The following is a 116,176-nucleotide window of genomic DNA, read 5'->3' as shown; positions in this document are numbered from 1 at the left end:
TTCTCTTTTTTGTCAAAACAAAATCTTACTCTGTGAAATTGGGCGTAGTATCTATTTCTTAACTTCTTTTTATAGGCTATTTTCTTTAGCCTAAAGTCATTTCCAACGTTGTCTACACAATTGCCATAAATTGAGTATCTTTGAAACATAACTCTCCCATGACTTGTTAAGTTCTTTAAATTTATTCACTACTTTCTTTCCTCTTTTTTCTTTTTACTTCTCCACTCTTTTTTTTCTTTGTTAGTTTTCTTCTTCAAAGGTTATTTTGTTACCCTACAAAAGATGTATTGTTTAATAATTTTGCACAAAGAGGGAACACACAAAAGGACAATAGGGTCCTAATTCCTATGGCTCATAAAGCTCTCTTTCACTTTGTTTGCTCCTCTAAAAAATACATTGAAAATGATCTCAACATCTTTGCTTTTCAACTTTTTTTTTCTTCCTTTTTCCTTTTCTTTTGGTCTCCAACTCCAATTAGCATTCATGATTCATTTTCAACTCTTTCACATATATATATATATATCACTTTTTTCTTCTTGGATTTATGTGGGTAGTGATGGATTGCTTTTATCATATTTAAAGCCATTCCAAATTAACTAATTCGTCAACCCCTCTTAATTTATCTAGTACTTATCATTTTTATAGGTATTTACGTACCACTCTCATATGATTTGAAATTAGTTTTGAAAAAGTGAAAACGTATTTTGAAATATTTTGAAAATGATAAAAGTGATCTTTCATAAACACACACTTGGTGATATAGAAACTTTAGTATGATTGCAATGAGAAACACTTATTAACAATTAATCAAGTATATAACAACATTTTAAACGATTTATAAATATAAAAAACCTTATCATTAATTCTATTCATGATAGACTCTATCACTGACAACAGTTCCGAAAGCTAGATCTATATTGTGCTCTCAAGGGACAAAAGATAAAAGGAATTTTGAAAAAGAAATTGTTGCACAACATGAACATAGGTCATAATTTGTTGTGATGTTTTCTAGAAAGAAAAAAAAAACCTTATAGTATAATTGTAATAGTAATTCACTATTTAACATAGGTCATCATCTAATGATTTATTAATTCATTAACTCATTCCGTAGAACTAATTCTTAAATACTACTTTTAATGATAACAATTGATTAACTCAAATATATACTAAAGAAAAAAAAAACCATTTATATTTTATAAAACTTTTCTCATGATTTCTTTATATACGTTTTACAATTATACTTTAATCGCTCATATAATTAACTAAGAGGACGTTTGGATTGTCTATGAAAAAAAAATATTTCTTTCTCGTAAACACTTTTTTTTAAAATGAGTTTAAAATTTAGACACTTGCGTATTTATATGTTTGCCTTAGCACTTTTTATATATGTTTTTATATGTATAATTTTATTTTAAAAACTATTTTTAAAAAATTTAGTATTGAGTGCTCTTCAAAATAGATTGTTTTCAATATCAGTTTTTTGAAAAATTAATTACCAAATACCTCAAACTTTTTAAAAGAATTTTTTTCCAAATTTAAAAGTTGTTTGTGTCATATTCTAGTTTAAGTTGTGTTGATTGTATTATATAAATGGACTTTTGCAAAAATAACAACAACAAAAAAGCAAAAGTAGTAAATTTAAATGTGATGTCATAATCTAAATGTATTTTTTTGTCATTTGATACAATTTTTATTATACAAACGTGAAGATTATCTGCTAATTGTTTCAATAATCTTAAAAAGTAGTTGGAACGAAAACATATACTGTTTCAAGCAATGGTTAGATGCAAAAATTGAAAACAAAACAAAATCAGAAGGTGAATTTTGTTGAATTTAAAGGTAAATTGAGATGCATAAAAGATAGCCCAATCCAAGTGCAACCACTTTTTCCTTACTGTTTCCTAATAAGTGAGGCTTTGAGGAATCCATAGACAGAATTGGCAAAGTTAAAACTTGGTACCACCCTCGTGCTGCTACTTAATGTGAAAAACAACAAATGATTGATAATGGAAGATGAGAGGTACTGCTCCAAAACCTTCAATTTCCTTTTCTTTCTTTTACCTCAAACATTGGAGTGGACAATATTTCATGGGACATATATTTTGCCAAAAGAAAAAAGCTGCAAATATAATATGTGTATTGTACAAAAAGGGCACAATCCTCCAAAAGGGTATGGTTGAAAGGGTTTTTAATATGTGATGTGACAATTAAATTACAAGTTTGGACACACCATCAATAGGGTAAAAAAAATCTCTACATATCATTACTGGTTTCATTCATGTTGTATTAATAAGCTCAGTGGACAGTGGATATAGTGCCTTTTAACTGTACTTATATCATTGTAATCAATATAATTTGTAATAAACATTTTCCATTAATTACTGTTCTTCTAACAGTAATAAAAGTTATGCTTTTTTTATCCTGTGGTATAAGATTGTTAGGCTGTGATTGGTCTGTGTTTTATGGATGTGCTATTTAAATCCAAGTAGTATTCGTCTTAGAGCTGCACATGTATTATTGTGTGAGATGGTTTATTCAGTACTAAATCAACATCCTTCTGTATTGTTAATTCATGTACCAAGAGGAAATAATTAATTAATCTTAGTAAGTGACAATTTATTCTTGAGATATGTTGTTGCTGTTAAAGTTTCAATCTTGCATAAACTTTCCCTGTACATGTTTCTTTTAGTATTAGTATAGTAATGCTATTATTTTTTAAAATTTGAATGAAAAGAAAAATCAGTTGCTCCCCAGACAGCACATATCTTTGTGCAGCACAAAGAGTTTTCCGATGTAAAAAAATCGTCTTATGGCAGAGTCTTTGTTTTTTTCAAAAAAAATGAAGAGTAGTGTGCACCTCATCATTGTCTATTGTGTAACAAAATTTATCTATTAAAGTTATATGGGTAGGAAGTCATGTTTTCAACTATTATGACAAAAGTTCTTGACTCAACCACCTTCAAGTTACTCACCAAAACACTTTCTCAAACTAAAAGAATCTAAGTCTGTATTATATATATATATATATATATATATATATATATCTTCACTTCCTGGTTTTTCTTTTTTTAATTTGTATAGTTTTGTTTCGTCACACACTTTCACTTTTCATACACTTTTGGGCATCAATTCATAGGGTATAGTATGAAGAATTAGCACAATATTGTTGGACAGAATATGCTTCCATTTATTGGACCATGAACATATCATATGACCACACACACACACACTCATCCCTCCACTCTCATTCTACTAATTTCTTTTCAATTAAAATCATAAGGACTAGTTTACCCTCTTACATTCAAACCCTGAAACGACGCCGGTTTAGCCCTCCCACCATACTGTCTTAAATTCGGTGGGACTCTCAAGTCTCTCAGTTAGATGAAGGAATTAAAAGCTAACAAATGGACGTGTACGATGGCTAGACATGTTACGTATGTACTGCCACAACAATATAGAAAACACCAAATTTTGTATTAATAATTCCATTTTTATTTTTCTACAAACCTCTCTTACTGATGGTTGTCAATAATTCCATTTTTATATGATCGTAAAAATTAAACCACTTTCCTCACATTCAAAATCATTCTAGGATATACTTTTATGTACCTTGTAAAAATCAATTTGATATTTCCATTTCTATACGTTCAAATGCACTTTTCATTTTATCCAAATTGGCTTTGAACTAATAAAATCATGTTATGTAATCAACCTAATATTAAGGAGAAAATGTTGTAATTTAATAGATAGAAGGTAATGTTTTCATTAGGACTAATTAAATTAACATGATATAATAGAATATATCACCGTTTATTCCATTCCTTTTGGAGAATTGTGAAAAATGATGGAGTAGATGAAATATTTATATATCTCTAAAGAAATGTTTTCTTATTGTTCTTAAAAAACAAAACTTTTTTCTTCCCTCTCAACTAAAATATATGGCTTCCTACCTACTTAATTCCCAATATTTCCTCTCTTTAATTTCTTCAATGTGTTCTCTTACCGGCCTAATTTCACTTGCCAATCTCTAAAGTTATATTTCATTTAATCAAAGTAGATAGAATATAGCAATTAAAAATGAGAGTAACATAATCACAAATTAAAAAGATGGTGCTCTAGTAATCAAGTTGAGTCAATACATTCAAATTCAATAATGAAAGAAAAAAGTGACACATTAAGAATTTGTATCATAATTTCGAGTAGAAAAAATTAGAGCGAGAACGATGTGCATGTACAATTTTTTTCTTTTATATACTGTGATTCATTGTTATGTGTGAGTTTTGGGATATTTTATTACTTTGGAACTTTGTAAAATCTTAAGTCATGTCTAATAGATGAGATGATATTTAAATTGGATAAATAATAGAGGAAACAACCGACAGCATCCTTACATGAAAAAAGAAAATAATTTATGTACAAAGTAATTATTTAACTGTAAAAATAATTATTTGATTGTGTTTATATCTTCATGCATGTATGCTTATAAATGAGAAAGCTTCCCCCACTTATTTAAAGTTGCATAACATTTAAGAAGAAAGGAAAAAAGGAGAAATCGTTTTAGAGATTATATTGAGAGGTGAAGGAAAAGAGGAGAATGAGAAATTGAAAAGTATGGCCACATAGATTGAGGTGGGGAAGGAGAATTAATGTAATAGGGTATACTATATACGTCCACATGCCATTAAGCACAGTTTTAACATTTTCTATGGTCATTCAATGAGGTACTCACGATTTCATCCATGCATTTTTAGTAAAGTTTTTCTTACACGTAGTATAAGGTAAATTAGTCAAAAATTAGTAGACATCATATAGTTATTCGTCTTTTTATTAATAGTTTTTATCCAATAACTATCAATTTTAAATATAAATATACTAATCAAAGTTAGATGAACATAAATGGATGTTAATTTAAGAAGTAAATAAATAAGTGCCAACGTGGAAAACGTAAAGACCCATCACTGATCTCTCGACCGTCGATTAGCCACGAGTTCGTGGTTAGCTCGAAGTGTCGTGGCCACATCTTCATCCACGCATCTATAAATGAGATTGAAAATGCCACCTCCTCCTCCCACGTCACCTCTCTCTTTATAGTGTGTGTGTGTGTGTGTATATAAAGAAAAAACACGGAGTTTGAGAGAGAGAGAGTGGGTTGTTGATGTTATAAAGTGACCCAACTTGTTCTTGAAAGCTTTAGTAGTTAAGAGTGACAAACAGAGAACGAGGGAAGGAAAAAACTGGAAGGGGTTTAATAAAAGTGAAAGAAACGATGGCGTTTTGAATCTGAGAAATACAAAGGGAGAAGGCGGCGCCGGTGACGGCGAGAAATGGGGAGAAGGCCGTGCTGTGATAAAGTTGGTCTGAAAAAGGGGCGGTGGACGGAGGAGGAAGATGACCGGTTGAAAAAATATATACTTGCCAATGGTGAAGGCTCCTGGAGATCTCTCCCCAAAAATGCAGGTTCGTTACATACCTCTCCCATTAAAAAAAATAAAAAATACTTTACTAAAGATATGTTACCTAATGTTAAAAACTACAACCTTCATATGATTCTTAACTATTTTTTATTATTGTTAATGTGTGTTTAGGTCTTCTCCGATGTGGTAAAAGTTGTAGACTGAGATGGATTAACTATTTGAGAGCTGATTTGAAACGAGGGAACATCACATCTGAAGAAGAAGATGTCATCATTAAGCTTCATGCTTCCCTTGGAAACAGGTAATTTATTGGACAAACGTTTTAAATTTAAATTATAGAACGATCGTGATAAATATTTTTTGGTTTTTTGTTTTTTTTTTTACATTTTACTATATTTTTCGATATTTGAATAGATAAATATTTTATTTCTTTCAGAAATAATGGTAGTTATTTGAAAAACTTGAAAATATTTGAGAGTATTTTAAATTACACATGTTAAAATAAATAAAATATGAGGGTTATTTTCATTGAACATAGTATTGATGTACATTTTTTAAAATATATTTTATGAATATTATACCTTAAAAATATATATGTATAAAGGTTGAATGGGAAAAGTATACGATGTTGAAGTTCAAATTTGTAGTTAATATTTTCTTTTGTGCTGTTCACGAGGAGAAATAATAAAAGGAAGATAGTAATAATAAATAGGTAAATAAATAAACCAATAACTTTTTCTTGACCTTTTCTGTGGACCAAAGAGGAGGGTGACAGAGAAAGGCCATAATGACGACATGAGTATACATAAACTAGAGAGACATAATTAATTTATTAAATCAGTATTTAACTTTTCTTCCATTGGGAGTTAGGGAAAAAAACAATTCATCGATTGGTGTTTTCTTTTTTCTATGTTAAGTTAACCCATTTGGTGATTTCATTTTCAGTCTGTAAATTTTGAAGAAGTTAAAAGAGAAAACAACTTCATTGAATTGATGTCTTGTAAGTGTAATAGGGTTTTACAGAAATTTAAGAACAATAAATGATAGAATAAAGTACGCGGAGATCTTTAGTTCTTAAAAAATTGATGCAAGTAGGAAGAACGCTATTGAAGTTTCTTGGGGAATTGACAAAAATAGGCCAAAAATGGGGTAGAAATAGAGTTTTAGGATTGATTGTAGAAAAGTTGAGATTTAGGATAAATTGGAGGTGAAATGACGAAAATACCCTCTTTTATTTTCCTTCCTCTTTTCTTCTTTTTCCTTTTCTTCAACCCGAAGACAGAAGGCCGTTCAAAAGAAAAACGTAAACTCGCATTTGAACTCTCCCGCGTCTGCAGTTACCCTCTTCAACTCTCTCCCGCCTCCGGTGAACGTTTTTCTCTTCCGTCCATTTCTTCTCCACTTCCATCCATTTCTTCTTCACGACTCTCCGCTATATTTTCCGATTTCAACTTGTTCACCGAACGTCTCCATTTCTTCTGCACGGGTCTCCATTTCGACTTCATCTCCGGCGGACGCTTCTCCACTTCCATCCATTTCGATTTCAGGTTTGTTTTCACCGGACCTCTCCATTTCTTATCCACTCCTCTACATTGGCAGTGCCGTATCCATCATCTTTGAAGTCAAGTGAGTAATAAAATCTCAGTTTTTTTTTTAGAGTTAGTCTGTTGTAGCTTATTTATTATTACAGTATTCCATCTTGTTTGTTTAAGTTGTCTGTTAAGATGTGAGTTTTTTGTTTTTGGCACATTTTGGAGAAGAAATGCATGTCATATGCACACAGACATAGAGAACCGTGGGAGCCATTCTGTTTTTAGGAAGAAAAACCATTTCCTTTGCAATGTACTGTAATAATAGAAAAACCATACCTTGGAGTTTAGAACTTGAATTCGAACATATATTTGGTATCCCATATAAACTCTGCAAAGTTACCAGTACAATAGATATGTGCTAAACATGCATTCTAAATATTGTATTCTAAAGACATTATCATAAGCTGCATTGTTGAAAGACCATTTCCTTTGCCTTGAAGTTTTCCATCATCTCTCACCTATCAGCACCTATCTCTCACCTTCCAAAATTTTGAGTAGAAGTCCCAATATAAGAGTGTTAACTTCCTAAACCGTTTAGAATGCATGTTTAGCTAGTCTACTAGGTGTTAAGGCTATAGGGTTAGCAATTGTATTAGACTTAGCAACTTTGCCTTGAAGTTTTCCATCATCTCTCACCTATCAGCACCTATCTCTCACCTTCCAAAATTTTGAGTAGAAGTCCCAATATAAGAGTGTAAACTTCCTAAACGGTTTAGAATGCATGTTTAGCTAGTCTACTAGGTGTTAAGGCTATAGGGTTAGCAATTCTATTAGACTTAGCAACTTTGCCTTGAAGTTTTTCATCATCTCTCACCTATCAGCACCTATCTCTCACCTTCCAAAATTTTGAGTAGAAGTCCCAAGATGCTAGTGCATCCATGTTAAGTAAGTCTCTTATGCAATTATATTTAATTAGTTTTTTTTTTTTTATGCAGGTCTCAGTATGGCTTCGACATCAACTAACGGTCCCATGTACAAGATTGACCCTGCTCATCATTTTCAGTCTATAGTAAGTAGTTTAGCACATTTAGAAAACAGTACACGTACAATAAAGGCTAAATTGAAACCGGATCAATTAACCTTATTTAGAAATACAAAGTTCGGCCACTTTTTGGATCTGAATATAATCTTTAATGGGCCGCTCATTGTATACATGCATGTGTGTTTTTTTTCCTTCCAGCGACTATTAGTTGCGAAGTGGCCTGAATACCAAGAATGTATTAAAGAGAATCGACCATTTCACTGGAAGGAGGAGTATCGGTTGGTTGACTATGTTGTCGGATCAAAACAAGACTGTCAAGATCCTTGGGTGAATGTTGATTACATTTACTCTCCATTCAATATCCATGGCAATCATTGGATTCTATTATGCTTGGACTTGGTACGTTGTCAAGTTAAGGTATGGGATTCGCTTCCGTCGCTGACGAGTGCCGAAGATATGAGAAGCATATTAGAGCCAATTCAAGAGATGGTGCCAAATTTGCTCGATGCTACTGGATTCTTTGTTAGGAGAGGCGGATCATCAACACACAAGGAACCTTGGCCACTTGTCATTGTCGACTCCATTCCACTTCAACGCAACAATAGTGATTGTGGTGTATTTACAATTAAGTATTTCGAATATGAAGCTTCTGGTTTAGATGTAGCTACATTATGTCAAGAAAACATGTCATATTTTAGAAAACAATTGGCATTTCAATTATGGACCAACAATCCCATGTATTGACTTTCAGTTTCAACTTTTGAAGGAATTGTATATGTTCCAAACTATGTACATAAATAGTTTTATATAATGGAATGAAGACCATTTTTGTTTTTTGGTATGCAATTTTTATTTCATTATCTTGGAAAATTGTAAAGTGTGCAGAACTTTTATATAATGTACAACAATGCAGGTGAAAAATTGTAAAGTGTGCAGAACTTTTATATAGACATTCTTGATGTGTTACCGGTGGTGGAGCAGAGGTTTATGGTGGCTGCGGAACTGATTTATATATAGCCTCACGTAGCAGGTTTTCATTATAAAAACATCTTATGTACGAACAATTGATCCTCATTACCAATAGCAGCATTTTGATCTGTGTCTTGTTCTGTACCTTTGCTGTTAACCAGCCGGCTTTATACATTACTTATAAAATTAGCTCAGTCTTGCTACTACCTGAACTTTCAGAGTCAACTCATTACTACTGCATTGAGATTACTATGCTTGAGATTACTATGCTTGAAGAGGTGGTTCATATGCTTGAAGATTTGAATCATTACTACTGCAGTAGCAAAAGGAGAGCAGTTATTGAGTTCTAAAGCACACAATATTATTTACTTCTCATGGATTGTTCAAACATTATTCTTTGCAGCTTTGGAGTTGTTCTAATGGAAGTACCAACATAAAAGAAGCCCATTTTCTAAGACAACTGCCAGGAAAACAACAGGAAAGCAGAATGAGATATCTAAAAGGTAATCTGAAAGAGATGGTAGATCCCAGCATATCAAAGTGGAGAACGCAGTCAAAGTGGTAAGGATCGTCGCACTTCGCTGCACGACTAAGATTCCATCTACAAGGCCCTTCATGCAAATGGTGGTTCATATGCTTGAAGAGGCTGAACCTTGTAAAAACTAAAAGTAGCAAAAGCTTTGCATTTATTACTACTGCACACACTTTAAGTAATCAGCAAGAGGCTTCAAATGCAGCAAGGGCTGAACCTTTAAGTAATCAGCAAGGGCTGAACCTTGTAAAAACTAACAGAGGCTGAACCTTGAAGATGAATGTAAAAACTAAAAGTAATCAGCAAGATTTGCATCATTAATACTGCAGTAGCAAAAGGAGAGCATTTATTGAGTTCTAAAGCACACAATATTGTCATAATAGGATTTCAAGTCTTTCTCAAAAAGCTTGAAATGCCAAAGGAGTAAATATTCTATAAACAGTTCACTGTAGGATAAAAAAAAAAGAGAAGGAAAGTCTTGAAGTTGCAGAAGAAAAGTCTTCAACTTAGAATTGTCAGTGAGATGACTTTAGTGATCTTGCAAACAACACAGGACACAATTTTATAAGCATCTTCCACCTGCATTAAAAAAATGAACCTTTTTTACATCGTGATCATGCAAACAACGCAAGCACAAACCAAGCAAGTATAAAACTATTACTACGTACCAAGACGGGTACTAATCTTGTATGCTCGACTTCTGGATGTATGAAATTGGATTGGTACACGTTAATCTATTGTGGCCTGTTTCTTTACATCGACCACATTTATGCAATTTTGGTGCTTCACCGACACTTGGAATCCTCTTTTTCTTCGGTCGACCAACTCTTTTGACTACTTTCGGAGGTAAGACAGTCATATGTACATATTCTTCGGTTGTCTTCCATTCCGACTGATTCCCAACTGGGTAGACGGCCTCCGAATATGCTGCCAACAAACATTCATTAGTGTAATAGTTAGCACATAAGCTATAAACATTTATATTGCGATCCCGTGCAACAGCAATGGCATGTGCGCATGGTAGTTGCTCAGCTTGAAACTCCTTACAAGTGCACTCTTGAGTATGAAGATTTATGACCTCCTCTTTATCTAAATCTTTAACATGGAATTGGTAACAATCAATTGGGTTGACTTTCATTGTCAAAGCTCGTTCTTGTTTCTTTTGTAGAACTAACTCTGCCCATTTAGTCAATGTAGACGTCACTTTAATGCCTTCTTCTCGACGCTCCCAAAACCAACGTTGTAGCAAAGCTCGAACATGTTCAAGGAATGAAGCAATAGGCAAATCTCTAGGTTCTTTCAGTATAGAATTCATGGACTCTGCTATATTTGTTGTCATCATATTATATCGTCTTCCTGGACAGTGAAAACGAGACCAACGTGTTATTCCAACATCGTTTAAATATTTTCCTGAATCATTAGGAAATGCAAGAATACTTCTCCACGCTTCTGAGAACGTTGATTCACGGTATGTTCTAGATGCATTGTAAAACAAAGTAGCTATAGTGTCATTCTTGTATTTATCATTCAAATTTTGAGTCAAGTGTTGGACACAAAGTCCATGGAATGCGGAGGGAAAAACCGATGCAATACACTTAGAAAAACATGTTTTTCGATCTGTCACGAAGCCTAGATTAGGCACCTCTCCTATTGCACCTTTCAATTTCTCTAAGAACCACTGTATTGAAGCATCTGTTTCTCTGTCCACCACTCCAAAGGCAAGAGGATAAATTTGATTGTTACCATCCAAGCAAACAGCAACTATCAACTGACCCCGATATTTGTTCTTAAGGAATGTTCCATCCATGACTATAACCGGTCTAATGCAGTTTAAGAATCCTCGAACACATGGACCAACAGCCATAAAAAGATATTTGAAGAAACGATTATCTTCAAGTTCCATGTGAAATATTGTACCTACATTTGCAAGTTTGAGAGCTTCACCATATCTAAGCAATAGATTATATGACTCTTCAGGACACCCGCGCACTCGTTCATACGCATTTTCTCTAGCGCGCCATGCTTTTTCATAACTCATATTTATGCCATAGTCTTGCCTCATGTCTTCTATGATATCACGCGGTTTGTATAGACGACCGACTCCCTTGAACTTTGACTTTATTAATTCTCCAACAACCCAAGATTTTGCTTGCCTATGGTCACGATTCAAAACGTCAAGAGAACACGAATGAACTTTGACATACTTTTTAATCTTAAATATATTTGAATCCTTCAATCTCATCGCTCGCAGTCTCCAACCACACTTGTTGTCAATGCATCTAACAAAGAGAACCTCTTTTGTAGACTTTTTTACTACAAACTGAAAATTTTTTTTCATTGCCAAGACACTTAATCTCATTGACAAATCTTTTTTGGAAAAAAATATTTGTCCTACATCAAACTCCTCACTTGTAGAGCTTTCTTCGGACCAATCATTCATGTCTGTCTTCAACTTTTGGCTAGAAGAGCTGTAACGAACTTTAGATTTTCCTTTGCAATCTTTTGTAGGACCATCTCTATGTTGTGGGATGTCAAATGATTCACTATTCATCTCTACTGGCTCCCATGTAAAAGTCTCATCTTTCGAATCATATGACTCATATGATTCCCATATAGCCGAAGTGGTCCCTATCACGTTATCACACAAGCCAACTTCAACTTCACGAACATGGACTTCATTCTCATTTAATGTATCCATTACAATTGGAGGATGAGGGTTTAAGTTATGAGCTTGGTTGCTGCCAGATACTGAATTGTAATCTTTGCTTAACACTTTTTTGCTTTGATTACTTTTAGGCTCAAATGAGACGTATAAAGGGACCTTTAATGGATTTTCACTAAGAAGATAAAACTTCAAATCACGGTCATTGCTTAACTCAAATGTAGGAGCTTCGTGTTCCACTTTTATCTCATATATGCATCTTATCATTACGTCGAACTTTGAAGGGTCAACTTCTGCAAGGTCATATAATTCTGCCTGTAAATCTTTATGTGTTATTTCTTTACTGACAACGATGCCTTTTAACATGCCTCCTTCGTATTTTCTTCGCCTCTCATCCCACATACCACCGTAACGCACTAACATGGGAATATGTGACATCCTTAAACCACCTTATACTTTTCAATTGCTGCAAAAAATGATTTGAAGTTAGCATTTGACATATCACATAAACAAAGTTTATTAAAAAACAGTAGGTAAATACTAAATAAAACGTGCATAGTCACACCCTACATGTTTACGATCTTGACAGCTACAAAATGTTTAGGATATTGCGAGATACAAAAAACAATAGCTAAAAGTCACCCTAAATCAATTCATTTCAGATTAAACATTTCAATTTAAGAACCTGCAAGATGTCTGCGAGATGTTTGCGAGATGTCTACCAGATGTTTGCGAGATAAAATAATAATAATGATAAATTGCTAACATCATTTGAAACATCTATAAAGCAACCTTAAATCAACCCTAAATCAACTTGAAACAATAAAAAATAATATTTGATTTATACATTTAAGATGCAAAAATATATATACATATAACACAACACAATTCAGATTCGGATTTAAAAATTAAAACAAACCACAATGCGTGAGATGTTCGCCGGAGTAGATGATGAACGACACCGGAGTAAAGCGGAAAGTTGACAAACTTTTGAGAGAGGAGAAGAATCGCAAATGAGTTTTTCTTTTTTCTTTTTCCTTTACATAATCTATGAGAAGGAGGAGAAATGCTTCTTTTTTCTTTACGTAATCTATGAGACTGCAAGAGAAGGATTCTTCTTTTTTTTTCCCTTTACGTAATCTATGAGGAGAGGAGAAGAAGGCTGCGTTCGCAATTCTGTTTTTTTTCTTCACGTGAATGACATTGAAGAGAGAGAGAGAGGGGTTGGAAAAGAAGAGAAGAGCAAATGTGAATTAAAATTAAAAGAGGGTATTTTCGTCATTTCACCTCCAATTTATCCTAAATCTCAACTTTTCTACAATCAATCCTAAAACTCTATTTATACCCCATTTTTGGCCTATTTTTGTCAATTTCCCAAGTTTCTTGTTTCTTTTCATAAAATGGAAAATGGAATCATTTTTTGGAGCATTGCTTACCATTTTCTTCTCTCCACTTTCGGAATACATATGTCACGTGATTATTATTATTTTTTTAAAATTTTGTTCTTACCAAATCGAGAACAGCGTAAAGCACAGGAGGAAAAAACCAAGATGATCATTTTAAATAATCCATTAGCTTGTAGTTTGTTTTAATCAATTAATTGATTTGTTTTTTCTTTTTGGAAATTTTATAGGTGGTCTTTGATCGCAAGCCACTTGCCAGGCAGAACAGACAACGAGATTAAAAATTATTGGAATTCGCATTTAAGTCGACAAATCCAAACGTTCCGGCGTCGGAACGATGATGGGGACTCGGTAATTGTGGACGTGGCCAGGATCAACCTCCCGCCGCGGCGGAAGGGGGGACGTGGGCGGAGGAGGAAGGAAGAGTCGGAGATTCCGTCGCCGCTGACGTCGGAGATGGAGAGAGAGAGTGGTGGGTGTGGGGGATGTGTGGATGAGGTAAGGGAAGAGGAAATTATTAAGAAGACGCCAGAAGGACGACATGACGTTGGTGGGTCTGTTACAGTGAATTTGAATAATGATGTTTGGGAAGAAGACGAGATGTCGTTGGACTTGGATGAGTTGTTGACAAGCGTGGAAGACTACGAGGATGAAATTCATAAGTTCATCACAACTGGCACGTGCAAAAGCAACACCGATCATGTCTCCATTGCTCCGGCAGAGATGGAGGTGGGCGGTGAGTGTAGTTCCATAAGCAGCTCATCCTTGATGAGTCTTGACAGTCCATGGAACTGGGAAAGCTTCGCGGGGGACATAGAATGGGATGCCGGAGAAGATTTCGGAGGTGGGGTTGGGATTGCGGTTGCGGAATCGGAATCGGAGGCGGTGATTTCTTGGCTTTTGTCATGATGATAGAAAAGGAAAAGGAAAAAGAAAAAGAAAAAGAAAGGAAAGAAGGGAAGAAGTTTGTGGGAGTTTGTAATTAAGAGTGTTTTTGGGAAAGTTTGTGAGATATTGGGGAGTTTTAGTTGTGTTTCCCGTTTTACCCTTCACTATCCTTTGTTAAAATTGTACTCTTTAAAGGCTTGAATTGGAATAAACGTGGGTTTCTATTTCCATGCTCTTCCGGATAAATTTAAGGAAAATAAGTTCCAGGTTTTTTTATTTATTTATTATTATTATTATAATGAATATTTATGTTTCATCCTTAATTTTAAAAACAACCTTTTAATAAAATATATGACAATTTAAAAAATAGAAAAAACTCACGTGTCCAAAATAGAAATAGCAAAACACTAAGTCATTAGTTAGCACCAAACCCATAATATATTTGGAAAACGAGAGTTGGTTTATTTTTTCTTACAACCATTTTTTTTAAGATTGTTGATACACAACCGTTTAGATTTGAGATACTTAGTAGTATACAATCGGCACACGACATTTAGATTTGAGGGTTTAAATTTGGTAGTCAAATTTAAACTATTTATTTATATTTGAAACACGATCATTTAGATTTTACTAGTTATTCGTTTGACCATCCAATATTCGAATGATTTTTTTCCACCCTTTGTTATATTTAACATACGATTTTAAACAATCAAATAATAGTTTGAAAAAAATAGATCTTGAACCAAATAATGTTTGAATTTTTTTTTAAAAAAAATTGTAGAATAACTTAAAAAGATACGAGAGAAAGAGAAAAAGTTGCATAAGAGTAAGAAAAGAAAGGCGATGATAAAGAAATCTGAAATATTTTAAAAAATGGTTAATTTCATGAACTTTTTCATTTTGTTACCTGGGACAAAAATATTTTGACATTCGGTTATATTCATGAAAAATCAATATTTTAAAAATATACATTTTTATACTTTTTTTTCAGTTTTAAAAAAGATATTATCAATCTTAAAAAAATGAATACTCTCATTGGAGGTCATTAAATTTTTATTTAAAAAATATCTCTAAATTATTGAATTTATTCGAAACTACCCTTAGAATTTAAAAAAAAATATTCAAAAAAACAACTCTCCCAATTAGTATATGAACAGAAACCATCGATGTCTAATTGTAAAAATAACTTTAAATTAAAAATGTTTCTATTGAAAACTTTTGAAGTTTTCTCGAGTTTGAAAATAATTTATCTAAAAACAAATTTACCTGTAAGAAATGGTTTGATTTGGTTTTTGAGTTTTTTTCTTATATATATATATATATAAATTAGTCCTATAGTTATTATGTCCATCCTCAAATTTCTTTGTTTGTTATCTGCTTTTTAGTGAACATGTCTTAAACTTTCGAGCTTAGAGAGTTCCTACCCAATGCATAATAGTAAGAAGAATGGAGTATGTTTAGCATTTTCTTCTTCTAAAACAGTCAAAACAACAACAAAATAATACTACCATTAAGCTTGCGTGAACACTCTAACGAAGTCATGAGGTCCCTTCTATATCTAGGTATACAGTATACTACGCTGCCAAATAAGACAATCACTCTTAATAATCTATTGTTTTAATTTCTAATTATTTGATGTTTTATTAAAAAAAAAGCTCAAAAAGTCACTCTCAACCTCAAGATTTTGATCGTCGTCATTTGGAATATTGTCATTCTTACTTAAAGTTCTTAACTCATATGTTAGATGTCATTTATCAACATACAAATTTTTTAGTAATTCCTCAAATTTGAGATATTTTGTGATTCATTGTGAGAATATTTATCTATGATTTCGTAAAGTTTATTTTACACATGTGTGCTAATTACTTTAGCATCATCATGTCAGCTCTATTTTATTTCTTCAATCTATTCAATGTCGTTACTTTGATTTGCTTCGAGATTCTAATTTGAAAGAAAAAATAAATACATGGTTTATTTGTTTTTTAAAAATTTATGTTGCTATCAACGTTTGTTGCACTAAACAAATGAAATTAATGCAAACTTTTTGTCAATATATAAAGTTATATATAGATACTATACATACACACACTTGGTGTCATTGTAATACATTGAGAATCCAACAAAAGAACTGTCACATGGGGTATCTTGGTTTGTAATTTATTATTGTGGTGATTATTATTTTAAGGTATGTACTGTCAAATGGCTTCTCTCAAACATAAATTAATATATCAAATCATCAAAATTGTCTTATTTTATAAAACAAGAACATGAATGTTACTTGTACTATACAATAAAATCAAATATTACAGATCACAGTAATCTTCTGTGTTTTAAAATGTATGCAATTGGGAATATAGATCTTAAAAAAATATCAAAATATGGTAAACGATCCATTCTCGAACAACACAAATAAAACAAAACAAAAAAAACTTTAGCAAACTATTCAAATTATTTACAATATAGAGTAAAACCATCTCGTTTTTTAAAACAAATCTAAATGTAAGTTTTCTTGGTAGCTTTTAAATTTTAACTCTAAAATATTTTGTCTCCTTAAATTTATAATGTTTTTGATAGTCTTTTTAAAGTTTACAAATTTTTTTATATAAATCAATCCTGAATCATTCAATTAGATTAAAATATGTTTTAAGATTCTTTGTGGTCTTCGATAAATGAAAACTAATAATATGTAATAATAATAACAACAACAACAAGCAATAATGCATGAAACTTGTGTTATAGTTTAAACTATATATTAAATATCCTCTTTTTCACGTGTTACGTGTTCTCTATGATTAACACGTGTTCTCTATGATTAATTAATTTAGTTTCACATGAAACATAAAAACTTGTTGTTCATTAAAATATTTAGTATATGAGAAGTGATATATATATTCAACTTCTAAGTTCGAAAAATTAAAGAAAGTGTTAGCATACAAAATATATCACATATCATATTTGCTTTCGTAAAAAATATTATATAAGAGTGGATTCTAATTAATCATCAATTATTACAATTTTTTTTTGTTCATCTTTCTATTACTCTTTTTGTTTGAATCTTATATGAATTCTAAGTAACTTAAGATAATCAAATTAGATAGACTTTCATACAATCAAATAAGCAAAGTTAAAAAAGTAATTTGAATAGTGAAAAATGGTAGAGGAGGGGAGCATTAGATCAAGAAAAGTTAAAGTAATTACAATAATTTATAAAATAGAATATTTGGATCTTATACTACATTGAGAGAGAGGACAAAATTAATGAAAGAAAAATTAGATCAAATGACAAAAGCGTTTAAAAAAAAAACGGTACATGGTACCAATTTTTTGCATATTTGACTCGACTATTAGACTGTAATCACTTTTAAATTTGTTAGAAATGATAACAAATATTTAATTTTGTTTGTAATTGTTGTAATTAAGGAGACGTGTTGATATAATTTAAAGGCATCCTATGGACGTATAGGTCCTCCAATCATACATTAAATAACTCATGCTCTACAAACATTAGGCCAATCATATACTCCAACCTCATGTGTTCTTGTCTTTTAAAGTGGTTTAATTTTGGTCTGGGCCTTTCCATATAATATTTCTCTCCCACATCTATCCTTTGTTTTCATTTATTTTTATGCAAACAATCTTTTCACTAACTTTAATTACAACTAATGACTAAACATCACCCCTCAACTACCTTGAGATGAGATCATAAGCGTTTTATTTGAGAAACACTTGGATTTGACTCATGTTTCCACTACTAAGTTAAGGAGAGCAATGATTTGATAAATTATTTCATCAAATTGATTTAAGTGCACATAAGTGCTCCATCATGAATATATAATAAAAAAAAAAAGAGTTAAAGCATAGATGGACCCATAAATAATTTGAAAATTAATATATAAGATGAAACTATTGGTGAAGACGATCTTATTGTTGTCATTTGGATTCCTTTGAAAAATAATTGAGGGTGAGAAATTTTAAGTTTACAGGGTGATCTTAATACATCACATCAAACATTAGACAACAATTTCATTTATGATGAACAGTTTAATAGTAAATTTCATTTAATGTGGTTTTTCTTTTTATTTGGTTGGTGAAAAGTCAAGAAAAGAATCATAAACATAAATGACAAAAAGTGATTGACATCAAACATAGGTATGATGCAAATTAAATTTAATTAACACATACTCGTCAAAACCCATTCATATTCAATTGTAACCAACAGTAGGCTTAGTCATAAGTTGCTTTTTCTTTTTCTTCTTCTTAAATCTATACCATATTAAAAGGTTTGGAAATTTCTCTCTTTCTCCCTACATTTTCTTTATTTTTCTTTTAATCTTTTATTTGGTATAAGTCATATAGTTCAACCATTCACAACCAATAAACAAAATAAAACTATAATTGAATGGTTCTATTTTGGATACTCAAAAATAAGACACTCGTGGTTTCACGAGGGATATCTCATGAACTCATTTTTTTAGAAGAAAAATATTTGGATGCCTTTTGGAAACCATTATTTCATTCTCCTTTTGCATTCTACCAAATTGTCGTTTGTCATTTACTAACTTTGTTTTATCTTTTATTTTTAAAATATTTTAATTATTTTTTATGTGAATAACGAGACAAAATGTATAAATATGAGTGCATCTAGGTGAAATTCAAAAAATAAAATTGTGTATTTCATATTTTAAGATTAAAATTAACGACAATATCGAGATTAGAGAAAAAAATTTAATAAACTTTTAAACATATAACATAGTAATGAATCAAAATGAATTGTACAAACGTTAGATTACGACATAGACAAACTTTTATTAGTATCTATAAGTTATTTGCTATATTTTCTAAATAGTTTCTTTTTTTCTATACCTAACAATTCTTCCATTTTTCTTTTAACAAAACCTATATAATATTTTAAATTATATAAACTCATTTTATTTTTGTTAAATTAAAACGAGTATAATGTAATAACACAATCTGTATAGTTTTGTAAAATAATTAATGCCTAATAATTTTTTTCTTTTTTGGAGAAAGTTAGTAAGGATTAGATGGTCAATAGGTGCACTAAAAGCAACATTGATATTAATGGCATAAAAGATTATATATTTATTTACTATAGAGTAGACTAGTTTATGACTACAATTTATACACTATAAGTATTACATATCTTCACAAACATTTTAAATAAGTATTTTCATTGAAATTTAATTTCCAACTCTGTTTGTTAATATGTATACAAATTTAATGTTAATAAAAAAAAATTGTACTTGCACATGAAGGTTTTGATAGGAATTTGCTAATGATCATCGAAAATGGCGGTCAGAGGTGGCTAAAGACGGTCATTGTAAGACGATAGGTATAGCTTGGCAACATCTATACTCAAAAGTCAGTCGATGGCGATCACATAAAAAAATTGTCAGAGGTTGATCGATTGCGGTTGCGGGGAAAACGACACACGAAAGTATTTTGTATAAATTTGGACAATTAACCATTAAATACTCAAATTTTATTTTTCTAAAGTTAGGTTTCAAATGTTTATTCTAAATCACATTTTATAAACTCATTTTAGGTGGTTGTTAGTTAATTTGATCACTTGAAAATGAAATTCAAGAGGGATTCACCGAAGAAGATACTTGATCTCCTTCCATTTTTTCGGAAGAAAAGGAAGATCCGAACAAAATCGATGAAATGAAAGAGATCTTAATAGAAAAAAATGAAAAATCTCTCTTCGTGTTTGGAAAACCTCTTGGGACTATCCTTTTCGACTATAAAGGATGAAATCGTCCATTTCGATATATAAAAAATGATAAATTTGACAATACTGTTAGAAAAGAAATGTCACAATATTTTTTTTTATACATTTCAAAATGACAGAATAGTTTTTACATATCCACCGACTGTAGCAACTTTTTTCAAATCGATACAAAATAAGATATCTTTGTTTTCAAGAGAAAACCTTTTTAGGATGAATTCGATAATCATTGAAATTCTTCTAAAAGGTTGAAACTCAAAGATGAAAACAGAACAAAAAACGAATTTAAAAAATAAAACTGTAACGTTTTAAACTAAAAATTAAATTGAAAAATTAATGCTTTTGGACCCATAAACTATAGACCTAAAACTTAGGGTTCAAGTTGTTTATAAATAAAAAGAATTATTCTCCCTTTTAAATTTAATAAAAATAGGGTTGAAGATTGTGTTACTCAAACCATTACAATAATGGTAAATTTAACAAAGTTCATAGTTTTAGGTAAATTCAATTCATTTACATTTGCGATCGTAGTCCATTACAAAATTGTTCTATCAATGAATTTTCATTACGAATGCGTATACATGGCCTACCGTCACATTTACCCCAATGTAAAAAATGGACCCCAATTAATTACTTTTGTTGTTGTTTACATACCAGCTGTAGAGTCCACCTTGAAATTTGTAATTAAATTGTGCAATCTAATTAAGAAATTGAGGGTGTTCAATATGATTCTGTTTGAAAATTTTGTGGGATCTACTACATTTACCATTACTATAGCACCGTTATTACATATATTAGCATCACAACATTATGAAAATTAAGAATAGTAGTAGATTACGACATTCATAATTCTAAATAAACACAATAAAAGTAAAAATAAACAATCCAAATATGTTTGCTATGTAAGCTCATCACGATTCATTCACTAACGAAATCTCTTTTTGATTGCACTAACTGACATTACAATTTGATAAACACGACCTAACCGAAAGGCACATACATTTTTTTTATAAAAAAATGGAATTACTAAAATAGTAGATACTGAAAATGTAATAGAGAAAAGAATCAAAATAAGAAGATTGTTGGTGTGGATGTGTAAAGTTAAAAAGTGCAAGTTTTTGTTTGGGGTTTTTTCGAAATTGAGTAGAAGAAGAAACAAATAATTGATTGGAGTTTGAATGATTGTACGAACATCTCTTTCTCAAACTACTTTTCATTTTGACTTTTTTTTTCATTCATTTCTTTGTACTTTTTTTAATAATATCACCTTCTTTTTTAACGGTCAAGAACTCACCTACGTCTTCCAAAATTTTATATTTCTATTTTTATTTTTATAAATAATTAGTTCCATTTAAATCATGAATATCTTGTTAATAACACATTTGTATGAAAGTTATTTCGGTGAGAGCTATACTCACTTGACAAAAAATTCAAAATATTGTTTCTTTGCAACCCAAAAACAAAAGTTAATATAAATAAAACAACAAGATTTAAAACTGTTGAAAACCTAAGAGAGAAAACACCCCCCAACATAGATACATGCAATTTTTTTATGGACGATCAGTAGCTCTTCAGAATGGTAACTTGCAGTCTCCAACTATACAAATCCAAATGGAAAAAAAATATACATACCAATGATAGATACATCAGCTATCTAATCGGTAATTTTACTATACTCTACAATATAATGTATGTTATTTTAGCTATTTGCTTCAAATTCCCTTTGCTCCCTTCCTCACCTCTTTAAATCTTTTAGTTTTCTCATCAATTATGCCTGCATGCTCATAACACAATTAGAACAAAATAATTCAATAATAACAGTGTTCTCACAGATATGAAACGAATGGAACACTTGCAACTTCAACCTTGTGACGCATAAAGCCGCATCATTTATCAATAAACTTAACTCTGAGAAACTTCTTCTCTTGACTCCGGTAGCTCCAATAGACTCAAATAGATAGACAGAGCTTTCATACATGATTAACCCAGATCAACCATGAACATCTTCCCAACCCAGGCTTCACAGGCGTTGAATGGTTAAACGCAACTTCCACACACACTTGACAATGAAAATAGCACAAGGCACCACGCACTTGGAAATGGAGCTAGCAGAAGACTAAACCATCCTCAATCAAGAGAAAGCAAGTAAATTAGGCAAACATTTTCCAGTCTCACAGCAGCAATGTGTCACATGTGTTGTTATGTTAGAAGAGATTTTCCTCTGTACATTTTTAGCATTTACTACCCTCCAGACCGGCTGTCTTTCATATCCCTGTTCAAGTCCTTGCATGATTTCTGTTCATTATATTCGGACTCAGACACTCCCAACCCCATTGATGAGCATTCCTCAAGTTGATAAACTCTTTCATCAACCAACGATTTTATACAAGAGCATGGCCGGTCTTCAGCTTCTATATTTGGTCCAGGCTCAGGCATAGAGCAATATGGCAACTCCATAGATGATGGACCAGGAGGTTGTGCTCTCATCTGTACCGAACGCAGGAGCGCAGCCCTTCTCAGATCTGCTGAGTGACATATATCACTTGGAGATGATGGGAAACGACCCTCAGAATCTGATCCACGTTGATGGGGCTGCAAGCTAGTGACGGGACTGGTAGTAGAACATCCAAGCGAAGTATTGGTACCTGTTGAAGGAGCCACCCCACTGAATGGCCTCTGATATCGGTATGGAGAGACCGGGCTGGTAGGTACACTGCTATCAGACTGCGAGGGAAACAAATTGGTGGATGTCTCACAAAACCGGCAGTCATCTGAGTCTTCTGACATAGGGGAATATTGCCAGGACATTTCATCCCTGAGATGTAGGGTTTAAGAAAAAAGAAACAAGATTAAAATAGGGAAACCCCAAATCATCTTTCAAGAATGATTACAACATTAAAGGACAACCAAAAATATAATTCACGACTCTTGGTGGCAGTGGGGAATTGATTTTCTACATAATTAGAATTTGTAGAGATGCATGTAATCTGGCCAGTTAATGGAGAAAACAACTTAAACCAAAGAATAAAGGTTGCAGTAAAAGGCTTTGGAGCTGCAGGATAGGTGGAATAGGTGTATACTGCATCTCTTTGTTCTATCTACAATGACCCTGCTACTAGTTTAGGCAGTGGAACACAGATGAGAACAAGATATGCAATTCTTTTAACAAGAAGAAATGAAACTGATCATGAAAATAATGGAAGGTTTGATGAATTTGGATATAGGATCAGGTTCTTCAAAGAAAACGATAACGGATAGATGGAAAAGAACGAAGGTAGAGAATTCAATTAAACTAGTGAATGGGCCGCAAGAGAAGATGTTCTTCAAGTAAGGGAGTAATAAGCACATTTTGTAACCTGGGGGTTCCTTTCTCTGATATGCACCAAAGGAAATTAAAGGTCCCTATTTTTAATGAAATCAAAAGGTTGGTGTTTTTGCGTGATTACAAAACCTTAAATCAAGTTATAGTCCCAGAGAAGTATTCTATCCTAGTGTTGATGAGTAACTAGAATGTTGAATTATGGAAGGGTGGAAAAGGTACAGTTAACTCTGTGGAGCAGAAAGATTGCAATATCCTCGTTAAATTTGAATCTTACAAGCTGTTAGATGATATATAATTAAATCTTTGATATCATCCTAAATCAACAATTGACCCAAAAGTTTAAGCTGAAAGGTGAAGGTAGATTTAATTATATATCATCTAACACAAGCACATAAAAAGAGAAATTGGGAAGTCACATGAACGCACAAACATCAATGTAGCAACTATGCACTTCTTCAATTCGCAAATAAAGTAGATAGGATACCCTTTAGGTAAAGGAAGGAATGCAGAAAGACTACTTCAAAGTTTGGTACAGTGGGTTTTGTTGAGCAAATTACACTAAACTTTCTAACAAGGCTCGGGAAACCTTTTATTAACAGCGTCAAGGAAAGCCATAGTTTCAGAGGAAAACTCCATCTTGAAAACACTAAACTTTGTTTCAGAATTCCCACCCACAAAAGCACCACAGACGCATTTCAAGAGAACACGATTTGTTAAATTGGAAATTTTCAGTTTCCTCCACTAAAATCCTGTTATTTCCATAATATTATACAGAAAGGCCACAAAGTGATTGTAAACTTCCATGTACTCAAACTATCATTCGTATACAAAAAAGTGGGTTAAACTTTATAAGAACAAATTCTAGTACCTTTGATAAAGCATAGACTCTGACCTCGCAGGGGAATCCATAAGATTCTCTGAAAGGGGGTCCCCCACCGTCAATCCGTTCAAACTAGAAGCCATTATCTGTGCAGGATCATCATCAAAGAAGGGATGTAGGTTAGACACATAAATGACGCAAACTTAAAGGGCAGAATTGGACCCAAATGAAAAACGCCATAAAAATTCTCATATATTGTATGCGGAAATTGCAAGTGCAACTTAGGTTAAAACAAAATGTCTAACATTAAATTGAGGGCACAAAATGGGGCACCTCACTGAGGTAGCGTTTGTGAGAGTGGAAATTGTCGAGGTAAACTTCATCGTCGGGATCTCTGGCCCTCTTCCCGCTCGGAGATGGCGTAGAAGAGGAGGACGTTGGCGGGGGCGGCGCGGAGTTTGATTCGACGCCCATTAGGGCAACTTGAACAGTTTCCGGAGCAAGAAATGGAAGCAAAAAATAGAAATTCGATGATCCTTCGGGTGGAGAAGAGGAGAATGTTGGCGATTTTTGAAACTGGAAATGGAATCACCGGAAGGAATTGTAGAAGATGAACAACAACAAAGCTTTTTCTATGGTTTTCCCCTTTCTGGGACTCTCCTTCGAATTTTCCCAAAAACAGCTTTAATTTTATTATTTCAAACTTTTGTTTGGGATTTTTATAAAAGTTTGAATTTTGAAGCTCTAAACATTTCTACAAATTTCTTTAAAACTTTAATATTTACATCAAACATTAATTATGATGGGGTTATATAGATTAAGTTTGGGAGTTTTTCCCATTCACAGCTACTAATAAATAAATATTCGTTTAAAAAGTAGCAAAATCTTTAACTATTTGGCAAAATTTAAGAAATTTTGTAGATTGCATTTGATATTTGGAACTTTTTTTTAAAGATAATGGAAATTGGTCAAAAATAGAGGAATGGTCCAATTTATATATATTATTTTATTTTTACTTTTTTTCATTATTTATATATATTATTATTATTCTTTTTTTATATATATTTAGATATCTCAATCTTCAATTTTCAATTTTTCTTATTAAATTCATTTTTTAAAATTTAATTTAATTATTTCTTAATCAAAATTATACATATTTTTCTTTTTTAATTTTTAATTCTTTAAAAAATCTCATATATTAACAAAATATGGTATTAAAAATATATTAAACAAATAAAAATAATCATAATCATAACAAATTATAACGTAATTATTTTTTAAAAAAGTTATGATATATTATCTTTTAATTTTTATTTGTGAAAGTTTAGTTTATTTTGCCACTGTTTTTTTTATTCATGATTTTATTTAATTAAGTTTAAAGTTTGATTATAGTTGATTTTAGTATATGTTTAAGGTATAAGAGTGTAGTTTTAGAGTAGTCCTTGTGTTGGAGAGTTGGTATGTAATATGAAGCTGACTTTGGATTGATGGTTTTAGGCCCAATTTTAATCTAATCCTATTCTATTCCCACCATTTTCAACCAATTCTATTTCACCCAATTTCCACTCGTCATAAATTACACCTCTTTCTCTTACCATTTGGTTCTCTCCACACACTACCTCTTCTTTTCTCTCGTATCTTCTTCTTACCTCTTCTGTCTTTGAAACCCAAATCAATGCTTCTTCTCACCATCAATGGTTTGTCCGAGTCTCTTCAATTTTCTTTTTCTTTCTCAATCAATCAAATCTCGAGCAACACATGTGATCTTCTTTGCCATTATCCCAAGAACGAGAAAACTTGTGGGAACTTATTGGTTGTTGCTGAAGGGAAAGACAAAAACAAAGAACCCTTTCTTTATTATTTTTCGTAAGGAGAAAGATATTTTTTGTTCATTAACCACTCCCACCAATGCAGGAGAGTTTAACCAATTGTTTGTAAAAGAATTATTCAACAAATGCTCTTCATTAATCCATAAATTCAAACGATTTTTACAACCCAATCTCCTCAAATAACTTCTCATTCTAAACTCAATTATTAAGTCCTAAAAGAAACTAATATTTGGATTTGTACAGCTAACTCCCCAATGGTTCCATTACTCTTCACCATCAGAAAACTCATCGAACCGCAAATACGATACCTGACTCTGCATTTTCATTTCCTCATAAAACATTTTTATAAACTTCTCCGCCTTCAAATCGATCCCATCTTCTTCTTCTTCTTCTTCTTCTTCCTCCTCCTCCTCTTCATAATTCCGCCTCTCCCATTCACAATCCTCGTATCTCTCAAACTCAACCTTGGGGTTTATGCAGGAGAATCGGGGGATGAGGAACAGAGCCGCCGACGCAGACGGGGCACGACGGCTGTGGAATTTCAGATGGAAAATGGGGGTGTCGTTGAAAGAGAATTGACGCTCTGCATAATGTGGGGGAAGAGGGGTTGGAGTTGGGTGAAGGATTCGCTTGATGAACCGGCGCAGGGGGCGGAAATCCACCGGAAAAGCGCGGCGGTGGGAGTGCAGTTTCCATTGGCGTAGGATGATTTTCCAAGCTTTGCGGACATGAAAGAATCTAGTGTTATTGGACATTGTTGAAGAAGGAATGTGATGTTGTGAAGAGATTAAAATTGAAGAAAGGGATTAAATAGTGAATTGAAAACTGAAATGAGTGAGAAATTGTTGCAATGATGGAATTGGTAATTTCAGAGAGAAGTTGAAATTGTGGGCGTCAGAAGGGAATGGAACTGGAAGTGGTTTAGTGGAAGGTGAGTGTGAATCAAGCTGGATTTTATATATTTAGTTTTACTATATAGTAAATTATACAAACTATTTCCTAAACTTTAGATTAGGTTTTCTCAATCATCTCTTATACTTTGGAAACTTTTAATTTCTACTTCCAAATTTAAAAATAAAATATGAAAATTGATGTGACAAGTGATATTATTTACACCTATTCTCAAGATTACCACTTATTTTATAGCATATTGTCATATGCATTTGCATTTGCATAATCCATCATCATTTTAATTTATGTGAATGATGTTAACAAATAATAATATGATTAGCTAGGTTATTATTGTATCTTGTAAATAGTTTATTTTATTTTATATCAAATGTGGTGTAAAGGTTATGAAATTTGTAGGAAAGTTCTATGTGGTGTATCTTGAAGGATGTGCCAAGTTCTCAAAAATTTCCCAAGTACCTTCTTGAGAAACTTCTTGCACATTTTCTTATCATACTTCTTTTTCTTCTTTTTAATCAACTGCATTTATTATATATATATAGCTAAATTTGAAATACATTTAAATACTTTAATACTCATGCATTTACTCAAGAGATAACGTAATGTCAAGTGTGAATAGTAGTAATAAAATTCAACTTAGTTAAAGAAACATTAAGAATAATCTTCTCTCTAACGAGTAAATTGTTAAGAAATTTTTATTTCGTATTTGCTCACATTAAATTTTGGTTAAGGAAAAATACACTTAATCTCTACATGATAATGGTGAATTTGTAATTTGAAAAAGAGATGATTTACGAGTGGAAGATTTGACTTTTTAATCGAGAAGAAAACTAAATAGTTCATGATAGGTTGATTCCATTTGATTGGCAATAATAGAAAGAAAACTTCAACATAATTTGGAAGCCCTTTTTGATGCCAAGCGGGTGTTAAAAGGACAGACAGGAAAAAAGGGTGGAGGATTTGTTTTCTTTTCAACTTTCAAAACCATTTTTTCTTTTTCACACACACCATTCTTTTGGATGTATACCAACTTGTTTGCTGCTTTCTTGGATGCCAACATGTAGACCTTTTAAGATTAGATTGACATATATATATAAGAGAAATTCTGAAAGTGAATGTATGACCAATTACGTTGAACTATAAAATTGATGGTAGTTTGTTAATGTATTTCATTGTATAAGACTAATTGTTGTTATTGTTTTTGAATGAAGAGAAGAGAAATAAATGATGACGATGATTTGTTTTAGTTCATGATCTTTTTATTCATATTTATTACTTTTTTAAACTTTTTTAATCATATTAAACAAAAATTAAATATTTGACAATAGATTGACTAAAATTAAATAAGCATCAAAGTCGTACATGGATGAAAAAGATATTTTAATCTAAAAATGATTAAAAAATATTATTATATTATGTTTCTTGAGTTGATTTAATTATTTTGAATTAGGTTCTTTAAAAATCCATTATAAACATTTCCTTTACAAGTAAAATATTTCTTGAGTTGGGAGGTTACACAAGAGTTATGTTGTATTAAACGAGAAATTAATGTTGATGAGACGTGTCTCATCGTTAAATAAAAAAAATAGAAATTGGTTGCTATCTTTCTAGAGAAAACCTCAAGCTCCAAACAAAAATGGGTTTTTGTAGAATATGACCTTAATTTTACAAAGAAGATTAAGAGGGAAGTTATATAGCTAACCGTTTTACGGTAAAAGTAGGGAGGGGGAGGAAGAGGAAGAGGAAGAGGAAGAGCATTTTGACCGAATGAATGGCAACCAAACTGTAAAGAGTGGGATCCTAAAGTTGCTCACCAAATGAAGTAGAACCACATTTCTTTTTATAGCAAATTCTATAACTAAATTAAACACCAATCATAACTATAAAAACCTCTCCCTCCCAACCTTCTTTTTGACCCATTTTTCTCTCCTGTCTCACCCTGCATTTTGCAGGGTAGAGACAACCAAAATATCAAATTCAAAACCCAAAAAAAAAAAACATAAAACTTTTGAAAAAAATAAGCTTCTTCCATCCGTGTGGTCCGATTAATGACAGAGCAAGCTGTTGGTGTAATGACTGTGAATTCTTCTTCTTATGAAACAGTGTTGCAGATTACGAATGACGACACAAATTACGATCACAATGTCAAAGTGGAGCATGAGTGTGAGCCCAAGAAGAAGAAGAAGAAGAGCACTAACATTCTGAAGGTGGCTTTGATGCTTCTCCGGCAACGCTCTCGGAAGCCGAATGTTGTTGTTAACAACAGTGCAATCGTTGATCATGTGGGTTCTAAAGGAATGTGGAATAGGCTTGTTGGTGCAATGCGGCCTTTGCATTTGCAGAGCGATGAGTCAACCACTGTTCCTTCCTTGCCCGCGGCCAGTACCGAGCCTCCACTGCCCCGCTTGCCTTCCTCCCCTTCCCTTGATAACTTTGAGGATGTCAATTCCTCCTCCTCTTCTGTTGATGGCATGAGCAGGTTCCTTATTTCTTTTTCCTTTTGTACTACAACTGCAGCTTTCATGATTTGAATTCTTTAAGTTTTTTAAACAAAAACAATAGTTTTTTTAATCTTTTTTTTTGAAATTTTGGCTTATAATTCAATGAATTTGGTGATACTTAATTTGCATTACTTTCCTATTTAAACCATTTTGTTTTACAACACAAACATAGAATTAGGATGGATAGAAAAAAAGTTATTATAGTTTGTGTTTTTCATAGATGAATTATTTTAAAGAATATTGATAGGTTTGAAAATGATGACAATAGCCTATAAAGTCAAACAAGTTATCTATTTCAGTGAATCAAGATTTAACCAAAACGTTCAAAGTTAAAAATTATAATAAATTTAATCATTGATTTGTATTTCTTGATTAAGGTATGCTTCTGCTGCCAACCTTCAAGATTTGGACCAAAACGACGGAGAGGACGAAGAAATAAACAATGATAAAGTCAGTTCAAATGTGGATGGCGAGGACGAGGACGAGATGATCGATGCCAAAGCAGAGATGTTCATAGCTCAATTCTACGAACAAATGAAGCTTCAACGCTCTGAATCTGATATTCGCTACAACGAGATGATTAAGAGATCAATTGGCTAAAATATCCAACTATCCATATAAAACATAATCTTACTTACTCGAGAATAAAATCTATAACAAGGATTTGATTTTAGAATAATGAAAATCCGAATAAAAAAAAAAAGAAGAGAAAATTAGTGGTGAAGTAATAAGGTTAATGATGTTTGACATTTCTATATTAATTGAGCATTTTTAGTTCACTAATCTATATGTTTAAGCATATACAACGAGAGCATATATAATCTATATATTTGCCTTTTTATTTGTATTCTCAATTTATTTATACGGAACCATTTTTAAATAAAATTAAAATTATATATCTTTTTAGTTCTTTTTTTTATTAGATTGGATTAAAATGTGTTTTCCATCTAAGTTATAATTGTACACAAAAGTAAAATACCTAAATTACTTTTAAAAAAACAATGTTAAGTATTTTTATGTCAAAATTCCTAAGAATTATATATAATAAATAAATTAATTACATTACAACATACACATAATGTTTAAAAAAAATTCCATTACTTTCATTTATTATTGCGCTATACTTGTAAATTAAAACTTAATAAATTTGTGTATAGACTAACCAAAATTAAATTAAATTAAATGATGAGAATAAAGAAAAAGTGATGAAGATAAACAAGAAGTCAAAAAATAAGTGGACGAAGAAAAGAGAAAAGGAGAAAAAAGGAGAACCGTTGGATTGTTTGTAGTAATCAAAATCCATGGACAATACGAGAGCACTTATTCTTGATCCACCGTAGTCCCTTCCGAAGCGAATCCTTCACTCTCCCTTCAACGGTATAGACTTTATACTTAGCGATCCTCTTCCTCCGCTTGGCCTCCGGGTCAGCGAACCCCCACGGCTTCCCTGTAGCGGCCGACCCCACGCGGTTACCGTTCGTATCCAGATTGGGCGACCTGTAGATCTGAGGGGCGGCGCGTGCACCGTTGTGTTTGCCGCTGACGATCTCGATCCTCCGGGCGGACATTTGAAATGGAAGTGGAAAAAGGGAAGAGAGAGAGAGAGAGGGGAGGATTTTAATTAGTTTTTTGGAGTGTAGAAATGGGGGAGAGGGGTAAGTTTGGGAAAGGGGTAATCTGAAAAAGTTTCTGAAATCGAGAATGAGCTGGAAGGTTTACAACGTTTGGTTTTCCCGATCTATTTGTCGTACGGATACTGAACTCTCTGTCTCCTTTTGTGTATTATTATTATTATTTTCAAAAGGAAAAAAAAGGAATTGAAGATTATTTTATCTGTTCGTCATTTTTGGTTGTGTGTTTACATCTATTTAAGAATGGAGAATTGGTTAACAGTGGGGAAGAAAAGGCGTATGATGTTTCTGAGGTTAAATATTATAGAAAGTGGTGTGAGCTTTGGATGTAAAAGAAATTAAGAGAAGCGAGAAGTTAGACGACATTGAAGGTGGATTTCCAGATATGTTGAGAAGATGTAATTAGAGTGTAAAGAGATGGGAGGGAGAATCCATGAAAAGGTGTAGAGTTATGGTCAAATATATTATAGAATTTAAAAAGACTTTAGAATATTCAGTCCTCATTGTTTAAAGTTTCCAATGTTCGACAACTAATTATTACCACTCTACTTGTAAATTTTCAGTAGACCACATTTACACCATTTTGCATAAACAAAACGATTACCTATTCATGGTAAACTTAACTAATAACATCTTCCAATTTGAATGAAGTAGGGAAGAACTAAACTTTTATAAACTATGTGTGAACTTCAACAACACATATCAATCATTTTAATCTCTCTTTTAATTCCATAACAATATCATATGTCAAGTGCCTTTTACGGCATATGCATGACCTTCCCATTTACGTTCATTGTTTCAACAAATTTGAAGACTTTTCAAACTATATCTATAAAATCTAACGCAACAGACCACTCAAATAACAGACCATGGATCACTTCAAAGGTTTTAGTCACATCCTTGTTGAAGATTTTAGAATTTTTCTCTTTGTTAAGTCTTTAATTAAGTGAGAGGTCTATTAATTAAGTTTCTCTCAAATTTTACATATTTCAAGGAGGGTGGAGGAGTTTGACCTTTAACTTTAAGGTTAATAATACCAACACTCTCCTAATTTAACTATACTCATTTTAACATTAACTTTATTTAAGTTAAATCGGTGATTTAAAAAATATATGGTATCACCTTACCATATTAGGTGAACAAAGTCATTTTCCAATCACACACATTTGTCAATCAAAGTTCTAAGAAAAAAAATTTAATGAAGTGGTGATATCACTCGTCCTAATTTTGTTTCAATAACATACATAAACAAACATATAACATTTACAAAATCTTTACAAAATGAAAAACTATTCTAATTGCATTTAACCTGACGTAGACTAAAACAAAATGTAACCCTTTTTAGTGTTAACTTAAAACTCAAACCAATAAAGACGTCAATCGTACCAAATAAGATTTAGATATATATATAGACATAATCAACGAAATGGATGAACATACACTAAATAATGATCGGTACTTGGTTTATAAACTCAAAGAAAAAAGATAGCATCTTGAGCAAAATGTAAAATAAAGGAAAGTACAACACAACTTAAATTCATTTTTAATAGAAAGTAGCAATTATTTCAAGTATCAAAACAAAAGAAAGATCACAACAAAATTTTCTAAATGCATATGCACATTATGACAAAGCAAATTATGTTTGTTTGTTAAAATTAACATCTATCTATATATACATAATAAAAGGTCAATGATCAAAAGGAAACCAAGAACTCTACAACGTAATCAATTACCTATCCAATCAAAATGATTCATTTTTTAAAAAAGTTGTTTATTAAATCAAAATAATCAAACATACTATTGAAAAAAAATCAATGAATATAAAGTATGTTTATTTAATTTAAATTTTGGATGTGTATTGTATTATACAGGGATGTTCACAGTTCAGTTCGATTCAATTTCAAGTTGAAATTGCACTCAATTGCAAAATACAAAACAAAATTCATAAAAAAATTGAACCAAACTGCATGTCTGGGTCAAACTGAATCGCATAAATTGAGTTTAAATCTTGAAAAATCTAAGGCCACCAAATCATCAAGTTTGATAAATTTTCCTTTTCTAAATATCGGACAATCTCGAACCACCAAAACACCTAAGTCTATAAAAAAATTTCCTTTTTATTTTAGATTTAAGTGGATCTCGAGTCAACATATTTAACTTAGTTTTAAAAATAAAATATTTATAAACATTTATTTAAATATTTTAAAATGAAGCGGTTCGGTTTGATTTTAAAATTGATTTAAAACATTAAATCAAATTGAACCGCATAAGAAGCATGCAACAAGTTATGGTTTGGTTTGGTTCGATTTGTTAAATGTGCTTGGCTTTTAAATAAATGTTTTATGTGAAACATTAATGTGAATTGATGATGTAGTAAAGTTAAGAGAGCAATCCATGGACGGCACGTGTCATGTCGAACCACATTAAATATGGACAGCAACTTCCTTGATGATATAGGTTGGAAAATTGTTTCTACCATTTAATAACGTCTTTATCTCCCACACTATACCTAACTTATTTTTCTCATCTAATATTCAACTATTTTATATTTATTATAATATTATAATACTATCAAGATGAGCATAGCATAGCTTAGTATATGTTAGTCACAACACATGTATGGTACAAATTCTCCTACTCGTACGTTTCAAAAGTGACGTTAATCACAGCAATATTTAGTTTTACAAAGTCATATAGATGTTGAATTATTATCAAAAGAAGAAGATAAGATTAAAGTTTAGAATTTGAGGATGAATATATAATTACATTTGAGGTTTTGTTTTTTGTGTAAATTTATAATTTTTGAAGATAAACTGAATGAACACTCTACACAGTAAAAAAGAATCTCTTATTGATGTGGTGTTGAAAATTTGGTATATAAGATTGGAAAAGTTAATAGAGGAAAACATTAGTTTAAATCAAAATTGAAATTTTGGCATAATTTTGATAATTAGTTAAGATTCGATTCTTTTTTATTAATGGTAAATAGTTTTTTTTTTTTTTTTGACTATTTCTGTATGAAATAAATTACGAAGTTTGGTTCTTTGGAATTTCTCTTATTGGGAGTGTTTTGGATTGGTCAACTTTTGTAAAATTTATTGGTTAAGTTTTTATTAAAAAGTGAAAAGATAAGATTAAATTTCAACACTTACTTAAATTGAAAGTAAATCCTAATAAATATATTGTGTGATTTAAAATTTGTGTACCCAAAGGAAATTTACAAATATCATAATCAGCAACCTATGTTTCAAGATTCTCAATTTATAATTGAATTATATTTTTTAGTTCCAAAACCAATTAATGAAATTTAATGCTTATATTATTATTAACACAACACAACATTACTCAATAAATATTCATCTTTCTGAACCACACCCACTGCTTCATCTTCCCCAATTTCACAATTTTAGAAAGAGAGAGAGAGAAGAAGAAGAAGAAATGGATGAAGACGGAGTTTCAGAAAAATGGTACCAAGGGCTAAGACGCTACTGGAAAAGAAAAAACTACAAGAAGCTTAATGGGTCGTCGCGACGCCGGAGGAGGCTAGCCCAGGTCGAGCTTGGGTCCACCCGGAACACCCGGCGGCGCTTCTGGCGAATCAAGATCTCACCCAAGTTCCGATTCTTACGAAAAATTCCATCGCCGAAGAAACTACTCCTCCGTCTCCGTGATGCCTATGTCAACATGATGCTCGGATTCGCCAATTCCCGGGTTTTCAACACCAGCTACGGCGGAGGCGCCGCAGTGTGCGACGGCATTCCTGGTTTCGGACAACGGCTGGCGAAGGAATACGACGAGAAGATGATCCTCGAGATCTATAAATCTGTTGTGGCGGAGCAGCGGGAGATGATCCACCGCCCTGTCGCTGCCGGATCGGCGCCGGAAACCGCTCAATTTAGGTGAAAAAGTTGTGTCCTGTTCGGGAAGGTTTTTTTGGGTGTTTTTTTTTCTTTCAATTTTAGTGCTTCTTATTTAATAATAAATAACAATAATATATATTTCAACGATATTATTTTTCAAAAAGCTTAAAAATAGTTGAATTGACTATGAACTTAGAAATTTGATTAGATTACTAATGAATAAAGCAAATTCGAAATCGAACAAATTCAAACAATCAATAACATAGATGATATTGTAAAAAAGAGTTGAAATGCAACGAAATTCAAGCTCTTACGTAAGTGAATAAATTACATTCCTAGATGAAAGAGCGGGGAGTTCGAATTTTCTAACTTTTTAGTCCAAACGTATACTTTAAAGTCGCAGGAGGAATCTTTCAAATTCTTTACCTATTATTAAAATTGTGTTTATTTAAATGAGGTTGTTGTAATGTTGATCCTCCTATAATGCATATTTTGTTGTTTTGTTAATATTCAAAATATGTGCATGTTGTTGATTAAAAGTTAGTATGATCTAGTTTTGTCTCTCTTGTAGATATGATTCTTTTTTCTTTCCTTTCAATTTTTTGATTTCCAGATTTAATTATGTTAGAGGTTGGACGTGTATGGGTGTGTAATGAAAAACAAATTGGATTTTGCCTTTGACTTTTGATAAGGTTTTGTATATACATAAACAAAGCATTTATCTTATGAATTATATGATGAGAAGAAAGTGCATGTGGTTTAGAGTGCCGATGGGGGGCCATCATGTATACATATGCTTAGTTTATGATTTGTGAAATGCATTAAAAGAAACGAACCAAAAGTCAAAACATTATTATTGATTGTGTGGATGGAGGCTATATGGTATGCCCAAGTAATTCCAATGAGAAAAGAGGCCACCTTGATCTTTAAGACCCAAAACTTTTAATTGGGCCTAACAACATCCATTGAATTGGAGCTTTTGTACCAAAGCCTTTTCATGGTGTCTTTTGGATTTGGGAAGAGAGTTTATGAGGTTACATCGTTGGTTATAGTAATTAATTGATTGGAGAAAGTGTGGTAAATCTCTCCCAACTATACTCCTAATATTAGGATGTCGTTGTAATAGTGGTAAGTTTGGGACAATTGGTAGGGAAATGTGAATGTAGTTTTAAGCTAATTCGGAATTTTAGCTCAAGTGATGCGAGGTTGGTGTGAAAGGCAAAGTATGGATCGGAGGTTTCTTTTTTTCTTCTAGTAATTTATTTAATTATTGAAAAATTCTTATGGATGGAAAAAAATTGAAAGAGTTGATATAGATTTTTTCTATATTTTCTAAATAGTATCAATATTTTGTTTGTCGTTCGTGTGCTAGTTCACACAACTCTTCATTCTTTCACTATTTCCATTGTCCATTTTTGTTTTTTCTTTATTTTACACAAATATCAATAAGTAAGGCATGGAAAACTATTTTAAGCAAGGTATTGAAAACTTTGTAATAAATTTGAATTTAACTTATTGGTGTGAATTTTAATTTCGAAAATGGTTCGATTTATTTTAAAATTTGGATGATGAGAAATTATTTGATCTCAAACATAGTAAATTCAACCCTTAGAAAACTACAAACGTAAAAGAAAAGCAGCCCAACTTACTGATCAAAACAAAAACTATTATTATTATTCAAAATAAAGTTATAAAAGATTGATATTCAATTTCATATTCAATACTTTATTTGATCATTTAAGAAAAAATAAAAAAAATATTATTAGTGTAAAGATTGGTCAGAAGTCACTTTATTTGGTAAAAGACTATCTCTTAGTATTGTCGTCAAATATGAAAGATTAAATGAATGTAACTACTTTGATGTCATGGTGTGCAAGAATCCAAATTCTCATAAATTAATATATTTATAATAACGTACTTCCTACTAATCGTATAAACAAGATTAATTTGATTGCTATATGTATGAGACGATGCAGAGCAACCGACATCGTAAAAGGAAAGTTCAAGTAGGTAACTTATTTTTGTGTTTCGTTTTATAAACATGACATTTCAAAGACATGAGTGTATATATCAACAATAATATATCTAACACCAATCAACATCTCAAGTGTATATCACTATTGTATCTAACACACAAAGAATCAACATTCTAGTGGTATCAACAATATATTTTATATCAATCAATGTTGAATCAACGATCACACGTTCGACAACAATCAATAAAATACTAATTGATTAATACACTCAAAAGAAGTAACTTAATTGATCAATTGTTTATATGGTTAAGAGAGAATAGAAATTAGTGTATTGAAAAGGAAATTTTAATTGATAGAGATATCCACCATATCACTAGTGATGGATGATTATCTTCTTAAAGAAACTCTCTTCCACCATCTCCCCATAGCCATAAAAAAATCATCAACATAGACTAAGATCACTAACAACACTCCAATAATTTTAAGTTTCAAACCCTAAATTATAGTAAAAATGAATGTGTGTATTATATGAGAGAAATATACACATTCCTTTTATATATTGTTTTAATTAAATTTCTAAATTATTATAAAAGAATTAATATTAATTATTTATGCATTCAATTCTTATAAAGAAACGAATGAATAATGAAATTGTAAATTGAGATAGTCAACTACTTATATATAGAAAGCAAGATTTTAGGTCATATTGATTTAAAATTTGATAATCCAATAACTAAGAAAGAATATACCTAGAATATTAATATTGAGTTGTTCCATTTGTTATTTTTTTAATTGAAGAAATGAATTAGAGAATTTTACAAATTGATTCTTCTGATTAATAATCAATTTTACAGATCTGCTATGGTCAAAATATTGATTTTTTTTCCAAATTCAAGAACTTATGACTAAGATATTTTTGTCAAAATTGAGCTATGTATTAAATATATATATTCTTAAAGAAATTACTCAGAAGAGGTTCAATATATATATATTTTAATCAAGATGGGATTTAATTGAAATTAGTTTTGTCAAAAGCTTCTACTAATATTATTACTATAGTTGTTTTAGAAGAGTTTGGCATAAGATTTTTCTTGTTCTTTTAGAACAAATTCATCCAACCAAAACAAAGTTGGAAATACAAGTCTATTGACTAAGAAGAAACCCAATCAAGTATTCCAAAACACAACAATAAAATGAACAAGCATCAATAAGCTCATATCAATAAAGTAAATGCTAATATTTGTCTACTTTGTATGCTTTGGAGATCATACTCAATGCTAATACACATCCATAAAGTTGGGTGAGTAAGAGTTAGCTTCTAGAGAAATTAATTATCAACATGAAAGCATTTGAAGTTCTGGGTGAATTTAAGTAAAAGATAAACTATCAACATAAAATTAAATGTAATGTGTATGTATATATAATTGCTTATATTTGATTAGTTAGTAGGTTGGGATTCTGTGTGGGTTTAGGGATAGAAACATTCAAGGGGTTGGTTTTGGTTCACATCATAAAATTGATGCTTTTTCTTTGATGTACAACAACATTATATCATTTCTGATGAACAATAAAACTGGGTTAATGTGAACTTTTTTTTTTTTCTTCTCAATTTTCAATTTTGTTTTTAATCCAATCTTTACTTCCAAAGAAATTGAGTATGAAAAAACTAAAACAAAAAAAATCTATATTTATTATTTATTTTGATTAATTTCAATTGATGGGAGTTTCTTTTTACCATCCCAAAATTTGCATTTTCATAACATTTTCATAAAATTTGTCGAAATTTCCATTAACATAAATATTTCCATAAAATTGAGGGTTTGATATTTGAAGAAGAAAAAGGTTTGGTAATGTAAAAGTGGATAGTGTGTGTATATATATAATAATAAAAAAAAAAACAAGAGCATAGGGTTTAAGAAAGAATAGCCTAAGTTGAGAAATTGAGAGCATAGGGTTTAAGGTGGTTAATTATGTAAAATTAGGGGATCTAATGTGTATATATATGAATTAAAGATTAGAGGAAATGAAGGTAAGTGTAATAAATTCTAAAAATAAAAGCAAATAAATTATAGTAATTTTGTAGGGTACACATAGTTTAATATTTGTGTAAACCTAAGATTTCATAATATAATTTGGTAAATAGGGATATTTAATTATGTTAGAGGAGAAGAGAAGGATTGATTTGATATATTTTAGTTAAATTTAGGAGATTTTGGGAATTGGGAATTGGAGTACCAACTTTGTAATAATAATAATAAAAGAACAAAAGTAGTAATTGACCCTCGAACCCCCCAAAGACTTTAATAATTAAAATTTAGGCCATGTGGAGTGGAGGAGATCTGAAAAGAAAAGAAAAAGAAAAAGAAAAGAAAAGAAAAGAAAAAGGTCTATTAATTTCACTCTACTTTGTGCGTCTGCACCTTTGTCTTCTTCCATTGCTCTGCAACCGACAGAGTAATAGAGGGACGACGAGGAGGAGAAGGAGAAGAGATATAATCCTACTGCAGAACCCCCGTCGGTGGGACTCCTCTCTCTCTCTCTCTCTCTCTCTCTTTCTCTCTTTCTCTCTCGCCTTTGTTTTGAGGTCCGATTCTTCTTCAATGCTCACCTCTACAAACTTATCTTCTTCTTCTTCTTCTTCTTCTTCTTCTTCTTCTTCTTTTGCCTTTTTATCCTCTCTCTGCTTGCTTTGTTCCCACGGCATACTTTTTCGCTTTCATACGCTCTTCTAGGGAGGACAAATATCGATTCCATCTCGGTTTAGGGCTTAATATTTGTTGTTGTTTTTCTCCATGTATTGATTTCTCGAGAGTTCTGGAGGACTTTAAAGGAACCCTAGCGTTCCTCCGAACGTGTTTTTTCTCCATTTTTGTTCGTCGATTTGGTTTCAAGTGGAAGAAGAAAAAGAAAAAAGGGGTTTATAGCGTGAATATGATTTGGTTGATGAAATTATCGGGGCTTTTTTCCGCCGCAATGGTCATGATTGTGCTTGCTCCGGCTTTACAATCATTTCCTCCGGCCGAAGCTATTCGATCCTCTCATCTCGATTTTTATCTTCGTTTGCCTGTTGATACTGCCTCTTCCAGATCGTTGAATAGATTCTCTTTCCGAAAGGCATCTACATTTCGCAATGCTGGTCAATGTGGAGGCGGTGACTCGAGGTTTTCTGGGAAGTTTGGTGTGTGTGATCCGAATTTGGTACATGTTGCCATTACACTCGATGTGGAGTACCTTCGTGGCTCAGTTGCGGCTGTCAATTCGATTCTTCGAAACTCGCTGTGTCCAGAGAGTGTTTTCTTTCATTTCCTTGTTTCGGATACCAGTCTTGAGGACTTCGTTCGATCTACCTTCCCTCAGATGAATTTCAAAGTGTACTACTTTGATCCGGAGATTGTTAGGAATCTGATCTCCACTTCGGTGAGGCAAGCGCTGGAGCAGCCGCTTAATTATGCTAGAAATTACTTGGCTGGGTTGCTCGAGTCTTGTGTGAAGAAGGTAATTTACCTGGATTCTGATCTTATTGTGGTGGATGATATCCGGAAGCTATGGACGACGAATTTGGGTGAGTGGACAATCGGGGCTCCTGAGTACTGTCATGCCAATTTCAGCAAGTATTTCACAACACGTTTCTGGTCTGATGAGAGATTTTTCGGCACATTTGCTGGAAGAAAGCCCTGTTACTTCAACACGGGCGTTATGGTCATAGACTTGGTTAAATGGAGGAATGGTGGGTATACGGAGAAGATTGAATGGTGGATGAAACTTCAGAAGAGTAATCGCATCTATGAACTTGGGTCACTTCCCCCGTTCTTACTGGTTTTCGCCGGTAACGTGGCGACCATCGAGCACCGGTGGAACCAGCATGGTTTAGGAGGTGATAATGTCAGAGGCAGTTGCCGTGACCTCCACCCGGGTCCGACTAGCCTCTTGCATTGGTCCGGCAGTGGGAAGCCATGGTCGAGGTTGGACTCCAAAGAACCATGTCCACTGGACGCTCTATGGTCACCATACGACTTGTACGGATATTCCGGGTGATATTTCAGATCATATATGAGGTCGCCGGTAAATTTTCCCGCAGGACTTTTTTGACGCTTTTCTCGATAAAATTTTCAACTTTAGTCCTATTTTTCGTTGTTTTTCCGTCTCTTTCCAGTTACTTTTGTGCTTCTTCTTCTAACTCCATCTTCCAGGCGATGTGTATCCTATTTTACTATTTTTCCTGGGTCTGAAAATAAAAAGGGAAAAAACGAGCTATTCGATTTGTTTGTACAGACTTTGTATTCTTTTATGAATGGATACTTGATGGTGGTTTTCCATGTATTAAGATTTTCGATCAAGCGATTCTATTTGTTTCTCCCTTCCTAAGCTTTTGCTATTCTGGAACAATTATATTATCAAGTGTAGCCATCCTATCCTTCACATGGTGGTCTTGCCAAAAGTACTCAAGTTGTGGTTTATCGACAAGGAATTTCATTGGCTGGTCGAACATAGATTATTTGTTGCAAGCGTTCTGGCTCCATTTAAACAACATATTTGGCTCTGGAGAACTCCTCTCCTTATTGAAAGGTACGGTTACCATTCCATATTTTTCTCACTTTGACTTATTTCAAAGAATTGTGATTATTGATGCACCAGAACATAACTTTTTAGGCATGCATCACTTATCTCAACTCAAGGGCATTTTTGTTCAAATTGTAACTGAATTCTCAGGCTTTAAGCATTTTTGGAACTTCTTTATCCTTAATGTCTGTTTTATTGCTAAGATCAGAAAGTTGTCTACGTTTTAAGAGAAGGAAGAAGAGTATGAAAAAAACATTGCGGGGCATGTGCGTTTAGGCGTAATGCGAGTGTGTGTGTATAAATTATTAAAAGGTTATCCGAAATTGCCAATAGTGGCCAAAAGGGACTGAGTGGCTGTTTCTAAAATACTCCAATTTGTGCCAGCTGGAGGACCAAATTGTAGTATTGGAAGAATCTTAAATGGGTTTTGATAAGAAGTAAAGTTCATGGACTCTTTTAAGTTAAAGAAGCGGATTCGGTGGCAGGTGCAGGTGACTTGTTAACTACCCATTGGCCCAATGTCCTTTTCTTGTGGCCTCACACCCACACGGGTGGGGTCACACCTCCATATTCTTTCCTTTAGTCTCTCCCTTCTTTTCTTACTATGCTTTTTCAAAATTTAGCATTATAAATATAATTATGGGGTGGAGTTTCAAACTTTTGACCTAAAGCTCTAACTACAAGCTATGGGAATTGGTTTCTTCCCCTACTCTTGTGTTGCTATATTTCGTTTTCTTTTGCTCAAAACGGTAGCTGAAGTATGTTGATTCATTAAGAGGAAAGTTACAGATTTATCCAACCATTTTGCCATTAATTAATACTCTTTTGTCGCTTAGAAAGGAAGAAGTTGAGAAATTTAAATTTAGAACAGCATGTAGGTTGCGGGACCCCTATGTGTCTCATTGTTTTATGAGTTGGGACCGTTTTGTTGCCTGGGCTTCCGATGCGGCTGGGTACATTGGATAAACTTTTCTGATCATTATAATAATATTCATTATAAACAAAATACCTTTTACTATTCTGTATAATATTTTATTTGAAGTGGATAATGCAAAATGTTGGTTTAGTTACAAATCTGCTCTATTCTTTTCTTATAAAAAAAGTTACAAATCTATTCTATTCTTTATGACCCTTGTGCTGGTTTTGTTTTTGTCTGTTTACTCTTTGTAAACCATATCAATTTGGTTTTTGTTAATTATTGAATTATATTGTAACTGAAGTCTCATTGACATTATATGGCAGCTATCTGAAATGGTAGAAGTCATTTTTCATTTAGTTGTATATCCATTATTGTTTGATAGGCAATTAATCTCATAATCTATTTATTATCATAATTTTGAAGTCGATGGGTGAAATACTGGAAATATCTGCCTTTGTTGTTAAGTTCAGTGAAGTAAGAAAGTAACATGTAGCAGGGACCTCCATGATTGGATTTGTTCACTGTGAGCATAATTTTCTTATTTAAGTCTTTTCCACTTTGTCTTTGAATTGTGGATGGGGGCAAACATCTCTACGTTTCCTCCCTTTTAAGTCTTCTTGCTGTGCCGTCATGCCAGGCTGGTTCTTGTGATTATTTCAAGACATAATAGATGTCTAAATGTTGCTTTCTTTGCCTTTTTCTTCTTTTATATACTAATTCGGAAAAAAACAAAAAGATAAACTCAATCACAGCCGTGGGAGAGATATAAATCTCATATTGGACGGCTAATAATGGGGAAGAAAGAAGAAAATGGATGGTGTTGAGAAGAGTGAATTTTTGGGATCCCTTTACTTTACAGCTAGAAACAGCCATAGGAGAGTTGAACATGAAATGAGGGGACCAAAAATTCTACTGTTCTTTCTTTTTAATTAGTTTTTTATGCATTTGATTGAGCTTTAGATTTCTCACTGAATATTCTCTCTCTTTCTCTGTCTCACTTTCAGGCTTGCTCTAAATGAAGAAGATCGTTTGATTAGAACCTAATTGTATCCCAATGGGATGGAAGTATATTTGGATCCACGATCTAAAGGAATCTCTCTAACTTGTGGAGGATATGGAGAGGTAATAGCTGTGTATAATTTTTTTCTTTTATAATAAAAATTGTGGTATTTCAAACTAGTTTGTGAAATAAGATTATTTTATGTCAATTAGGTGAAGCAATGGGTTTCTTGGTGGGTGCAATTTATCGTTCCTGTCCTTTAGCATTTGATAATCTGAATAACTAGTCTTAGGCGGCTTCACGATTATTAGCTGATTTGGGTGTTAATATAGTAGATTGATACAATTGATTGATTTATTCTTGTTTTTTTTTTCTTCATGTCTTTCTTTTATTATAATTAACTACAAAAGCGTGGTAGTAAAGAACAGGCCCACCAATGAAAATTCCAGAAGTACTTACAAGAGTGGACTCTAATTCAAAAGAAAGAGATCAAATGGGTAATTTGGGGGCAAGGAATGGAGTTGTGAAGATTGTGGATGACTCCTAGAGCCATTAGTGCAAGGAGTCAATAATTTATAAAATTGATTCTTTTTTAGTTGTGGGGCTCATGGACTTCTTATGCCAAATAAAGAGTGGAGTTTACAACTCTACACTTTTCAACTTCTTTCTCCCCAACACCTTGCCCAATTACCCTAGTAGACATCCAAAACAAGTTTTACATAAAACTCTTTATCGTGAAAAGGAGGGTTTAGGATGTTACAAGTCAGATCAAATTCAGAGGTCCTAGAAAAATCGGCTTATTACAAAGAACAAATGAATAATCCTACCGAAGATGGTTGAGCAAAGAACACATCATTTCAGTCACAAACACAATAAGAAAATCTTGGGAGAAAGCTTGCCAAATAAAGAACTATTCTGCTTTAAGTGACTCCCTTCTCCTGGGACAGGTAACATGTGGTCATAGACTCATCAATAGTAGAAAGGAGGTCAGCATCTTCAACTCAAGTCTTTGCCATAAACTCTTCCTTTATCATGAAAATGAGATTCGGTAAAGCAACACTCTTGGTCTCAAGCGAGATCAAACTCGAAAGGCTGGTGTAGTTCTAACTCGGAAGGCCTGAAGTTGAAGTTCTGAACTCCTGACTTTCCATTTGTTCTATTGAAAAAGTGAACTAATACTTTCGGACTCCTCTAAATGGTTTTAGATAGGCCATGAACTCAGGGAGCTCTGCCATGAACACAAGGGGTACTATTGCCTTGTACTCCAGCATGAACTCATTTCACAGTTAAGACTAACAAAAAAAAAAGGGAAAAAATGATGTGGGAGTTAATTTCCTATTGGATTCTAATGATATGACAATTTTAGATCAAGTGGCAACATATATTAAATTAAAAGAAATTATAATGGTTGGCATGTTTAATGAGCTATGAAGCACAAATACAATATACAACTACGTATATGCGTCCATTTTTGAAAAGTCTGGGATAAGAAACATTTTATTCTTTAATTTTAGGATATTATAAGTAAATCCAAAATAAATGTACTAAGGCCATGTTTACTCGGAATGAATAAGTGGTAATTTATGAATCAATGGTAATTTAAAAAGTTATTTTTCATCTTGTGTTTTGCTTCCATACCAACAAATGGGGGGCAAACGTTTGATGTAAACAAAAACTGTCATTTGATTGACGAAAGGTGATCAATCTAATTGCATTCGAAAATTATGTCATGTCGTTACCATGTTATGGTTTAAGGTTACGGTTATGGTTATGATTACAATTATTGTTTCTTTCTTAGAGGAAAAAAAACCTATGAATTTGGACGTGTTTTGTTACCATTATGGCTTAGGTTATGGTTAATTGTAACTCAAATCATAATGACAACAGTACCTTTGACAAAATTAATAGTTTTAGGGAAATTTGATCCCTATTTTTGTGTATACTTTTCCTTTTACCTCATTTTTTACATTATTTTTTAAAACAACATTATTAAAAAAACGTTCTTACTACCATTAGAAAGGTAGATGACTATCATAGCTAATAAATGTAATGTTTTTATGGCGGATAGACTATTATGGTCAGTGATGGATCTGCAATATAGTTTATAATTTATAACCTCAAAGAAATTTATGTACTACAAAAATTAAGGTAAAATGTATAATAATAAGGATACTTATGAATTTGAACATTGTCAATTACCTCAAGACAAACCATTAGAATAGAAAGAATCAAGCAAAGATTAAACTATAGAAGGAAGAAATTTGAAAAAGGAGAAGTTGAGGTTTACACAAAATCCAATCTAAGTTCTCAACACAAAACATGAATCCATCCATCAACACATAGTTGCACAATCCTTACTATTAACTTCACAGTCACCCACAACACCAACACGAAATTGAGGAGATTTCCTTTTCCCAAATCCAATTAAGGGAATTGAAACTTCATATGATTTTGTGCCCTAGAATCAGATGTAATGTAGATTCCCATCAACAACACTATGATCGACACAAGTCCGGACCAAACATAGAATAAATTCAACGCTCGGCTGCGACGTCCCATCAGCCCTTTGGCGAAAGGGTGGAAATGGCATAGAACCCAGAAGCTGTAGGACACTCCCCCTACAAGCTTGCTCCATTCTGGATGTGGACTATATAATGCTCTTGCAATTCCCACTGCAATGGCAATTGTGTTCACCAACATGATTGTGATGGGAGGAATCATCATAAAGCTCCACTTCACCACGTATAAGTCAGCAAATTCGTCATCTCCATCCTTTAGTGTGGCTAGTTTGGGTGTTAATGTGTGTGAGATGTCTACTCCCGTTATGAACTTCACCAAGCCTTGTAGCACAGCAACCGGAAAGGAGCTTGTCGCCCAAATTACACAGACTTGCTTCTCTCGCCACCAGTTGGCGATCGTCATGCCTGACCACTTGATCTCTATAATGACGAGTAAGTATAATGTGATGGAATCAACAAGATTGAAGGTTAATAATGTTACAAATGACTGGACCACGAACTGTCTTGAAAACAGAGAAATTGCAGGCAAGAAGCAGTAGACAAGAATGAAGAAGGATGCGAATGGATACAATAAAATGTTAAAGTAGTTTAGTTTTTGCAAGAATTTCATTCGACGCGTTGCGAACAAGGAGTTGTTCCTAGAGAAGAACAACTCAATAGACCCTGTTGCCCACTGGAGCACTTGATGAAGCCTATCAGTTAGGTTGATTGGCGCTGTGCCTCGAAAAGCGTCATGCTTGGTAATACAATACACTGATCTCCAACCTCTATTGTGCATTTTGTAGCCGGTTACCACATCTTCTGTCAAACTGCCATATATCCATCCTACTCTTTTACCCCATTCTGTATTGTCCTCATAGACGCAAGAAATAGCACTAATGGCCTTAGCAATGGTGGCAACGTCTAAAGGTTGTTCTTGAGGCGCAGTAAGAGAATTAGTCATGCGACCTCTATTGTCCTTACTATCAAATTCTTGAAGCAATGTTCCTTGAAACTCCACAACTGTAATTGATGAAGCCAGAGAAGTAGAGTTTCCAAATCTCTTTGGCAGAGGTAAGGAGCCAGTGTCTGCATCATCAGCATCGTCACAATCTAAAGTATATCCATTGATTTGAGTGCCCATCTCATCGTCTTCCTTCTTTGATACCGTGAGCTTTCTTCGTAACAACTTAGTTTTTTTAGTACCAAACAAACCATGGTGCTCTGTTACTCTAGCAGGACTAAATCCATAGAGAGCTATCCTCCTAAAAATGCAACAAGTCCCTATATAATAAGGGCCTTGTATCCCATCAAGAGCCCTCATGTTTACATTCAGAAATAGAGTATTATGATTTGCATACAGATCGTCCGGATCGATTCCATCGAACCTTTGTGGAAATTGGACATAACAAACTCGATCGCCGCCCTTGTCAAGCATAAAACACATCCCCTCTCTTAGAGCCAATGAATTATATATGTAGTGGTCACAATCAAGATTGAGAATGAAGAGTCCATTCGACATTATTGCACTGGTACGAAGAAGAGCATTCATTGCTCCAGCTTTCTTATTGTGACAGTACCCTGGTCGCTTCTCACGAGACATGTAAACTAGCATTGGCAATCTAATATCCACGTTTGTTGTGTCAATCAAGTTCTTCCCATTTTTGTTTGAACCATAAACTGGTTTTGCATCAGAAGAGGCTAGTATAACCTATAGTTAAAAGATAAAACAAAACATCTTAGCCTTCTTCAAGAAATTACACAAATGATTCCAAGAAACAAACAACTTACCTGAATTATACCAACATGATCTCCTCTAGAGTGATCATTTTCACCTGGATCTTCCCAAGTTCCTGGCCAGTAGGAGCCATCGGACATCCAAGTTGCCTTTGGGATCTTTATTTCGTTTAAAGAAACTTCGCCCATTTCCGATGGATTCATTTTGGTTTTGAGTTCTTTGGTGGAATTGTAAGCACCTGATCTTCTCTTTATAGTCTCTGGCAATGAATTAATCCTTACCTTAAATTCATCATACTCCCTCTTCACTCTTCTCCGATCTCCAGCGAAGTCAAGCCTCACTTTATTTTTAAGAAAGTCATGCTTTTGTTTGAAATAGGCCTCAGGACTCCTCGGCTCGATTTCGTGCTTTCGACAGAATGGAACCCATATTCTTGCAAAGTTGGCTGTGTCAGAAAGTGCTTCAAATGTCAGGAGAGAACCGGCATCGTCTGATAAGTAACAAGCCAATTTTTCAACCGGGTAATCCACAGCAAGGATTGAGAGAATGGTGTTGGCTGTCACAAGTAGAGGTTCTTTTTCAGGATCCGCTGTCGTTACAAACACATCGATTCCTGGGAGATCAGATCGACCCTTGGGGTTTTGAAGATTTGGGGACTCGAATCGATCCTTTAGAGCAGATACGTCAGTGCTTCTGTTTATTAAGCAGAGCCTTGGAAGTTGTTCTAATAGCCATGACAATGCCAACCAGAGCTCACAAGTATTAAAAATTCTCCACAACCACATTGATTCATCATTTGGATGTGTAACTATCCATGTTAGATAGAAACCAAGTAGCAGTGTACGAACTATAGTAAGCAATCTGCCAAAAGAAATACAGAAAGCCTTTAGAATTCGAACACAACAAATCAAATTTCACAAGTTCAAAGCTAGAGGAATAACATTATTGTTTATTACCTGTATGGGATTAGAATGGTAGGAGAAACAGGGAGCTTCGAGGTTAAAGATCGTCGAGTTTTCTCCCCAAAGTTAGGTTGGTGCTTAACATCATTATTCTTCACCTCTGAGCCAAACCCATTGCTATCCTTGGTCTCAAAATCGTCCGCCATTGAAAGCAATGACAAAGCTTGGTCCTCTGCTTCATCATCACTAACATGTGTGTAACTCTGTTCACAGTCAGAACAAAGACCTCCACCATTGTTAGTATCCAATTTGATCAAGTGCATACGAGTCACCGTATTGAAACCTCCAGTGAAAATAGCATTAGAAATCTGCAGCTTTCCCATATTTGCACTGTCTTCAACCGCCTGGTCTTTCGACATTGCATCAAACTTCTTGTTGTTGCCACTAGAAGCTTTGTTTCTAATATTAATGTATAAATTGTATTCACATTAATTGATAATTATGGATTATTTATTTAGGTGACTACAAACGTTAGTAGACCAAAGCAAAGTTCATGGAAAGAAAAAAAAAGACCTATATTTTTTGTTATTTTAGTATAACAAATATGAGGAGAGGATTATTGGAACATTTGATCTCTAGGAAGAAAGATAACCTGAATTAGTGGGTGGAAACATTCCTATATAACTAGTCATAAATTTTTATATTGTAAGGTCGACACTTTAATTATTAGATACAAAATTTTAATCACATCAAATGTGTCAACCAATTATCACCAATTAGTTATAAAAATGAAAATTTATGTACACATATAGTTTTAAATTGAACGTAAATAAAGTATTAAACATGAATAATTAAATTTAAAAGTTGCATTAGAAACGAATTAAATAACTTTGAAAACCCAAAGACCTACCTATTTAAAAACAAAAGATAAATGAAAAAATAAAAATATATAAAATTCAAATTCAAATTCTTGCATGAATCATAAACTAAATTCAAATTCTTGCATGAATCATAAACTAAATTTTAGTGACGAAAATTGGATTCACTCCAAATAATATAGGAAAAAAACTTTAATAGCTCGAAATATAATCAACCAAACTATTTAGAAAATACAACAAATTTTAGATTTTATTAATAATCTTCTGACAGTGTCTATTGGTGAAATTGATAGAAACATCGATCAAAATCTTTTAATCTTGAACATGAAATTATTAAATGAAAATATATAACTATAATAAGACAAAAACCACGTAGTGATCATAGAATATTATTAAATTTCCATCAAAATTTTCACGTTTATGTAAGTTTAACATCGACATGAGAAGAGAACCAGTAAAATACAAAAGTATACAAATCATAAAAAGATATGTACACGTGTATATAAATATAATAATAATGAAAATGTTTGTTTAGTAATTCAAATTTATAGTTTTTATAGTTGTTTCTTTTGATTAATATGTATATGTGGTGTGAAGTTGGAAGAGAATGAGATGTTCATGAACTCACCGGGAACACTCTGAAATTCTGATAATATCAAATAAATAACATCAAACACAGCAAAGCAAAAAAACCAAATTTACTGAACAATGGAGATTTCAACTTATAATCTCTCTCCTCTTATTTGGTTCTTATTGTTTCATCTTCTTGTTCTTTTGCTGCACATATTTATATTGAGAAAAAATATGTTCAAATGAAGTTGAGAGGATCAGATTCATTTTCTGGACTTTGTTCATAGATTCTCTTACAGTAAGCAGCAACATTTTCTTCCAGAAATTAGAGTGAGAAGAGATGGGGTTTGACCAGCGTGTCTTCATCCAGCGTTTGATGAACATTTGTTAGAGCAACAACATGTATAGAAGCAGATTCAAAAGATACACATAACAACAATAATAATAAATTTTGAGTATGCAAATGGCTCAGCTTTTTAAGTATATAAATTGATGTGTTGATTCATTTCCTTTAAATTCACTTTCCGTATAAGGATGATATATATTTTTTAAAATTTAACTTATCATTTTTTAAATATACTTGTTTCTTGAATTAAAATTGATTAAGAGTTAAAAGATAAAAGAGAACAAAAATAAATCTTAAAGTAGAAGTTATAATAAAATATTAAAAAGAGACCTTAGATAGGAATCTACTTAAAAGGTGCCTTGATCGAATCTACTTGGTATTAAAAAGGAGTTTTAATCGAATAGACATCTACTTACGCTTTCATTCAAGGTTTAATGGAACGTTTGGGACAAAGAGTGAGTTATAATAGCTAGTCTGGTACTATAATCACCTGGATTTGGTTAATTTGCAAAGTATTAAAGTCTAGGTTATTATAATATAGTATGTGTTTGGGATGTACAATATTATAGTATGTATTATTATAAGATGTGTTTGAGATTAAGACTATTATAATATGTGTTTTTCATTACTCTTTTTTTTGCCGGTATATATGAAATACTTTTTTTTGGATTGATTATATTAAATCTTGTTAATTACGATGTTGATTTAATAAATTTAGCTTCAATCTTTAGTTTTTTACTTACTCTTTTTTATCATACGTAGGACTGACATATACATTGTTTTCTTAAATTTGATCTACATTTAACTTTAATCTATGTTTTTCATTACTTTTTTTTTCTCGTACATATATATGGAACAAGAGAACAACTATGCCTAAACCCTAAACCCTGTTAAACCAACCTTATGTTTTGATATCATTTTAAATTATTGATTAAATCTAAAAGTTTAAGCTAGCATGTAAGAATAAATTTAATATTTGTTAGATAATGAATGTTTTATATAGTCACGATTACATAAAGACTATATATTAATTCAATTGTTATACATGAAAATAGATTAACAAAGTTTTGAATTGATCCAAATTTCATTATTTCAGTTTGTGGAAGTTGGAGTTGTTACTTAATTTTGTTTATTAAGATCACTTTTTGAAAGTTAGCGATGAATCAATTCCTAAGTGTGTAGACTTTTCTAAATATAAGATGAATAAAATAAATGGTGAAACATGAAACATGAATTGTAAAAGAAATTTCAACAAACCCTTTAATTTACTACACGGATAGGTCGATCTTAAATTTAATATAGATTGATTTTGAAGATTGAAATGTAATTAAGATTATGGGAGGAATATTAAAATGTGTCAATTCGAGAATAAAATGAGAATGGTTTAATCCACTCAAATTCAAATTCATTGGTCAAATTTAAGAGAGAATAAAAATTGTTATTTTATTCTTTTCCTTGGAAGAACAAATAGAATTTTGTAGGCAAAAGATGAAAGGACTTCTACAAATATAGCAAAATAAAATTATGATAATAGAACTCATGTCACAACATTTTTTAAATTATGGTAAGCTTATGATTACCGTCTGATAGCCTCTGATATTACTAATTTTTTCATCTTTGCAATATTTAAAAATTGGTGCCATTAGCTATTTATTTTTAAATGTTTCTGTCACTTCATGCAATTTTTTTAAAAGATAAATTGGTTTAGTTAATTTATGTTAAAAAATTTGAGAAATATAATATTGTTCCAATTTTGATATCTTTTTTGTTGTAGGGTTTTATTTGAATTTTATTTTCATTTGATTCTAAAATAAAAGTTAATCAAAATCCTAATAATTTTGACGACAATTTCAATTTAACTCTATATTTTATTAATAAATTAATTGTCTAACCTTTTGGGATTTGTGTTATAAAATGAGGATAAAATAGAATAAGATAAGATTTAATCATACCTACATAAAAAATTCTTTATAAAATGCTTAAATCTTATTTTGGTTTCTAAACTTTGTATCTTGTTCTAATTTGGTCACTTTTTAAAAGATTTTTTTAGTTCATAAACTTTTAAAACGAGTCTATTTTGATCCATGGTTAATATTTCATTAGCCTTGTAACAAAATGGTGTTGTTTTTATATTTGAACAACTAGGTTATCAAATAAGATAATTATTCTTAATAATCTATGATTTTAATTTTTAATTAAAGATTAAATGATAAATTGATGTTTTATTGAAAACTGAAAATATCACTTTATCTTCAATATTTTGGTATCATCATTTTGATGCATTGTCCTTCTAAACCCATATGTTAGGATTCCTCTAGGTGTTTTTTTTTTTCTCCTCTTCCTCCATTCTTTCTTAAAGATTGTGATTTATTGTAAGAATATTTATCAACAATTTTGTAGAATTTATTTTGGAGTATATATGTGTAGTACTTATTATATAATTCAAATAAGCCTTTGTATGGCAAATTTGGCCATGGCCACTACATGCCCTAGACTGAGTCAATTCGGAATTTTGTACCCTTGTTCTGCCTAGGGTTTTATATGGGGTATGGATTTTTGACCAATCACATGGAAGAAAATATCGCTTAGGTTATAGTTAATTACCGTTAACGATAATCCAAACCAAAATGATAGTTATAGATTTGACAAAATTAATAGTTTTGGGTAAACACGATCCAAAATAATTCAATTACATTTGCGATCGTGGTTTATAACAATTGATTTGTCAATGAAATTTGATTGCAATTACACTCATTTTTATTACGAATCGATAAACCTTACGAAAATGTAACTCATTAAATGCATATAAAGTCACAAATGTCCAAGTGAGTGATAATGGTACAAAATGCAATACACAAATCAACATGAGAGATGGAAATGCAATAGTTATTGAATGCAAATCCACATCAGAGATATTGAATGAAATGAGAAAAGGACTCAAGTAGATCATTGAAGAGGAAGATGATTAGAGGGGAGAAGTATGAATGTAAATGAATTTCTTCCATTCAGTTGTTGAAGATATCCAAGTGGCTTAGATTTTGTAAAGACTCTCAAACTTTATATGTGAAAATGAAGGTTAGATTACAAGATTTGGGTTGAAAAAAATATAATGAGTTTATTATTTTTTTTTAGTTTTTTTTTTTAAAGCCAAAATAAAAACTAATATGTCAAATGTTAGATATATGTTGGAAAATTAATAATTATAGATATTTGATATGAATTTTGTTCTCATATGAAGTATTTGTGCTTTGTAGCAAATGAGTATAAACAATAATACTTTATTAACAAAAGACATCAATTTTGGCTACTCAAACTTCGAAGATAAAAGTAAGTGTTCTATTTTTTTCATTCTGATTGAAATGTTGTGGATTATTATCTATATATATATTATTGTTATTATTACCCTTTCACACGTGCCTTTATGAACAATGATAAGTCCACATATACGTATGAATTCTGATCTTTCGCTTAAGGGAATTGAAACTTCATATGATTTTGTGCCCCTGAAGGAGATGCCATGTAGATGCCCAAAAACAAAACTATGATCGACACAAGTCCGGACCAAACATGGAATAAATTCAACGTTTGGCTGCGACGTCCTATCAGCCCTTTGGCGAAAGGGTGGAAATGACATAGAACCCAAAAGCTGTAGAACATTCCCCATACAAGCTTGCTCCATTCTGGATGTGGACTATACAATGCTCTTGCAATTCCCACTGCAATGGCAATTGTGTTCACCACCATGATTGTGATGGGAAGAATCATCAGAAAGGTCCACTTCACCACATATAACTCCGCAAATTCGTCATCTCCATCCTTTGCTGTGGCTAGTTTGGGTGTCAATCTGTATGAGATGTTTACTCCAGCTATGAACTTCAACAAGCCTTGTAGCACAGCAGCCAGATAGGAGCTTGTCGCCCAAATTACAAAGGCTTGCTTCTCTCGCCATCTGTTGGTGATCGTCATGCTTGACCACTTGGTCTCTAGAATGGCGAGTAAGTATAATATGATGGAATCAACAAGATTGAAGGTTAATAATATTACAAATGACTGGACCACTAACTGTCCTGAAAACAGAGTAACCGCAGGCAAAAAGCAGTCGACAAGAATGAAGAAGGATGTGAATGGATAAACTGCAATGTTAAAGTAGCCTACTTTCTGCAAGAACTTCATTCTACCCGTTGCGAACACGGAGTTGTTCCTAGAGAAGAACAACTCAACAGACGCTGTTGCCCACTGGAGCACTTGGTATAGCCTATCAGTTAGGTTGATTGGCGCCATGCCTCGAAAAGCGTCGTACTTGCTAATACAATACACTGATCTCCAACCTCTGTCGTGCATTTTGTAGCCGGTTACCACATCTTCTGTCAAATAGTCATAGATCCATCCCACTCTTTTACCCCACTCTGTATTGTCCTCATAGACGCAGGAAATAACACTAATGGCCTTAGCAACAGTGGCAACGTCTAAAGGTTCCTGAGGCATAGTAAGAGAATCAGTCGGACGACCTTGATTGCCCTTACTTTCGAGTTCTTGAAGCAACGTTCCTTGAAACTCCATAGTTGTAATTGATGCAGCCAGAGAAGTAGAGTTTCCAAATCTCTTTGTCAGAGGTAAGGAGCCAGTGTCTCCATCATCTTTACAATCTAAAGGACATTGATTGATTCGAGTGGCCCTCTCATCATCTTCCTTCTTTGATATCGTTTGCTTTCTTAGTAACAACTTAGTTTTTCGAGTACCAAACAAACCATGGTGCTCTGTTACTCTAGCAGGACTAAATCCATAGAGAGCTATCCTCCTAAAAATGCAACAAGTCCCTATATAACAAGGGCCTTGTAACCCATCAAGAGCCCTCAAGTTTACATCAAGAAATAGAGTATTATGATTTGCATACAGATCGTCCGGATCGATTCCATCATACCTTTGCGGAAATTGGACATAACAAACTCGATCGCCGCCCTTGTCAAGCATAAAACACATCCCCTCTCTTAGAGCCAAGGAATTATATATGTAGTGGTCACAATCAAGAGTGAGAATGAACGGTCCATTCGACATGATTGCACTGGTTCGAAGAAGAGAATTCACCGCTCCGGCTTTCTTGTTGTGACAGTACCCTGGTCGCTTCTCACGAGACATGTAAACTAGCATTGGCAATCTAATATCCACATCTGTTGTGTCAATCAAGTTCTTCCCATTTGTGTTTGAACCATAAACTGGTTTTGCATCAGAAGAGGCTAGCATAACCTGTAGTTAAAAGATAAAAACAAAACATATTTGTCTTCTTCAAGAGATTACATAAATGATTCAAAAAAAAAAAAAAAAAAAAACAACTTACATGAATTATACCAACATGGTCCCCTCTAGAGTGATCATCTTCACCTGGAACTTCCCAAGTCCCTGGCCAGTAGGAGCCATCAGACATCCAAGTTGCCTTTGAGATCTTTATTTCGTTTAAAGAATTTTCCCCCATTTCCGATGGATTCATTTTGGCTTTGAGTTCTTCCTTGGCATTGTAAGCATCTGATCTTCTCTTTATAGTCTCTGGCAATGAATTAATTCTTACCTTAAATTCATCATACTCCCTCTTCACTCTTCTCCGATCTCCAGCAAAGTCAAGCCTCACTTTATTTTTAAGAAAGTCATGCTTTTGTTTGAAATAAGCCTCAGGACTCCTTGGCTCGATTCCGTGCTTTCGACAAAATGGAACCCATATTCTTGCAAACTTAACTGTGTCAACAAGTGATTCAAATGTCAGGAGAGAACCGGCATCATCTGATAAGTAACAAGCCAGCTTTTCAACCGGGTAATCCACAGCAAGGATTGAGAGAATGGTGTTGGCTGTCACAAGTAGAGGTTCTTTTTCAGGATCCGCTGTCGTTACAAACACATCGATTCCTGGGAGATCGAATTGACCCTTGGGGTTTTGAAGATTTGGGGACTCGAATCGATCCTTGAGAGCAGATACGTCAGTGCCTCTGTTTACAAAGTAGAGCCTTGGAAGTTGTTCTAATAGCCATGAGAATGCAAACCAGAGCTCACAAGTAATAGAAATTCTCCACAGCCACATTGATTCATGATTTGGATGTGTAAGTGTCCATGTTAGATAGAAACCAAGTAGCAGTAGACGAATTATAGTAAGCAATCTGCCAAAAGAAATACAGAAAGCCTTTAGAAACCGAACACAATAACATTTCTTTTATTACATTTCTTTTATTACCTGTATGAGATTAGAATGGTAGGAGAAACAGAGAGTTTCCAAGCTAAAGGTCGTCGGGTTTTCTTCACCTCTGAGCCAAACTCAGCAGTGTCCTTGGTCTCAAAATCATCCGCCATTGAAAGCAATGACAAATCTTGGTTCTCTGCTTCATCATCACTAACATGTGTGTAACTCAGTTCACATCCAGTACAAAGACCTCCACCATTGTTAGTATCCAATTTGATCAAGTGCATACGAGTCACCGTATTGAAACCTCCAGTGAAAATAGCATTAGAAATTTGCAGCTTTTCCATATATGCATTGTCTTCAACCGCCTGGTCTTTCGACATTGCATCAAAATTGTTGTTGTTGCCACTAGAAGCTTTGTTTCTAATATTAATGTATAAATTGTATTCACATTAATTCACAATTATGGATTATTTATTTAGGTGACTGCAAATGTCAGTAGACCAAAGCAAACCCCATGGAAACAAAAAAAATATAGGTCAAAAGAGGATTATTGGAACCTTTGATCTCTAGGAAGGAAGATAACTTGAATAAGTGGGTGAAAACATTCCTATATAACTAGTCATACAATTTTAAATTGTAAGGTCCAGACTTTAATTATTAGATACAAAATTTTAGTCTTGTGTGTTACATCAACCAATTATCACTTATTACTTATAAAATTGAAAATTTATGTACTTGCTCTAAAGTCTTAAATTGAACAAAAATAAAGTATTAAAGATGAATAATTAAATTTAAAAGTCGCACAAGTTTACAATCAAATTAGATAATTCTAGTCTAAATTTATAATTTATAATGTAACCAAACTTTTTGACAAAGGCAAATTAAATACAAACATTAATTACCTAACTTATCTGGTTTAAAAAACCCAAAGACCTGCCTATTTAAAAACAAATGAAATATGAAATATATATAAAATTCAACTTCAAATTCTTGGATGAATCATAAACTAATTTTCAGTGACCAAAATTGTATTCACTTCAAGTGATATAGGAAAAAGTAAAAAAAAAAAAAAAAAAATTAATAGTTTGAAATATAACAAATTGAATCAAATTAATTAGAAAATATAATATATTTTATATTTTATTAATAGTTTTTTTATGGTGTTTATTAATAGAAACACCAATAAGTCTTTTAGTATTGAACATGAAATTTCTAAATAAAAAATATAATTATAATAATACAAAAAACACGTAGTGATCATAGTATTATTGAACTATATTTTTATCAAAATTTCCATGTTTTGATAAGTTTAACATCGAGTAAAAGGAAGGGAATCAGTAAAATACAGAAGTATACAAATCATAAAAGATATATATATACATAATAGTTTTTATAATTGTTTCTTTTGATAAATATGTACATGTGGTGTGAAGTTGGAAGAGAATGAGATGTTCATGAACTCACCAGGAACAGTATGAAATTCTGATAATATCAAATAAATAACATCAAACACAGCAAAGCAAAAAAACCAAATTTACTGAACAATGGAGATTTCAACTTATAATCTCTCTCCTCTTATTTGGTTCTTATTGTTTCATCTTCTTGTTCTTTTGCTGCACATATTTATATTGAGAAAAAATATGTTCAAATGAAGTTGAGAGGATCAGATTCATTTTCTGGACTTTGTTCATAGATTCTCTTACAGTAAGCAGCAACATTTTCTTCCAGAAATTAGAGTGAGAAGAGATGGGGTTTGACCAGCGTGTCTTCATCCAACGTTTGATGAACATGTATCCAATATTTGTTAGAGCAACAACATGCATAGAAGCAGATTCAAAAGATACACATAACAACAATAATAGTAAATTTTAAGTATGCAAATCACTTAGCTTTTTAAGTATATAAATGCATGTACTGATTCATTTACTTTAAATTCACTTTTGGTATAACGATCATATATATTTTTTAAAATTTAACTTTGTCATTTTTTAAAAATACGATTAAAATTGATTAAGAGTTAAAACAAAAATAAACCTTAAAGTAGAAGTTATAATAAAATATTAAAAATGGACCTTAATTGAATAGGGAATCTACTTACTTTCATTCATTCAATCTTTAATGGAATGTGTTATAATAATATGGGCTTGGTTAATTTGGAACGTATTAAAGTTTAGGTTATTATAGTATGTATTATTATAAGATGTGTTTGAGGTGGAGACTATTATAATTTGTGTTTTTTATTACTCTTTTTTTTTTTGCATGTATAAACTTTGATCTTCATTTAATAAAAACTTAGCTTTAATCTATGTTTTTCATTACATTTTTTCTCATACATATATATGGAACAAGAGAACAACTATGCCTAAATAACTCATTCCAATAGCTAAGATGTGACCTTTTTATTTTTGCTTTCTCCTTTGACATCTAACTTGTCCACTACGCGAATTGTCAAAAATGATAAATTTGACAAAATATAGCAAAATTTCATATTCTATCAATGACTATCATTGATGACACTGATATACTTCTATCAGTGATATTAATAGATATTAATAAAAATTTATCGGTGTTTATCATAGTTAGAATCCAAAATTTTGTTATGTTTATAAATATTTTGAGTTTATTTTATTATTTTTGAAAATGATACTTCTGACTGTTTTCTCTTTAGTCTTTCACTTTTACATTCTTCATTTTTGAATCTTTATCAATTTCTCAATCTTTTTATTGAGTTGATTGCTTGCTCCTCGACATCACTAAAGTCTATAAATAAAGAATATACGTAAACATAGTTTTATATAAAAAAATAGTGAAAAAGATAAGAATAAGAAAACAAAATTAGAAGAGAATAAAAGACATAGATCTGATTTTTTGTTGGCTCTTAACTTTTTATTGTGAAACTTGGAAACGTGAATAGAAAAGAAAAGGAATATGATATTTATATTCAAAGATTTAAAAAGGGAAAAGAATTTAAAAGGTTGGAAGAGATATATAAAATAGTTAGTACGAAAGAAAGGGAACGGTGGAAACTGGCGAATGTGAATGGTTTCACAAAAAATTTAATGACATAATTAAGCGAGGAAAAAAAATTAAAATTATTAATACCAAAGTATTTACTAATAATTAATTTCAAATTACAATAAAACCAAAGAAGAAGGACAAAATGAAAAACAAAAAGTTTAGTTAATACTTTTATATATACTATCTAATGTACCAATTCAGTATAATGGTTATTTTTAAAATTTTAACTTTTGTTTTAAAAATACATGTACTTCTTAGATAAAATTAAAAATAAAATAGAACAAATATAAATATTAAAGTAGAAGTTATAATCAAATATTAAAAATATTGAGCCTTAATTGAATGGGAACGAAGGAAATGGTAAAAGTGAAAAAATAAATAAATAAAGTCAATTGGTCGTGGTTTTATGTTATGACCAATTAGGTATTCAACAAACTCAAAAGATCGAATTATTCTTCTTTTTCTAATAATCGATTGACTCGAAAGTTTAATATAGGAGTTGTTCAAAATGTATGAACTTAATTTTGTTTATTTAAGATCACTTTTTGGAAATTAGAAAGGAATATTACGTGCGTAGACTTTTATAAATATAAGATTAATAAAATAAATGGTTAGAATAGACAAATTAAAAAAAGAAAATGGATATAAATTGATATACTTTAAGTTGATAAAAAAAAAATTAGCTTTTTAGTTCAAATACAAAAAATAGTTTAGAAAATAGAATTAGGATCGACCTCGAAAAATACATAGGGTTATAAAAGGGGATATTTCTTTGAAAGACATGGTCTTTAATTCACAATATAAATAGGTGATCTTAATTTGAAGGTGTTGTTTGGAAGATTGAAATGTAATTAAGATTATGTGAAGACATTAAAATACGATAATAAAATGAGATCGATTAATAATCCACTAAAATCAAAATTCAATTGGTCAAATCTAAAAGAGAATAAAAATTGTTGTTTTATTCTTTCCATATGAAGAATAAAGCCAATTTTGTAGGCAAAAGACACATTGGTTTAGGGTATAATATTGTTCCAATTTTGATATCTTTTTGTTGGTAGTGTTTAATTTGAATTTTATTTTCATTTGATTCTTCTATCAAAACAAAAGTTCATCAAAACTACAATTTCAATTTATTTTTATAGGTTGAAATTTGTGTTATAAAATGAAAATAAAATAGGATAAGATAAGATTTGATCATAAGTTGGATTAGAAAAATCTTATATCCTAATCCTAATTCTAGTAGATTTAAGATAAATCTTTTAATATTTACAAAATGTTTAAATCTTATTTTGGTATCTAAACATTGTATTATACTTTTGTCGCTTTTCAAATGTCTTTTTTAGTTCATAATCTTTTAAAACGAATCTATTTTGATCCATGTTGTTAACGTTTTATTAACTCTTTAACAAAATGGTGATGTGGTTTTTATATTTGGATGGTTAGACTGTCAAATAAAATAATTATTCTTAATAATATATGGTTTTAATTTTTAATTAAAAGCTAAATGGTAAATTGATGTTTTATGAATAACTGAAGAGGTTACTTTATCTTCGATTCATTTTGATCCATTGTCCTTCTAACTCATATGTTACATGCAGCAGCTCAAATTTAAAATATTTTATGATTGGATTAGGTATTTTTTTATTTCTCTACTTGTCATCTCTTTCTTTTAAGAAAAGGACTGTGATTCATTTTATATATGTATACTAATTATAGATTTCAAATAAACCTTTATATGGGAAGAGATTACACTAGAGAGTGTTGTTTTGTAAGTGAATTCTATTTAGAGATGAATTAAACAGCGTTGTATGTTATGAAAAATAAATTTTTTTCAACCTAAATAAAATAAGTTTGAATTTTTTTTAAAATATAAAAATTATTTAAATTCCTTTTACAAATAGTTTTTTTTTTTCCGACAATTTTTAATTAATTTCATTGCAAAAGAAAAGTGTTAAACTAATACAATCCTAATCTATCATTATAATTAAAAAGAAGAAGAAGAAGAAGAAGAATAGAAAAATATATAGTTCATTTGCATGAGCAATGGCAACGTTTTGAGAGAATTGAGAACTAACTAAGATTCTGAGTTTAGGTACACTTAGATGAAAAGAGTAATAAAGAAGAATGAGATGTTGGGGGCATACACAGAATCCAATCTAAGTTGTTACCAACACAAAAACATGAATGAAATCCATCCATCAACGTAATGAAACAATAAGCAATGCAATGCCTAATGCCTATACTTACTTCTTACTACCTATATTATATACTACTACTTCCCCACAATAACAACAGGAAATTGAGGAGATTACCATTTTCCAAATTCAATCTCATCAAGGGAATTGAAACTTCATATGATCCTGTACTCCAGGAGGAGGACTAATGTAGACCCACAGCAACGAAATTATGATTGATAGAAGTCCGGACCAAACAAAGACTATTGTTGGGACTCGGCCACGACGTCCCATCAGCCCTTTAGCGAAGGGGTAGAGATGGCACAAAACCCAGAAGCTGAAGAACACCCCTCCCACAAGCTTGCTCCATTCTGGAAATGGACTGTACAATGTCCTAGCAACTCCTACTGCAATCGCAATCATGTTCACCAGCATGATTGTGATGGGAGGGATCATCAGAAAGCTCCATTTCACCACGTATAGGTCCGCGAATTCGTCGTCCCCGTCCTCTGGTGTGGCTGATTTGGACGTCAATGTGAATGAGATGTCTACTCCAGCAATGACCTTCAACAGGCCTTGTAGCACGGCAGCCGGGTGGGCACTTGTTCCTCCAATCAACCAGAATTGCTCATTGCGCCACCAATCGTGGATGGTAATGCCTGACCACTTGATCTCAAGGATGGCGAGTAAGCATAACGTGATGGTGATGGCAAGTAGGAAGATTAGGAATGTTACACTTAGGGATTGGACTATGAATTGTCCTGAAAATAGAGAAACGGCAGGCAAGAAGCAATAGACAAGGAGGAAGAAAGATGTGAAGGGATACATCCCAACATTGAAGTATGCTACTCTTTGCAAGAACTTCATTCTACGTGTTGCAAACAAGGCATTGTTCCTTGAGAAAAATATCTCAACCGACCCCGTCGCCCATCGGAGTACTTGGTGAAGCCTATCAGTTAGGTTGATTGGTGCTGTGCCTCGAAAAGCATCACGCTTAGTAACACAGTAAACTGATCTCCAACCTCTGTTATGCATTCTGTATCCAGTTACCACGTCCTCTGTTACAGAACCATAGATCCATCCAACTCTTTTGCCCCACTCTGTCTTGTCTTCATAGAAGCAGGAAATAACACTAATGGCCTCAGCAACAGTGGCGGCATCTAAAGGTTCCCGGGGCACAGCAAGAGAACCAGCCGGTCGACCTTGATTACCCTTCGTTTGCAATTCTTGAAGCAATCTTCCTTGGAACTCTGCAACCGGAATTGATGCAGCCAGAGAAGTAGAATTTCCAAATCTCTTTGGCAAAAGCAAGGACTCAATGTCCGCATCGTCATCATCACAATTTTGACCACGCTGGTTGATTGGAACCGCCATCTCATCATCTTCCTTCTTTGATACCCTCGATTTTCTTAGTAACAACTTAGTTTTTTGAGTACCAAACCAGCCATGATGCTCTGTAGCTCTTGGAGGACTAAATCCATATAGAGCTGTCCTCCTGAAAATACAGCCAGTCCCCACATACATAGGCCCCTGCAACCCATCAAGAGCCCTCATGCTCACATCAAAAAATACAGTGTTATGATTTGCATACCGATCGTTTGGGTCAATACCCTCGAATCTCTGCGGAAACTGAACATAACAAATCCGATCACCGCCTCTGTCAAGCATAAAACACATCCCCTCCCTCAAAGCCAAGGAGTTGTATATATAGTGGTCACAGTCAAGATTGAGAATGAAGGGTCCATTTGACATGATTGCACTTGTTCGAACAAGAGCATTCATTGCTCCGGCTTTCTTGTTGTGATCATACCCCGGCCGCTTCTCACGAGACACATAAACTAGCATTGGCAACCTGATGTCCACATCTGTTGTGTCAATCAAATTCTTCCCATCTGCGATTGAACCATAAACAGGTTCTGTATTAGAAGGAGCTAGCATAGCCTGCAGTTAAAAGATAAAACAAAATTTCTTAGTCTTCTTTTCAAGATTTTACAAATGGTTCAAAAAAGAAAAAAGGAAAAAGAAACAACGTACCTGAATAATACCAGCATGATCCCCTCTAGAGTGATCGGCTTCACCTAAAACCCAAGTTCCAGGCCAGTAAGAGCCATCTGACATCCAAGTTGCCTTTGAGATCTTGATTTCCTCTGAAGGATTGCCCCCCATTTCCCTTTGTTTCATTTTGGCTCTGACTTCTTCGTGGGCATTGTAAGCATCTGACCTTCTCCTTATAGACTCCGGCAATGAATTAATCCTTACCTTAAATTCGTCGTACTCTCTCTTCACCTTTCTCCTCTCTCTAACGAAGTCAAGTCTCACTTTGTTCTTAAGAAAGTCACGCTTCTGTCCAAAATAGGCCTCTGGATTTCTTGGTTCGATGCCGTGCTTTCGACAGAATGGAACCCATATTCTAGCAAAGCTGGCTGTCTCAGCAAGTGCTTCAAATGTCAAGAGAGAACCACCATCATCTGATAAGTAACAAGCTAATTTCTCCACGGGGTAATCCACTGCAAGGATTGAGAGGATGGTGTTGGCTGTCACAAGCGGAGGTTCTTTCTCAGGATCCGCTGTTGAGACAAACACATCAATTCCTGGGAGATCAGATCGACCCTTGGGGTTTCGAAGATTTGGCGACTCGAATCGGTCTTTGAGAACGGAGAGGTCAGTGGCTCTATTTACTGGACAGAGCTTAGGAAGTTGATCTAATAGCCATGATAATCCAAACCAAAGCTCACAAGTAATAGACATTCCCCACAGCCACAGTGCTTCATGATTTGGATGTCTAACTCTCCATGTTAAAAAGAAACCAAGTGCCACTAGACGAATTATAATAAGCAGTCTGCCAAAATGAAACAAAAGCCTTCAGAAACAAAACACAATAAAATATATACACAAGTTCAAAGATATCACATCAATCACAAAATGTTGATTGTATACTTAAAATGTTTAAGGATATGTGACTAATAACAAAGTCAGTTATCTTAAATGACCAGATATGATTTCTTAAAATACCATAATACAACAGTATGATCAATGTCCAGATGCAAAAAACTGAAGGAAGAAAACAACTGCCGAAAATGACGCCAAGCTAGAGCTGAGAAAATTAAAATTTCTAAAATATAAGTTTCAAAATGGCATACAAAAAAAATTACCTGTATGGACTGAGAATAGCAGCAGAAACAGAGACTTTCCGGGTTAAAGGCCGTCGACTTTTCTCCCCGAAGTCAGGTGGATGGTCGAAACCATTTGCTCCTGAACCAAACCCATAGCCGTCCTTTGGCCACACTGCATTTCCATAGCCATATGTCCCCTTGGTCTCAAAAAGCCATCGGGCATGATCGAAGTCCGGTGGGTGATTTTGAGCTTTGAATGATTTCACCAAAGACAGCCTTTTGTCAAGCTTGGCATCCGCCATTGAAGGCAATGGCAAAGCTTGGTCCTCTGCTTCATCATCACTAACACTTGTGTAACCCTCTTTACAGCCAGGACAACGGCCACCGCCATTTCCAACACACTCCAAATAACAATCCCTACAAATACTAAACCCACAATCACAAGGAACCATCGTCTTCCCTTCCAATGCCTCATCACATCCCTTCATCCCACAAACAAGCCCTAATTTCATTTGCTCAGTTGGATTCGCCAGCGACTCAATCACATGGCCACGAGTCACCGAATTGAAACCCCCAGTGAAAATAGTACCAGAAATGAAGCTCCTTTGCGACTTCCCCATATTTGCATTGTCCTCAGGGAGGCTTGTCTGAGAATCAGAAATGGACTGATGATCTGGGGTTGGAGGAATATGAACAGTGTAAGTAACAAACTCAGAGTTACTTTCTTCAACTGCCTCATCTTTCGACATTGAAACGAACTTGCCACCACTAGATCGGCGGTTTCCACCACTAGAGGCTCTGTTCCCTCTGCCACTGAGAGGAGAATTGGGGTTATTCGAAATGGAAGCACGCGAAATCGGACTCGTTAACCCCATCGATATGATTCCATTGCCAGCCTTACTTCCAGAAGAGATTGTTATCTTCACTGGAGAAGACGATGGAGACGAAGCCCTATTCACCATTTTCCTCACTCAAACAAACAAACAAACAAACAGAACCTGTAAATTTCTCCTCAGAAAAGAAACAGAAAAAACGAAGCGTTGAGAAGGGAAATTCTTAAGAAACCATTGAAAGGAATGGCGGATTTGGAAGTGGGAATGAAGAAGAAAGGGTGTCCGTTGGGGGGTGGGGGATTTGAGGGAAATGAATCGGGGTTCATACAACGGCAATATTTGCTTTAGATGATAAAAAGCATACCATTGGGGTTTGGGGGAAAAAAGAGAATTTAAATTTTCAACGGTCGAGAGATCTGGACCGTAGAGATGATGGGATCCTACGGACCGCGTTTTTTTAGCGAAACGGTCGAGTGGCTGGAAAGTAATAAAGTCTCTTTTTTCAAAAAAAAAGAAGCAAAAAAGTCAAAGAAGATTGAGAAATAATAATAATTTTTTTAAATGATTTTTTATATTTTTGTGATTTAAAATTGAAAACTTTGGCAGTTCTTAGAGCAGTGTTGAGTTTTCAAAAGTTGGAGGGCCATACTCACTTATTACAAGTTTCTCTCACTTTTTTTTTTATATTACTTCTTATTATATATTAATTGGAAATTTTATTATGTTAAAAATCATTTCATTACTTTATTTATAGTATTTTGTCAAGTTTGTCGTTTTTTACCGTTTTCCTATATAATATCGTTTTTCTTAAATACTTACAAAATATAATAAAATTTCATATTATTACTAATAAACTTTTGTCTTTATCTATCATAAATAAAATGTCTATTAGATTTTGATGCCAAATTTTGGCTAAGGAAAAATGTGCATGATCTTCATATGGCAACAATGATAAATTTATAATTTGGAGAATAATGTGACCTGTAAGATAAAAATATTTACACACCAATGTGGTGCTTGTCACATGAGTTGTGATGCCTAAGTTAGGAAATGGTATTCATATTAGTAAGTAGAGAGTTCGAGTAATATAATGGGCTTGCTTCCTTAGAAGTCGTAATGATATATTTATTGAGAAATTATGTCTTAAAACGTCTTTTATCAAAGTTTCTAAGTCATATTAGGTTATTTTAAAACTGAATGGGCTAGGGATTGCATTTGGTATGCCCCATTACTCAATTTTTTAGGCTCGACCACCACTTCAATTTTAGTATAGGGCAAGGCCGATGAGGTTGGATTGGCCTTTTAATCCAAACCATTCTCTTTTCAAAGATAAGGCATAGTATGATCCACTCATCAAACAGAGAAGGTTACTCTTAGCCTTATCCTTGAATGAGGCTGGTTGGACTTTACTGGCTTGAAGCTAATTAACATTTTTTTTTATGACCACTTTAGTCTCTTGACTCAATTGCTTTCTCTTCTTGGTTATGTCGTTTTTACCATTGATTCTATAGTCCACCCATAACATTAGACACTTTTTTTTTAAAGAAAACATTAAGCAAAACAAATGACTACAAAATAACATCTCAAGTCACAAGAAAATTAAACAATTTTGGGATAAAACATTGAAGAAGAGAATAAGTTTATTCTTCTAATGCTTTAAACATCATGTATGTCCCAGCATAATGCTTTACACGAGAGAAAGAAACATCAATTATCTCATTATACAATCAATAACGTTTTGATTATCAAATGCATACTACGTAATGGATAAATATTTGAAGAGTTTTCTTTAAGAAAAAAAGAGAGTAAAGAAATTAAGTATATTGAAGTGTACAATAACCACCAATGGAGTTTTCGAAAACAGAAAAGAATAAATGAAAACAAAGGGTCGCCTGAAAGCAGAAAAAAAATAAATGAAAAAAAAAAAAGAATAAACGTCGCCTGAGAGATTCGAACTCTCGCGGGGAAACCCCATGTACTTAGCAGGCACACGCCTTAACCACTCGGCCAAAGCGACTATTATGTTGATGATTCGAAATTATTAATATTATTACTTAGCTTTGCAACACTTAGCTATACGTTGGATGTTTTGATATTGGATTGGGCTTTATCCGATCAACTTTCCAAATAAAACAACGGTCTATGATTAAGATCCTAATTCTCATTTTCTTTGTGGGCTTTCTCAAGTAGAAGCCTACCCGTTTTCTTTTTTATGCTTATTAACTTATAATTCTCAAACTTACATAATTGCATTGATTAATATAAATTTAATAATTCAAATTTTCTATCATTTTTCGATTTAATTTTTACAATTATTGTAAGTTTGAGTGTCTAATTTAACACTTTTAAAAGTTTAAAAATAATTGTTATTATTAAAAATTTGTTGTACTTTAGGGGTGATTTTTGCAATTTGCCCAAGTATTTATATTCTAAATATACCTAATCCCAAACAAATAGAGATATTATTCTTGATCTTTATTTACATACTTTAAAATGTCCTTTATAATATCTAACACATTGAAATAACTATCATTATTTCTATTTTTTTATATAGATTCTTCTTCTTTAATATAATGATAATGATAGAAGGTCTTGTTTTTTTTTTTTTCCTCTTCTTGTAATTTAAAAGAGTCACGTTTTATAACAAGAATATATATATATATATATATATATATAGTTGAAAGTAGAATAATTATTGATGATATTAGTGTTTGTAATGTTAATGTGATGCATTGGAAAAGGTAGACACAACATTAAATTTGCTACAAACTTTGGGGGAAAAACAGAAACAGACATAGCTTAGATTATTATCAACACACTGTTGAAAATCAAATCCAAACTGTCAAACCCCAATATTCAAAACACTAATATTAATTCAATGCATATTCATCAAAATAGACAAAGTTAGAATTCATCCAAATTGCATAATCTCATTTTGAAGAGAGGTTGACTTGTCATAATCAAAATAAAATGTAAGAAAAAAAAACCCACATTTTAATTAATAATAAAGAGCTGAAAACATATATATATATATATATATATATATATATATATAAGATGAACAATTCAAAGAACTTAAAACAAAATGTTTCTTTTTTCTTTGTTAGGAAAAAAGAAATTTATATTTATATATGAAAAAGATAATGATTAACGTCTAAAAGCCTAAATATTATTTAATAATTTAGTGAGATGGGGTGTCATCTCCCTTGAATGAATTTTTTTGCCCCTTCATATAAAGACATTACACAAATAACATGGAATTAATTAAAATGATGGACCCATGATTTTCATAAAATAAATAAATCAATGTGAATTTACTTGGAAATTTTCACAATCGAATTAATTTAGATTTTTTGAAATGTAGAGTTGAAATTAATTTCAAAATGGTTAATGTGCACAAAGTGACAACTCAAGTAGACAAATTAGAAGAGAATATAAATTTGTGCTTTTTTTTTTCTTTTTTATCCTTTCAGGTTGGAAGAATAAAGAAGATTATTTGGTTGAAAAAGGGCAGAATGGTCAGAGAATATATGCTCAAATTTTTAATATTGAGGAATATTATTGTTCCACTTTGACATCTTCTAATTGCTTGTCTTTGGGTTTTGCATAACTTTTCGTTACTACTATATGAAAAAACACAATGGACAGATTAGTAATTTGGTTTATATGCTTTTTGAATTTTGTTTTTATTTCATTCTTTATGAAAAATATAAAGTTCTTACACAAATTATTAATTCTTTATATAATTAATTTCTACTCCTATTTCAATTTACCACTAATAAATTTTTCAAAATCCTAATAATATGGTTGCCAAAGTGGGCATGAGTTCATGTTAGACTAACATATATGATTTCCTTCTTTATATATGTTACAAGTTTAATCTTTCACTCAACAACCATTGTACCAAAAAGGTGACCATTACCCTATCAAATGCATGAAAAAATAAACTTTGAAACTTTTTTTTTTTGTGAATAAATGAAAATTTTGGAACCATGTAGTTAGTTTTGAAAGATATTAAATTTACAAATGATAATTTGAACCTACAAATCATAATAGCATATAAAGAAAGGGGAAAAAAAAAAGTGAGAGAAGAGAACATAATTAGAGGAGCAAAAGGGAGAAGGGCTCTTTATTTAAAATTTTCATGTTTTATTAAGTTTCCTCCATCTCATGATGTGTTAAAGGAGAGTGGGAAATGCTTTCATCATTCCTTGTAAATGCAGGTTGCCCCCACCCAATATATATTCATTTTCTTCTCCTCATTCTAAATTTTATGGGTAGATAGTATATGTACTTTCTCATTAACTTATTAATGTTAAAAATATGTAAAGTGTTTTTTTTACATCAACATAATTCAATTAACATAGTGTGTGTTTATAGTGTTTATGTTATCAAGTTTGATGTAAGGGATTAACTTTTTCATTTGTGAATTGTATATGTACCCAACTTGGTTGATTTTGATTTGATTTAATTAATATGTGGTTTAGGTATTAGAAGGGTAGCTGGAGTAGTAGTTAGTTAGCTTTCCAGATTAGACCTTCTAATTTTCAATATTGTTTTTTTCTCTAATTGCCTTTTGTTTTTAGTTTTATAATTCTCTCTGTGTGCCTAAATGTTGTTGCCAGCAAAAACTTAGAATGATTATAATGATGGGATTGCTTTTAACTTTGTCAATTTCAAAATGAAATTGGTGGATTTTCTTTTTAAATTATAAAGAAAAATTAATTGGGAATCCTTAATTTGCAAGGCTAAAGTTAACCTCCAAAAAGTTGAATTGATGATATTATTAAAGAGAGGGGTTTGGTTCATAATCTTTTTTTCTTCTTCTAAAATTAAGAAAAAGAAAAGAAAAATGTTTGTGTGGGATCTCACAATTTAGCTTTGGAGGAGACATTACATTCATAATTTCACTTTCTTTATCCATCAGATTGCCAAAAATGGAGGAATCCTATAACAAAGTAACAAATGCTCTATATACCCAAAAATTACTAAATATTTCTTCTTTTCTTTCTTTCAAAAATAAGATTATCTTTTTTAACCTTTCATCAATATTTTTCAAAGCTAATTAAATAGAAATCGGTTTTGGCACGAAAATTAGGTTCAAGAAGATCACATTGTGACAATCACCTAAAAAAACTAAAACCAAACACCATCACATATTTCTAATTCATACCATCACACTCGTTTCACGTCTCAATTTCATTTTTTTAGAATCATATATGAAAATGAGGTCATATGATCAATAGTTTTTAAAAACAAATAGTGAAGTTGAGTGATCTAAATTTTATTTCAAAGCTCTATTATTATTGTTGTTTTGGAACTCAAATCTTAAATTTCATGTTTACTTTCCTTAAAATTTACATCAACAATTATCTTTCAATTATCATCGGCAGTAATGTTGACATAAATAATTTAGTTAAAACTATGTACCCAAAAAGGTCTATTATTGTTTCTTTCAAAGAAAAAAAGCTAAATAAAAAGAAATTAAACTGTAATGACTAAATAATAGTTATAAAATGTAGCACATACAAATTTTAGTACATAAATTAGATAATAGCTACTAGTGAAAGTTGTTAAGAAAAATTATATAAATCTTGGTTGGATTACACTAATTATATGTATGGAATTATTGTCCAAAATTAATGGTGGACATATATGATAAGAAATTGAATTATAAAAGATTTTAAGGTATGATGTCAACTGCAAAATAATTATATTATCTTATTAAGATGTGGGACGTTTATTACTATAATCTTTTTCTAATAGTAATTATCATAACTTAAAGACTATTAATTTAAGATTAATAGTTATATTTTAAAGAGGGAAAAAGGAATATTAATAATTAGCTGGTCTACTAATTATATTTCTTAACAATCTAACAGTTAAAATATTGTCTCCAAAAAGGTTCGATTTATTCAACCTCTTTTATGGAGTTATTTTTATATTAATCAATTTTTTATAATAATAATGTATGGTATTAGATTTTGACATAATATAAGATTATCAACAATTCAATCTCAAAATGGTTATTTTTTTTAAAAAAAAAAAATTGACATTTTTTCGAAAATTTGTCATATTTTAATCTGTTTAAAAAATGTAAAATTAATTTTTATTCATTAAACATAAAAAATGACTTTCTATAAGATTGAAAAAACATAATTAAAACTTCACAAAAAGTTATCTATTAGTGACCCATTTAATGTTGGTTTATCTATAATAACATAGCTTTAAAAGTTTCATTTAGGAATTAAACCCAACTCATATGGTTCCAAATTAAACAGACTTAATTAAAAATAAACTCGAACTATAATATATATATATATGTATCAAAGTTGTAATGTAATAATTTAATCCTAAAACTTCCCCACAATTTTGCATCTGGATGATATCTCACCATCAATAATCACATGCAAGAAATAAGTGAATTCTTGAACCTAGCTAAGCTTAATTCTTTTTAATTTCTTTTATAGAGAATTGAGGGTTTCAATTGTGATGATGACGCGTGTGATTTTTCTTTGGTGTTGAAAATGAAGTGGGCTCAACAAAGTCATGAGTTTGGGATTGTTCATTTCATGAAGAAGCATAAAGTTATAATATAAAGTTTTGAAAAAATTAATACGATCATATATTATATGAACAGTTAGTACAATGCACCACTTCCCTTGGCCTCCCTTCCCATGTGAAGCTTATCTAAAGTTTTCAAACACAAAGGAAATATCCATTTCATCCACTCATTTCAATTATTACTTCTTTCTCTCTCTCTCTCTCTCTCTCTCTCTCAGCTTTTAGTTTTAATCTTCCTTTAATTAGTATTTCTTAATCATAATACAGTTGATTACTCACTAATTCTTTCTTTCTCTATCATTTTTCTGTTATTCTATACATTTTAGTTTCTTTGGTCATCTCCACTCACTTTCTACGGAGGTCATTTTCACCTTTCTTTTCTAAACCTAAGTAGAAATCCATGAATTTGATTTCTCTAAAAAAAAAAAAAAGTGTTTGTTTTTAGGTATAGATGGGTTGGTTTGACTTGTCTTTTATAACAGTCAAATGTGTTTTTAACAATGACAAATTTCCATGACTTGTCCATTATTTCTTTGTCAAATATTATTTATTTCTTTTATAATGAAGATATTATTATGGGTTACAAAATTTGTAAGAAAACATGGGTGATTTAACATAATATTATGAACAATAAATTTGAGTATAGAGAACATTATATTATGAAAAGAAATTATTTAGCATTATTAGAGGGGGCAGAGGGCAGAGGGCAACCATAAAAATTAAAAACTACTTTTCTTTCTTTATTTGTACATACCGAAGCGAGGGAGGATGGAAAAACTGAGGCGCGTACCCACACGTGCTTTACATGAAAATGGTTTATCAAAACCGGCCCCACTTACGTCGATGACACGTATGCAGTTTGAACCACGTAGGCACCAGTTGTCAGTCTACCATTGGTCATTCACCTAAACAATTTTATTCGTCGCGCTTAGAAAAGTATGGAGTGAGATGGGCCCACGTAAGACGCTCCACGTGGGGTCTACGGTATCCGAAGCTAAGTTAGGTTTAACAACGAACCAAAGATTTGAATTTTTTGGACGTTGAACGGTAACCTCTTTCTTTCTTTCTTTATCTCTTTCGGCTCAATTGACAATTGTAACCTCCATATCCTTTGTTTTTTATTGCAATTTTGAATTGAGTTCTTCTTTCTGCCGTTTTAATTATTATATTGTAATTTGAGATAAATAATATGTGTAGATCAATTAATGCGTGGCATTCATAAATAAAACTACAATTATTTTTCCATTTACCTTTTATGCATTATTTTTCACTTTAAAATTTAAAATTTATTATTATTACCATCAACCAGTCCAAAAGTTATAGGTATAATTCGCTTTAATTATACTATAAAATTAAAAAAAGAGAAAAAAATATGACTTGTTTTATTCATTGTTATGATATGAATGTTTATTGACATTGCCAAAGTGAACATGTTAATTGATATATATGTAGATATGTTTTTCTAACGACCAATAAATTTACGTAAAGTTAATTTGGGAGATGAATAGAAGATTGTGAAATCGGAGAGCTTAGTCAAGCATTGTCACAATATTTTAAGTATGTTATAGACTAGACAATAGTGTGCAAGAGGATGATGAAGATATTAGTGGTTAGAACAAAGTTGTCTTATCACATATTTCATCTCAACTTGTAAGGGGAAAATTATCACATAAAATATTATGTCAATTATATTATATAGCATGATGGACAAAATTAGAAATTTAATTAAAAAAAGGCAATTAGAAAAAGATAATGTATAGTTTATATAGATATGATGAAATTAGGAATGAAATAAATTTAATGAGGGAAACACACTTATTTTACAATAATGTTAATACATTATTAGATGTTCACTCTCAAACTTTATCATTTAATATACTTGATTAATTAAGAGATAAAATTTTACCTTTCATTAATATACAATTTTAATTATTAAAAAGTACAATCATCACACCCTTTAATAATTAACATCCAAATTTTGAGGTAGATGTTGGAAACTTAATTGCTAAATTGAAGATCTATTAAACTTTTTTTAAAATGTTTTTAAATATAATAAATTAAACTAAAATATTAGGAAAATATCCCTTATAGATGTTGATAGATATTGGTAGGTTAAAATCACCTTAAAAATAATATGTTATGAAATTTGGACAATATAAATTATCAAAATTTCAATAGTATGAGAAAAATGTTGGAGGTGATTCTCATCCAATCACCAAAAGAAAAATCACTTAGATTTAATGATACTTCAAAAATGTTTTTATTTTTTCATAAATCAATTTTTTTTACTAAACATGATTACTTTTAGAGAAAAGTGATTTTAACCGTAGTAAATGTGATTTTAGTAATGTCAAAATCACTCTCAACATCTATTAATAATAGACATTTATAGAAATTAATGTTTATGTTTTATTAATGTTTATCTGTATTACAGTAAGTAGTCACTTATACACTAATACTCATAGATTTTTATTAATATATATTAATGTTGGTTTTGCTATATTTGTAAAATAAATTGTATTTTTTGTCCTTTCCAATAATTGTTGTTTAAATTTTCTTACAAAAATGTTAATTAAATTCAATTAATTCGATTTAACGTTTCCCAAAAACACCAATTAAATGGTTAATTTCACAATGATAAGAATCCTCATTTAAATAGAAATTATTAAACTGCCTAATATAACCAAAATAATTGTCGTATTAAACTGTTTCATTGACAATATATATATAGCTGAAATGTCAAACTTCATGGTTTAAAGATAATAAAATTGTCTACTTAATTAAACAATAAAATTTGAAATTTAAATGTTAATTATGCATAATTACAAAAGCTATAGTAATTATTTTAAATCATACTAATATTTTTAAATATGACAAAATGTGATTATTTATTAGTTATAGATACTAATAAAAATAGCATTGATAGATATTTCGAAATATCAAACATTGACGTTCACAATTTGTGATATTTGAAAATAAGAGAGTGTTTACCGTCAACGTACTTAAAAAGTGCTTGCACAATAGTTGTCACTTTTTATTTTGCTTCTTATACAAAAGTTTTGAAATATCACATTGACATTCTACAATAGACAGCAAATGTAGTGCATTTAAAAAATAAGGTACTTGGTCCTTAGTCTCTCGATTACTTCGTATGAATATTGTTTATAGCAAATCGGTATTTCACATTAAATATAATGCAGTTAGTTATATCAAAAAGCAACCAATTCCTTTTGTTGAGTCTAAATGTGGAGTTTTAGCTAATACTACAACATAAGTCTTTGAGTTGCAACCAATTATTATATGATATTCATGCTTTTCTCTTTGACCCTCCTTTTGTGGTGTGACAATGTATTTGCTACTAGTGACTTTATTACCGTCGTGAAGTTAAGGAGTATGTTAGATTATTATCACCATGAATTTAATATCTTTACAAGCTTTAGACGAACATTTCAACATTTAATTTAAATATAAATAAAAGAAAGATAATAATAATAATTAAACAAAATCATTGAGTTAATTTAAAATTGCTTTCAACAACCATTTTCCAATTGTGTTCGACTAGACCCATCGCCAACCGTTAGCTATTCTTCTTTCTTTTTTTCTTTTTTCTTTCTAAAGTTACCTTTTTAATATTGTTTTTTATTTATTTATTAAAGTTACCTTTTTAATATTTTTAATTTTTAATAAAAAAAGTTACCCTTTTTAACTTTTATTTTATTTTATTAATTTGAAGCGAACTGAATTTTATTTTAATATTATTATAATTCCTTCGCCACTCCCAAGATTTTTACCGTTTATTTCAAGTTTTGCATATAATGCTTTTTTTAAAATTGTTTTTTCCATTCACAAATTGAGGAAAGTTTAATTATTTTGATTAATATTTCTATTAGTAGAGGGATAATTGAAAGATATGTGAACAATTTTGAATCATATTACGAGGGAATGGAATATGTTTGTTTTGTTCTAACTTTAGTACATCATAAAACAAAATAATTCTGAAAAGTCATGGTTCTAAATACTTTCTTTTCTCTGTATAAATTTGTTCAAAAATATTGAATAAATATTGCCAATACAATTTTGTTTTTTGTGCCAATCAACTGGATTTTGAAAGTTAAAAGATATTAAATTTCATTTCATTTTGTATATTAACAAATAGTGATAAATTTTACCGAAAAATAATCTAACATATTAGAAATGTGAATAAAAGAGAAAGCAATTTCATTAATCATATGTTAGAATTTTCTTACCTCTTTTAATTATGTATTGTTTTGAAATATTTTTTTGTCTTAGTAATAACAAATTTATTGAACTTAATATTCTATAATTAGAACGAGTTTGTGTGCAATTTCGCTAATTTTATAAGATAATTTAAATTACCATTTAATATTTAGGTGTATTAGAAAATATTAATTGAAAATAATAAACTAAACATGAAATTATTATACATACAAAAGGCAGAGTTTTATAATTTGTAAATGAAATTGAAAAATTAACCTTTAGTTTTTAAGAAGAATTTTCAAACATTGTATGTACAAGAAGAATTTAATCATAGCAATATATATAGAAGAAGAATTTAGAAAAATGAATCATTATCAAAATATGTAAGATTGGAGAAAAAATAAAAGAGAACGTTATTTTTTACTCAACACGTTTGTAATTGTATTTGTCTTAGGTTTTTCTTTTTAGAAAAAGGAATTCTTAGGTTTTTTATTTTTGATATTTGAAAGTTCAAAATTTGAAATGAAATATGAAGCTTTATTTTTATTGAGGTTGAGGTCTTAGGTCTCTTTTTTGACTTCTTCAATAATTTCCAAATCAGATAAGGCGACATTTGTTTCTATTAAAAAGCACATACTAATGGACAAAATACCTAAACCCATCTTTTTCAAATTCAAATTAAATAATAACAATTTATTTTATTATAGTAAACTGTTGTGGCGGGAAATTTCTTAATCCAACGGTACAACTTAATTTATTTAAATTCACTTTGTGGCCATGTTTACGTGTGTTGAAATGAAAAATGAATCACAAAGGTTCAAAACTGTAAAAAAAAATTGAGTTAAAAACGATCCAAAGATAATTAGTTTGGTATATTACCCATTGGGTCAAAATAGTTAGAGAGCTTATGAACTTACAATTCATGTTGGAGGTCTGACCATCTTATTTTGGAGAGTTTTCGAATCTTGACTTAGGAATTTGTTCTTGTCATCTTAAGGTAATCTATGTTTAACTCAATCCTTAGGGTTGAAATCATATTAATTTTGAGGTGTTAAGGATTGATAATTAAGGATTCTCACTCCAAAAGGGTTGAAATCACCCTGTCTATCTTGCACTAATGCACGTTGTTTATAGCTATTATGTCCTAAATTAAGAATAAATTCTCTACTTCTCATTCTCTTATTTACCAACGAGTTATCAAATATCCGCATCTTAAAATTGAATGAAGATATATAAAAAGATTATGTAGAAGTCATAAGCCTCCGCTCTTCATGCATTCTCATGGGTAGGTCGCTTACTTTTCCACACATGTCCAAAATCGACATTTTACAATTTAGTATAAAGAAATTCTCAATAATTAATAAAATAAACACTACTAAATTAATATATAGTGTTTGTACAATCCATTTAAAAGTGATAGGTTCAATTTTCTATATCATTTATTGTTATATATATATATATATATATTTTTTGCAGGTTGAAGGTTTGATGGTTAATTTGATTCTAAACATTAACTTAAATTATTTTTCAAATTACTATTATTAATGAAGTATTGTATTAATGAAAATACATGTTATCCAAAAGTTTGTATGGATATTGATGGAAACAAATAAATAGGCAAGGAATATATGTAGTAAAATTATGATTCATTATCATCATTATTGTTGACATATTGCCTCCAAAGTTACATACAACAAATAAAACATTTGATAAACTGCTTTGTTTAAAAGACAGAAAATGATGTTTTGATTAATACAATAACTTTACTTTTCTTTCTCAAACACACTAAGGTTGAGAAAATATGATTTTTTTTAAAAAAAAACTAATTTTAACCTTATTTTTCATTAATTTTTATTATTGTTATAAATTGTTATTAATAATAGATGATATATACATATTGATATTTTGTTATATTTATAAATATATACACCATTAAAAAGCATGTATTCAAATACGAAAAAAGTTTAAACGTTGAAAAATAACTTCTAATTTCATAAATAACATTCGACAAAAATACTAAATCTTTTCATTTATGAAAATATCGACAAACATGCTAACATATCGCTAAAATATTATTTGATAAATATGAAGGGTATCTATAATTTAATAATGTTGGTTGGCAATGCTCAAATTACAATCAATCTTCTAATTGAATACTTTGCATTTAAGCATATACCATACCTAAAGACTTCCCATTCATTTTTCCCTCTATGCTAAATATTTGCTCATTTTAGATGTCACTATCCAAAAGAGGTAAAATGAAAAAATATATATATATTGTAGAGTAATGGTCATGTTTTCACCACTTTTTCCATTGTTATTTTAATGAATTAAGTAATTCTTAAGCAAACAACTAAGGATATTAATAGTATCTATTTAACATATTTAGTAGTTTACTTTAATTACTTATAAGCATTAACCTATGCTTAATTAAATATATAATAATTTGCTAAGCCAATAAAAAATTATATATATTTAACCTTCTATCTCTAGAGAAATAAATTTATTAAGTTAAGCTCACTTTTGACACTATTATTGTTATTAAACTAAAATCTTGATATAGTAGTCTGTTATCTTTTATATGGTTGTGTTTAAAATGACGTGCTTAGTTGAAAAATGTTATTAAAAGCAAATTTTAGAGACGTGTAAGAATTTCTTGAATAGAATATAAAATTTTGATATATTTTATAATTATTTTATTTTATTGGATTATATTTAAAAACAATTTCAATAACAATAATTTTTAGAAATCTTAATATCAATATAAAAAGGAAAAAGAAAGGAAGAAAATTATCCATTCAACCTTATTTTCTTTTCTAATCCATAAATAAATAATAAACAATTTTGTGAATTATTATTATTTTTGTAAAAAAAAAAAAGAAAAACCGACAAATTAATTATTATAAAGTTTGAAATGATTCCTACGTGGACGTATGATCCCATTGTTCACGTGACACGTGGCGAGGCAGTAAATGAGGCACCTCTAACCTCTTAAATTTCAATTCTCACATAGTTAAAAACAAAAGAATGGGAAGTCACGCGCTTTAAAGAGCCGTTGGTGGAGGTTAGGTTTAAGGTTCGGCATAAGGCTCGGTTTTCAGCTTCGAAAAAAGCAGAAAGCAGTATAGAGAGAGTATTAAAGGCTACAAGAATAACAGATAGAGAGAGAAGAGGGAGGGGGCTCTACTCTGTTTCAGTATCTTTCTTTGTTCGTAGAGAGAGAAAGTGAAAAAAAGGAATTGAAAGCAGAAAAAAAGGGTCGAAGCAAAGCAATGGAGAACTAATAACAAAGAAATATCAACCAACTCCATTACCCATTAACCCCATTTTTCATTGCTTACCAACAACAACAGCAACAGCAACAGAGGATCGCCACTTTGTTGGCCACAGAGGAAGAAACCCTCCATTAATATTCAAACACTTCCTTCAGTTTTTCTGTTGTAGATCTTTTTTAGTTTTCGGAAGTACCCACCAATTCTGATGCATTTTGGTGCGTTTGGGTGTTGATTTTTTTTTTTTTGGGAGAATTTCATTTCTTGCGTGGACATAGACGAAGGTTGAAACCATGGAAAGAACGCTGTCGTTTTCAGTGGCATCGGTGGTGGAGGACGTGCTTCAACAGCATGGGAATCGTCTTGGTAATGGAGGAGGACTTGATTTGGAATCTAGAAGAGCTGAGGAAGCTGGTAACTCTGCTTTTTCTAATCTTCTCTTTTCCTAAATCTTTGGAGCCTTGTGAATCTGATGATTTAGTTTGCTGATTAATTCACTGATGCAGATTTTTTTAAAGAAAAAGACAGCATATGCTTGTATTTTGGATACACATTCTAACAACAAGAATATTTAATTTCTACCTTTAGAAATCAATGATGCGAATTTATGATCCTCTGTTTTCTCATCTACTTGATCGTAATTGTGTTCTGTAATGAGATTCTTTTTCCTTGATTGTTGAGTACGAGTTCCCACTCAGGATGCACAATTCTTATGAATTTTTGTTGGTAATGTTATTTGGGACAATGTGGGCAATGGTTATTTGAGGGGTTGAACTGATCTATTGAAGTTCTTAAGTTTTGGGGTTTATTGGGGTTTTTAGCTGTTTCTTTTTCTGATACTTATGAGATTTGTTCTTTCTTTAAACTAGCATCTAGAAGAAATGAAGCCGCCGGGTGGTTGAGAAAGATGATCGGGGTTGTTGCTGCTAAAGATTTGCCAGCTGAACCTTCAGAGGAAGAGTTTAGGCTTGGATTGAGAAGTGGGATTATTCTCTGCAATGTCCTGAATAAGGTTCAACCAGGAGCGGTTCCCAAGGTGAGCCAAATTCACATTTGGGTTTGTTGTTTTTTAGGCACTAATTGCCTTAAAATCTAATTTCTATGTCTCTATCAAAAACAATTGTTAGGTAGTTGAGAGCCCTTGTGATTCTGCCCTCATCCCTGATGGAGCTGCACTCTCAGCATTTCAATATTTTGAGAACGTGAGGAATTTTCTTGTAGCTATACAAGAGATGGGAGTTCCTACCTTTGAGGCATCTGATCTAGAACAAGTATGTCTGAAGAGATAAAAAAAAGGATGATGACTAAGTGGTTGAAGAGGCTTTTGATTGACAATTCTTTCTATGATATTTCTTGTTCAGGGAGGGAAATCTGCCAGGGTTGTCAATACTGTTCTGGCTCTTAAGTCGTATGGCGAGTGGAAACAGGGTGGAGGCTACGGAGTTTGGAAATTCGGTGGAAATGTAAAACCCACTACTACTATGTCCGCTACTAAGTCCTTTGTGAGGAAAAATTCAGAGCCATTCACAAATTCCTTGTCAAGAACCTCCTCCCTGAATGACAAATCTTTCAATTCTTCCAACGCGGATTGGAACAAAACGGTTAGTAATGCGGATTCTTTCAACCTTGTGTTATTTGCTTGTTTGTCTCAAGTTATTTGTTGGGAACCATTTCTAAACTATGCATTCCTTCTTGTCAATTATTCATTGTAGCAGAATAGTTCCCGCGCCGCCCTCATTCGTGCACTTTTAACAGATAAAAGGCCTGAAGAAATTCCAACGGTGATTACTGAATCTCGAGAACTTTGTTTATGTAGCTTTATTGATAGATTGTCTTGATATGCTTGGTGGTAGCCTTAGATCAAGATAAATGGACATTGTTAATGAATTAGTGTTTCATTCCGCAGACTGTGAGGAATTATTAAGGAAAAATGATCATTGTTTCTGTTTCAGCATGATTCATCAATTTAATCATCTTACCTTGAGAGTATTTCTTAGCTTCTTCTTTTTCAAATACTAGGCTATCATCAATGGCAATTTGATTCTGCTGTTTTAACAGCATATATGGTCAATTGTTCTATTTTGTATAAATTGGACGTTTCCTCAACTTTTTCTAAATTATGTTGCTCTATCTTCTTGTAGTTTGTAGAATCATTGTTAAGCAAGCTTGTGGATGAAGTTGAGAATCGGTTCTCCAGCCTTGATCTGGTATGTATACTCAACAATCTTGTTTCATTTGTGTCTTCACATTTTGTTTATTTCCCTCCTATTTTGCAAACAGACAAAAGCTACTCCAAAAGATGTGGTTTCGGCTGGTTCACAAAGCAACAAGTCGCTCTTGAAATCAGCTTTTGGTGCTAAAAGGGTGTGTTGTTGATCTTTTATACTTCACGCAGCTTACAATTGCAGTATAGCGGAATTGACTGAATTTACCCTCTTCGCTCTTTATATAGGCAGAGGAACCAAACTCCAAAGCGATTGAAAAGAATGAAATAACCCATGAAAGCAGTATATTTGAGGAGCAATCAAAGAGCTTGCTTATGAAGCAGCAAGCGGTTTTCGATCAGCAGCAAAAGGATGTTCAGGTACGTACCTATTGCATATTTTTATTAATTGTGTTTTTCTTTATTGTTCGTCATTTACTAATTTCAAGTTACTATTGTAGGAACTAAAACATAAACTGCACGCTGCAAAAGCTGGAATGCAGTTTATGCAAGTAAAATTTAGTGAAGAGTTCCACCACCTCGGTAGGCTTACACGATATACTTTTCTAGTAGCAAACTTCATTGGGGAGTAAGTTAACTTTTTCTCATCTCAAATTTTTGGCTGTGTTTTCTTATGTAGGTGTGCATGTACATAGTCTTGCTCACGCTGCATCTGGATATCATAAAGTTCTTGAGGAAAATCGTAAGCTATACAATCAAGTGCAGGATCTCAAGGGTAATTTAGATCATTGTTCATATAAATATGATTGAATTTTTTGTGCATTTTATGCTTTCAGATCATAAATATATTGGTCTTTTTGATCAGGTAGCATAAGAGTTTACTGCCGAGTTAGACCCTTTTTGTCTGGCCAATCAAATTATTTGAGTGTCGTGGATAACATAGAAGATGGAAACATTTCTGTTAACGCTCCCTCAAAACATGGGAAGGGACAGAGATCCTTCAGCTTCAACAAAGTATTTGGTCCATCTGCTACACAAGGTTGATGAAATATTTAACTTTGAAGCTTGATAGATTTTCTAACACATGTTTTGACAATTTGTTCTCGTTCTATCGCAGTGGAGGTCTTTGCCGATATGCAGCCACTCATTCGATCTGTTCTTGATGGATACAATGTTTGTATTTTTGCATATGGGCAAACAGGATCGGGGAAAACTTTTACTATGGTAGGTATTAAACATTTGAGTTTCACCTCTAAAAAGCGTATCTGAAATTCAAATCTGGGCTTATATCTTTCATTGTCTATACGCTTCTAGTCTGGGCCAAAAGAGCTAACAGAGAAGAGCCAAGGAGTAAATTATAGAGCATTGGGAGATTTGTTCCTTATAGCAGATCAAAGAAAGGAGACCTATCGTTATGATGTTTCTGTTCAGATGATTGAGATTTACAATGAGCAAGTCCGGGATCTCCTCGTCACTGATGGATCTAATAAAAGATATCCTTTCATAATTGATCTTGTTTCTTTTTGAGTTTGTAGACATAATTAAGCAAATATTGTATAGTTGACAATATGGAGATGCACATAAGTAATACTCTGGTTGTATCCATGATCATGATTGCTTACAAAGTTGAACATTCTCGTTTACAGTTCCAGAATCTAGACAATTTCAATAAGGCTTTTATGGTGTCATTTCCTTGACTAAATTTTACATTAGAAATTCGAAATAGTTCTCAAAATGGACTTAGTGTACCAGACGCTAATCTTGTAAGTGTGTCGTCAACTTTGGATATCATTAGTCTAATGAACCTTGGCCAAAGGAATCGTGCTGTAGGGGCGACAGCTTTAAATGACCGCAGCAGCCGTTCCCATAGGTAAAAATTCATTTATCTTGTCGTACTGAGGATGTGTATACGGCTTCACCAGGCACCTGGCTAACTTCAATTTGAATTATTTTCTAGTTGTTTGACGGTTCATGTTCAAGGAAGAGATCTGACATCTGGGGCGATTCTCCGTGGCTGCATGCATCTTGTAGATTTGGCAGGAAGTGAGAGGGTTGACAAGTCTGAGGTGACTGGAGATAGACTGAAAGAAGCACAGCATATCAACAAGTCCCTTTCTGCTCTAGGTGATGTTATTGCTTCTCTTGCCCAGAAGAATCCCCACGTCCCTTACAGAAATAGCAAATTGACGCAACTTCTTCAAGATTCACTTGGTAAGATGAAAGTGTACACACTATAGCTAAATCGATCCACACACTTATTCTTGTAGATTGACCATCAATTTTAAATGTATCCATAATTTTTTAGGTGGGCAAGCCAAGACATTGATGTTTGTTCACATCAGCCCAGAACCTGATGCTATTGGAGAAACATTAAGTACACTTAAATTTGCAGAGAGAGTTGCAACAGTCGAACTTGGTGCTGCTCGAGTGAACAAAGATACTTCAGATGTTAAAGAGCTCAAGGAACAGGTTTTGACATTTTGGTCTCATTTGATGATTAATCTCAATCATGTTCATGCAAACTTCTATTAGTATACTCATCAAGTGGAAACTTGTGTCAGATTGCAAGTTTAAAGGCAGCTCTTGCAAGAAAAGAGGGGGCACAACAACATACTCCACTTCCAGCTTCTGGGAACTCGGAGAAATTCAAGACAAAAGCAAATGAGCAGTCACCTTTCCGGCCTAAAAATCAGGACGTAGATGTGTTGATTGAACATACTATCCGCCGTCAGCCTATGGGCGATGTAGGCAACATAGAGGTATTCCCTCCCCCCCTCCCCCATCCCCCGTTGAAAGCGACAACTAATTTAGCTACTTTGTTTTCATTGGATGTTGTCGAGTAGAGAACCATAGTCCTTAGGAAGTTCACCCGATTTTTCTTCTTCAAAACTATTTTTTGCTGATAATATACAGGAGAACAATTGTGTATTCTTTCATCTCTCATTGAGAGTTAAGTATCTTGTAGAAAAAAACCACAAAAAACTAGGTTCTGCCCCATGAGCCACCTACTACTAAGAAACACATGTTTTATCCCTCTACGTTGGAATCTATAAAAAATGTGGTTCAATGACCATTTTCCTCAGTGTCCCTTGAAGAGAAACGAAGTATGGTTGGTCGGTGTTGGTGATTGTGAATTCACTTTGATAAATGATTTTGCTATTATTAATTCTTCAAAAGATTTTCTCCTTGGTTAATTAGTTCATCACTCTAACATTCTTAACATCAATGCCTCAGCTTCATAACAACTCTGCTATACGACAGAAGAGGCAGAGCTTTGACATGGATGAAATATTGGCCAATTCACCTCCATGGCCGCCCGTCAGTAGCCCTTGCCTGAACTACAGGGAGGACGAAAAAGACATGGCCTCAGGTGAATGGGTTGACAAAGTAATGGTCAACAAGCAAGACGTTAACCAAATCGAGAATCCATTAGGATGCTGGGAAGCAGAAAATGGTAACCTAAATGACATCTTCTACCAGAAATATCTTCAAGACTCTTCCAAACTGTATACAGAACAAGGATACAGTATGCTAACTGGAGCCAACCGATTTAACATGGTTGGCATTGACGATATAGACGATCTAGACGCTGGAACAAGCGACTCTTCTGAACCAGATTTGCTTTGGCAGTTCAACCAATCTAAACTTACAAGTATAGGCAGCGGAATTGGATCGAAAACGAAGAAACCGAACAGTGGAAAGCCAGTAAAGAGCCCAGAGTTAAGGTAATAATATAGTGTAGTACCTACTATAATACTAGCTATGCTTCTTCTCTCGCTATAGAGCTTTAACTTCCAAAGTTGATCTAATATTTGTGGCTTCTTTTTTTTTAATGAAATTGTGCAGCAAGAACTTCAATTCTTCAATGGGACCTTCTCCTTCACAGAAGATGTCAAATGGGGTTGCTGCTCTCCCACTGCACAGAAGTGGGAGACAGCCTACTTCTGCTGATAGCAAACGCAGAACTGGAAATAGAAAACAATAATTCTTTTTTTTTTTTTTTTTTTTTCATTTTTTTGATTCTTTAACAAAGTGAGGGAGTGTTGATTTCCTTTTTTTCTTTTTCTTTTTTTTTTATATTACTTTTGGCTATGTTGAAAAGAGAGAAAGGTGTTTTTATACATGTCTTTCCACTTTTTTTTTTCTTTAAAGTTGTTGTAATTAATTATTGTAATGGTGAAAAGAAGCAATAATTTCTGTTGCTTTTGTATTTTGGTTTATGACAGAAACTGTGTTAACAAACAGCTCCATAACATTTCTCCTTTGCTTGTAAATTTAAATCTTTGATTTAGAGTTCTTACTTTTTTCTAAGCCTCATCAATATGAAAAAACCAGAAGAAAAAATTATGTGCAGTTGGGTTGCTGCACCATCTCGCACGCTCACACAGCATCCAATCAAAAGTTTCACACCCAAAAAATATATATGTGTGTATGTAGAGAGAGGCTAAAAGAGTAGTAGTAGTTGTACCTAACGACTCTAAGTATGCTATCATACCTACAAATATATATAATAGATGCAAAGTTTGTTACATTCCGACCACGCACATAATGTCAAGAAGAAGGAATAATACTAAATATAGATCAGTAGCCTATTTTGGCATTACTAACCATTGATTTTACCCTAAAAGAGCATTTAACAATGACAATCAAAATAAGACAAAAATTACACTTTACAACTAACTAAATCATATATAATATGCATAGATTCAGGTTTAAATCTCCGTCCTAACTTATTATGGTCAGTTGGATATTACTTTATTCTACATTTTATAAATTTCATCAATTTTAACCATCATCTCTGCTCCTAATTTATGGTTTTCATGAGGATATTAAGCAAACTTTAAAGAAAAAATACATTGTTAAGCGATTTCTATTTAGTTTTCTAAATTTAAGTTTCAAAATATTTATTGAATTTTGAGTTTTATTTTAATTTGATCATGTAAATTTGAAAATTTACATTTTTAGCATAATTTTTTTTTACTAAATACTTACTTTCTACCTTCTACTCTACATTCTACCATAGTTCACAAATTTTAATCATATAGTTAAAAAATTGTTCAAGTTTAGCCCTAACACTTTTAATTGTTATTATTTTTATAAAGGTATTATATTACTGAAAAAAGAGAATAACTCATGGCTTGAAGTCAAGACACAAATAAAACACTGAAACATAAAGTAATAAAACAACCCAAAAGAGAAAAAATACAACTTAAGAAAAAAGGTTTTAAGAAGAATAATCCACACAGCTTTCTACCGAAAAATCCCCCAACGGCTACATTTACGTCAAATATAATAAATAACAACACACGAAACAGCTCTTCAGAATTCACACCTCAATTAAATATAACAAAACCACAAATCCAAGGCAAATCGAGTACATCAAGTAAAATCTACGTGACACCCTAGGGCAGGACAACTTGTCCTCCCATCTTGCATAAAAAGATTATTATAATTATTTAACAAAGTTTCAATCAAAATGAACTTTTAGATAATTGAACTAAAGTAGTAAAAAAAAGAAGAAGAGGGAATTGGAGTTGGGCCGGGCCGGGCCGTCTCAATTGGGCCGAAAGAAAAGTCACGTGAGGCAGGCGCAGCCGTGAAAGCCAATTCCATTTCTCTTTTGAATCTGTATTTTGTTCGTCCAAATAAATCGCCGTATTCTTTCACGACACCTACCACCGTCTGACGTCACCTGCCATTTCTCCGGCGTCTTATCTCCGTCCATTCCTCCGTTCGAGGATTCCACTTTCCCCAATCTCCATTCTTATTTGTTACTCTTCTCTCCTCCTCTTTCCGGATCACTCTCTCATTCTTCCCCAAACTCATATTAGCTTTTACCTCTAAAAAATGGCGGCCGTCTATGTTTTGTCCCGGCGATCTTCCGCTTCACACCTCTTTGGGATGGCTCGTTATGCTACTACGTCACTGAGATCTTACTCCACGTCTTTTCGCGAGGAAAGGGATACTTTTGGACCTATCAACGTTCCCTCCGATAGGTAGTTTGTCTTGTTTTTGGATTTACTTGACTAATAATTGCTTTGTGTTCGTTGTGTTTTAAATTATGGGGAGCTGTGATAAGTGAAGTGAAATGAGTTTTTATGAATTTTTTGTTGTGTTTTAGATTATGGGGAGCTCAAACGCAGAGATCGTTGCAGAATTTTGAGATCGGAGGCGACCGGGAGCGAATGCCAGAACCTATAATTCGTGCCTTTGGCGTTCTTAAAAAGTGTGCTGCCAAGGTCCATTCGTTTTCAAATTAAGTACAATAGTTCGTGTTTTGCAACTGAGATAAACGTGGAATACGGTTTTGGAATAGTTTCTTATTCTCTTGCTCATTGTGAGTCTGTTTTTGTAGGTAAACATGGACTACGGTCTTGATCCAACAATTGGGAAAGCCATAATGCAAGCAGCTCAAGAAGTAGCGGAGGGAAAGTTGAATGATCATTTTCCACTTGTTGTATGGCAAACTGGAAGTGGTACTCAGAGTAACATGAATGCGAATGAGGTTGGAACAACTCTGTTTTTATTTTGATTATGAAGTTTCGAGAGTGAAGGATTGTACGTAGTTAGCATATTTTAGGATTTTTCACGAATCATTTTCTTTGGAGAAGTTATTGAGGCAGGCGTCACAATGTGTTTTCCATCCTTGATAGTTTTTCCTTTTTTTATCGATATGTGTGGGACTCTGGTTACCATCGAAATGCTTTCCAGAGGCATGGAAGCTTATGTCACGCTTCTTGGTCGTTTTTGCGTTCTTATAAACAGCAAGACGGCAGGTGTACTAACTCATAGTAACCAGAGAAATGATTTGCTTCTCTTGGGTAGTGAGCTTCAGTCAGTGTTCGGATTTACTTTGCCCCTAAACTCGATTGCTAAAATTTATTGTACAATGTTACGTGAAGTAGGCAGCTTCAAAACTAGTGGTCAATAATAGATGAATTTAAAATGGTGTAAGATGACAATAGTCCTTCTCCTCTTCCTCTTCTTCATCGTGTCAAATTCATGCATTCTCTAAGTATAATCTCTTGTAAAATAAAATCCTTTATTAACCTTCATTAAAATATTTGAAGTGCCCCATAAGAATGTTTTGTGCCCATAATAGATGAAGATGTATACTATGGTAATCTGTAAAGTAATTTTTTTAGAATGCCCCTTAGGGTCTACTTTGTTGGTTGATTTGAATGTTAGAAAATACGGACCTCTACTGCACAATTGACGAACATCTTACTTTTGTGGCAGGTTATTGCTAACAGAGCATCTGAGATTCTTGGCCACAAACGTGGTGATAAGTTTGTTCACCCAAATGACCATGTTAACCGGTCCCAGTCTTCTAATGATACATTCCCAACTGTAAGCTTTTGATTTACCAAGTTAATTTGTCAATTGCTTGCTATTCTAACTCTAATTCTATAACTAACAAAAACCAAGTTTAGCAGTTTTCCATGGCCAAGCTTCTTTTTGTTTAGTAATTTTAATAGTCAAACTTTTGTCTTTATTCTTTGACCAAGAAACAACTTTTTTTTTTGTCTCAATTGACTAATTGTTTTTCTCCACTTCTGATTTCTACTGTTTTCCTTTCGCAGGTAATGCACATAGCAGCTGCAACAGAAATTAATTCCAAATTCATACCAAAATTGAAAACTTTGCATTCATCACTATACTCAAAGGTTTGATGTTTAGGAGGCTATGCTGCCGAAAATTTCAATTTCATAGTTTGCAAAAGTCTCTTTAATTCTATGCTTGTTTGATTGCATGGGCTTAGCTGAATGTATAAAAGTGGGAAAACATTACAAGATCCACATTGTTTGGATCTTATTGTACCATCCTAGGTTTAGCACATTTCAATTGAGTTGTGTGCTAGTAATGTATGTGTTTATTTACACTCCAAGCTCTTGCCTTGCATTCTATTTTCCCTTTGCACTTTCATAAGTTTGTAATTCCTTGTATTTCTCTGTTATGATCCTAACAGTCTATAGAATTCAAAGATATCGTGAAAATTGGACGCACTCATACTCAAGATGCCACACCTCTAACTCTTGGACAAGAGTTCAGTGGCTATACCACACAAGTATGCCTTCTTTCTCTATGTGCTTGTGGAAGTTCTGGGTTATTATGTCTATCGAAAAGAAGAGGGTTTAACGAATTGCATATGAGTAATTTTCTTATTGGTATGCGCTTGGACTGCAGGTGAAGTATGGTATTGATAGAGTCTTGTGTACTCTACCTCGAATGTATCAGGTTGGAAAACGTGTGATTTTCCCAGATGTTTTGTCTCTTCTTCTTTCTTTTTTTTTTTTTGACACTTCAACATTCCATTTGTGCAGCTTGCCCAAGGTGGAACGGCTGTTGGAACTGGATTGAACACAAAGAAAGGGTATAATTCCTTTTAGTTAGTTTGGATAAGGAAAACTATCTTGTTTTTGGATATTCAGCTTGATGATAAGAAGGCTGAACGTGTTTCTCATTTTATATTGGTGTTATCTATTGTTCAGATTTGATGTGAAAATAGCGGCAGCAGTAGCTGAAGAAACAAATTTGCCATTTGTGACAGCAGAAAACAAGTTCGAAGCCTTGGTTAGTCATTGGATGAGCTTCATCCTTTTATTCCACAATTTGGGGTTTCTATCCTTCACACATGGAACCACTTTTTTTCTACTAGGCTGCACATGATGCCTTCGTTGAAACTAGTGGATCTCTTAACACAGTTGCTGCTTCTTTGATGAAGATTGCCAATGACATACGCCTGTTGGGAAGGTTGTATTAGTTTTGTCAATCTTTCTCTTTGTTATTTTTTCTTTCTTTCTAACATTTTCTCCTTTCATTTCATTTCAAGTATACAGTGGTCCACGTTGTGGTCTTGGTGAACTTATTCTTCCCGAAAACGAACCAGGCAGTAGTATTATGCCAGTTACTTTCTCTCTCTCTCTCCTTGCATATATATTTGGTGGCATGTGCATTCTGGGTTTTCGTAACCTAAACATTTTTTTTTTGTTTCAGGGTAAGGTGAACCCTACTCAATGTGAGGCTCTCACTATGGTCTGCGCTCAGGTAAATAATATCTTGCGTAGTTTATGGGGTGCTGTAAGAGGAATTAATTAACATAGATTCAGTCAACTCATTATGTTTGTTTCCTTTTGTTCCACAAAATCTTTTGGCTAATTTCCATGAGCCTACGCGTACTCAGATTCTTAGTGATTATTTCATGTGTATTGTTTTGTCATTCTAGAATTTAAAAGATGATATGGCAACTCTCATCGTTTATATGCAGGTTATGGGAAACCATGTGGCAATAACTGTTGGTGGGTCAAATGGTCACTTTGAACTTAATGTATATAAACCAATGATAGCCAATGCTCTTTTGCATGTAAGTTCCATCATCATCTCTTCACCGTTACTATGGCTAGGGATTACGTTCAAATAATGATATCAGAAACTAAACAGTTAAAATAAAAATTCTGGATTCTATTTCATCTCCAATGCTGGTATATCATTGGCAGTCATTGAGATTATTAGGGGATGCTTCTGCTTCATTTGAGAAGAACTGTGTGAGGGGAATTCAAGCTAACAGGGAAAGAATTTCGAAATTACTCCATGAGGTAAATTTTCTACTATTATTTGATAAACACTTCTATACTACACTGTTGAATAGAAGATTTTTGGCTGATGATTCTTGTGGTTATCTCTTCGTGTAAATCCGATGGCCCCTTCAGTCTCTGATGCTCGTCACAGCTTTAAACCCTGTAAGTGTTCATCAACTAGAAAGCTCTCGTTTTCCTTAAGCTTGGTATTTTGTTTGCTAATATATGTCCCTGGCTTATTGCCCAGAAAATTGGTTACGACAACGCTGCTGCAGTTGCAAAGAAAGCTCACAAGGAAGGGAGTACTTTGAAGGTATGAATTTTATTTATATTTTAGTTTTATTTATATTGGGGGTAGGAGAGCCAAACTATTTAAGTACCGCACTGATTATCCCATTCTAACTAATGTGGGACAAGGACATCTAAACTACGGTGGTTCCTAACAATATTCTATCCCCAGAAAACCAATGTCCTGACAGCTACTTCAGTGAAACCTCACTAGGCCACACCCTGTAGAACCCTCTGTCAATTCCACTTCAAAATGTCGACAACCGTATTTTATTACTAGATACTTAAGCACCTTGGAGAACTACACACCTATATTAAGGGGAAAAAACAAACTTATACATGATGTCATATGAGTGAATAAGATGTCTACATGAAAATGTCTAGGGTTTGTTATATGAGTGAATAAGATATCTACATGGAGAAAAAATTAATGTTTTTTTATAATTAAAAAGATGTCTACATGAACAAGTACTTGAAAGTCAAATGCTGTATGTTAGGTGTCAAGGCTTCATATATGCTTGGATGTTTAGATTCTTGTTGAACGATTAAAGAAAAATTAACTGGGATTATATTAGCATTTTAATGTCAAATATAGAAATAAGAACAAACCATTGAAAGTTAAAAGGGACTGAGAGAAATTATACCACTTATTAGAAATTTAGTCCATGGTTGAGGTTTGTACTTGTTTTGTCCCTAAATTTTCAAGTTTTTTTTTTTTTAAAAAAAATCAGTCTACTAAATACAAATTGAAAATCTAGGATTTCATTAGACATAAAATTCAAATTATCTAATAGAGCAATCAATTTTTTAGATCAAAATTGAAGTTCAGGGACTCAAGTTTGGAACAAAAAAGAAACAAACTTACATTGAAGAACTATACTTGGAGACCAAATAAAACATATATGATACGATACACAGACCACCAAAATAAGGATTGAAACTTAAATTTGATTGGTTAATTGTGGTTTTGGTATTTGATAATGCAGGAAGCTGCACTGAAGCTTGGAGTTCTAAGCGAGGAAGATTTTGATAAACATGTGGTGCCCGAGAAAATGATCGGTCCATCCGATTGCTAATAGAGAGCTAAAAAGCTTCCTTCTTCTGTGTTTGGATCCATCAAAATCATTTTTATAGGTACTCTCATTTTTCCCCTAAAAGGAACAACAAATCCATTTTTATGAGGATTGAACTGGATAATAAAATGACCACACAGAAAGAGTGTCTGGCCGTTCTCTTCTACTTTAGAAAATATTGTCAAAAAGGTTTTCTTGCGGGAAGTAATTAATAATTTCTTTTGGAGACATTATTTCTTGTGTACGTCTACGTTTATTATTGGATCTCTTTGAGAATTTGATCATTTTTCCCCTTTTGAAAATGAAGAATATGACATTCATCAATAGGGGATTTGAGCCTCTACTTGTTTGTTCTAATCTTGTAGTGTTCAGTAGGGGTTAGACTTCGGTATTTTCTGAAAAAATAAAAGCATTATTGCACACATTTTATTATGCATACATATCTTAGGTATGGTATAATCACGACTCTAAAGGAATATTGGTATAGAGTTGATTTCGTCATGAAGTTCCATAAATATGATATATCGCTTTGGAAAATTTTCTATTTGCATCATATTTCGTAGCCAAGCCATGGATTGTATATCATATTCAAATACCGAACTTTCCTCTTATATAAAGTTGGCAAAGATTTCCAAAAGAGATATTAACCTTGTTAGAAAACCACATGGTTTTGGTTTTGTGCTTTTGATTATTAACCTTCTAGACACACTTCACATTATAAATTATCTTACAAGTTCATATAAGTGTTTACTTGAAAATATGCTCAAAGAAACAAATTTCAAAAACAAAAATAAAATTGTTAGGGTTCATTGGATAACTCTTTTGATTGATTTAGTTGATTTAATATTAACTTTTTTTTATCTATATCTTATAAAATGAAACCAAAATATGCAAAAACATTGTCTCAATTCTATGCAATGAAACATTGTCTCATTCTAATTGATACAAATTTTGCTAAGAAAATGAAAAAAAAACTCAACTTTCAAAAGAAAAAAGTAATTACTAAATTAATTCGTTACTCAACTCATCACATCGCAGTAGTTTTTACACACAAAAAACTTGTTGAATAAAAGGTTTTCTTAATGTCACATCAATTGTTAGAAAATAGAATCACCTAGAAGGGTTATTATCGAAGTATGATTTATTAATCACTTCCCAACGAAATGTTGAGATAATGATATTCCCATCGTTATTACTTAGTTAGGCCTAGAGTTGCTGTGGGTTGAAGAAGAAAGCCAAACCACATACAAACAACTTGTTTAAGTTTCAGAAGCTTAGGCATGAACCTAATTTTGTGGTCATCACTTTGTTACCAAAAGGATAAAAGAACAGCGATTTCCCCACGATCAATGATTTCAAGTTGGTATGAAAGCCTACAGAACTGGCCCTCTTGAAAAACTAGATAGTAAGAGCCATTTACAACATATGAACATTTATGCTCACTTCGCACAAATCAGACTCAAGATTTCCCAAAAAATTAACCACTATCCATAGTCACCAATGATTAAGATCTACCTGTTGATTAATCAATGCTTTTCAATTCGCTTCACATACTTAGAATAACGGACGGCCAAACCCATTTAGTAAATATAGTAGTCCCTATAGTCTGGACCTTGAAAACGTTCAAGGCAAGCAAGATTAGGAAAATAAAAACTTAATAACCTCAGACTAAACTATCAATATCATTTGGACAAACGATTAGAAAAAGAAAGGCAAAAGAACAGCAGAGCACTCGGAGTTCCACAACTATTTCTCTTTCACTACCTTCAATACAGACCAAATCGGCTATTCAAGTTTCGAAGTTAACATTTTTAATGGATGTAAGGCATATTCAGACATCAAATATTAAGAAAAACTGGGATGAAAAGGGTTCCTAACAAAGCTTGTGAGAAAATCTGAGAAATATATATAAAACATAAAAAGAACACAAAGATGGAACGATTGATAAATTAGAAAAATTATAGATGTAGATATCTATTCGTCTGGAATTCTGATAACAAAGAAAATTGTCCAAAACAAGAAAAACAACAAAAGTGGTCAAAACCAGTACAGTAATTGAGGATCTACGATCGATCAAAAGTTCACTTCTTTGCTTTTTTTGATACCCTGCATGAGAGGAAAACGGCAAATTCATTATATAAATCAGCTACCTAATCTACTTGATTTAAATAAAATCATAATTACTTACTGAGGGGCTTGAGAAGCAGCAACTGGGGCAGCTGCGGCTGGTTTTTCACCAGGTCCCTAAATGAGAAGACAAAGTCAATAATCTGACATGGGATGGGACTAATGTTAAAGAAACTCATGGTTGAAGCAGCAGCATGAGATACGGAAAAGAAATGAGGTTGTCCAACTTATAATGAGTATTGATGTACCTGGGCCAACCGTTCTTCTCTTCTGGCAATCTTTCTTTCCCTGCTGGCCTTGTTCTTTGCTCTCTTAGCCTCAAATTGATCTGATAATGTCTTTTCTCTTGCCTTCTCAGCCTTAGATTTGTGGATGCTCTCCATCAGCACACGTTTGTTCTTGAAAACATTACCCTTAACCTTCATGTACATGTCATGGTACATATGTTTGTCAATCTTTTTTGACTCCCTATACTTACGGAGTAATCTCCTCAGGACACGCATCCTCCTCATCCAGAGGATCTTGGTGGGCAATCTAGCTTCTCTGGTACCCCGACGCTTACCTAAATGCAACAGACATGATAAGTGACTAAAGTCACCACAAAAGCACTTCACTAAACAAACACTTTTTGCTTCCTAATTGTAAAAGCCCTTGATACACTATGTGTAAAAAATGCACATATTACTGAGCATTCCATTACCCATTCTGATCCATACACACATTTAAGCCGCTAAAAATGACAACTCTACCAGTCAAAATTTAAAATGAATGTACCTGTTTCCCGACTAAATTTTAAGATTGAAAAAGAATATCAAATCGTTAAATTTAGTTTCACAAGAAAAGAAAACATTTATCAGCTGCAAAAAAGAGTAAAGTGGACGAAAACAAATACAAGTCTTCATAAAAAAATAAAGAATCAAACACTACGATATCATGGCCGTTATGTTCCTACATAACTAACAACTACATACCCTAATTCTAAGTTTCTTAAAAGAATATGGGTTTCTCATCTTCAATTTCTCTAAAAATGGAAATTTTAAAAAACAACTGAAACATCAGTTTACAAAGTGTCCATCTCCTGCACACAAACCCGAAAATTATGCAAGAGTATAGAACGTGCACTCCAACAATAACAATAACAGAACTCAAAAGAACAATACCGTATCCAGAATGACGTCCCTTCCTCTTAGCCTCCTTCATTCGTCGAGCACGGGAACGAGAGTGAATCTTCGTTGGCTTCCTGATAATGAATCCATCTTTAACCAACTTCCTAATGTTTTGGCCTACATCAAACAGAACACCACTTTAATCAACCCCCCAAAAAAAAAAAACCGAAGCACACATACTAAATATTTATTCTAGACTTCCAGAAACAAAAAAAATCAGTATATATAAGAAAAAAAGATCTAAAAAGTAATGTATCCGAATTAAACAAGTTAAGAGGAATGGTGTATCCCAATCAAGCAGATCAAAATGAAAAATCCAACTCCACAGCTTACGTATACTTATCAAATTACGCAACAAACAACCAAAAATAACTTAATAAACAAGCAGATCAAATTGAAATCCCAACAAGTGGTAAAAGAAGAAAGGAATCAAACAAGAAAAAGGAACGTACGAGAATTGGCCATAGAGATTTCATTGACTTCATTAGGATCCAGCCAGACCTTGCCTCTACCGCACTTGAGAACACTAGCGGCAAGCCGCTTCTGAAGCTTGAGCGAAACCATTTCTCTAAACCTCCTGCGTGCTGCTGCAATCCAAGAGAAACGCGCAACTCATTCTTCCGCTATTTATATACAACCACTGATGCTGCTTTTGCCCTAGGGTTAGGGTTTTTGATTTCCGGACTTTTTTGGGCCTCAAGACGGCCCATTGAAAGTTATTTGTGGACATAAAAGTACGATTTTGGGCTTTTTAAGTTATACCATTCATATAGGGCTTTGTATATTTCATCACAATGAAAATTGATATATTTGTGTTACACCTATAAATACCCATGAATAAAATATAAAATATGACATATGTATGTGTACTCATATAACATGATATTAATTGAGAAGGAAATAATAATGCATGTGTGGGGATGTAGGTTCCAAAGCCAAGTAGTTATATGTTATTTGAAATAATTGTTGATTGTTTTATATAAGCAGTAATCCATTCAAAAAAGATCCAAAGTTGTTTTAGGCAACTTATCATTAACATTCACATACATGTGTACGTGGTTGATAAAAGGATAATGTTTAAGTAATAATCTAAATGGTCTATATTATATGAATAAAGTTGGCTACCCTATCTTAGTAACATTATCGATACAACATATTTTGTATAGTAAAATAATACAAAATATTTTACTTTAGTCGTTTACGTGAAGACATGTGAGTGGGGATACACTATATAAAGAGTTTATAAAACTAAACAACCAAATGATTAATCTTCCTTTTATGACACCATTGATTGAGAAGATTGACAGTATTTTATAAGATAACAATAGGTGACTCGACCTTAGTTCTGAGTGAGTTATGGGCTCTTGTCTATGAGGGCAATTCTTATATTTGTGTGAGTAAAAGTGGTCAAATTTGTCGGCTTAGTAAGCCTACCATTTTAAAAAAATTGTTCGAGTAACTACATAATATAGAATTGACTTTTACTCGACTTTAGGGTAAGTAGATGAGTTGTTCCCTTAAGTGCTGACTTCGAGTGTTGAACAATAGGACATCTTCTTCTCATTAGACAATAGAGTTTTGTTTATGGTAAGACTATAAACAACTTGTTCATGAGTCTTAGAGAGAGTTAGATGCAATTACAATCTTAAAACGATATAATTTGACCCACATGTAGTTACAAAGTGATTTGTGAAGAGTTGACTTACAGTTGATAAGTTATACTCATGGACATAGAAATATGTCTGAAGTGCAAAGAGTGTAGTTGTGGATCTTTAGTGACTGAGTGATCTTCAGTTAAAGATAGAGGTGTGATTTATATTAATGTGATTAATATTTTTTATATAAGAAATAAAGGATACACTATAATATATAGTTAGCTATAAATATGGTTTATAGTTAATGATATATATGAGATGTTATATTTAAATAAGATTCAAAATAGTATTATGAATACTTTATTATCTATCATTCAAAATTATACATGAAAGTAATGCATTTGAAAGAGATAGTACATTTGCTAGTTTTTGAAAGTTTTGGATATCGATTCACACTTATTATTAGACCATAATTATTGGGGAGAAATTCATTCAATCATTTTTTTTGTTGTTGTTGAGAAAAAGACAATTGAACTCCAAAATAAAAACTGAGTCTTGGAGCTTCATGTATCAACTGTTTTAGAAAAAAAAAATAGGAAAATTTGAGCTTGGGATTATTTATGCATAAGTACATACAAGTGTTAGTTGAACTAAACTTTTGTTCTCTATTAATCAACTCTCAATTGGATACTTTTTCTTTTGATTATGTAAGCTGAGTTATGGAACACTCGTGCAAATTCTTCGTTTAAATGGATATGCTTAAGACATTTAGGATTTGAAATTAATATGATTATTAGTTTTGAGTTTAAATGATTTTTTTAAAGTTTAATATAAATTGATATTTACTCGTTTATAACATTTATTTAAATTATACTCAAATAAGTGAATTTGCTACCAAACACATATTTGAGAAAATGACTACAACTATATCTTTAAAGAATCCTTTATTTTCAAATTCTATATCAAACAAATCCTTACCAAGGTTTGGTCCAAATTGATTATTACCCTCAATGATTTATCATAAACAATCGGATATTTTGATCTAAGTTATAATTTTTTGTAATTGAATTACGTACTATTTGACTAGTTAGTGAAAAGGAGAGAGAGGATGAATATGAAACACTTAATAACAATAATAGACATGAAATAATAATACTCCTAATTTATAATAATTATAAAGGAAAGAAGACTCAATTACATTTTAAAAAATGCTTTCAAACTTTATGTTAAAAAACGTCGTTGAAATTTCAAAAACATCCTTAAACTTTCAAAAGTTAAAAAAATACCATCAAAAATACTTAGACTATGAGTATTTGAATATAAATGGTTAATTCATTGCGACAAAACAATAAACTTAATTTTAAAAAAAAAATTAAAAAAATCTTTCCACCCTTAATATAGCTATTAATGTGTTTGAAGTTTTCTTAAGCTTGTAAATAACCAATTTAAAAATAAATTGTACATATATATATATATATATGATATATCAATATTTTTTCACACTGAAAAGTTTGTCTTTTAACTTTCCAATTCTTATCTTACCAATTTTTTCAACAACAAAAATAAAAATCAAAACATAAAATCCCACCAAATTTCACAAACTCCCAAATCAAAATCTTATCTTCAAACATACCAAAACAAGAAATAATAAAAGAAAGAAAGTATTGAAATCAAAATCTTACCTTCAAACATACCAAAACAAAGAAAAAAATGTACTGAAATAATTTTTTTTAAAAGAATTATTTAAGCCATATTTTTCTGGCTCCACCTGTTACTTATGTCACTATTTCTCACTTTTTCTTTTTCTATTTCTAACTTTTTAAAACATAGATTACAGTAAGGGATATTTAAAAGATATTTTAAAAACTTTACAAATTTGAAAAACATTTTTTAACCGAAAGAGTAAAATTGAGAAAAGAAAATGGCGGTGGGGAGTAGGAAAGGTAGAACAAATGAGGTAAGAATCTAGAAAGTAGAAACGTACTAGTTTTGTTTACACCCTTCTCTCTACGTGCGCCCACCTTTTTCTCTTAACCCATAGTTTTCTCTTTTATTCTCTATTCTTCAACTTACTTACTTACTTACCCCCAACAACTTACCATAAATTTCAAACTAAATTACTTCCTCCAATTTACCTATGCTCATCTTATTGTTATAATCTTTCTTTCATTTTGGATCTTTTTCTTCAATTAAGCAACCAATTCAATCAATCTTCCAGTATCTTTGTTTATTCTCCATCGCAACACAAAATGGTATTATGTTATTCCTCTCAAGAGATTAACGTTTTTACTTTATACCTAAATTAAACATGTTTAATTAGATTATTGTCCTATAACATAATACTCGTATATTATTCATCAACTAAAAACTTCACCAAATCTGAGTTAATTCATCAAAGAACAAAAAAAAGTTGCCTTGTACTTGAGATCAGTGTGCTTTGGAATGGGATCTTTGATGTAAATGAAAGATTTCTGTTTATTTCATTAAATAAATGAATTAATGGAATGTTGATTGAGAAACAGAATCGTACAAAGAACAATTTCATATCAACAAATTGACATCGTTCAACCACAGAAACTTACACAAAACACATTCTGGAATTTAAATAACAAAACAACAATTGAAAATGGAGGAAACCGGTTTGAGATGGAGTGGCCGATAATTCAGAGAAGTTATTGGATCATCAATCATCATAATTCAGACGACGAAACAGAGCCGTGAAGGCCATCCTCGTCGTCGAAGCTCCAGAGATCGCCCACCACCTGTTCTTCTGCTGGATTCGTCACCGTCGACTGACCGTCAAGGTATGGAATCTGGTAGAACTTCATGAAGTTCTCATACGCCATTAATTCCTCAGAAAGCTTTTGCACCTCGTTCTCTTCCTCCACTGCAGCAATAACGCTAACCTTCTGCTCCGGCTTCTCTTCAGAAGACTCTTTCACACCGAATCTCTCCGGTGGAGGATAAGAATCCTCCGACCCAGAGCCGGATTGTTCCTCAATCGCCACGGGAAAGTGAGTGCTGGTGAAATCACCGATTTGGTTGAGATCGTAGGGGAATTCGGAATTTTCAGGGACAGTGTAGAGATGAGGGTGAAATTGAGGAATGGGAGCTTGAATGGAATATGTATCATCTTCATTAGGGAAATTGACCTTGGCTTTCTTTCCACGAATCTTGCGAGCTTCTCGATCGTAAGCTCGAGCGGCTTCCTCAGCCGTATTGAAAGTCCCAAGCCAGACACGGATCCCCTTCCTGGGATCACGAATCTCAGCCGCCCATTTTCCCCATGGGCGCTGACGAATTCCTCTGTAAAGATTCTTCCTCTGCCGCTTCTTGGGCTTCGAAGCCTCTGAAATTAATTAACCATGAAATTTATTTATAAAACAACAAAAAGGCGACCACGAATGGAGAAGAAAAGAAGAGGAGAAGGAGTGGAGAAATGATCTTACCGGAAGAAGGAAGGGGTGTTCGTTTGAGGGGAGTCGAAACTTGATTGGAGGGAATTTTGTTGAAATGGAAAAGGGAGGAGTTAGGCCAAATGTCGGAAGCAGTAACGCGTTGGCCGTCACGGCGAGGGATGAAGTCGGCGATAATGGCGCCACCACACATGATTAGAAAAATGGGGATTGTAGAGAAAAGAAGAAGAAGAAGAAGAGAGGATAGATAGGAATGAAGGATGGATGAAAGGAGAAAGAGAGGAGAAGAGGTTTTTGTAGGCGTCGTTACGTTGGTGGAAGACAGTGAAGAAACTCAGGAAGCTTCTTCCCATTTCACCCGCTTGCCTTTCCTTCTTCTCTCGCCTCTTTCTTTTACTTTTTACTACATAAATTAATTGCATAATAATTAAGTATATAAAACTATTTTTAAAAAATTACTCAAATTTTTATAGACTTTTATGTTAGTGTACATCAATATTTACCATTTTGTAAATCTTTTTAAATGATGTTATATATTTTAAAAAAACCTCTACTTTTTTTAAAAAAATTAATTACAAATTTAGTTTTAGACTTTCAACAGTTAGATAGATTTTGGTACATGTGATTTTAGTGATTAAGAAGTTAAAAAAATACTAAACTTTGTAATTCAAAACTAATATTATATATTCTTTTTCAAAAAAAAAAAATTATAATACTTTGTTAATAGGAAAACTCTTATATATTCGTAACTCTATCACTAATTTATTTATACATTGATTAAGGGATCTTAGTCTAATTAGTCAAATCAAGTGTAATATAAATAATATATAATATAAGTAATTAGGGACTAAAAGATATGTCATCCCAATTAACTTTAAAAATACATAATTATGACAATCAATTTCACTAAGACTTAAATATATAAAGTCGAATCAAAAATTCAATTCTCCACCTTCATATATAAAAACAAAAATATAATTAAAGAGTTTTCTTCATCTTTAACAATACGAGAGATAGAGAATTAAACTTTCAATCATAGTAAAATTACTATATATGTTAGTTTTATTGTGCTTACTTTAAATAATATCCCTTCATACACAAAATAATGGTATAGTATTATCTAGATTGAGCATAAAATTCTACACGTTAACATATTTTTTGTATCACTCCAAGAATTCTATACCAACAAAAACAGTAAGGTTCTTATATTTAACCCAGGGTGAACATAACAGGGAGTTAGGTTGGGTGGCAAGCATTTGGTTGAGCAAATAAATTTGAGTTTTAATCATGAGTTTGTAGTATATGTTTTTGTAAGCTAATCTATATTCAAAGTTTGAATCAAATTTACTCGATTATAATGCTTTTTCAACTTGGTTATTGTAGTGGGAGAGTTGCTATTAATTTACTCCATTAATTGTTCTCTTTATGTACTATCGATTATATTATCTTATCTTATATTCTATTATACTATACTATATTATATTGAGAAATCAAACTTGGAATGGACGAAGACAGTCTCGATAATACTCCATCTCATCTTATCCTAACCCAATTTATTTTATACAAAACCAATCATGATTCGTAAATGAAAAACTATCTTAATTTATAAATAATTACAAAATATAGCAAAATTTTAAATTTTACGGTAAGAATATTAAAATTCAACGATAAAACAAATTGTCGAGCCATTCAAAGAGCGTTGGTAAACAATCTTTCGTCACATGCATTTTTTATCATCGACAATACGGTCGGAAGAACTAATTAATGCCTACACATGTTAAGCAACAAGTTGGAGAAGCTTTGATCCACCATAACATTTTATTCACTCGAAAGAGAATAACGGACAATGCATTGATTATGTACAAAAATAGAAATAATATCTCAATTTATATATATATATATAGTTATGTTATGTTTTAGGGTTAGGTTATCCTTCTCTTTAATTTTTCATGTTTCATCTTCGAGATCGGTCACTCGAAATTAATCGTTAATATTTTGATTCCGATCAGATAATACTTCACTCCGTTTTTGAATTAAAACTTAATTATTTCATTAATTTTATATTTTCATATAAAGCCATTTCTAGGTTTAATCTTAAACTAAAGCTAACACCAATCCTTTTCTTTAGAAAGTTAAAAGCAAAAAAATCCAATTTGACAAAAAGTATCCAATAAGCTGTCTTCAATGTTTATGACTTTATATATAGCAATGTGAACTGTGATCTCATCACTAACTTTGGCAAAATTGGTCATTTCATGGATGCCACTTCATCAAAATAAAATTATACTAGATATACATTGTACTAAAGCTAATTAGGCAATCATTAAATTAAAATATAGGATTGCCTACTCTCACTAATAAAATAAATTAATTAATCATAGTGTAAATGTAATAAACCTAATAATTAGTTTAGCTAAATAGAATTAAAATCAAAGATAATAAAAGAATAATATAATCCATAAATTAGAAATGGTTAAAGAAGAAAAACCAATGAGACCGTTGTATTTGTAAATGGTGGGCAAATTATTATTATTCCAAATCCCACTTTGGTTGACTCAATTCAAATTATGATTAAGATTATATCCTTAATTACCCTTTCTAATTTTGACTCTAATTAATTCAACTTAAGACCACTCGTTTTCCATCCATTTTTAATTCATATATGTACTTTATTAATTAAACCCCTATTATATGTTTAATCAATCCTCAAATCTAAACACAATTCACTACTTATTACTATGTTAGTGCCTTATTCTTTTAATTAGCATAATGGAAAAAGTTAAACGTGTTTATCTTATATTTAAATTAAATTGTTGCTAGTTATCAACGAATGAATGTTATTAACTTTAAAAAGTATGCAAGTAAGATTAGATTTATAATTTTTATCCTAACAAATTTAAACTTGGTCAACGCCAAATCTTTAGACTTTTAGGATTAGTGTGAGATTTTTTCAAACGTTGATTTGACATTTTTTAAATTCAAGTTCGATCAAAGACTCTTACCTAATTTTTCTTCTTATAACCCTTTTCTATTATTTGTTCATAGTAATTAACTTTTGTTCTTACAAGTTCGTTGACTCCATTCACAATCTTTATTCACCGTATCAATTTTGTTCTTGAATTTTTATTAGTTAGTGGTAAGAATAACTTTTAACTATTACTTAGTCGTCTATGTTCGATGATGTGTTATTTTTCAGCAATCTAGCTCAAGATATTTATTTTGGGGAAATTTTTGTTATTTGTTTTGAATTTTTTTCTTTTTTATTTATTTGCATTCTTTCTTTTCTTTATTTTTTTTTATCGTGTTTACTATGGACTAAAACATAGCTTCCACTCCAAACACATATTATATCATAACTGATACATACTAAAATTATCTTCAAATACATACAAGTGCCAGTTGAACTAAACTCTTGGTAATGTATTTTTTTAAAATTAAAATATATATTATTTGTATTGTTTTTTTTTTCTTTTGTTAAAAACGGCCAAAAAAAAATGTTTGACTTTTGCTATTAATTAAAGGCTAAAGTTGAACGTATTAATTAAAATTCTTTAATTTACTTTTAAAAAGCAATGTTAATGTTGAGCAGCCACCATTTGGTTGAGTTTAGTCATAACCTTCCAAATATATATTTCGTTTCTTAAATTTCAACTTCCTCATTAGCTTTTATTTAATCGACCATAATTTATTAAAAAATAATCTTATTTATTCTATATAGATATATATTAATAGACTGTTTTAAAATATTTTTATCAATTTTATCGTTTACGATAACTCTTTTTTTTATATATATATACTTTTTAAGGTGTTTTTCTAATTGTTTATGATTTTGAATAGATAGAGTTGTCTCAGTAATTATAATAATTATATTTATATGGAGAATTGGCCTAGGAGTTCTCAACAAATACCATAATAATTTAACTACACCTTAATTGTGAAAATTGGAAGGCATAAATTATAAGAATTAAAACTCAATTTCAATTGTTTCAAAAATAAAGATTGTTATGGTCATTTATTTCAACTCAAAAATATCATTAGCACTTGCATTTGTATCATTCATAAGGCCAATGTGAATTTAAATAGTAGGATCTTATTATTTTCTAAAAACAACTTTAAATACAAGAGTTAAATGAACCCAACTATGTTTTATATAATTTAAATGAATTAATATATGTGACATGAAGTACGTAATAATTTCAGCTTAAAATTGAAGGACAAAAAATTTAACTCATTATATATGTTAAAGAACTAAAAGATTCATGGTTTAAATTTCTTAACTTCATGGGTAGGAAAGAAAATTAAAATTTGAGGGAAATAGAGTTAGAATTGAGTTTAACAGTGGCAAGAGAACAAAGAACTTATTAAGAGAGAGATTAGAAACAAAGATTGAAAATGTAAATAAAGGGATTTAGTAAAAGAGGTGAAGAAGAATTGTGGGTAAAATTGTTACTCTATCCTCAATAGTATCCTTTACAAAGTATAATGGCCTTTACCTATTCACTCCTGTTTGTATACACACTGCCCTGAATCCACATACTAAAACTCAATTCACTACCAACTTTATTTGGTTTTTCCACAAACATAATGGGGAGACTAACTACCAAAAATCTACCATAAAAAAGAATATTATGGAATTTTCGTTTCCTCAGGAACAAAACTTTCAAACTCAACCCTCCATTTCTTGGGTGAAAGTAGTTACCTCACTGGTTCCTCCATTGAAGAAGCTCTCCACTCCATCAGCACTCTAGAAATTTCTGGTTCTCGTTCTCCACTGTGTTCGGCCAGCTGCATCCCGTCGACCATCCCAAGACACCCAAGATTGTGTCCACCCTTGCGCATGCATTGACCTGAGAATAATAGTGTTACATTTTCAGGGTTTGGAAAATGCTACAAACAGAGGTGTGTATGCACGCATGCACAGATGCAAGAACTGGAGAGAAAGCGGATGGTTATGCATTACCACACTTTCCAGGTCCCCTTCAACATGAAACAGCATGACAGCTAATCCTCTTCCTCTATCCATCTCGGCCTGACCATTTCATTCATAATGAGAGCTACTTAGATGAGGATAGAGCTAAGAACAAGGAGATGTTCAACAAACATGCCGGAACAATAATTGGACACTCACCACGCAGGAACAAACAGTGATGCCTGCTGCTGCTAATTCTGTTGTAACCTCGCCCATTATGCCTGAAATTATAGGTCTACCACATTTAGTACTTGAAAAGAGCTAAAAGTTTCATCGATTCTCCAATAGAAGGATTAAAGTAATATCTTCGAAAGTATTCTGGCTATCAAAAGATCATATAGTATTAATACGTTATGATATGATTAGGAGGTTAACGTGACAGACTTACCTCTACGATCTATGCAAACAACACAAAGCCATTGAATAGAGCGCCCTTCAAGACTGTGCCAAGAGGTAACCTTGCTGATTTGCCAACTATCCAAACCAGGCAAAACTTCCTTGTATAATGGTTGCATAATCGGAGCAACCCCATTACCCATCGATAATATATCTCCCTCTGCTTTCAACTTTACATTTACGTAGTGGTTGTGTTTACCATTCACTTTGGGAATGGATACCTTGTTGTTTTTTGTCTGAAAGTCGTCCTTCAAGTTTTTCCGAGTGGATGAAATATCCACCATATCTAGAATTTTCTCCCAGAGAGGTTTTTTCTTAGTGGAGACAACTGGGGATTCTTCTGACTCACTTTCCTCTTCAGAATCAGCAATGAAGTCGGTAATGGTATCTGCTGTTATCTCAGCAGCTGACAGTGCAGCTTGTTCCCTTAAAAACTGCAAAAAGAATGAGGTCTTTTTTATAAGAAACAATTTCATTGATGGCCATCCAAGTGGAGTTACAAAAAAAATTCTCAATAAATGTAGCTAAAGAGTAATCCTTGAAATCAACCATGTTTACACCAAAATAAAGCCAAAAAGGTAATGATCTTCTAAATTAAAGATTTCTTGAATTATTCATTGTTATGGGAAAAAGAGAACAAAAACAATAGCAATATATACATACGGTATAAATTGTTATGACAAATCATACCTTCATAATCTTGTGTCTAGCACTTCGTGTTTTTGCATGTTGCAACCATTGTTTATGCCGCTGATAAGCTGATTTTCCAGAAAGCGCCTGCAAACAAAGGAGAAAAATGAAACTTTTGGATCCAGCTATTTAAAAAGTAAATTGGGAACTAGTTTTAAAAACAAGTTCGGTTCCTAAGTGCCTAATCATGACATCCAGTCCATCAGAAGTTTAAAACTAAAATGGGAAAGTTGAAAATTGGTGGATTTAGGTTTTGGTAATGTCCGTTTACAAATTTGATCAACGATGCACACAAACCAGAGATGCAGTCATCAAATTAGTAACGGAAGATAAAATATATGAATACTGCCTGACCAATTAAACTCAACCAAACGTCTGTGGAATACCAGAGGATAAAATATCCAATTTACATAACACATCACACTGCTTGAAGGCAGCTTAATGCATGACCATGACAGTTGGAATCAAGAGGTTCACATTTCTTTCCAGGGCAAGTAATCTTTCCAAAACACAAGTTTGAAAATGTTCAACACTATTCTGAATACTCTTAGTCTTAGCAGTTTCTATGGAATAATTAGAAAATTTTATGCGACTGTAGACATGAGATAACAAAATTTTTATGTAGAGATAGTAGTCCAGAGGTGACAAAGTTTACTTTGAAAGGCAAGCACATGCACATCTACATCTACATCATAAAACAAACCCAGAAAAGTCAAAACACAATAAATTTTGACATTATATGTATGTTCAATTGCTTTATGTAAGGACTAAGGCATATCACATACGCAGAAGGCAGAAATGCAAAAACAGGAAGCAGCTGTTTTAAGCACTAAGCTTGTATATATTTTTTACTTTTATTTATTATTTACCTTTTTTATGTGTGTATAAAACATGAGAGACATCTTTTAGAAATAATGTAATCCAATACACAGGAAGGGCAAGAGATTACCCAAAAGCTAAAGAGAACAGAAGAGCCTCCAAACTTTATGAAGAATAATGTAACTCAAAATTGTAACTTACATTATATGTGATTATCTCAACAACTTCTGCATTAACAAGAACATGCATTGGAGAAACAAGGTTACCATTCACCTGCCACACCAAAGTCACACATTGAATATCAAGATCCATTCTATCCAGAAATGCAGTCATAATCCATCTACTATGAGATACATGGATACGCTATAATCTTTCAATCAACACTTGAAACATTACCTTTGCAGCTACCATCTTGTTACCAACTTCTGTGTGTATCATGTATGCATAATCAATCACAGTAGCACCCTTGGGTAGATTTTTAATCTACAGACGTTTAAAGACAGTTTAAGTTATAAACTTAATAAACCATGACAAAGAAAATGTTCTGATAGTGGCCATTTATACCTCTCCTCTTGGCGTAAAAACAAAAACCCGACTGCCTAATAAATCTCTGGTTACAGTGTCCACAAATTCTCTTGAGCTCATGTTACCAACAAACTCTTCTTGCCACTCTCTTATAGCATTGAGCCAGCCGATCTGGAAGAAATAAAAAACTTCATCCATGAAATTATCAAATCCATACTAGTTCCTAAAAAAATCTTAACACCTCGAAAAGTCAACTACCAGGAAAGGTAAACAAATACCCTGAGTGCAATATTTGCATCACTGAGACAGACGGCTTTCCCTCTTGAACTTCTAGAATTGGGCATAGAGTTTCTAACTGGGCTAGTTACAAGCCCACCCCCACAATAATGAGTAGCAATGCCTCTCTCAGCTATTAGGTCCATCTCCTCAGTTCTGATCTGCCAAAATTACCATTACTTTTATGAACTTCAACATGCAACCACCAACAAAAACTGATGAGTAATCAAATGTTTTTGAAATTAAACATTTTAGCAAAGGGAGGAAAGCTCCAAACAAATTTCTCTAAATGCAAGTCAGATGTGAAAAACTAATCGAGCCAATGTGCTAAAACTAGAATATTTAAATACCTGAACTTCTAGCCGGAACATACTCTCATAAAGGAATGGGATTACAGTTGTGTGAAGACTTTGATAACCATTAGGTTTCGGTGTTGCTATATAATCTTTCATCTGTTACAGAGAGCATCTCAGTATTCACCAATATACAAGCAGTTTTGTGGAGTTATAAGAGAAGTTGTAGTTAACTCACAGCTCTAGGAATAGGGGTCCATATTCCATGTACCAGTCCAAGAACATGATAACAAATCTACAGAAAATACAATAATGTTAAAGTGATGGTTATTGAAGTCTTACGGTGATTGCAAAATACCCAACATCATTCAATTTGATAATCATGGCAACGAAAATAAGTACCTGCTGCGGGCTACATAATGGTCCAACATCAATGCCTTTCTTTGGTTGTATAATAATGCGAAGCTGAATTAGAAAAGGGGAATGTATCATTAACAAGAAAACGTGAAACCTTCATCAAATGCCAAGTGAAATGTTGGATAGTAAACAGACACCTGTGCAATCTGGTTAACTTCACTGATTGAACATTGAGACTTGAGAACAGCTTTATATATGCTGCAAAATATCAATTCAAAGTATAAGATTGCATTTTGCAAAGAGAGGTAGGAGATAAATTTAAAGCAGGTATTTAAATATGCCTAATGTGTCTATCTATGGACTCAAGTATCATGCAGCCCTAAAAATGCACCGAGCATCTACCCTTCTAAGGAAAAGAAACCTTTCCTTATCTATATGCATAACCCAACACTCGAGATTTGTGCAACTGAGAAAGTGGGAACTGCAAATATGGAATTCAACGCTATACCTGTAAGGCTCCTTACATACAGATCGAACATCAGTTCTCATAGTCATAAGGTCTAAGAACTGATCTTCCTGAATCCTCTTCATCAAAATTTTCTTTGCCTACAAGTATGATAAATGTAAATGTAAACCTCAAAAAATATAAGGAAAATTACATTTTAGAATGCATTTAATACCCCACTTCAATAGCAAATAATTGTTAGTTCCACAGTTGTTTGTGAGAGAGAGAAATAAAGAATTACTTATTTCCTACTTCTAGAAAACAACAAAACAGTATATCCACATAAATAAGATTGCATGCAATCCCTTCATACCCTGACAAAACTTCAATTACCATTTTTAACACTGGCTGGACATGTTAGGAATTTGATATGTAAACGAAAATCAATCTTTCTTCTTTAAATTATAGGTGCTTGACAGGTAGTCCATCTAGCATGAAATCAAGTATCCTAAAGGCAATGTATTTTATATCCATTATTTTTCTTCAACAATGTGGGAGTAGGAATTCAAATGTTTGACCTTTTGTTACGGTTGTAATTTGCTCAAATTGCCATATTGTGTTTCAATTTTCAATTCTTAAGTTTGTGGAACCCAAGGTTCTTTTATTTTTCCAAACCTTCTTGGACTCTCTACTTCTACAATGGATCTCACGTTTTAATTTAAATTGACTATCAATTGTGAGGCCCAATCTTGTCTCATTTCAATTCCCATTAAGGCCTTTAATTTATTTTTATTTTTTTTAAATGGCTGAAATAAAAGTTAATTTAAATTGGATACAACTGAAATATAAGTTAATTAAAAGTAATGTTTTGTTGGTTACTCACTATAAAATGTACATTAGTTTGTAAATGAATCTAAAATGACCCGATGCCTATTTGAAGTTACAAGATAAATAATGAAAAAGACAACAGCATTACCTCTATCAATTCTTTTTCGTGTTCTTTAGAAAGGTCGGCAACTCTTCTTTTGACCTTGGAATAATCTTCAGGATTGGTATACATGAAGGAAAGGTTTTCTAGTTCTGACTGCAATTGTCATAAAAAAGGGTGCCATGATGTAAGCATGCTTTCAAAAGATAGATCAATCCATCATATGACAAAAAAATCACTACAGGAATCTAAGTAAAAGAGACAAATGCCATCTGTTTATCAAATTATTTGCTATCAGAGGTAAAGTTGAGCAAATTAGTTAACCAACGTTAAGAACTCCTAATTGCAACAAGAGACACCTAGCAAAACACATAATAATAACCAAACTAGCTAATTGGACATACCTTGATTTGGTACATACCCAGCAACTTGGCAAGAGGGGCAAAGACCTGCAATGTTTCCCTTGCAATGCTGGACTGGACATGAAGCAAAAGTGTTAAATCTAGTACCAAATAAATGTCAACAACCAGATACTCTTAAAAGATAATATGCAACCTGCTTATGAGGAGGCATGTGTGAAAGAGTGCGCATGTTATGCAAGCGGTCTGCTAATTTGACAATGATCACACGGACCTGAAACAAAAATTCCTATTAGTTTTTGTAAAGTTTCATAAAAGAATGATGAAATTGACAACAGTAATTACAGAAATAACACCTCTTCTGTCATAGCTAGAAACATTTGTCGCAGATCATCAGCTTTTACATCTTGTACGGAATTGCATTCATTCTTGCATTTCAACTTACCCAGTTTAGACACCTGAATGGAAAAGATGGCGAAAATCAATTACTAAGGTTGTTGACCACGATATGCTGAGAGGGTATAGACCCATGTATCAACGGTAACACAAAAAGTAAAAGAAGAAGAAAAATTAAATAACCTTAGTCTCTCCTTCAACAATGTGACGAACAGTTGCACCAAATTCCTCTTCTATTTTCTCAAACGTAACAAAATCTGTGTCTTCAACTGTGTCATGGAGCAATCCAGCAGCAATAGTTTCCCAATCTAATTCCTAACATAGGAAGTACTATTTTTGGTTATGGACTATAAACTTCTTTTTTCCTACCAGAAAAAGGATACAAAGAAGGACAGAAAGAACTTACAAGTTCCCCTAGAATTCGGGCAACCTCAACTGGATGAATAATGAAGGGCTCTCCACTACGTCTTTTCTGGCCATCATGAGCCTCAAAAGCAAGCTATACCCAATAAAAGGGGGGGAAATCGGCTGATGCACCAAGTAGTTGTACATAAAAAAGGATTGTGCTAAATTTGGCAGGTAAATTAGCTCACCTTTAGAGCATTATGCACCAGTTCCAGTTCCTTAGGTGATAAATAAGAGATAGTGGGCTTAAGGTCCTGAGGTTCGGGAGCAGAAGATTAGTGAAACATAAAGGTACAAGGGATACTCCATCTTGAAAAGTAAAGTATAGAGATGCCACACTATTGACAATATGTACCTCCCACAAACCTTCAGGAGAAACCTCGTCAAAGGCATCTGAAGACAAGAATGAAGAGCAACAAAATTTCTTCCTTCTACAAACATCATGAAGCAGGCCTGATTTAAGTAATCTTCCAAGATGTACATGGTTGCTAACTTCATTCGAATACCATCCCCTGACATTGATAGACTCAAATCTCTGAAATATACAAAAAAAATTAGGACCATTGTTACATATATACACCAAGGCATATACACTAAAAGATAAGAGGCTGCAATAATTTGACATTAGTAAGGTTGCAATTCATGTTTTCCAGTAACTTCCATACAATAGAATTGGAAGTAATTAGTGTCAAACTAATTCATGGTCACTTAAAACTTCAAAGAGTCTTGTTTTACATCAAAGTTGGAATCTGAAGATTCACAATGATAATGTTTGGTGCAAAGGTATTTCTCCCCGCACCTTGGAAGAGGATTTGGGTAAGAAAAACTATATCAATGTCAAAATGAGAGTACTTCAACAAAATGGCTGGAAGCAACTACCGAACAGTTACAACCAATTATAAAATATTCACCACTCACTATTCAGCCCACAATTTAAAAAGCGCAAAACAGAAATGTAGTATGGGAAAGACGAAAGAAAAAAGGGAACCAAACATGATAACAATACAAGTGGATGACTTCCACAAATGTTCCAAGAGTGGATAACATACAAAACTCAGTACCGTGAGATAGTGTTCCAATATAGGAGAATCTAATTGACAAGGAGATAAAAAAAATAAAAAAAGAAAGAAGTTACATTATAGAATGAATAAAGTAACTCGTCCAGCGGTCAAAATTCGTATAATTCAAGCATAACAGACCACTTACAGAATTTATTCTGCTTCTTTTGCCATTTTTTGAATATAAGAAAGAGGAGCAGTGAAGAGAATGAGTTGTGCTTGCAAGAAAACCCGTCAAGACCCTCGGAGCCTTCCATGCACACGATAGAATACTGCAATCATACCGACCACTACTTCCATCGCCTTTCGAGAACTTACATATATTCACGCATTCTAAAGACACTACAATTTCTCAAAAACAAAAAAACAAAAAAACAAATACTCATCAAAATCACGAAATCTCTAAACCCAATACGCCAAATTCCCCCTACTACACCAAGTCTTTTAACAAATGAAAGAAAACAGTGAAAAAAAACCTCCCAAAACATAAGCTGAAAATCTTTAAAAAAAAAAAAAAAAAAACCCAAGACGGACATCCTCAAACGAAACAATCCGTTGTCATTTCTGGAGCAAAGAAACAGAGAAAAAGTAAGAAGAATTGAGAATTAGTGGTAGTCATACCATACCTGACATCGAAGGAGCGGATGCCATCTCTAGTAGAAGAGAGAAATCTCATTGAATCCAAGTAGCATTAAAATGAAAGGAGGAGGAAAGAAAGCGGAGGAAGAAGTCAGAATCGAGGAGGCCAGTGGCAAAATCTCATTAAGAAAAAGAAATCGAAACGAAGAAGAAGAAGAAGTTGAAGGTGTGAACCGTGTTCACGCATCGGTGATGGAGAATTAAGCAAAGGGGATTGAAGATTAAAGATTGAAGATTGAAGAAGGCCAAGAGATAATAGTGACGGGAAGAAGAAGAAGAAGAAGAGAGAGAGAGATGTTGAGTTCAGCCAAGGCCACACAAATGCCGTTCGATAATGATTTTTATTTTTTGCCTTTTCCGCTTAATTCCCCCTTTTTTTTTCATTTATATATATAATTTGTTTTGTAAAACTGAGTTGGATTTTAAGTTTCTTTTTAGTGGACAGTTCAACTGTTCAAAAGAATATGGGTCAGCCAACGTGTACCGCGAGATCTGCTGCCCGCAGACCCTTTACGACATGTCGCTCGTCTCATTCCCTCCTTTTTCTCTTTTTTCCTTACTTCACTCCTCAATTTCATAAATAACATGTTTTAAGTTCGTTTCAAAAAGGATTATACAAATAATGTTATGATAAGATGTGTTTGAAAAATAGTTACGTAAGTTAATGATTAATCTCTCCATTTGCATGAAAAAACTTTAACTACCACCTCTTATATTCTTTCGACCATCAATTACGGCTAACCAACCTTTAGTCACTGTTTTCGAGTGGTTACTTTTGAAAAAACATTTTTTCCTAAGTTATTTTAAATTCTATGCTTTTTCAAAATATTTAAAGTTAGTATGTGTCCTTTAAAATGGATGATTATAGTACTAAGAAATTAAAATTTGTTCTAATATGGTAATAATGATCTTGATTCAAAGAAGGCAATCAAAGTCAAATTAAGAAAAATATTGAGACTTAGCTAAAAGAACACATTGGTATTCAAATAGGGTAATTTTGTAGAGGGGAGCATGTTTGGCATTTGGGTCATGTCAATTGTCAATGAATACCAAATCAAGTCGAGCCAAATAAAATTTATTAACTAATGAAATTAATCTCCCAAAATCATATAGTTAGGCTAGCAAGCAATCAAATCTAGTAGGACTCGATGTAAACGTGAATTTCTTTCATATGTGACATAAAATAAACTTAGTGTCTTATATTAAATATTAGCTCAAGAGACAGATTTTGGTAATTTGGAGAGTACATGAAAAATGTCATTATTCTCGATAGATCTTCGCCTTCATGAGGTGAGATTCGTTATTTTATGAATTTATTGAATTGGGATTTGGAAGAATAAATGTTAGATAAATTCTTAAAACACGTGCTAATTTTAGAAAAAAAATGAAGAATGTAATAGAAACATTATGAAATAACTAAAACCAGAATTGTAACGTAAATCTTAGATCACATTACACATACGTGTACATATGCAATTATTAGTGAAGCGTAAGCCCACACACCCTACTTTTCCAAATTGATAAAGGTAATAAAGGTGAGAATTGTGTTACATTACCTATCATTCTTCCTCCATGTCTTTAAAGATATTTCCTTTAATGTCATTTTAGGGATGCCCAAAAAGGACATTAAAAAGTTGTCCAAAAGTTTGGGAAACTCTTTCATATTTATTTCCATCTCTATCTATGCTTTCTCGATGTTGTAGGTAATTTTTGTCTCGTCAATTTAGGTACAGTTCCCTTATTTTACGAAAAATAAAATATATGATTCGTCTAATTAGAATATAAGTAACTTTTTTTTAAATCAACCGTACGTTTGATTATTCTTTCTAGATTGGTAATATTGTGTTCAATTCGTCCGAATGTTGTGTTGTCCAAAATGGACAAATGCCCTTATTTTAGATTCTTCTTTTTTAGATTTTAATTGACAAAATAACTTCTTCATATGAGTTGATTCTTTTTTTTTTTTGTGAAAAATGAAATGTGCGGCTCAAGAGAATGAGTATCTTGATCTATCAAAGCTTTAAGAAAGTGAATAAATTGTTCAACAGTGTTGTTGCACTTCGCCCTGTATCTCGCTTAAGGTATCGTTTCTTGCGTAGTCAAATCGCGTACTGATTATCTCGCAAAGTGGACAAGACGCCTAATTGCATGGTCAGAACACAAACCTGGAAAAACAAAAAATTGTTAAGTAATGACTGAGTCGTGAATCACGCTCTCCTTAATTGGAATCTTCGCACTCCGAAAAACACTTAAAATTGCTCGATAAACTCAACAAATTTGAGAGAGAGTTCTCTTGCTTATGAAAAATTTCTCGCACATCTAATGAAAGAATAAAGAAACTGTATACGTAGTGTGAGGAGGGAATCAATAGATGAAACACATATGCAAATATGTAAATTAAATTTA

At 32.4% G+C, this 116,176-nt stretch overlaps 15 protein-coding genes, 1 long non-coding RNA gene and 1 other non-coding gene across 28 annotated transcripts; 6 read left to right on the top strand and 11 right to left on the bottom strand.

Moving 5' to 3' along the window:
* The first annotated feature begins 5,107 nt into the window (after nucleotides 1-5,107).
* Nucleotides 5,108-14,672, top strand: LOC101212679 (myb-related protein P). Of its 2 annotated transcripts, XM_031884464.1 has the most exons (5): nucleotides 5,117-5,457; nucleotides 5,586-5,715; nucleotides 6,693-6,961; nucleotides 7,942-8,015; nucleotides 8,187-8,834. In XM_031884464.1, exons 1-5 carry the CDS (start codon nucleotides 5,325-5,327, stop codon nucleotides 8,730-8,732), a joined length of 1,152 nt encoding a protein of 383 aa, XP_031740324.1. In that variant the 5' UTR covers nucleotides 5,117-5,324; the 3' UTR covers nucleotides 8,733-8,834. The 2 variants fall into 2 exon arrangements, with proteins under 2 accessions (XP_004152356.2, XP_031740324.1); XM_004152308.3 differs by lacking the exons at nucleotides 6,693-6,961; nucleotides 7,942-8,015; nucleotides 8,187-8,834 and adding an exon at nucleotides 13,785-14,672 and having other exon boundaries at nucleotides 5,108-5,457.
* Nucleotides 9,773-13,339, bottom strand: LOC116403381. Its single transcript, XM_031884463.1, has 3 exons — nucleotides 13,071-13,339; nucleotides 10,158-12,617; nucleotides 9,773-10,068 (listed from the first exon to the last, which is right to left on the bottom strand). The coding sequence occupies exon 2, from the start codon at nucleotides 12,587-12,589 to the stop codon at nucleotides 10,169-10,171; it is 2,421 nt and encodes an 806-aa protein (XP_031740323.1). The 5' UTR covers nucleotides 12,590-12,617; nucleotides 13,071-13,339; the 3' UTR covers nucleotides 9,773-10,068; nucleotides 10,158-10,168.
* A 6,988-nt stretch (nucleotides 14,673-21,660) lies between the features above and the next one.
* LOC101212915 lies at nucleotides 21,661-25,112 on the bottom strand. 4 transcript variants are annotated; one of them, XM_011654649.2, is made up of 3 exons: nucleotides 24,664-25,112; nucleotides 24,403-24,476; nucleotides 21,661-23,003 (listed from the first exon to the last, which is right to left on the bottom strand). In XM_011654649.2, exons 1-3 carry the CDS (start codon nucleotides 24,802-24,804, stop codon nucleotides 22,430-22,432), a joined length of 789 nt encoding a protein of 262 aa, XP_011652951.1. In that variant the 5' UTR covers nucleotides 24,805-25,112; the 3' UTR covers nucleotides 21,661-22,429. The 4 variants fall into 4 exon arrangements, with proteins under 4 accessions (XP_011652951.1, XP_004152357.1, XP_031739536.1 ...); XM_004152309.3 differs by having other exon boundaries at nucleotides 24,379-24,476; nucleotides 24,664-25,106; XM_031883676.1 differs by having other exon boundaries at nucleotides 24,379-24,476; nucleotides 24,636-24,771.
* Nucleotides 25,113-26,273: 1,161 nt separating this feature from the next.
* Nucleotides 26,274-27,207, bottom strand: LOC105435158 (hypothetical protein). The gene has a single exon (XM_011654648.2). The coding sequence runs from the start codon at nucleotides 26,912-26,914 to the stop codon at nucleotides 26,423-26,425; it is 492 nt and encodes a 163-aa protein (XP_011652950.1). The 5' UTR covers nucleotides 26,915-27,207; the 3' UTR covers nucleotides 26,274-26,422.
* Nucleotides 27,208-28,731: 1,524 nt separating this feature from the next.
* On the bottom strand, nucleotides 28,732-30,097 carry LOC116403217. Its single transcript, XR_004215868.1, has 2 exons — nucleotides 29,966-30,097; nucleotides 28,732-29,579 (listed from the first exon to the last, which is right to left on the bottom strand). It is a non-coding gene; the product is annotated as an uncharacterized LOC116403217 (long non-coding RNA).
* LOC101222123 lies at nucleotides 29,087-30,301 on the top strand. The gene is made up of 2 exons (XM_004152184.3): nucleotides 29,087-29,547; nucleotides 29,947-30,301. The coding sequence occupies exons 1-2, from the start codon at nucleotides 29,117-29,119 to the stop codon at nucleotides 30,167-30,169; spliced, it is 654 nt and encodes a 217-aa protein (XP_004152232.2). The 5' UTR covers nucleotides 29,087-29,116; the 3' UTR covers nucleotides 30,170-30,301.
* Nucleotides 30,302-34,553: 4,252 nt separating this feature from the next.
* LOC101222359 lies at nucleotides 34,554-35,798 on the top strand. The gene has a single exon (XM_004152185.3). It carries the CDS (start codon nucleotides 34,639-34,641, stop codon nucleotides 35,101-35,103), a length of 465 nt encoding a protein of 154 aa, XP_004152233.1. The 5' UTR covers nucleotides 34,554-34,638; the 3' UTR covers nucleotides 35,104-35,798.
* A 3,595-nt stretch (nucleotides 35,799-39,393) lies between these two features.
* On the top strand, nucleotides 39,394-43,732 carry LOC101222598 (probable galacturonosyltransferase-like 7). The gene is made up of 2 exons (XM_011654647.2): nucleotides 39,394-41,602; nucleotides 43,520-43,732. The coding sequence occupies exon 1, from the start codon at nucleotides 39,968-39,970 to the stop codon at nucleotides 41,069-41,071; it is 1,104 nt and encodes a 367-aa protein (XP_011652949.1). The 5' UTR covers nucleotides 39,394-39,967; the 3' UTR covers nucleotides 41,072-41,602; nucleotides 43,520-43,732.
* A 1,939-nt stretch (nucleotides 43,733-45,671) lies between these two features.
* On the bottom strand, nucleotides 45,672-50,371 carry LOC101211214 (cellulose synthase-like protein D5). 2 transcript variants are annotated; one of them, XM_011654645.2, is made up of 4 exons: nucleotides 50,160-50,371; nucleotides 48,708-49,112; nucleotides 47,805-48,612; nucleotides 45,672-47,724 (listed from the first exon to the last, which is right to left on the bottom strand). In XM_011654645.2, the coding sequence occupies exons 2-4, from the start codon at nucleotides 49,070-49,072 to the stop codon at nucleotides 45,940-45,942; spliced, it is 2,958 nt and encodes a 985-aa protein (XP_011652947.2). In that variant the 5' UTR covers nucleotides 49,073-49,112; nucleotides 50,160-50,371; the 3' UTR covers nucleotides 45,672-45,939. The 2 variants fall into 2 exon arrangements, with proteins under 2 accessions (XP_011652947.2, XP_031739765.1); XM_031883905.1 differs by lacking the exon at nucleotides 50,160-50,371 and having other exon boundaries at nucleotides 48,708-49,560.
* Nucleotides 50,372-53,705: 3,334 nt separating this feature from the next.
* On the bottom strand, nucleotides 53,706-58,339 carry LOC101213153 (cellulose synthase-like protein D5). Its single transcript, XM_011654644.2, has 4 exons — nucleotides 58,078-58,339; nucleotides 56,665-57,033; nucleotides 55,783-56,590; nucleotides 53,706-55,691 (listed from the first exon to the last, which is right to left on the bottom strand). The coding sequence occupies exons 2-4, from the start codon at nucleotides 56,991-56,993 to the stop codon at nucleotides 53,916-53,918; spliced, it is 2,913 nt and encodes a 970-aa protein (XP_011652946.2). The 5' UTR covers nucleotides 56,994-57,033; nucleotides 58,078-58,339; the 3' UTR covers nucleotides 53,706-53,915.
* A 3,307-nt stretch (nucleotides 58,340-61,646) lies between these two features.
* LOC101223149 (cellulose synthase-like protein D5) lies at nucleotides 61,647-65,883 on the bottom strand. The gene is made up of 3 exons (XM_004152187.3): nucleotides 64,961-65,883; nucleotides 63,843-64,647; nucleotides 61,647-63,749 (listed from the first exon to the last, which is right to left on the bottom strand). Exons 1-3 carry the CDS (start codon nucleotides 65,881-65,883, stop codon nucleotides 61,968-61,970), a joined length of 3,510 nt encoding a protein of 1,169 aa, XP_004152235.1. The 3' UTR covers nucleotides 61,647-61,967.
* Nucleotides 65,884-67,689: 1,806 nt separating this feature from the next.
* On the bottom strand, nucleotides 67,690-67,771 carry TRNAS-GCU. The gene has a single exon. It is a non-coding gene; the product is annotated as a tRNA-Ser (tRNA).
* An 11,908-nt stretch (nucleotides 67,772-79,679) lies between these two features.
* LOC101202878 (kinesin-like protein KIN-14I) lies at nucleotides 79,680-86,270 on the top strand. 2 transcript variants are annotated; one of them, XM_011654643.2, is made up of 19 exons: nucleotides 79,680-80,222; nucleotides 80,678-80,844; nucleotides 80,936-81,079; nucleotides 81,170-81,409; nucleotides 81,524-81,589; nucleotides 81,950-82,015; nucleotides 82,089-82,172; nucleotides 82,261-82,392; nucleotides 82,473-82,554; nucleotides 82,652-82,747; nucleotides 82,838-83,011; nucleotides 83,090-83,196; nucleotides 83,287-83,465; nucleotides 83,681-83,842; nucleotides 83,930-84,183; nucleotides 84,278-84,441; nucleotides 84,534-84,731; nucleotides 85,207-85,697; nucleotides 85,819-86,270. In XM_011654643.2, exons 1-19 carry the CDS (start codon nucleotides 80,102-80,104, stop codon nucleotides 85,955-85,957), a joined length of 3,066 nt encoding a protein of 1,021 aa, XP_011652945.1. In that variant the 5' UTR covers nucleotides 79,680-80,101; the 3' UTR covers nucleotides 85,958-86,270. The 2 variants fall into 2 exon arrangements, with proteins under 2 accessions (XP_011652945.1, XP_004152236.1); XM_004152188.3 differs by having other exon boundaries at nucleotides 81,521-81,589.
* A 1,312-nt stretch (nucleotides 86,271-87,582) lies between these two features.
* Nucleotides 87,583-93,252, top strand: LOC101203115 (fumarate hydratase 1, mitochondrial). Its single transcript, XM_004152189.3, has 17 exons — nucleotides 87,583-87,968; nucleotides 88,094-88,211; nucleotides 88,328-88,477; nucleotides 89,212-89,322; nucleotides 89,556-89,639; nucleotides 89,942-90,040; nucleotides 90,160-90,210; nucleotides 90,297-90,346; nucleotides 90,465-90,546; nucleotides 90,632-90,726; nucleotides 90,813-90,879; nucleotides 90,970-91,020; nucleotides 91,241-91,336; nucleotides 91,470-91,568; nucleotides 91,683-91,712; nucleotides 91,798-91,863; nucleotides 92,825-93,252. The coding sequence occupies exons 1-17, from the start codon at nucleotides 87,820-87,822 to the stop codon at nucleotides 92,912-92,914; spliced, it is 1,488 nt and encodes a 495-aa protein (XP_004152237.1). The 5' UTR covers nucleotides 87,583-87,819; the 3' UTR covers nucleotides 92,915-93,252.
* A 1,575-nt stretch (nucleotides 93,253-94,827) lies between these two features.
* LOC101203604 (60S ribosomal protein L19-1) lies at nucleotides 94,828-96,843 on the bottom strand. Its single transcript, XM_004152191.3, has 5 exons — nucleotides 96,657-96,843; nucleotides 96,199-96,321; nucleotides 95,287-95,600; nucleotides 95,100-95,155; nucleotides 94,828-95,017 (listed from the first exon to the last, which is right to left on the bottom strand). Exons 1-5 carry the CDS (start codon nucleotides 96,766-96,768, stop codon nucleotides 94,993-94,995), a joined length of 630 nt encoding a protein of 209 aa, XP_004152239.1. The 5' UTR covers nucleotides 96,769-96,843; the 3' UTR covers nucleotides 94,828-94,992.
* Nucleotides 96,844-100,256: 3,413 nt separating this feature from the next.
* Nucleotides 100,257-101,515, bottom strand: LOC101203357 (ethylene-responsive transcription factor ERF073). The gene is made up of 2 exons (XM_004152190.3): nucleotides 101,249-101,515; nucleotides 100,257-101,148 (listed from the first exon to the last, which is right to left on the bottom strand). The coding sequence occupies exons 1-2, from the start codon at nucleotides 101,406-101,408 to the stop codon at nucleotides 100,490-100,492; spliced, it is 819 nt and encodes a 272-aa protein (XP_004152238.1). The 5' UTR covers nucleotides 101,409-101,515; the 3' UTR covers nucleotides 100,257-100,489.
* Nucleotides 101,516-105,601: 4,086 nt separating this feature from the next.
* On the bottom strand, nucleotides 105,602-114,123 carry LOC101213396 (putative GTP diphosphokinase RSH1, chloroplastic). Of its 6 annotated transcripts, none has more exons than XM_031884439.1 (24): nucleotides 113,753-114,123; nucleotides 113,280-113,482; nucleotides 112,429-112,608; nucleotides 112,262-112,327; nucleotides 112,075-112,167; nucleotides 111,852-111,983; nucleotides 111,629-111,730; nucleotides 111,469-111,546; nucleotides 111,318-111,389; nucleotides 110,962-111,069; nucleotides 110,049-110,146; nucleotides 109,738-109,798; nucleotides 109,586-109,648; nucleotides 109,422-109,478; nucleotides 109,241-109,342; nucleotides 108,893-109,051; nucleotides 108,654-108,785; nucleotides 108,486-108,572; nucleotides 108,291-108,362; nucleotides 107,271-107,357; nucleotides 106,573-107,014; nucleotides 106,344-106,405; nucleotides 106,176-106,244; nucleotides 105,602-106,062 (listed from the first exon to the last, which is right to left on the bottom strand). In XM_031884439.1, the coding sequence occupies exons 1-24, from the start codon at nucleotides 113,805-113,807 to the stop codon at nucleotides 105,952-105,954; spliced, it is 2,691 nt and encodes an 896-aa protein (XP_031740299.1). In that variant the 5' UTR covers nucleotides 113,808-114,123; the 3' UTR covers nucleotides 105,602-105,951. The 6 variants fall into 6 exon arrangements, with proteins under 6 accessions (XP_031740299.1, XP_011652942.1, XP_031740300.1 ...); XM_011654640.2 differs by having other exon boundaries at nucleotides 113,280-113,473; XM_031884440.1 differs by having other exon boundaries at nucleotides 113,758-114,123.
* Between the last annotated feature and the right edge of the window lie 2,053 nt (nucleotides 114,124-116,176).

The sequence above is a fragment of the Cucumis sativus genome, chromosome 4 (genome assembly GCF_000004075.3).
Source record: "Cucumis sativus cultivar 9930 chromosome 4, Cucumber_9930_V3, whole genome shotgun sequence".
Lineage (NCBI taxonomy): Eukaryota > Viridiplantae > Streptophyta > Magnoliopsida > Cucurbitales > Cucurbitaceae > Cucumis > Cucumis sativus.
The sequence above is the reverse complement of the archived record's forward strand: the minus strand, read 5'-3'. Positions and strand labels throughout refer to the sequence as shown.

Coding starts and splice junctions, on each gene's coding strand:
- LOC101213396 (XM_031884439.1), bottom strand. CDS start 113,807: ATGAGATTTCTCTCTTCTACTAGAGATGGCATCCGCTCCTTCGATGTC. Junction 109,649..109,737: donor AAGTTAACCAGATTGCACAG/GTGTCTGTTTAC, acceptor TTTCTAATTCAG/CTTCGCATTATTATACAACC. Junction 108,363..108,485: donor ACAAGATGGTAGCTGCAAAG/GTAATGTTTCAA, acceptor TTGGTGTGGCAG/GTGAATGGTAACCTTGTTTC.
- LOC101222359 (XM_004152185.3), top strand. CDS start 34,639: ATGGATGAAGACGGAGTTTCAGAAAAATGGTACCAAGGGCTAAGACGC.
- LOC101203604 (XM_004152191.3), bottom strand. CDS start 96,768: ATGGTTTCGCTCAAGCTTCAGAAGCGGCTTGCCGCTAGTGTTCTCAAG. Junction 95,601..96,198: donor GGGACGTCATTCTGGATACG/GTATTGTTCTTT, acceptor TGTTGCATTTAG/GTAAGCGTCGGGGTACCAGA. Junction 95,018..95,099: donor GCTGCTTCTCAAGCCCCTCA/GTAAGTAATTAT, acceptor CCTCTCATGCAG/GGTATCAAAAAAAGCAAAGA.
- LOC101222598 (XM_011654647.2), top strand. CDS start 39,968: ATGATTTGGTTGATGAAATTATCGGGGCTTTTTTCCGCCGCAATGGTC.
- LOC105435158 (XM_011654648.2), bottom strand. CDS start 26,914: ATGTCCAATAACACTAGATTCTTTCATGTCCGCAAAGCTTGGAAAATC.
- LOC101212915 (XM_004152309.3), bottom strand. CDS start 24,804: ATGGGCGTCGAATCAAACTCCGCGCCGCCCCCGCCAACGTCCTCCTCT. Junction 24,477..24,663: donor ACAAACGCTACCTCAGTGAG/GTGCCCCATTTT, acceptor GATCCTGCACAG/ATAATGGCTTCTAGTTTGAA. Junction 23,004..24,378: donor GAGTCTATGCTTTATCAAAG/GTACTAGAATTT, acceptor CCTACATCTCAG/GGATGAAATGTCCTGGCAAT.
- LOC101203357 (XM_004152190.3), bottom strand. CDS start 101,408: ATGTGTGGTGGCGCCATTATCGCCGACTTCATCCCTCGCCGTGACGGC. Junction 101,149..101,248: donor AACACCCCTTCCTTCTTCCG/GTAAGATCATTT, acceptor AATTAATTTCAG/AGGCTTCGAAGCCCAAGAAG.
- LOC116403381 (XM_031884463.1), bottom strand. CDS start 12,589: ATGTCACATATTCCCATGTTAGTGCGTTACGGTGGTATGTGGGATGAG.
- LOC101223149 (XM_004152187.3), bottom strand. CDS start 65,883: ATGGTGAATAGGGCTTCGTCTCCATCGTCTTCTCCAGTGAAGATAACA. Junction 64,648..64,960: donor GCTATTCTCAGTCCATACAG/GTAATTTTTTTT, acceptor TCATTTTGGCAG/ACTGCTTATTATAATTCGTC. Junction 63,750..63,842: donor ATCATGCTGGTATTATTCAG/GTACGTTGTTTC, acceptor TTTTAACTGCAG/GCTATGCTAGCTCCTTCTAA.
- LOC101203115 (XM_004152189.3), top strand. CDS start 87,820: ATGGCGGCCGTCTATGTTTTGTCCCGGCGATCTTCCGCTTCACACCTC. Junction 88,478..89,211: donor GTAACATGAATGCGAATGAG/GTTGGAACAACT, acceptor CTTTTGTGGCAG/GTTATTGCTAACAGAGCATC. Junction 90,211..90,296: donor CTCTACCTCGAATGTATCAG/GTTGGAAAACGT, acceptor CCATTTGTGCAG/CTTGCCCAAGGTGGAACGGC.
- LOC101212679 (XM_031884464.1), top strand. CDS start 5,325: ATGGGGAGAAGGCCGTGCTGTGATAAAGTTGGTCTGAAAAAGGGGCGG. Junction 5,458..5,585: donor ATCTCTCCCCAAAAATGCAG/GTTCGTTACATA, acceptor ATGTGTGTTTAG/GTCTTCTCCGATGTGGTAAA. Junction 8,016..8,186: donor CTCATCATTTTCAGTCTATA/GTAAGTAGTTTA, acceptor TTTTCCTTCCAG/CGACTATTAGTTGCGAAGTG.
- LOC101202878 (XM_004152188.3), top strand. CDS start 80,102: ATGGAAAGAACGCTGTCGTTTTCAGTGGCATCGGTGGTGGAGGACGTG. Junction 82,748..82,837: donor TCAAGTGCAGGATCTCAAGG/GTAATTTAGATC, acceptor CTTTTTGATCAG/GTAGCATAAGAGTTTACTGC. Junction 83,012..83,089: donor TGGTCCATCTGCTACACAAG/GTTGATGAAATA, acceptor GTTCTATCGCAG/TGGAGGTCTTTGCCGATATG.
- LOC101213153 (XM_011654644.2), bottom strand. CDS start 56,993: ATGTCGAAAGACCAGGCGGTTGAAGACAATGCATATATGGAAAAGCTG. Junction 56,591..56,664: donor ACCATTCTAATCTCATACAG/GTAATAAAAGAA, acceptor TTCTTTTGGCAG/ATTGCTTACTATAATTCGTC. Junction 55,692..55,782: donor ACCATGTTGGTATAATTCAT/GTAAGTTGTTTT, acceptor TTTTAACTACAG/GTTATGCTAGCCTCTTCTGA.
- LOC101222123 (XM_004152184.3), top strand. CDS start 29,117: ATGACAGAGCAAGCTGTTGGTGTAATGACTGTGAATTCTTCTTCTTAT. Junction 29,548..29,946: donor TCTGTTGATGGCATGAGCAG/GTTCCTTATTTC, acceptor TTCTTGATTAAG/GTATGCTTCTGCTGCCAACC.
- LOC101211214 (XM_011654645.2), bottom strand. CDS start 49,072: ATGTCGAAAGACCAGGCGGTTGAAGACAGTGCAAATATGGGAAAGCTG. Junction 48,613..48,707: donor ACCATTCTAATCCCATACAG/GTAATAAACAAT, acceptor TTCTTTTGGCAG/ATTGCTTACTATAGTTCGTA. Junction 47,725..47,804: donor ATCATGTTGGTATAATTCAG/GTAAGTTGTTTG, acceptor TTTTAACTATAG/GTTATACTAGCCTCTTCTGA.